Here is a 143295-nt window from a genome sequence, read left to right as displayed (position 1 = left end):
ATTTTGATTTGCGTGGGTATCGCAACAAGTATTGTGTGACAGCAGAGCCAAAGCTTAAAGTAGCGACCATGGTCCTAATGTGTTTGACGAGAGCTGACCTGTTGTGGCTGTGTGAAGAGATCGAGGTAAACGTAGAGGAGGACTTGACGGAAGCAGAGATTCGTAAAACCATTCTAGAAAGTAACAATGATTTGAAATTCATAGAACAAATGGGCAAACGAATTCTAAGTAAAAGACAGGAACCACGTGTGCGTGAGCGTCGTGAACGTAAGAGTGAGCGTAAGCGTGAAGAACGCGAGAATGAACGGAAGCGTGAGCTTCAAGAACTTACTCTTAAGTGTGAGCGTCACGAACGTGAGAATTAACGCGAACGTGAGTATCAGGAACGTAAGCGTGAGCGTGAGCAAAAGTATGAGAGAGAGAAGGCAGCACTGATCAAAGAGATACAGTATTGTGATCAGTTATTGGCACAGAGACAACAGCGGCTTGAGAAATCTGTAGGCTGGACGCAGCAAAAGTGTGAAGAAGTAGATTGCAGATTTTCGTCGAAAGCCGAGAGAAGTAGTAGTACCTGTGAGAGTAGCAGCACGTTCATAGGTGAACTCGAAGTGCTAGCAGCTAACGAAGCCCTAGTGGCAACAGAGGCCGTTAAAGGCCAGAGTGAGAGCGACGAGGTGCTGTGCCACTGTAGAGACAGCTAGGCCAGCTGCGAACAAATTGGCACAGTTACCACGCGTGTGCGTCGCATCTCATGGTAGCGAGGTCGTTAGCGAGGTACAGAATACTACGGACTTGACAGACGCGAGCACCCATGTCGAGTCAGATCTGCGTGCAGAAGTGAAGTGCGAACTGGACGATGCAGTTGAGAATAGTTCTCGGGGTGGCGAGCTCCGTAGCTCACGAGAGAACAACTGCATTGTTCAGGGATCGGTGCGGCTCTCCGCCAGTCTAGATAGCCTAGATAGGGATGATTCAGTTGTTAATCATTCGGACTGTGCGCGTGAGACAGCGATCGATACCGACGGGCTGTGTGCAGTGGCGTAGCAACAGGGGGGGCCGGGGGGCCGCGGGCCCCGGGTGCAAGGTGACAGGGGGGGGGGGGGGGTCAGTGTCATTCACGTCTGAAGACACCCTTTCCGCCGGCTACACACGAAAGGGGGGGGGGGGGGGGGGGGTTGACCGAAGACCTACGGGCCCCGGGTGCCAGACGACCTAGCTACGCCACTGGCTGTGTGCAGATGCACAGCGTGAGCTGGGCAATGTAGTAGAGGGCAGTTCGCAAGAGTGCGAGTTGCATAACTCGAGTAAAGCCTGCTGCATTGTTCCAGAGTCGGTTGAGCTGTGCGCCAGTCAAGGCAAAGTGAGAGTAGATTTAAATGTAAATCACTCAGACTGTGCGGGTAAGAGACCGATCCGGGCCGACGAAATGTGTACCGGCCAGCACGAGGCACGAGAAGGCGACATGAAAGTGAGTGCGAAGAGAAAGCGCCGTAAAAAGAAGCGCTGTAAAGACCGAAAGACGGTAACTAATGTAGCGCCGCCAAAGATGGCGAGAGACCCAAGAGGGCAGGGCGCGAGGAAAAAGGTGCGGTCGTCACTGACGATGTTGACGCATCGAAAACGTTTGAGCCACCGGTCGGGGACCGAGAAGCTTGTTCTGCACGGACGCGGACAAAGGGCACGGGGCAGTCAAATTCCTCGTCGTTCCGTCGTTCTCTTCGAAGCTCAGCGTGCAGTACAAAGAAGCGCAAGGTGGCAAGACGAGACCAGGTGGGGAGTAGCGACGCGGTCAGTCGAGGTCATGTTGAAAGCGGGGCGCTAGGACGCAAATTGGCAGGAGACCGTAACGTCTTGGGGGAGCTGATAGTGAGTCAGCCCTTTTGTTGTTCCTCCGTAGCCAGAGTAGCTTTTAAACCGCGACCACCTCGGGTTCGGCTGAAAGTATGAGTCAGTCGTAAGCAATCGGGAACGGGAGGCCAGGAGAGCTTCCGTAGTAGGAAAACGTGTTGTTTTGTTTTATTTTTGAACATTTGCAAATTTTCGCGATTTGAGACAAGGATTTCTTTCAATATGTAAGGTATGAGCTCTGTTTATGATGTGTTTGAGAAGCTCGAGATTTGAAAGACGCGTTTTAAGTAAACCTGTAGTCTCGCGAGGTGTTCATTAATAAGTATATAGGCTTTCTTTTTTTGTGTGTGTAAGTAACCTGAGGGTCAAGGTTATCTGTGAGAGGCCTATCGTAACGCGCGTGTGTGTTATTTAACCTTCTTTCCTTTTAAGTGTTTTTGAATTTTCTAAGGTTAAGCGCGTAGATTTTCAGTAAGTGCACGATTTGCACTGAGAAGAGCTCTTAAGTCCATTAGCGCGTGTCCTGTGTGGACGGAAAGAAGCAGATTTATGTCTGGGTTGCTCGTGTGTGTTGAGGGCAGCCGTATTCTGACTTCTCTAGTACGCGTGCGAAAAGCTAGTTAGTAAAAGACACATTTGTTCAAAGGTTCCTCTGTGTTGCGTAAGTTACGCAAGTGTGGTTGTTGGTTTAAGGAATGTGTCCTGTGTGGATTAAAGGAACAAATGTGAGTCAGCGTGTTGAAAACTTTGTTTGATGCAAGCACGTGTTCGGAATAGGGACCTCAAACTTAGCGCGTCTGTGATGACGTACCTGTGGAGTTGGCCAGACGGTTCAGTGGCAGCAGTACATGAGATAAGTACGCCACTGCGATAGGGTAAGAACAGGCTGTTCGTGAAGTTAGGCTGCTTATGTTATGTTTGGGTATTGGTGTTTGAAAGGATTCGGTTTAATTCTGCGTAAACATTTACTCTTGTGCAGCACGACAGTCAGGTTTGGTCGAAATGAAAGGGGAACGTGAACGCTCGCTTTGGCGGCACGAAATTTTGGGGCAAAATTTGGGATTCCCAGTTGAGTGACTTACATGGAAATTGTGATAGGAGGCCTGGTGGGTTGGCAGCTAATTCCGGGCGTTTGAACGCTGAACGGTATTGTGTTGCCGGGTCGGCTCTTCTGTGCCAGTTGTTGTAAGATGGTTGAAGGCATTCCAAGTACGCAGGGGTTGCAGAGAGCAAAGCCATCGTCTTGCTCGCCAGCCATTCTCTTCCTGCCCAGCGGTTGCCAGCACTGGCCAGGCGAGATTTTCCGGGCCATGGAGGAGCTGTTAAGAATGGCCGTACGGGGTGGCAACGTGCCAGCTTTCAGCCCGCTGCACGTGTTCCAAGCCCACCAGACGGGGCGGCCTTCGGAGAACTGCGGACGGCCGGCGGCCACGTGGCGCGCGATCAACTCCGGAAATTGGTACTTGGCGGAGCCATCCGGGACAAAGCAGTTCTACGAGGACCTCTGACGTCGGCACTGAAAGCTGGGCGGTACCGAGAACTGCGGATGACCGGCAGCCACGTGGCGCGCGGTCAGCTCAGGCATGTGGTACTCCGCCGCGCCACCCGAGACGGAGCACAGTTCTACGAAGCCCTCGGTCGTTGACTCCGGAGCCTTAGTGCGGGGCGGCGGCAAGCTTACAATGCTTGGACGAACCTTCCCGACCATTCCACTACTACGAACTATGACGTCAAGCGGAGAGCTTATAAGCAGCGTTTGCCGGCTGCTAGGGAGTGCTCGTGTCGTGCTCGTTGTCGGGAGCTGAGTGCTCCTTGTCATGCTAGAAATGAACTAGTGAGCTGTGTGCTCGTAAACTGTTTGCTGTATGTTAGTTTTGCGGGCTCCATATGGGAGTCGCGCTAGTCTGCCAATGTATCCTGCTTAAACTGTTATTATGTAAATAAATCCTGTTCACCGAGTTCCTGTCTACGACCTTCATCTCCTTCAAATGGTGGCAGCGGCGAGATAGTCCGACGACTCCTACATCTGGTCGACAGCGGTAGGACCGTCCGACGAATCTTACACTGCGCATGGCAGCCTCCCACAGCTCCCTACTACTTAAAGCTCTACAAAGGTTAGGGGGAGGGGAGTGGTTTTTGCATTTCCACATAATGTGGTTAAGGTCCGCTCTGCTAGCAGGACAAAACTTGCAGGCTGAAGTAGGGTATATTCCCGGGTGAATTTTGTGACGTAAGGCAGGAGATAGAAAAGTGCGAGTCTGTAGTTTACGCCATAGAACCTCGTGTATGCGTGACGACCGAATCATTAAAGGAGGGAGGGTTAGGCGACCTAGGCGGTAATGCCCGCAAATGTCGTGGTATGTAAGTAATCTGTCTTTGGAGGTGAATGCGGGAGGGAGATTATTGGCGTCTGAACCGTCCCCCAGTCTAGCCTGTGCTCGGTTCGTGAAAGCTCGAACACTTAGGTGGGCCGCTTCATTGCCGATTAGGCCTGCGTGAGCAGCTGTCCACATTAAACTCAGAATTTGGGCTGGCGGATTGTGAGATAGAATGGCTAGGGCTGTCCTGCAGACCCTACCCGCTCCGAAGTTGTGTATGGCAGTTTTGGAATCACTTACTATGACAGAGTAATTGGGTATTGTTGCGGCGAGTGCCACCGCCGCCTCCTCTGCCTCCTCCTCCGAAGAGGCTATAATGGATGCTCCCGTCGTAATACTGCCATTGGAGTCCACGACTGATATGGCGAATTTGTGTCCACACGGATACTCTGCGGCATCGACATATAGCACGTCTTTGTAGTTAACTTTTTCTGCAGGGCTTTAGCTCGTTGTTGCCTTCTATGTTCGTGACAGGGTGCATATTCTTAGGGAGAGGAGGGATATGAAAATGCTCATGTATCGAGTGGGGAATATTGAATTTCTCATTGGTCATGGGTGCTGGGGCAATATATATATATAGTTTAGGATGTGCCTACCAGTGTGGGTGTTCGATAAGCGCTGGTATTGAGCGGTCAGGTGGGCTTCTGCGAGCTCACTAAAAGTATTCAAGGTACCTGTCGCCAAAAGTCTCTCAGTATAGAAGCTCTACTTGGCACTCCAAGGGCAGATTTGTAGAGTCTGCGTATCAGTGAATTAACTTTATCTTCCTCGGCCCTAGTTAAGTGGAGATAGGGAAGGGAGAATGTGATTTTACTGACAGAAAACGCCTGTACCAGTTTAAGCAATTCTGCATCGCGGAGACCTCCGTGCTTATTGTACACCCTTCCTATTAGCCGTGTGGTGTGACCTACGCTGGCAGTAACCGTTTGAAGTGTACACGTATTGAGTCGGTTAGATTGAATGTGCATGCCAAGTACACGGATTTTGCCTACTGCGGGAACTTGCTTCCCCTTAATAAGACGGAATAAGAAAACGTTGATTGTCTACTTCTGTTCGATTCTAAGAAAAAATAACATTTTGAAGTTACCCTTCAGTAGTATGGGTGGTCGAAAGGTTTCGTTTTCGCTCGACTCTGCGCAGCGCGCGCTTTGTAGTTTCAGTTGTTTCGTTATCGCGTCGTGCTGCGCTAGTTCTGCTGGCTCGCGAAACTTGCATTTGGAACAAGCAGCGAGAATGCCACGTCCATGTGTGATGTCGTGGGATGCGCGAATGGTCCGCGGAACTTGGCCAAGGGCAGTTGCAGCAGCGAATCCAACGTTACTTATCACTGTGTGCCAACGAGTGAACCTCTCTGTTCGAAATGGTTAAGTGCATGCCGTACCTCTGCCAAAGCGCGTTGCCACGCGCTTTGGCATTCGGCTCTTTGCGCGTTGGCAAAGAGCCGAAAAATCGTATAGTGTGCTCGCTGCACTTCGTCCAGAGGATTACGAGTTCAACGCCGACTTACTGAAGTAGTGTGGAGTGCCTCTCAAAGCAATGCTTTCCCGTAGCGCTGTTCCATCGGTCTTGCCTGTATTCTCTAGAAGCGCAAGAACAACTACAGGTCGAAGACGGGGTGGTGAGCACGGCATTTGGTTTTCACGAAGGAAAAGCTACAAATGTGCGAATATGTACAGCCATGACATACAGTTGCCGCCGTAGTACGCAACGACGCCGGCAGCGCGAGCCCTCAGCAGCAGGTCACGTTCATCAGCGCTTAAATCGCTGAAGTCGAGCCCAGCATCGCGAGACAATGTGTCGTTGTCAGGATCGTCCATTGCAACGAGCGTCAAAGTTGGCGTCATAAAATAAAGAACAAGCTTATCGTCGCGCGCTTTCCCTTCCGCCAGCCACCATAGTTCCGTTTTCGCGCTGCTGTCGGCTCTGTCTCTGGCCGCGCGTTTGCACTTTGCGCAGAAAAGCCGTAGCGCCGTCTGCGGGCGCCCTTTTACTCACAGATGGCACAACGTCACTATGAGACCATGACGTCACCACTCCTCGATTGGAGGGCGGGCGATTTGAACTGCGCTAGAGGAACGCGGACGCTTCAGAACGCATTTTCTCTTAAAATGTCTCTTCTTCGCATGAAACAAGCGTTTCGAGGTTTCTGGGATGGTATTTCATCAGTCCACGTTGACTTAACATTAACCTTTAGTGTCCCTTTAAGATTCAGTACACGTGATGCCGCATCACAGAGACCAAGCTTCCTTTCGCTAACTGCACCACAACGCCAGATGCAGCAAGCATGCTCAAAAACTAGTGGCAATAATGTTGGGGCCCACAGAAAGCATCCCAAAAAACGTCCAGTACAGTTCAGTACACACAAAACTGCGCCACAACGGCCGAGATGTTTTCGCTAACTGCTTCACAACGATCTAGTGCTGTGCCGTAAGCTTAATTTGATTGAAATGCATGCAGCGCATACCGTCAAATAATATTTCTCACCCTGCCGTAGTCCGTACGTCGTAATAGTTCTGCGGAAACCCGTAAGGTAGAGAGAATTAAGGTAAAATCATACATCCACCCTTTCGTAGCAATTAACTGCTACAATAAGGAAGCCTCGCAGTTGAAGAAAAAATCGTCCTGGTCCAGGACTCAAACCCGGGACCACCGCCTTTCCGGGGCAACCCCTCTACCGTCTCAGCTAACCAGGCGGCTAGCAGATGGCAGGTCGAAGTCGAATTTCTTAAAACCCCTCAATTTTCCAAAAGTAGAGCCATTCTTAGATCTTTCCGCCACTCCGCTCTCCACGGCGTTTCCTCCTCCACGACTTCTGTCGTCCCAGCCTCCTCCGCTCCTCCATTGGCCAGTCTGTGTCACGAGAAAGCGCGCGTCGCGCGTTTGTATGTATATATATATATATATATATATATATACATATATATATATATATATATATATATATATATATATATATATATATATATATATATATATATATATATATATATATTTCCAGCGCGCTCCGACCACCATTGCTGGCCCAGTAGGACGACAGTACGCGCAGACGGATTGATCGCGGAAGGTCGCGGGATCAAATCGCGGCTGCGGCGGCCGCATTTCGATGGTGGCGATATGCGACGCCAGTGTTCCGTCCATTGGGGGCACGTTAAAGAAACCAAGCTGGTCAAAATTAATTCGGTGTCCCCCATTACGGCGCGCCTATAACCATATCGTGGTTCTGGCACGTAAAACCCAAAAATAAAATTCTTTGTCTTGTGTGTCTTCAGTGTTCCAGTTAAAGCAACACTGCTTCCCTGCGAAAACTTACAACGCAAAAGAATCTAGACGCACGTAGTATACAGACATAAAATGAACACTTCAACAAAGTGTTACTGAGGTGGAGGTGATTTGACCTCTGTTCAACTGTCAAATCAAGTTCGTTCTTGCTATCAAATTGCAACCACTTGCACTGTAATAAATAAATAAATAACGATTCCATATGCTGGCACGTTGTTAAAATCATCAAGTGTCTACACATGTACAAACGTTGCTCATGGCCGCCACAACACGTGCATGAGCTAGGCACTTCTGTGCGTGGAGCAGAAGTCGCCCAATCGCTCGCAAAAGCCTCGCGGTTTAAGAAAATTCGTCCTGGTCTAGGCCTCGAACCGGGCACCACTGCCATTCCAGGGCAGCCGCTCTACCATCTTAGCTAACGAGGCGGCTAGCAGCACATGCATGGCAGGGCGAAGTCAAATTTGTCAACAGCTCAAAGCAAAGGCAAGAGTTTGTCACAATAGTTCTGCAGAAACCTGCAAGGTGGAGAAAAGTAATTGATGGTCCGGGTTTAGAACCTGGACCAGGAGAAAATTTTTCAACAGCGAGGCTTTTCTTTTGAGGAACCTGTATGGGTTTCCTTTGTAGCAACTGCTACGAACGGGTGGATGTCTCATTTCTCATTAATTACTTGCCATAGTCCAATAGCTAGTGCAGCAGTTCTGTGTGGAAGTGCAGAAGGAATGCAAGAATACACCGAGAGCTCAAGAAACCAGGCTATATGAAAGAATAAATGCACGCAGAATCTCCTGTAGGAGCTATCTAAGTGATGTGTAAGCATTTGCTACTAATCACTTGCCGTTTCATTGTCATACACTGCCGTGTTTAGTGTAATTATGAGCACTTCGAATGAATCGTGGAATGCAGAAGCGCAGTTGCGACACCGAAATATTAACCAAGACCAGTATGAGACGAAGAAGAAGAGGACAGTAGTAGCAATGTTCACTCATGTTATATGGTGCGTTTGGATGATGCCGCTGCTTCAAGGAAGGTGAGCATTGGCAAATGCTTCAATGCAAATGCATGTCAATTGAACAATGTCACATTTGGTAGACATCGTACATAGACATGGTCAGTGGTGCTGCCCCCTCTCGATACGAACCATTATCAAACATACTCTGGTGGCAGCTGCGTGTGGTGCAGCTGCACGGGCCCTATCTTGAAAGCGATTTGCTATGGGGACAGTGCTCCTGAGTGACGACAGCGTCATGTGCGCTGTGTTCTTGCTGTTTAGTTCACATTGAAATGAAACGAGGCAGCTCAAAAGCCAATTCACTTGCTGCTGCGGGCCCTATCTTGAAAGTGATTATCTTACGTGACGGACTAACGGGTTTCCTCATTGGGTAGGCATAGAAATGCATACTCATTAATAAAAAATCTGCCGCCATTCCTCCCTGCAAAAGTTGATGTACGGCGAAACTATTGTCGACATTAGACAAGCACAACCGACGTCAGGCAAGTACCACCACCCCAACTGATGTTAGACAGTTTAGCAGAATGCTGTTGCTGGTGGTACTGCGATCTCTATTCCCTCTGCCGTTGTTTGTGGCCAAACTGATTTTTGACAGACCTACTTGTATAAGGCCTACCCATAGCGCAGCCATAACGACACTGAAATCCGTTGCTATTGAAAAAGCCCTCACCATATACCACTGGGTTGTGCCGATTTACTCCATTCCACATGCCACCGACTGCAGGTGTGCTCCGTTTAGTGGTGTCAGCCCATAAGCCCCTTTTTCAGCTGCTGTTTGGGGTCTTTCTGAGAGGCTGCGGCTGCTATGTGGTGGTACTGCTTTTGGACAGTGTTTGCCATATTGTCGATTATGGTTGTAGCAAGCTGTGCGACAGGTGTAATGGTCAAATGCCCATGCATCAAGGACAGATACATCGTGTGCACACATACGTCACAAGGCTGATTCAAATGGGTCGTGAAGGTTGATTATTCCAGCTCATCAAGGGACCTATACACTATATCAAGACATTACTTGGCAACTTGCTCTGCCAGTGTTCACATGTCCATAGAATACACAGCAGTAAATATAAATTGAAATGCATATGCATACATTGCAAAGTATGCATGTCGAATCATTCTTTGAGGAGTCAGCTGGTGTATGTACATACGTACACAAAATCCACTTACTATGATCAGCTATTCTCACATTCAGGGCTGGGATAATGCAACGATTCTATTCCAGCACTATACTCAGACTGAGTGCAAAGAACAACAAACTCTACCAAGCGTTGGTAGGGGTATGTTAAATGGGGACATTATACAGAAAGGACACAGCTATCAAAACAGCAGATATTTATTTCAGTGCATCTTGAATTTTAACAACATTAGTATTCTTCGAGAGCATCACCCAGCTTGCAACATGTCTGTCTGCATGTCTGTCCTCGGCTAACCTCTTTCTGCCATGTTGAACCACTGGGTAGTCTACGGTCTAATCGGCAGAGCATCGGACTGCTGTGCTCGAGGAGCCAAGTTTGAAACCAACTGCTGCAGCAACTTGGGTCACTGGTTATGTGACACCGGGCATGACTTATTATTCAATAAACCTCTTTCGCGCCAACTTCAGTCACTGGGTGTTTGCCAGAGGGTATGTGCCTCTCATCAATGAACATGTTTACTGCCAGTTTGAGTCACTGCATAAGTGCCATTCTTCAATAAACCTCTCTGATGCCAACTCGGGTCACTGGAAATGTGTCACTAGGTGTGTGCCACTCTTCATAATAACCCTAACATATGAAACATATCACCAATCACATGCCGATCATGAGATTGCAAATCAATTAACACTGCCAATCATCTCCAAAGGAAGAATTCTCTGCCAATTTTTAAAAAAACTCTTTAATTAAAGAGAGCGGTGTGGATCAGAGAGCAAACAGGGATAGTCAATACTCTAATTGACATTAAGAGAAAGAAAAGAAGCTGGGCAGGTCATGTAATGCATAGGCTAGATAACTGGTGGACCATAAGGGTTACGGAATGGATGCCAAGAGAAGGTAAATGCAGTCGAGGATGACAGAAGACTAGGTGGGGTGATCAAATTAAGAAATTCGCAGGCACTAGCTGGAATCGGCTGGCGCAGGACAAGGGTAATTGGATATCACAGGGAGAAGCCTTCGTCCTGCAGAGGACAGAAAATAGGCTGATGATGATGACGATGAGAAATATACATGGCATCATATTTACCATATGGAAACATACAAAGTGCTCAGCAGCTATTTCTTAATTTTATGATACTGTCACCTAATCGGGCTGCAATATTATGTCTGTATAAACCATTGCATTCTCGTGATGGCACATGTAAGAAACCGAGCATAGGTCCTGTACTTGTTTGTCTGCTATACGCCGCCTCATGACGTGAGGTGGCATTGCCTTTCCAGAAGCACTGACCCGATTTTCCAAACCTATGCACCAGGTCAGAGCAGTACAGAGAAATGTTTTTGAGACCCCTCAGGTCAAGCTGGGAAAACAACAGGCGCACACACACACAATGAAAAGAGAATATATGGAAGAGGCGCAACGTGCCACACAAAGTAACATGCTAATGTGTGAAGTAGAGCTTGAGGGGTATGATGGGTACAGTTTCAGGAAAAGGCTGTTGATGCATGGATATGACACTGTCCAAGAAGTCCTCGTACATGTCACTGACCAATCTTGTGAGTTTATAAGGCCCGAAATGGCGCATTAACAGCTTCCTGGACAGAAATAGAGGAAATGAGTTCCCTTTTAGGCCTCTCCCACAGGGGCCCACATCCAGGCTCAGTCGCCAGGTTGATAGATCATGGCTCGGTAGCAGAGGTTGAAGTGACGAAAATCTGTATCCTATTGCTGGCTCACATGGTCCCAGGTCAGTTTATGGGTTTCTGCATGCAGAGCAAATCACTCGGCATCTGGGGAAGTTCATCGTCCCTGTCCCATTGAAGCATGTAGTTCAGCATGCTTTATACAGTGAACCTAAACAACACAGAATGACTTAGAGCGGGTTGATTTCTGCACTGCAGCATGTATGCAAATTTGGCGTACAGAAGGATTGGGGGAAAACACAGGGAGGCAGATGGAAATTCAAGACAATGAGGAAAACAAGAACAAGGTGAAAGCAGGAGCCAATGTTTTGACAAGTGGACTTGCCTTTTTCAAGGCTACTTGCCTTCAAGGATTTTCAAGGACTTGCCCTGAAAAAGACAAGTACACTTGTCAAAACTTTAGCATCAGCTTTTTAGCCTGTTCTCGTTTCGCCCATCATACAGAGGGATTGTGACATGTTCAGTGCTGTACATTGAAAAACACTGAAAGCATCCATGCCCACTGATGAACAAACCTACCTAAAGCTATCTTTTCATCTTTGATACCTTGCTGGTTACTGCAATATACAACACTGTGCAGAAACTAAAACAGAGCTGTCAGTGCTCGAAAAGAGGTTGTTATAGTTGAAGGCTCAGCGGGAGCACCAGATGGAAATTACAAGCTCCATTTAATGTACTTCACGGCTGCAACGTCTAAGAAAACTGTTTTACATTCGATCTAACCACCAAGCAGCAATGAGCTTTACTGAGCATGTTTTCAGTTAATTTCTTAGCTTCCTATACAACTTCAAATGAGGTCCTGCGTGAGAATAACCTTTTGTCTCATCAGTAGTGCTACCACAAGTGCTAAAGGAGGTTACATTTTTCATAGATAAAAAATTTCTTATTGTGTGGTCCTGTAGAAAAATATAAGTGTGGTTCTACAGCACACACCCGGAGGCAACAGCTGCACATATTTAGATACAGTGGGCCCAGCTAGTTGTTTTTCATGCAACTGCATAGCACAGCAGAGACGACGACATTGAAAATGGGTGTGTGCACAACTGAAAAGGACAGAAGTTTGTACATTTGCGCTTCGGAAGCTTTTTTTCATTTTTTATGCACAAATAAAACAGATAAAGTGCTGGCTTTGAGACAGACTTTTTGTTGATCATGAAGTTTCCACTCAGCAGCTGATCTGGCTAGACATTGGTCATTGGATGATCATATACTGACTGGTCTGCCGACAATAGGAAGTTTTTGTTGAATCCTGGGATCATGGCATACCAGTGCAATGACAATAGAAAGCTTCTGATGACATCGTTGGTAAGAAAGCCGGCCAAACTGTGATCGCAACTGAGACAACTGAGCCAATTGCTGACGTGTGCGTTGCACTTTCCTAGAATGATTCTGATCACACAAGTTCAGTACAATCACACTCAGCAGCAGTGGAGAAGGCTTGGGAACAATACTTAAGTGTCATAAATGCTTCCTTAAATGCCACCTTATCAGCTGTGTAGCCAAATGGTTCAGTCATTGCAGATGATGCCCCATTGTGCTGCAAGTCGTTAATTCATACACACTATATCTACATGGTGGAGCTGGGAGGAGCTTTGCTCATTAATTAGAGATTGCATAGCTCTGAAACTTCTCGATTAGGTCAACAGGTGCCTGCACTTTTCATTGTAATGTAAAAATTCGATCTGATGGCTGAGCACGTCATGGTCCCTTTATGTTGATGATAATATGAATATGTGTAAAGGGGCACCTTCGATTGTCAGTGAGACCTACTGAAATGAAGAAACATTTCAACAATCACCTAAATCTTAAGATTGCATTCCTGTGGAGACCTTCAGAGTGTATAATGCGGCCTCTGTCACTTTGGAGATGCCCTTGCACCATGTGGAATAAATAGTAACGTCTGCTTTCTGGTTGAATTGTGCAGCGTTGTCCTCTTGCATGACTGTGGTGGGTCCAGCAGGCAGTGACCTGTGCCCATTGTAATCACCAGGCCGCTCATCTGGAACCTAGAAAGGGACATAAGAAGCAATAAAGCGTGTGGAAATGTAATAAGTTCTAAAGGCAAGTTCCACTGGTTGGCTTACGCCATCATTTTCTGCCCTCTCAAAAAGTACATAAAGCCTGAGGAATCATTTGAGTAACCTTGAACTGAGCTTTCATGCAGAAGAACTACAGTGCAGCTACTTTCGAACTGCTCAACACAGCTGCCTGGAGAATTTGAACATAGTGCAATGTCTTGGACAGTGCTGCAATAACCGTGTACACATCTCCTATGCCCCCAACACAACCTGCCCCTTTTTCACTTCTTCCTCTCAGTCTCAACTTGAATATCAGCTGCACCTGTTTGCTAATTCATACTGCCCTGTTCCTTAACACCAACCAATTTTCATTCTATCACCCAGTGCACAGCCCTTTGTTTCTTTTCAGAAGGTCATAATACAAACATTTTACCATGTTGGACAGGCCTGGCAGCTTTATCTGCAGAGGGTTAGCCTGTATTCCCCTCTGTGTTCCAAAAAATAATCTCAGAACTATGACCCACATGTGCTGTAGAGCTCACCATGCCCACTTAGCTGCAGGAAGTGTTAACCCCAAAAGTTTGGCTGTTGTTGTGTGTGGTCAATGTTAGTTCAGGACTCTTATCCATGATTAGAAGCTGTTACCTAAACTAAATTATAGGGTTTTACTAGACAAACACATGACATAGGATTATAATTAGGAGGCACACCACAGTGAAGAACTCCAAACTAATTTTGACCTCCTGGAGTTCCTTAACATGCATCTAAATCTAAGTAGATGAATGTTTTTACATTTCACTCCCCATCGAAAAGGGGCCACCACGACCGATATTGAACTCAAGACCTCGGGCTATGCAGCATATGGACATAGGCACTAGGCTACTGTGACCAGACTATCAGAAACCAGACTATCAGAACAGCTCACGGGCGACACTGTTAGCGGATGTGCCAGTGCCGAAAAAAAAAATTAAGGTGGGGCAAATGACGTATGCGTCATGCTATTCTTGAGGTCTGGTTTGGGAGAAATCAGGGAAAGAATTTTGCTTGTGAAGGCTAGACGGCGCGAGTGGAGAGAGTGTCTTGCTCGGCAGTGGAGCTCGCCTACTGAAATCATGGGTTCGCAGAACTGAAGTAATTCTACCTCGGCTATTAATGAGTCGATTTGAAAAATATTTTGCGGCAGAACGCTCCCTAGAGGACATGTAACAACTTCCAGGGTATAACTAAAGTTTGCTATGGGGCCTGGTGAGGGGCTCTTTAAAGAAGGTATGGAGACGCTGATATTCAAAGATATCACTCATCTGTATTTTGCAACAAATATTTTTCTACACCCTGCAAATGAGAAGTATTAACAAATTTGATGGGGCTATACCATATTGCAGTACCTTCCATCATTGCTGCTGTGCAGGGGCAGCTCGAAAGCGGACAAGGGGTGGGAGGAGGTGGCCATGTCCCCAAAACCTTTTCTACCCCAGGGGCCCTTTCATCACATCCCTCCTGCTACCATAGAGTGGCCTTTAATTAAGTGCCTTCCTGCTCTCCCACTGAAAATAGAGAATCATGCTCTGCCCGCCTCCACACACGCAAAATCCTTGCCACATTCTTGCAGTTGTCGTGATGGACTGGGCATGAATACTCACAATGCTTCGGCTATCATCACGATTAAGAGCTTTGGTAATGCTAAATGATAACACATGGCAATTGTGGTGTTCCGGTACTATTAGTAGCACACGAATAGACAGGTTAAGCACCTAGAAGAAAATTTTACATTCACCTTAAATCCCCTGCACATGAGGGCCACTGCCGTGGCCATCAAGGTCTATGGTATCTGCCCATCTGTGCACCTTCTCAGCAGCAGGCGATGTCTGGGTTGACTGGCACACACCCTTGTTAACGATTGTTGTCCCAACTGCAACATCCATCCTACCACTGAAGCAACCTGTGGCCTCTGTCTGCACAGCTTTTGTAGATTCAACAGGCAGAGTTCCGTGAGTGCTGCAGTACACCGATAGCTGGACAGATAAGAACCAAATGCATGTGCGCAATAAGAGCCTAGCAGTCTCGTATTGCAACATTGTGCAAATAGAGTAACGCAGGGCATTAAAGGTCTGCAGCGACTTATGTAAACATAAATGATTTTTTACAAATGTTAGGCATGCCCGGCATATAAATGTGGTTTGCCATGTGTTGCACTTTAGAGACTGACATGGCCAAGAATCAGGCTGTGTAGGCAAAATTATTTGAATAGAGTCTCAAAGCTTATTACACGAAGAAGGAAACAAAAATAAATGGCGTGATTGAGCACCTGTAGGTGCGGATAAAAAAATCACGCGGATTCCACGCGCTGTATGAATAGGTTAAATTGTTAAGCTTTTGGGAGGGACACACTCCAGCGCTCCGTAGTAACACAGCGGCGTGGGCGCTCCAACACTTCAGATATGTACGTCCGACCAAAATCACACTACACACCGAGGCGAATACGGCCCAGATCCGCTGCTGCCTCACGGCATCGGATCGACGCATTTGCACTTCGCGTTTCTGTGCTAAATGTTCGCTACGTTCCTCGGGGCTCATTGCCGCTACCCGACGCCGCTCCGCTTCGCGTTTTCGAGCCAACAGAAGCTCGCGTTCGGAGCCACACTTCGCTGCATAACGACGACGTTCCTGCTCCGCTCGACGTTTCTTCCGAGCTTCTATCTCCTCCGCACTTAGTACACGCTTTGGCCCCATTTTCTTTCTGTCCGTGTTGGCGCTTGCGCTGGTGTATATAACACCTTGTTATACGACGTGACGTCCTTCGAACACCAGCTATCGGCAAGGTTGGCACTCATCCCGTGCACACCACACCATAACCACACTGCACCACACGCGTCACGCGCCACTGATCGTACCCGACTCGGCAAGACAGCACATAGCCTCAGAGATTGAGCGGAACTCACTCTCTGATCTCGGAAAGTATGAACAGTAGGTAGCCAGAAAAGCAGTACCCGCAAACTGAGAAGGAAAAGCAAATAAACCTCTGCTTATGTAATTTGTATGCTTAAGTCATTAAAAATTAAACTCTAGAAGTACAAATAGTAATTACTAGCGCGTTCCATTTTCGGCCTGGCCAGCGCATAAAGTGTAAGGCCAAGCCTAGTATGGCCTATCCAAACCAAGCTGTGGCCCTGCTTGATTGATCGAGGCGCGAAGCGAAGGGCCGGACAAATGAAAGTTGAAAGCTTCGTCAACGGTTAACATGGCAAGCCGGCCGAGAACGGCTTCGCCTGCAACTTATGCGAGCGCATTTTGCTTCTTCAGCCACGTCGTTTAGATCGTGAGGAGGTGCTTGATACCGCTTTTGCAATAGAAGTTCAGGAAACGGGATGTGAGCTTGTGCACTTTTCTAGGCGTTTCTCCACACTGGGAACATTTCGCTGGGGCCATGCTGGGGCCGTTTTCTGGAACGAGCACTTTCTGCGGTACTATTCACGCCTTTGCCATCGGCGCGCGCTGATTGGCTGCTTTAGCAAAATTGGATGAGGATGAGCTGATTGGCTGCTAAAGCACTACGTCATCCGATTTTGCTCAACCAGCAGTTAGCGCACGCGTGACGGCCGATGCAAGTGCCGAAGTAGAACGTTTCACAATACCGTTCAGCACAGGAGCCGAGGGACGAGGCGGACTACCAGCAACACTGATTGGCTGGTGGAGTAAAACTGGGTGACGTAGCTCATCCAATTTTGCTAAAACAACCAATCAGCGTGCGCCTGATGGCGAACTATCGCCGAGGAATAGTATGGCCGCAGTGGATCGTTTCAGAATACGCTTCCGCCGCATGCAACTGACAAACACATAACCAGCATAACCTTCAAGATCTGCATCTATTTTACAGAGGGCGACAACTCTGGGCCGTGGATTTGGACACCACCTATTGGCCGTGAGATCGAGGAGAGTCGCCGCCTTGCGGCCACTGGCTGAACCATGCATAGTGTGGATTGTTCCTTGTGTTGTCTGGTAACCACTATGCGTTTACATGTGCCTACACATAGTGCATATCCTCTAAGGACTGTTTCTTTCATGATATTAGCGCAGTCCTAAATGCTTGTATGCATTCATTTTTACAATGTACGGAAGCGTTTGGCCTTTTCGTGAAGACTTTGCACTATAATAAGAACAGTCACTGCATGTGTCTAGAGCGCGATGTGTGGTCGTTGCACCAAAAAGAAAAAAAGAAGAAAAAAACTGGACCACTCATATTGTATTGCGGAATATTTTGTTCTTAACGTCTGTACAATTGCATGACTGCAATGAGCCTTAGCTGTGCTTCAGATGTCCTTTCGTTATTAGCTAACTGTGATCATATACTTCAGAAAAATCATTTTGCCTGGCAAGTGAATATGGCTCATTGATTCTCTGCTGCAAAGAAAATATACAGAAAAGATTCGCAACATGAGGATCACATGTGACGTGGCAGTCGTAAAATTAAGTTGTTGGCGGCAGTTATAATTCACGCTTTAGTTCATTTTCTTGACGGAAGGTGGTGGTCATCATTTGCATAATTAAAGAAAACAACATATTCCCAGCCCATTAACTATTTCGAACTTTCCCATTGCACAGTTGTGCACATAACCATGCAAAGATAAGTCTTTGTTCAACTGCTGCATTTTTTTCTGGTACTGAGATACAAATAACCATGTGTCAAGCACCATGTCGATCCTGCTAAATGACTCACAGTGACCTATAGCTTGCACAATATAATTTCGTAACCGTTTCACATTTCACAGAGAATTGAAAATAAGGAAATGCAGATATGCATGCATTCAAGGGTTTAAGTAGAGTGCACAAATTGCTACTGGAACCTGATTGAGCGGGAATACAGGCTCTTTTACAACCAGTTCATAAAAAGCAAGAAAAGGCATTAGTTGTGTTGCACAACGGCCACGCCACCATAGTTAAAAAAAAAAGCAAGATAAACACTGTACAAAAAAGCACCAAGAAAGTGCAAAAACACAGACTGTGTGGTTGAGTGACAATCCCCCATTAAATAGCAGCTTTTGCATCTTTTACAGGAAAATTCTGTGTGTTTCATGCAATAATGTACGTGGCATTGAAGGGTAGCATGTTATTAGTTCCCTGCAGTCAGCATGCTTAATTCCCAGGAAATCAGCCCAAATTGCTCACACCGAAGCGCTGCTGTGTACATCTTAACGCATGCCACTGACTGCCTATCCACACTAATGTGGCGACGGCGCTTCCACCTATGGCTCTATCTCGCGCCCAGTTGCGTTAGTGTAATACCAGGTTAATTACTGGTACAGTTATTGCATATGTCCTCCCTTAGAGAGCCAGAGCTGCGACTCTGCTTTCCATTCGCCGCTTGTGCTCCCATTCATGAAACATAGTCACATGGCATCAAAAGCAACCATGCCATGTGGAGAAACTGTCACTAAGGCACAGATAAAGTTGGCTATGGCAGCGCCATGGCGTCACCACAGTTTGACGCCGTGGTGTCAGCTGTGGCGACGCAATCACTCTTACTTAGAGCATTTTGTCTTTTTAATAGTTTATGCATGTTCCCGACAGAATTTTTTTCTTTGTGTATATCATGCCTTAAGTGTTGATTTCATCTATGTGATCCCCCCGTTGTCCCCCTATGTAATGCCCTAGGGTCCTTAGAGTACATAAATAAATAAAAATAAATAATTGTGGATGTTAGCCTCTGCCGTTGCCTGCCTGCAATGCTGTGTCCATGGCACAGATAAAAGCAATTTTCTTGCATTGACAGAACCTTATTTTATAAATAAGCTCCCCAAGCTCCATTAGAAAAACTGGCAGCTGTGTACAGTGGCAGCTGTGTACCAGACTACAATGAACATATATCCGAAGTAATTTTTGTAATGATTCAGATTGTAAAGTTACAGGCCTCAATGATCAAATATGTGGTCACCGCTGTTTCTCGCTCGCCTTTGTTTCCCTCTCCTCACTGTATACTCTCACCAACTCTATGCAGCCAGCTAAAGCTAGGAGCCACGTCAACGCACCAAAAGAAAGGCTTCTCCATTGCCCACCCCTAATTTCCCTCTGCATGGCACCGACTGAATGAAAAAGTGAGGCATCGCTGAAGTACAAAGAAATGGTGCTGCTAATTTTGTTGATAACAACACACACTTCAGGAGAAAACTGTTGTCTGTCCAATCTTGCCAATGCCTACCGGAATGAAACTTCGCATGCGCTCCTCACCAACATGCAACTGTAGCTTCTTATTTTAATTTCAAGATAGTCTGAGTTAGTGTGTGCGTCCTAATCCCTCTAATGTATGTAAAAGAGGTGCAGTTGACATGTCCTTTGTTGAAGACCCCATCTTGAAACACACTTGCGGACCTCTAATGAAAGGCTCAAGCCGTGACCCCTGATTTCTACCCGCATAGTTTTTAACCCATTTGCAATCATTTTCTGTTCGTTGGCTGTTTTTAGCCGCACACCTTTATTTAGATCTGTGCAGGACAAAAGGCGGCTACCTGTCCATTGCAGCACACGGGGAATCCTGCCCACTGAAACTGCAACAGCTGTGCAGAGAGAGGCCACAGGGCATTTCAATCGCGGCATGAACGTTGCAGTTGAGACATCGAGAACCATCGATGGAAACATGTGCAAGTCAACCCAGACGTTGCCTGTTGCTAAGAGAGTGCACAGGTGGACAGAAACCACGAATATTGATGTTCAGGACGGCAGCCCTCATGCACAAGAGATTTCAGGTGACTGTTCAGAGTTTTTCTGTACGTCTGAACTGTCAATTTGTAAGTAAATAGAACTGGTATGAGAAAAACTGCACACTTTCTTTGTTGGGGGCGGGAATTCAGTTCACTGTCACCGTAATTATCATGTTTAACATTACCGAAGCTCAGTTTAATGATGAACAAAGCAGTATGGATATAGCTGCACATTGGCCGAGCGTAGTGGAAATGATGAAAGGTGCACGTTGGCTTCAATGGTTTGGGCCCCATTGGATTACTACCGTCAAACTTAGCACTATGAAAAGCTTTATTGTTGGGAAAGGTGGGGTGGTGTTTTGAGTACTACGCACCCTTGTTTCGCATTTTTCTTAAAAGATAATCCTGAGCCCCTTTAAGTCTTCCCTTGAGGCAGATCATCAAGGCCTTTTGTTTGTTCCTTTTGTCGCAGATGCATGGTGCTGCTCACATTTTCAGTGTTTATAATGTTGTTTTGTACATTTATGTGCAAAAACTTAAGGTCATATATATCTAACATTTACAGCATGTAACATGTCATTTCAGTGCTTGCTTGGGCTGCTGGATCAGAGCTTTTGAACCCACCAAGCCTCCCGACTAGATTGGCCTGTATGCAAAATATATAAGCGAGGTTCCAAGCTGTAATTTTTCCAGCACAGTAAAATGAACAGTGGTCGTTGCCTCAGAGATGCAAGTGTAGTGTCACCTTCAAATTGTCTTGTAGCCATCTTCAGTATTAGGTCACCAAACTGATGTCTCTTTCCTCTTACCACACCAGATGCATGCGTGCTACCACGGATTTTCAACATGAACAGAAATCGCGAACTGACCACATTACAGAACAGTCAAGTAGATGTGGTGAGTACTTCCTGCAGACGGCGTGGGCAGGGTGAGTTTTCTAAAGGGAATAGCTTAATGCAGGACTCTCACTGCCTCCCCGAAGATGCTGATGCAAAGGGCACATGCTCTCGTGCAATTGAGTTGCGCGGTGTGTTCACTTCCAAACAGTAACTATTATGGCTCTTTGAGATGCACTTGCTGTGTCATGGGAGCTCTGGAGCATCTGAAGGTTTAGGTGCCATGGTGGAGCACTTGTAAAAGACAGCCTCCCTCTTCTCCCACTGCTCTCTTCCCTTACAGCAACTGCTGGTGAGAAGGATGGCAGTTGCCTGCCATGCTGGTGCTTGTGCGTTTGGAGAACACACATATGACGAATTGGCTCTCTGAAATTATGCACTGAAACAAATGTGCTACCAAAATGTCCTCGCTGCAACAAATGTGTGCTTTCAAATGCATCATTCCTCTAATGAAGCAAATAGCTTTCTAGAAGTGCTCAGCTGTTCGTTTTACAGCGACAGCCATCAATGATGGCTCCTGCACAGTTTTGTTGCATGCGTCGACCAAACACCCCAGTTGGTTTTTTGGGGGCACGAAGGAAGCTATTAGCTTGGCACCCATTGAGTAGAACTGCTGTGCCTGCTTAACATGCCCGTACGGTCATTTATAACAGTCAGAGAATGAAGACTATGTAATAAGCCATGGAACAGGAAATGGAAGGTGTAGTGTTAATTAAGAGAAAGGAACAGAGTAGTACGGAACAGAGGGTGAATCAACGCAGCCGAAAATTTAGAGAGGAAGTAGTGCGCAGTTTGGCAGGTCATGTAGGTGCATAGAGCAGATAACCTGTGGTCTATTGCGTAATTGTTGTCCAGGGAAGTGCGGTCGACGAAGGCAGAGAATTAGATGGTGTGATCAGATTAGAAAATTTACAGGCAATAGATAAAGTTGGTTTATAAAAGAAAAACAGAGACCACCGAGAGAGGCCTTGGGCTGCAAGTGAATGCGAGAGGCTGATGATGATAATGCAACTCAGCAGAGAACTCGCATGTTTGATGCCCGCCTGACTGCCATCTGTGGTGCTAACAGGACTTTGAACCTCTTCTCACGCTTGCAATTGTCTCTCATCTTTCCAGGACATAAAGAAGCAACATGCTCAGTGCAGCGTGCATGTAACTGTGGCGTCAGTAAAAGCTGTCCAGACAGAGGCCACATTGCTGTCCAGGAGCAGTGTGGATACCGCTTTCAGGACATCTGGAATTGATTGCACAGATGTGTCCAAGCCTTCTCATGCATCGCATGCCGCAGAGGAAGCGCACTTGTGGACAGAAGCCACAGATCTTCGAAATTTCCAGGACAGTGACTCTGGTGCACAAGTTTGTCCAGGTTAAATTTAATATTTATTATTGATGCCTAACCACGTGTCTATTCACTATTTGGCAAAGAATAGGAACATGGGGAATAGGTGACTAGGAACCAACACACTAACATAAAACAGTGATTGCCTGCGTTCAACTGGGAATCAAAACAGTTAATTATTGCCGTTATTACTTTGTTTGGCCAAATTCTGTCTACTACAAGACAAATACTTCTCCCGACACACTTCAGCTGACCTTGTTCCCCCCAAATTTTTCCACCCTCTGTACCAACAGATTTTACGTACAGCCTTATTGCTACATTTCAACCACGGTACTGCACGTGCTGCATTTGCCATGTTTTTTACATCAGTCTGTTATCTTAAGTCTCATGAACAGTTATGTTCCCTGAGCACCATTTTCTCGTTACAGTTCCTGTTTCCTCATGATTTTTCAAGAACAGTTAGGGACACTTAAATATCTCCTTTGGCCGTTGTGTAAGCTTCTGGCCTTGAAGATGCGAGCATACAACAGACAACCTGATCAGACATAAACTGGCTACGCTGCTTACCTGCATGCTATCGAATGGATGTATGGTGCCATATAGTTCTACTTGTTTCAGAAATGAAGCACAAGAAAATGGATGTGTTGGCATTTTACAGAGCGATGAGTAAGTAGCTGTCACTTGTGTTTTTGCGGTTGTAATACTTTATAAAACCTTCGGTTAGCAAAATGTTTGCGCGTTATCTGGCTTAGCATCCACTCTCATTCAATTTTTTAGGGGCATTCAAATAGTGAAATTTTCAAACTGAATATTCAACAAAATAACCCTTCAATTCTGAATACTTTATTTCTAAACCAAGTAAAGTATAAGGGTTATGTAGAGACCGTTTGATGATGTTTTGTTTTCATTTCAGAAAAGTGTTGTCATAGTGCATTCTCAAAGTAACTATGAATCATTATAGTCTTTGCTATTCGATTCATATTAAAAATTTTGAACATTTGCACACGCCCATTTTTTATTTTTTTTGAAGTGTAAATAGTTGTAATGAGGCATTCAAGCTGTCACATTTACATTTGTGGATGCCACACCCTAAAGCAGTTTGTTGCGGTCGAGCCAGGCTTTTTAAGAGCACATTGCTTCTGTTTAAAAGGACCTAATATTTATCAAAAATCTGTTTGACAGGTGTAGAGAAGCATGCCAAGAGAAGAAAGAAACTCGATGATAAAAGTGCTGATGCAGTGCTGCTGAAAATTGGCAATGGTGATATCTCGGACGTGGACTTTTCAGACGATGACTTTAACAACTCTGACATTGAGGAAGTTGTGAGTGCAAATTTTCTTTTTACTTTGCGCTAAGGAAATTAAAATACTTTTCTTTTTCCTTTTATTTTAGGACAATAACATCAGCAGTGCCATAACGGCAGAAGCTCTGGTACAACCAGCAATTTCGAACCCTACAGATATGGAACTTGACGAGAGCACACCGTCCACTAAGGTTTCGGTGAAATGGGTCGATGGAGAATTGGCTCCAAGTCACACAGCTTGCAGCTACCAACCGCGGATTAGCTCACCACCACGAGAACCGCTGGTGTATTTTAGCCAGTATTTTTCGGTCGAGATTTTTGACAGTCTAGCAAAGTTCACCAACCTGTATGCACTCCAAAGAAATGGTGATTTGGTCACAACTAAAGAGGAACTCAAGGTGTTCTTTGGAATCCTGATGCTTATGGGTGTCTTAAGGTTCCCCCGAGTCCGCATGTACTGGCAGACTTCAACCAGAATACCGACCATCGCAGATGCCATGAGTGCCAAGCGATTTTTCAAGATTAGGGTGGCAATTCACATTGCCGAGTCTAAAGCTCCACAAGATGGCAGCTGCTTGGATAAATTCTGGAAAGTCCGCCCCATGCTTGAAGCAATACGGCAGCGCTGCTTACAACTTGAGCCGATTGAGCACAGCAGCATAGATGAGCAGCACGTTGCTGTCACCGGCTGTGTGCCGAGAAAACGGTTGGCTAAAGGCAAGCGGCATCCCAAAGGGTTTAAAATGTTTGTTCGCTGTAGTGCAGATGGTCTTGCACATGATCTTGAGCTCTACCAAGGCACACGCGCTGGTGTGAGTGCGCAGCACACCGACTTTGGGCACGAAGGCTCGGTTGTGATGAGACTTGTTGAAGGCTTGCCGAAAGGGATGAATATGAAGTGCTTTATGGGGAGTTACTTTACCTCGGTGGACCTACTTCTTCAACTTAAAGAAATCGGTATCCTTGCCACTGGTGCTATTAGGCCCGACCGTTTGCCCGGGTGCATGCTCAAGTCTGAAAAAGAAATGAAAAGGAAGGGTAGGGGAAGCATCAACGCCAAAGTTTCCGAAGCCAGAGACATCACTGCCGTTCGCTGGCAGGACAACAGCGTTGCCAGTGTGGTGTCGACCCACGTAGGAGTCGGGAACCCACGAAAGGTGAAGCGATGGAGTGAAGCAACAAAATCGTATGTTAAGATAGACTGTCCCGAAGTAATCGTACAGTACAATGCTTACGTAGTAGGGGTGGACAAACTCGACTACCTGATGTCCCTGTATCCACTACACATCAGGACGAGGAAATGGCCAGTGCGAGTAATGTCGCACTTGGTGTCCTTCGCACTGTGCAACAGCTGGATCGAATACGTACGAGACTGCAGTAAAGCGGAGCTACCTCGGAAAAGCATAATGGACTTGTTGGCTTTCCAGTCTGACCTAGCGCACAGCCTCATCACATGTAACAAGGCATCACCAAAGGAATGTGGAAGATCAAGCAACAAGTCCCCGTTGCCTACTCCAAGAAAATCACTGCCGCCAAATAGCGTTCGGTACGACGGCTTTCATCACTGGCCAGAACATGTGACAACTTCGTGTTCCCAGCGCTGCAGGAGAGAAGGGTGCACGTCTAAGTGTAGAATTCGATGCAGAAAGTGCAGAGTTTTTCTTTGCTTGTCATCGCAGAATGACTGTTTCTTTCTTTTTCATAACACGTGAGGCGGTGTTCTGTTCTGTGCAGTCAAGAACTGTGGGACGCATATTTTCACCGTGTTGGAAAAGCAGTTTCATTGTGAACAGTCAAAGTGCTTTGCCCATTCGTTGTTATATTATACCTACAGAGGTACAATGTACATATTTGTGAATGCCTTTAAAAACATCTTGCAAAAATGTGAAATTTGCATGTGTTGCTTTCTTGTATAGAGGCGAAGTGCCTTCGTTAAAGAAGGCAAGCACCTTGCCTTCCAGTGCGGCAAGGTGGAAAAGGTTTCCAAGATGCTTACAGAAGACATGACCAATAGACATCGACTTGCAGAAAAGTGCAGCTATTTCGCGGGCGCTAATTGGAATCGGTTGGCGCAGAACAGGTGTAATTGGAGATCACAGGGAAAGGCCTTCGCCCTGCAGTGGACATAAAACAGGCTGATGATGATGTTTATTAATTAAAAAAGCAAGGAATCTTAGTACCCCGGATAACCACTCATTCCAAGGGCGCTACGTATAACATCCATCCATATGTCCATTCAAATAGTACACCCAACACATGCCCTAGCTGTTCATTCTCAGCAACACAACTTAAAAACTGGGCATGTTAACTGGTATGTATACATGCGCTGGCATTAGTTTCTTTCTTTTTTTTTATCAGAGTACCCAAATCAACACATGAACATAAAAGTTTGTATAGGCTAACAGTAGCAGTGCTAGTGGTGACGTCTGGTTATGTCAGCGTCTATAGGCAAATGTAAACCTGTAAACAGGTTTACATTTGCAATACCTTCCATGTAGTAAATGTCATATTTTGTGACATAAAGGTACGACACAATGGTGCATTTAATTTTTGGTTGCGAATTTGACAAAAGCCTTTGAGTGTGATCTGCTCTGTACAAAATGAAGGGTGGTATACAGCTTCACCAACATGTGATGAAGACAAGCTACTGGCCTTGCGGTCACTGAGGGCAAACCATCGCCATCACTTGTTGCCAGTTTTGGCCCAGCCAGAAAATTTCTTTTGCCGTCCAAATGCCCACAGTGCAGCTTCCGCCAGTTACTGTGCGACGGCGCAACAACATTGCAGCAATCAGCCCACCTGCTTCAATTTGAATTTGAACTGATCCATGGCGGGGTGTAAGATGTCAAGCAGGGACTGTGATGGGCCATGCGGCTGTAGAAACATTGCTGGCAACTTGTGATGGAACGAGGTGCCGCCAGAGAGACCGAAGGGTACCTCCACGTGGCACCACAACCAAGAGATCATGCAGTCACGAGATATTAAGAATTCGAAGCTTCACTTGAGGTGGTGCATGCCGCAGTGTAGACCTCCGGATCAATGTTCACCATTCATGACTCTTGTTCATGGAGCACATTTTAGCAAGTCTTGATTTATGCATTACAGTGAAATATGGTAAACGTAGTTTCCTAAACACTATCTGGACAATAATCTGGCACTACTGTCCAGGTGAATTTCTTAAAAGGTGCTGCAGTTCCCTGGGATTGCCAGTATACAGAAAAGCTGGCTCATCTTCAATGCGGCATGGTCTAAGACATAACCATACTGTGCCAAGTAAAGTTTTCCATACCAAGTAAGTCTTCCATACTGGTACTCCAGCGACAGGTCACACGGTAGTCATTGCTGATGTCTAGTCCAACAAGTAATGAATGGAAAAAATATCCAACTGAAACTGGCACCACAGTGAGCACATACATTGTTCTCTCTTCAGATTTAATGAACCAAAAGTAGTACGACTGACATTACCTTGGCACTCAATTTTGAGTGGTTTGGTTGCATTATTATTTCCTCATGGTGATACAGTAATCATGCCATCTTGTATTGCTTGCATGCCGCTATAACAAACCTGTGCTCTTCTCCAATCACTATAACACATCCAAACTGCAAGATGAAATGCACATCTGCATTTCGACCCGTTTCAACACAGTGGCTAGATTGGCTTATGTAAAACCCTTTTATTCTGCAGCTTAATTAAGTTTTAAAAAGTTACACAGTTCTGTGCATTAAGAGTGCATATTTTTTTTAGCAATGTACATGACACCCCAAATCACAAATTCTGCAAAATTATGTGGTCAAAAATATACTCAATGTAACCTCTTTCATGTAATATCTTAAGAGTGATGTTACTCTGCTTGTCGATTCAGTCATTCTCATGTCATCTGTACTTCTGCAAATGGGTGTGATTGCCCATATGTAAGAGGAAATATAACTTGAGCTACAGCGCAAATGGGCACACAGGACGACAGAGGAGACAGAGACAGCGCTGCCCTGTAGTCCTACTGGCCCATTTGTACTATACTTCAAATTATGCAGTAACAACTAGCCCACCAGCCTGTTCTTTTAAGAGGAAGCTTTACCTCAACATCTCCTGATTAAGTACACAGAAATGGAGAAATGGTTTTTCTTGGCATCCACTACCCCCAACTTGATGAGGTATGCTGCATTGAAAAGAAAGCTGTCTACGGACTCTAGAAAGTAGATATTCAATTTAGGTCATGAATATTTTCAGATATTAAAATTGTAATCGAAGGAACTTGCACATTTAGTTAACAACTCTGTAACTTCGCAATAAAAGGCGATATCACAGTTCTGTAAGGTGCGCCTATTAAGAAAAATGGATGTATTTACATGCACGAGGACCTCCCTCGTGTAAGGCCTGCACCAACACTTTGGAGCCCGAAAATTTGAAACACTGTTTCACTAAGCATCACGTGCATTCCCATAGGCGTGGTCTCCGAGATTGCACCGGTGCATTCCCGGATGCCATAACCACGTGAGTGAGTGAGTAAAATAACTTTATTTCGGTCCAGAGAAGACACATGGTGGTGGATTTCTGCGAGCTCTACTATATGGCACTCATTACTGTGCTTATAACAATAGCCGTGTCATTCTTTCCCACAAGATTGTGATCATGGATTATCCAGAATGCCTCAATGATATTGACTGTGCTGAAGTGCATTGTTTACCTGCATCATGCTTTCAGGCGTACTGAGAGGGAATTCCTGCAAGAAGGGTGGGCATGGATATTGAACATGTGGTATATGGTTCTGACTGAGACACATCAAGAGCTTCAAAGTGATGGGAATGTGAAATAGTAACAGAAGGCATGAAGGACCACCAGCTTTGGGTATGCACTGCTGAGGCAAGATCGTCAAACAATGAGGGCAGCAGACGCGACAAGGAACACTGAATTAAAGTCATTAAAGAATTAAAGGCACCAGCGACGTTGTCCGTGTGAGAAAAATCATCTCGAACCACGCATTCCAGTCCACGCAGGCCCTCCGCGTGGTGCATAATTCATAAAGTACGACTCACACACAACTGCCAGACATGATAGTGTCGGATTGTTATTTTACTATACAAGAAAACATAATTCTGTTGCGTAGAAACTCAAACACAAGCCCCTTCTCCAGCTGCCGTTTGAGGTCTTTCTTAGTAGGAGTGGCACGCCCTGCTCGGTTCCTTGCTACACCATCCAGACTGAACCAAAACGCTCGCCTTCATGCATAGCGTTCACTACCAGCGTTTCCAGGAAAATATTACAATGGTTACATAAGGTGTAGTTGCCACGAAGTGTGAGAAGTAGTTGGGGGATCTCTGAATGCTATCGCATTCCACTGTTAAAGGTCATGCTTAAGCGTCCTCCAAATTTTTTGCATAGCACTCTGAGTACAGTTCAAGGATTCAGTGAGTAGTTGTAAGCCCACCTTACACGAGGCAGGCTTATGTAAAGCGGGCACCCTAAAATAAATCTGAAAGGAGAAGTGGAGGTATTACACTAGTAATTACGTTATACATACACCATTCTGTGATACATGCCAGTGATTTGTGAGTAGGACTTCTATGAAACCCTTGTTAACATTGCAACAATTTCATGCAAACTTGCAGATCACATCTGTCCACTTGAGGTGCTCTAACAGATGCAATCTACAGAACTGCATTATCTGCATTTGATGCTGCTACGGAGTTGTCTAACAAGAGCACGGCTCTGCTTTGCATGTATTTGAGTAGGGAAACTGGAGTAGGACCTGTGGTAAAGCTTCTTTTTAATGACATTCACATGGTTTCACAAGGTGCCACTACACCACATACGAGAGAGCTGAAAGTACACAAGCCTGCAGGCTGTTCACACACCTGGAAGCTTGCCACAAGCTCCAAGCATTCGAAACGTGCGAGGCCAGCAGCCACCTAGCTCATTGGGGAATCTTGCAAAACTGCAAGGCACACTAACACCTCCCATTTTTGTGATCACGCATGTGACTAGCAATGTCCGACTTCTCCACAAATGTGGCCAGGCAAATATGACACTTGTACGGCCACGCACTCAAGTGCTGGAGAATGTGGGCCTGCAAATCACGTTTGTCGGCAAACGAGCTCGCACACCAATCGCACTCGTGCGTCATCCCGCATTCGTGCCGTCGACGAAGGTGCAGAAGCAAGCTGTGCCTGCCGTAAAAAGTGGCCTTGCACAAATTGCACATGAACAGCTTCACGCCCACGTGCAGCCGCAGCATGTGCGTCACGATGCAATCCGTCCTGAGATTAAGAGGTTGCTTGCAGAATTGGCACTTTGCTGTGGCTCTGTTCACGTGAGAAGTGAGAAGGTGGTCCCGCGCTACGCTCCAGTTCACACATCTCCGTGAGCACAGGCTGCACTGGAAAGGCTCCGGCCATAGGCATGTCAGTACATGGCAAGTCAAAGAATCCAGGCCCTGGAACTTTCTTGAGCAAAGTCCACAGGCATAGGCGGTGACTACTGACCCTGCATTGACTGTGGCAGAGCCTTGTCTCTCTTCACTGCAAGGTGGGTTGGTTGTCACTTTGAGTACACAGTCACCTCCTGCGACATAATCAAGTTCTGAGTGTTCCAGCATTCCACTGCTGGTCCTCCTTGAATTTCTCAGCACCAGAGGCATTCCTGAAAAAGGATGGAAAGTGCTCCCAACACAGACGGCAAATGCTGGTAAATATGAAACTGGTGCCCTGCATAAAAAAACTTGAAATACAAGGCAGCGTGTCAAGGCACTATACACAGGAAAGTTGATGAATTCCACTGTGCAATTTGAAACAGTCGCTCAAATCCTAGAGTGAGAGCTCATATTTTTCAAATCTAGATCTGTTGCTTAAGGGGGGACAAGACACTTTAAATTACTTTTTTTTATTTTCTTAAACAATTTCAATGAGATTTACACAGTTCATGTATTTTTACCAGGTGATTTAAGAAATGAAATTATTGTTTTCTATGATAAATATTTTTTATGACATCCAAAAGAGGATGTTCTTTGTTTAGGGCCTAGTGAGCTAATTAACAGCAACTTGCACGGTATCGTACAGCACACTGAATCGATTCTGAATGTTCAGTATGTCGCAAGCTATAAATCATTGTTCTAAGTCATTTTTGAGCGAAGTTGTATGTTGTCAAACTTAGCCATAAACAATGCCCACCTTGGTAATAGAAAAATATCAAGTTGGGCATTTGTCATCACTAAGTTTGACAACCTATAACTTTGCTTCAAAATGGCCTAAAACAATGATTTATAGCTTACAACACACCATGAACAATAAAATCGATTCCGTGTGGCATACATTGCTGTGTAAGCTGCTGTTAATTAGCTAATTAGGCCCTAAACGAAACATTCTGTTTTGGATATCATACGAAATATTTATCACGGAGAAAAATTATTTCATTTTTGAGATAAGCTGGTGAATATGCATTAACTGTGCAAACATAATTCAAATTGTTTTAAGAAATAAAGTTTTTGAAGTGTCTCGTCCCCCTTAAGACAAACCCCTAAATGCAGGATTGTCATGGAAGCCGTGACGTGTGCTACCCACATCACAATGCCTTACGAAAGCAGTGCACATAAAAAATGTTCAACTCAGTTCTACAGCAAACCCAGCCATACCAAACTTCAACTTAGTTGCTCCACAAATTGTACAGTACCTGCATGCAGCTGAGCTATAGTCATGACTTTATATCTGAGACACTCATAAAAGGCACCAAATAGAAGGGTAATTTAGTGAAGCATAAGGCAAACTTAGTGCTGAAAACTCCCTATGTTGAGTTTTTGTTTTTTTAAAAAAAATGCAATGTACCATATAGACTCGTGTAAGGGCTGAATCTTTTTTTCACTATGTGCGGCTCTTGCACGAGACTGGACCTCCTGTTAAATTTTTCCAAGTATGAGTCTCAGGAACTTGCACTCTTTTTCACAAAACACGCTTCTCAATTTGTTAACTGCAGCAAGCTCCTCTTTCTGCTTCAGCCACCGACGTATGCACTTGTCATCAATGCCGAAGCTATGGCTGGCTGCTCGCTTGCTGTGCTCTTTTACGTACATGACAACTTTCAGCTTAAATGCAGCATGTACATCATCCTCAAACACTTTGTTTCCATTGTAGACTCCCGGCAGTTGACAGATGAGCCAAAGGAGCTGGCTGTGAAAACTAACTGCCCAAAAAAATTATGGTGCTGGTGATTTGCAGTGCCCTAGAGGAATGCAGAGGAGCCGAGCATGGCTGCGCCTCGGACTTTTGAAGCTGAAGGGCAGCTCTTGCCATCTAGTAGCAGCATGCGAAAATTCGCTGATGAGCCCACATGGCATCAGGGCACCAAACGCAATTGCTTTTTGTTTTTCAGATTTTTTTGGGCTGCAAAGTTGAGAGTGCGGCTCTTACTCAAAATTATATGGTAATCCTCGTTTATTGATAAACTACTATATTGGCTATAGTACCAAGCAAACAGTGTTCAAATCGCATGACGTGATGGGGAGCTAGTGCAGTAATTTCTAGCCCATCTTATTTTTACCCTCTTTCTGGCTTACCAAGATTCCACTTGTCGGAAGACTCATGCATGCGCTATTTTACCAAAGTAATTTATCAGTCCAGTTTAACGCTCTTTTTTAGCGAAACTTAAGTTGTTGATGGTGTTGAAAGAAATCACATCAAAATCCATGGGGGTGCACCTTCGTTTGGCAGTGTCAGTTCCAGCAATGAGGACTCGTCATTGCAGACTTTCAGATCTTCGGACTGTGTCCACTTGGATATCTTTGGAGTGCACAATTCAGCTTCTGTCGCTTTAGAGATGCCATCGGCCAACATGGATTTGACAGCAATGTCTGTTCTAAAGTCACACTGTGTAGATGCATCTCCTTGCATGACTTTGGTGGATCCTGTTGCCACTGACTGCTGCCCACTGCAATCAGAGGGATCCTTCTCTATAACCTAGACAGAGAGACAAGATGCAATAAGCATGCGGCAATTTGTTATCATCTAAAGCTAAATTACACTGTTTGTCCGAGTGCGAATTCTCTGCCCTAACACTGCTTCCGCTTCCCCCTCCTTTTTCTAGAGTGTGCTTTTCCTGCCATGTGTGCTTTAAAAATACACAGGATTTGAAATACTGCTACTCCGTTTTGTGTGCTCTTCTAAGATGTACAAGAAACTTTTCATGAATGCACACTTCATAACTGTTCTGTTCCAGCAGAAATTAGAAACATTATCCCATGCAGTCCTATGGGCTGAGAGAAAGCAGTATCCCCAATCGGACATCACTACCATCAAGAGTGCCACCACAAACTGCCTAAGTCACTACCTCCATACGGTCTATACTAAAGCAGCAGCTCGGGTATAGTCCTGGAACATCCAGGATAACAGATCAAACTCATATCTAATTGAACACCTGGGCCGCTATCTTGTATGCATTCGAAAAGCCAAAGTTCGGTTTCACCTCACGCGATTGGCCTAAGCCATGATATCGGCTAGACCATACCGCTCTGTTCTCATCTTTTAATGTTATAATGGTAATTTTCTATTCTATCATTTTTGCACGGTTCTTAGTTTCTTTTCAAATCAACACAAATTTTGTGCAGCCGCTTTCAGACTCCTGGACACAGCTTTTTGGACAAAATGAATATTGTCGCGGTTCAACGCGAACAAGACAACAACACTTTGAGCAAGACGGTGGAACGGCCTGTTGCAAATCCACCGGAACAAAGACGTCTTCTTCGTCTCTGCATTTACTGTCCCACTACACGGAGTCCATTAAAGCACTATTCTCATCGTCGTCTACATACAGCACACGTCAATATTAGGCAAAACCTTGGATAGTCCTAGGACCTTCAGAACGACAATTTAAAGGGACCTCTACAGCTTTACAGTGGTGGGAATGTCCAAGAGCATTTTGGAACAGATTTTGTAGCAGTCAACAATGATGATTCTGAATGGTTCTCGGCCGGACACTATTCTCGCACTTCAGAAATGGTTCCAAAGTACTGGCACACATCATATTCTTGACGAAGACAATCCACGTAGGCCACCACTAGCGAACAAATTACAGTCGTCCTGCGGCCACATTGAGTCAACTTATAGGCTCGAAAAAGAAAACACCGCATGCCTCCAGTGGTAAAGCAAGCAAACCGCACAAAGGTAAAAAAAAAAAGAATTCCTGGCAATAGAGTTGCATGGTATGGAGGATAACCATTCGAGTAATTTTATTTTAGGCCTAAAGTCGCCAAGCTAGTAGGGTGGCTGCGTCACCAGCACACACAGATAAACTCCACACAGCAAAGCAGCTATGTAATAACACTCAAGGGAGTAAGTTTCAGTGCACTGTGTGCCATGACACAGCCATCGTGCCAAATGTGCGAGGTGCGTGTCATCAGTTGGGGAACACCGTGTTCACCAGGGTCCTACCGCTAGTATGAATACGGGACATGCCAACAATGTGAAATGGGCTGAGCACATACTATAGGACTGACAGAACTTTACCTTAAACTATGCACAACCTACAAATATGGCACATAGGAGAGTTTCCTAATGGCAGACTGTGAACATATGCGAATTCGATTGGATTAGCTCAGTGACCCTTTAGCTCATTTAGCTTTATGAAGATGCAATGGCACTCTTTGCATAAGGTGGTGGCGACCGCCACCTGGTGTTGACCACAACTCCTCTTCACTGTGGCCTTGAAAATTGTGTGGCGCAGCTCATCCTGGAGCACCTTTGCAGCAGTTTCTCAGTGGTAGCATGGATGCGGCAGCTTTAACAGAGTGTAGCAGATTGGAGCAATTGAAGCAGAATTCCCACCACTGGCTCTAACAAACTAACAATCTATCAGCTCTACACATTATATACAACCTGCCGAATTCCACTTAGTCCACTCAATCGTGACTAGACTTATCAGCAACACCGGTATGTCAACAATACTGCTGTGTTCCTGTCTCTTAATACTACCATATTTTGTTGCATTGTTCAGTGCACGACCCTTAATTCTTTTTTGAATTGCCACAAATTTGTACTAAATATTCACAGATGTTAGGCAATCATTACAGTGCAGAAGGATAGAAAGATGGACAAGTGGAAGTGAATTCATAGTGAGCTTTGGTTGCAGGGCAACAGGAGGGCGAAGAAGGCAGACTGTCAGCCCATTTTCTTTGCCCTTCTGTTGCCGTGCTACCAAAACCATGCCTTGCAGCTCTATCACCAAGGGTTTAGGCAATAGTTCGAAGTTTGTCCCAGAATTTGACAGTTTCAAGACGTACTTACTCTATCTGCTTGACTGTGTTGCATTTCATTCACGTGAACTTGCATGTGACTCGCCACTGCTGAGACATCTGCAAATGTGACCAAGCAAATGGAACACTTGTACAAGTGTGGGTAAATGTGAGCCTGTGAGTTGCATTTTTTGGTTGAGCTCAAGCACTTGTCGAGCTCGATCACCCTTGCACGACACCGACGGGTATGTGTGAGAATGTCCTGCTTCATCACAAATGTGCCCCAGCAGAAGTTGCACATGAACGCCTTGACATGCACGTGGTGCCGCTGCATGTGCCTCATGATGGTCCAGCTCCTACAATCAAGGCTCTGCTCACAAAACGGGCACTTTGGTGTGGCTCTGTTGATGTGAGAAGCAAGGTGACGCCGGGTCGCACTCCAGTCCAAACACGTCTGCAAACACAGGCTGCACTGGAATGGCTCTGGCCACGGGCACGTCTTTACGTGGGAGGCCAAGGCGTCCAGCTCGCTGAACTTGAGTGAGCAAAGTCTGCAGCTATAGGCAACAAATGGTGACCCTGCATTAACTGTGAGAGAGCTTGCTCTCTCTTCACTGCGAGCTGCACCAGTGTCCGCACTGAATCTGCTGTCACCTTCTATGACACCATCAACATTTGCTTCTTGCAGGACTCCATGGTCGCTTCTCCTTGAGTTGCTCAGGACTAAAGGCATTGCTGAAAGAGAATGTAAAGTATGCTACACTGCAATGGTGCTCTCAACATCTGCTATGAAAGCTGGTAAAAATCATACTGGCAAAAATGTGCAAACCAAGGTAGCATACCAAGGCACTACGCTAAGTTATTCTGAATGTCACTATCTAATTTGAAACAGTCGCTTGAATTGTTAACACTTAAATTTTGAAAACCCATATCTGCCTGCAGATGCTGCCACGTCTTCTTCCCATGTCATGCTACCCTGAGGAAGTAGTGCATCAAAGCAATGTTGGTCTAAAATATATTCTGCATTCAAAGGGACGAGAAACGCAGTCGAGGGCAGCAGAAGATCAGATGGGGAAATGAGACTGGGAAATATCTAGGCCAAGGATGCAATGTTTAAGATTGTGCTGGTTGCTGTGGTTTCCATTTTTGTTTTGTTTTACTGTTCTAGCGCACACATGAACACAAAATAAAAGTGTGTGACGCAGATGAAATAAGACACATACTTGCATGCATTTTACATTTCCTGCGTCTCCAGTGTTCTGTGCTGTGCAGAAAGAACTGGACAACTGAAAGTGCAGTTAGGCAGTTACCGAAGACAAAGGTTTTCATTATGAGATGAAATGAAAGGGGCACTAAGATAAGCTAAGCTTTTAACAGCGAAGCATTCCTTCCAGACTTGATATGCATTTACTTGGCAGATTATGATCACTGAAGAAGTCGAAGGGCAAAGTTTCCATTTTAATTTTATGCTATAACTGCTGCACCAGCATGCATTATAAGCCATCACACATTTTATAAGTAGCACTCATTATTGTTCAGAAAAGGCCCTCAAAACTCACTATGTTAAGTCTTCAGTTCCTTTAATACGCAGCATAATATCTGGTCATTCATAAAACATTAATGCTGAGCACATGCTGTCAAATATCTCATGATTATCAGTGTTCAAGTTGTGAAATTTCTGTTCTGAATATGAATATTCAAGAAATATGACCTTCGAATATAGAATATTTCATAGATGTATGTAATGCCATTAACAACTGGATATTCGATCAATTGAGGAGCTCGTGAATAAGAAAGACCTACTTTCAGTTGCCTGGCGCAATGCGAAAATGTTTAGTGAAACATGGAAACAGCACGTCATCAGACCTACAGTCTTTATCAAAAGTGTATAGGCTATGTTGACTGCAACTGCCAGACTGACTACAGGCTCTGCAAGGGTTTTCCTGTAGTGTGGCATAAGTTTCGATACTTTTGGGAATGAGAGTCCTTGCAATTACCATCCATAAGTCCAGGGTGTCTGTAGTAAACTATACAAAAACCACACCACACAGCTGAATGGCATAAATGGTGAAGGCGCAGAATAGGCTGCACGCTTTTGACAAATTTGTACACATACACACAGTGTTGGTCTTGTTTAAGGAGAGAAGTGTGATACTCTATCACTATGCACTGTTTTAAAGTGATGCGAATATGGCAAGACTGGTCAAACAATAATTTGCTTTGCCTATATCGAAACATACTTATGTTGTTGCACATACGTGTGAGCAAAACGAAGACTGGCAAGCATGCTTGTGGTCCCGGGTGGGGAAAGAATAGGAGGATAACATGTAGATCTTCAACCAGCTGGCCGCTCTTGAGCTCACCTTCGCGACCTAACATAAACAGCCCCCTTAAGTCGCAAGGGTGATAAACGGTCATTTTTGCACGTAAAAAAGTGGTAGAAGTGCTGGGAAAGCACTTACAGCAGCGGAATCATCATTGCTGCAGCTTCGTCGAAGCAGTCGACTTGCCGGCCTTCCACCATCTGCCGTGACCATCTTCGACATGCCCTTAGAAGGAGCTGCTTCGAGGGCAGCATTTAACAGTCCACTGCAGTACTACCGAGTGCCATCCACCTTCGGAGGAAAAATGGGAGAAGATGCCGACGAGTGGCTCGTCTACTACAAACAGATGAGCCAAGTCTAATGGTGGGATGCAACTGCTCAGCTCACTGGTCTTCGTTTTTCTCACACGTATGTGCAACAATATGTAGGCTGCCTAAAAGAGAGCCATTCTTATTGGATCACTAGGAATTACTGAGCACAAGTTAGTGACCCCGTGCGTTTGCTCAGGAACTGATGCACCTGCACAAGAGTGGCTCTCCTGGTGAAGAATCATTTGGAACCGCTCCCATGTCCATTGACCTCCCTCCCTCGAGATTCCAACGAGTGTCGCTACTTACCCCTTACGTCTGAACAGAAAGGAATATTTAACAACTTCAAACAGGGAATTCTCAAATCAAATAGCATGGAATATTCTATTCCTACTAATGATGTCACAAGAAGCTAGTTTGAGAACTTCAAGCCCATGTCTCAGTCTTACCATACTTGTGTTTGACTTGTGTTTGAGGCATTGCAGATATGCGATATCGAAAACCCGCCTTAATTTATCATTCATCTTTAGTGTTCCTTTAAATTAGTCATTTATAATGGTGATAATACTATTAAAATGCTATGAGGGTGCACCTTTGCTTGGCTGTTCCAGCAGTGGAGAGGTACTGTAGCTTTCTTCGAGATCATTGGACTGCGTCCACCTGGAGACCTTCAGAGTGAATAACTCAGCCTGTGTTGATTTGGACACGCCCTCCTTACACCATGTGGACTGGACAGCAACATCTGCTCTCCGGTCGCATTGTGCGGCAGCGTCTCCTTGCATTACTGTGGTGGATCCTGCAGCCACTGACTTGTGCGTACGCCAGTTGGCAACATTCTGCCTCATAACCTAGCCAGAGAGGGAACATGCGAAAAAGCATGCAGTAATTTATTGAGCTGTAAATGCCAGTTCATGGTCTGTCACTGCAACAATTAGACAAAGATGATGACAAGCGAATTGCACTGGTTGACCTGGAAATAGATATGACCCCCTCCCTTCATTCTTCACTGCAAAAAGTCCGCTTTCTGCTGCCGCAGTCTCATCTTTTCGCCCATTGTTTCTGATCCACATATTGTAGTCCACCTCTTGTATGATGCCAAGGTTAGCGCAGAGTATAAAAGTCTATTTCATTTCTAGTCTCGTCATTCAGGCTCCTCCACGTCCACTTTCGACTATCCCGCTTGCGGAAGAAGGTATTCATTATCCACATATTATTCCGTTCTGCAAACTACTAATAACTCTTTCCTGCTATTCCTAGAACCGATGCCATATTCCCCCACTGACTTGTCTATAGCCTGCTTCTTGCCTACCCTGGCATTGAAGTCGCCCATCAGTATAGTGTATTTTGTTTTGACTTTACCCATCACCGATTCCACGTCTTCATAGAAGCTTTCGACTTCCTGGTCATCATGACTAGATGTAGGGGCGTAGACCTGTACAACCTTCATTTGGTACCTCTTATTAAGTTTCACAACAAGACATGCCACCCTCTCGTTAATGCTATAGAATTCCTGTATGTTACCAGCTATGTTCTTATTAATCAGGAATCCGACTCCTAGTTCTCGTCTCTCCGCTAAGCCCCGGTAGCACAGGACGTGCCCGCTTTTTAGCAGTGTATATGCTTCTTTTGGCCTCTTAACTTCACTGAGCCCTATTATATCCCATTTACTGCCCGCTAATTCTTTCAATAGCACTGCTAGACTTTCCTCACTAGATAACGTTCTAGCGTTAAACGTTGCCAGGTTCAGATTCCAATGGCGGCCTGTCCAGAAAATTACATTAGAAAATACTGCTACAGATATGACAGTGACTGGTATTAAGTATGAGCGACGAATCGGTTGACCTTTATGTTTGGATGAGGAAGAACGATCTCTAACGAGAATGGGCAATGAAAAAGCTTGGATTTATAGAAAAAAAATTACACTTGGCACAAATGGAATTGACATGGCCAGGAAGCTGATTAAGGGCAAACTGACGGAACTCTTTTGGCCAGCGTCGTCCGTGCTTGGTCAGAAGTTGCAGGTGCACCTGAACACGAAGAATTTCTAGAAAGTCCTTTTTGAGTTAACTGGATGACTCGGCCAAATGTCCGTGCTGGTGGAATGGTGGCTGAAGCTCTTTTCAGTCTAGACACAGTCCTCTCCAGATTCGATATCTCATCCAAATTCTTCTACATGCGCTTCTTTGTTGGTAGTGTAAAAAGCCTTGCAAATTCAGCTCCAGCCCTTTTCCTCTTGGTGTAGATGGGAGGTCCTGTGATGACCAAGATGTGCTTGGCACAGACTCTGTTGGGGCAGAACAGCGACACATGAGACACAGCACAGATTAGCCAAACCCAGGTAGTGTTTTCTTTTATGTTAGAACCAATTATACTGAACCATAAATATGAACAAACATTCATATCTGCTGCAAACAAATGACGTGGATCCCAAGACTAGCAAGCCAATACAGATATCTCAAGCATATTTATTTCTGAACCCGGTGTTGTTTACCTTGTAGTAGCAGCCAAAGTCCACACAATGGCCTTGTTGTAGCAGGCAGCAGCTTCTGTTTAGTGCATGGAGTGTGTTGATTTATTATACCGGTGCCATCCTCATTACTGCATGTCTGGAATGGCAATTCTGACTGCATCAGAAATTGAAAAAGCACAATTTTGCAATATGAAATGCAAAAAGGCGTGACATATACAATGTAATGGTTTGAGACTACGGAACACATGCAAATGTACACTGTCTGTTCTAGGGTGCTTAAGCAGCATGCTGAATCAATATTGCTATTGTCCATAAAATTGATGTCTGCCCAACTACAATGCATGTCAACAGCTTAAGTATTATTAAGATCACAAATGAGAACATTTGTGCGTTCATTTATACACTAGAAGAGATCACACTGCCGGTTCCACAACCTAATGCATGAAAGTCATGAAGCTATTAGAACTGATGCATTATTTTTCTGCACGAACGTGATGCACCGCTTTACTACTGCAAAAATAAATGCCCTACGGTAAACCAAACTGAACAGCAAGAACATTTGGAACCAACAAGTACAAAACATGGGTTAATTATCATGCTTGCAACTGTTTAATATATTAAATTCTGTACTTTCACTTCATTTTACCAAAGGATTATTTGGTTTTGTGGACGAAAGAAGTTGCTGGCGGACTCAAAAAAAAGTTTTGTATGTATATTGATAAGGCTACTCAGTCACCTACGGCCACGGCTACAAGATGAAAAATGTGATGTGCGTTCCGATATCATTCTCTCTTTCTTTCCTGATTGTGTGTGTATAATGACGGCCTCGCCACTAAAGGTTTATTTAGCAAACTGCAACAGAGGATCCTGACTGCCCATATGTAATGCAGGATCTAGTTCGTTAACTTGTCTCCACCTGTAAGTTAATGAGAGGAATATTATATAACGATTCAAGCAGTGGTGCTAAATGACTCACCATTATTGCCGTTGTCAGACACAGCAGAATCCAGCTCCCGTTTCAATGCAGACGCCTTCCGAATGGCTCACGACCGAAACCTAGCTTTCGGATTTATACGTCCGCTTGCAAACACGTCACTTCACCCCAAGTTAAATAATGCAAGACATCCAAGCGCAATAAACTAGTTTTAGCAACAAAGAAGCAACCAGTCTAGGTGTACGAACGAATGAATCCGTGCCGCTGTGCACTTGAAAATACCGGAAAAAATTTTAAATCCAGGCCAGAGGTCATGTGAAAGACTGATGATGCTGAATGCTATTTGCGTTTATAATGAAAAGAAACAATAAACTTACTAATAAACAGTACAATATCTAATTAGCAATGATAATATTGCCCTTCTTTTTATGTAATAAAGATGCTTCAAGAATTGTAGGAGGAAGTTTGTAAAATAAAATTCCGCTTATTACGGCGCCTCTAGCGGGAAGTATTGTAACTAACGTAAGCATCCCAAAGTGATTCTACTATGCTGGTTTAATTAGCAGCGGTGTGCAGTCGATTTTTTCCCCCTCTGTGGCCATTTGTTGAACTTGAGAGTGTGCGCCGGGGCGTGTGTGCTCTGCAGAGGCTACTTAGAGTGCCAGCAACAGGCAGCAAGGGGAAGTACGTTAGGGTGCCTCGATGTGCGCCCGCTGCGGGCGAACATCGAGGCACCCTAAAGCACGTCTGCTTGTAGCGCCATCTACTGGCGGCTAGAATAAGCAGAGACAGACGGCTGATAGGCAAGCAGCCGCTGGACTGCCTCCTACGCCAGGTGGATGTGCAACAGCCGGGGCCTGCAACGCTGAGTCTGCTGCTAGCACCCCGTGTTCGGTAGGCTACCACATTGGAAACGTTTAAGGACCAGCGTATGCCCGCTAGTCAATACACACTACGAGCGTATTTTAATGCGTAAACATTTTTTGGCAAGTATCGTAGCAAGATCTGCCCGCCACGCAAAAAGTTAATGCCTTGTACCTGCACAAAAATGCATAATGTGGAAAGTTGCGACATTTAATCATCATAATAGTGTAAATGTAGATGATTGGCATCTTCATAAGCGGGAAGAAACAATTAAAGAAATTGATTAGAGAGAATAATCATAGAGATACAAGGGTCCATAAAATATGTATTGGGGAAGCCTATAGTAGCGGTGGACCAATTTAAATTTGGGGGTAGGCCAACTTCAAATTTGGGTGTAGGCAAACATAATTTGGCGGTGGGCCAAATTGAAATTTGGATGTATTTGGATGTAGGCAAACAAATTTGTGTGTGGGCCATCTTAATTTTGGGGGTGGGCCAACTTAAATTTGGCAGTCGGCCAAGTTGAAATTTGGGGGTAGGCTTTTACAACGCTTTTACAACTGCAGTAGTTTCCACCTGCTTTTTTTTGCAGTACGGAGCTCTGGCTCCACACTCCCCCCATAGCGTGAATAGACGTCACTTGATTCGGAGTGGTTTAGGAGAGAAGCACACTCAGGTGAAACTTTAGCTTAGCTAAATAAACGTAAATATTTCGTTAATGAATTATTCAGGCTTAGTTATTTTTATAATTGTGACATTTGCGTAATTACCTCATTAGCCTTAGTTAACGTTGACAGAGACATTTGTACATTTAATAAATAAGATTACTTAATGAGGTGTAGCTAATATCAATGTGCCTTTAATTATTCTTAATTAGACCGATAATTTAACAATTAGTAGCTCTTGACCAGTGTAATAATTAAACATAAATTTAATAGCCTCATATTTCTAATTACCCTCAATCAATCCCCGTTACGTTTAACTAATTTTATTGTAACTAATCTTTTCAGTCTTATTAACCTTACTTACCCTTATCCCTCTCAGTACTCACTATATATAGTTGTAATCATAAATCTCATTAGTCATAGACAGTCATAAGGCATTCTCATATACACCTCCATAGGACCTCATGTATGCCTATGCATGCAGTGCATCATGTCACGCGTTGTAACGGCGAGCCTTTACCTCTTCTTCCGTCGTTGTGTCATCACTCTGAAGGCTGCTGGCACTGTCGGCTAGAAGCCGCTTTTGAGCATCTCGTCGTCGTCGTTTAGCGAGACGCTCCTCTCGTTGCTCGGGTGTTTCACTAGCTCGTTTGGCCCTGGCCTTTTCATTCTTCCTTCGCAACTGCCCAGCAATTCCCGAACTTTCACTATCTTGGCTACTCTCAGCTGACATGGCCGAACGTCGCTGTTCGGCTTCCTTTTCACGCCGTTTAGCGAGACGTGCCTGTCGTACTTCTGGCGTTTCGGACTCGGCTTTCCTGCGTCGTTTAGCGAGACGTTCTTCTCGTTGTTCGGGTGTCTCGGACGCTCGTTGAGCTTTCAGCCTTTTATTTCTTCGCTCCTTTTCAGCCAACTTCCGTGGTAGCACTTCTGTATCGGTAGTATCACTCTCTTCTCCTTCCATGTTGAATGCGCACGCCTATTCTCTGGCAAGCGGTTATATAGTCGGCCTCCGCGATAAACACGCGCTTGCGGCGAACGCCAAACGATGACGCATAGCGCGCGGCAGTGGCCACCTGCGCCGCACGTGACGTCACGCGCGGCAGCGGCGAAAGGTCGGGCGACGGAGTCGGCGGCGGCCACCTGCGCCGACGGAGCCAATTCCGACATACGCCGGCTCGCGCGGTGACTAGCGTAGTGAAGCTTTTCACTTCAAAACGGGCGCACGGACGGACAGAGCTCCGAGGGAAGTACCCTAGAATGCTTACGCATTAAGCCAGGGATGCACTACCGGGCGTATGTTGGTGCTTCCGCGTTTCCAGTGCGCTTGCGTATCCAACGCGGTTTGCTAGCAGCAGACGTTGCGCTGCAGGCCCCGCTCCTTGCGCAAGTCATGCGAGGGAAAGAGAGAATGGGGTTCTAGTTTCTCTATGGTTCCAGTTAATTCTAGCAGGCGCTTGACTATCGGCCATGCCTGGTTATTCTGGCGTCCAGTAGATGACGCCACAAGCGGACGCACTTCTCCTTGTTGCCACTTGCTAGCGCTCTAAGCAGCCTCCGCATAACCTCCGCTGAGCACGGGCCCCGTGCTCGCGTGTTCCCTTTCATAAAGGACCACCCCAAAGTTGGTTCTTTATTCTATGACCACCCTGTACATGGCGCCCCAGTGAAATATGGCGACAGTGTTCGCCGATATCCAGTAAAACACACAGAACCAAGAAGCCGTAGCACGACTCCAAACTACAGCTGGGAAATTACAGAATCTTATTCTTAGGAGGGTCTCCAACCAATGGCACGGAGTTAAGGGGAAAGATGCCTGCAGGCTAATCCAGGCTTTATTTCTGAGCCGAGTGGCGTATGTCTGCCCTTACCTGCATCTCAGGAAGAGGGATTTGGAACGGATTAATGGTCTAATCCGAACGTTATTCAAACAGGCTCTTGGGCTACCAAAATGGACTAATACGGAGGCACTGTTGAGTCTAGGGGTACATAATAACGTTGAAGAAATCATAGAGGCCCACAAATGGGCTCAAACAGTTCCAATTATCCGGCACACACTCGGGACAGCGGATCCTCGACACCTTAGGGTATCTCCCAGCCTTAAATATCCCACAACCTCAGCGGATACCTAACACTATCCGGACCAAGATCGTTATCCCCCTGCTTCCGAAAAACATGAGCACTGAAAATAGTGGTAGACGCAAAGCTAGGGCAGCGGCACTCTGGCAATGCTACAAAAACCAACCCGCCATATACGTAGATGCTGCTCGCACCATTGATGGTCGACACACCATAGCTGTCACTAATGGCGACGGACACACCATCAGCTGTGCAACGGTAAACACATCTTCCATTGTGGAGGCGGAAGAGGCCGCCATCGCCATGGGCACCTCCATTCAAGGCACCAAGATTATTATATCCGACTCGAAAACAGCGATTCGTAACTACACCTCAGGTTTCATTTCCCCTCGAGCATTCAGAATCATCAACAAAAACCTCAATCAATTGAAGTTGGTGTGGGTACCCGCTCATGCGGGCGGGTACCTTTCCGGGGCAGCCGCTCTACCATCTGAGCTAACCAGGCTTAATTACTTCTCTCCACCTAGCGGGTTTCTGCAGAAGTATCAAGTCAAACTCTTGGCTTTGCTTGCTGTTGTCCACAAATTCAACTTCGCTCTGCCACCTGCTAGCAGCCTGGTTAGCTCAGATTGTAAAGCGGCTGCCCTGGAAAGGTGGTGGTCTCGGGTTCAAGTCCCAGACCAGGACGAATTCTTCTTCAACTGGGAGGCTTTTCTTTCGAGGAACCCATATGGGTTTCCTTTGTAGCAATTGCTACGAATGGGTGGATGTCTGATTTTCCCTTTATTAATTACTTCTCTCCACCTTGCAGGTTTACACAGAAGTATTACGTCAAACTTATAGTCATCTTGAGTAAATCTCTTTTTATAATGCTGTTTTCTTAGACAACTTGCCTTAGCTTCAAAAAAAGTGTACTGCCCCTCCAGTTATCGTAAAGCCATCCTGTTTTATGGTTTTCTATTGTTGTTTTTATTTTCCATCTACTCTAATCACTGCTTGCACTCCGCCTCCTTACTTTAAGATTTATGCCCTTTTTTGTCTCACTGCCTATTGGCCTCATGTGTGTTCAATGACGACGCTGTGAATGGTGTTCCAATAACGTCAGCAGGGGGACCCGCTTTCGCCATCTGCTAGGCTCCGGCCAGAACAGCTGCTTTTCCGTTCATTTGCTGCCACTATTACTGTGTGCTCACATGGCACAGAACTCACTAATTACTGTCTATATTGTTTCTGGGTGTAAATTTATAAATTTTGATACTTCTAGGCCAATAAACATTACGTTTTATGTGTCTCCCATAAGACCGGGCCTGTCATGGTCAGGGACACGATCTCGCAACTCAATCGTCGCATGCTTTTGTATGGAGCTGCAGCCTCTTGGAGCTCCTCATGCCGACGGGTTAGCATTTGCAGGAGAGCTGCAAATATTCCCCTATCGCCAGGGGGAGAGAAGTGCCCAGCGTTCACACATGAATATGTTTGGCAGCAGTGTGCAACCTTGTTGCTGGCCGGGGAGGGGGAGGAGGTCCCCCAGAAACCATGTCACGGATGGCCCCACCCATCATCCTTGGGAGAAGTCCCCCATGCGAAATACCAATCAAGTGCAAAGTAGCATGCCGAATAAGCCACTATATAGTTGATTGCAAATTTTACACTTAGCTCATAATTCCCCTCATTTGGTTCTTCATAAATGAAGCCACTGTTCACATGAACATCTCATTATTTCACTAGCAAGTGGTTACTCTTGGACAGTAGATGCACTGTGTTGTCTTGTCATGTTTCACAATCCTAAAGAATAGTTTACACTACCTTTCTGCACGGTAATTTTACGATGAATTTAACTTTGAAAATTTAATGTTATTTGTTTTTGTTAGCATCATGGAAATATTTCTGTTCAATGCACAGTTAGGAAACGTGAAATCAGTCGCAAAGCATTACTTCTTTAGTGTAAAAATAAAAAAATAACATATATAAGAGAGAGAAAAAAGCGAAGACAAACTGTTTTGAAGGCGGCCCTGAGTGCAAAAAACCTTTTTGTTGTGTTGGTGTTTCTCCCCTTCCCCGTTTTAGTCTGGTTAACACCACTTAATTCATTAAGCATTAACGAGCTCAATGTTTTCAATTTTATTATATTATAGTTTAAAATACATATGACACGCTTACATGAAACACTTATGCAGATTCAATGCATTCGTTGGAATCTCATCATCAGCCTGGTTACGCGCACCGCAGGGCAAAGGCATCTCCCATACTTCTCTAACAACCCCCGTCATGTACTAATTGTGGCCATGTCGTCCCTGCAAACTTCTTAATCTCATCCGCCCACCTAACTTTCTGCCGCCCCCTGCTACGCTTCCCTTCCCTTGGAATCCAGTCCGTAACCCTTAATGACCATCGGTTATCTTCTCTCCTCATTACATGTCCTGCCCATGCCCATTTCTTTTTCTTGATTTGAACTAAGATGTCATAAACTCGCGTTTGTTCCCTCACCCAATCTGCTCTTTTCTTATCCCTTAACATTACACCCATCATTCTTCTTTCCATAGGTCGTTGCGTCGTCCTCAATTTAAGTAGAACCCTTTTCGTAAGCCTTCAGGTTTCTGCCCCGTAGGCGAGTACTGGTAAGACGCAGCTATTATACACTTTTCTCTTGAGGGATAATGGCAACCTACTGTTCATGATCTGAGAATGCCTGCCAAACGCACCCCAGCCCATTCTTATTCTTCTGATTATTTCCGTCTCATGATCCGGATCCGCCGTCACTACCTGCCCTAAGTAGATGTATTCCCTTACCACTTCCAGTGCCTCGCTACCTATTGTGAATTGCTGTTCTCTTCTGAGACTGTTAAACATTACTTTAGTTTTCTGTAGATTAATTTTTAGACCCACTCTTCTGCTTTGCCTCTCCAGGTCAGTGAGCATGCATTGCAATTGGTCCCCTGAGTTACTAAGCAAGGCAATATCATCAGCGAATCGCAAGTTACTAAGGCATTCTCCATTAACTTTTATCCCCAATTCTTCCCAATCCAGGTCTCTGAATACCTCCTGTAAACACGCTGTGAATAGGATTGGAGAGATCATATCTCCCTGCCTGACGCCTTTCTTTATTGGGATTTTATTGCTTTCTTTATGGAGGACTACAGTGGCTGTGGAGCCGCTATAGATATCTTTCAGTATTTTTACATACGGCTCGTCTACACCCTGATTCCGTAATGCCTCCATGACTGCTGAGGTTTCGACAGAATCAAACGCTTTCTCGTAATCAATAAAAGCTGTATATAAGGGTTGGTTATATTCCGCACATTTCTCTATCACCTGATTCATAGTGTGAATATGGTCTATTGCTGAGTAGCTTTTACGGAATCCTGCCTGGTCCTTTGCTTGACAGAAGTCTAAGGTGTTCCTGATTCTATTTGCGATTACCTTAGTAAATAGTTTGTAGGCAACGGACAGTAAGCTGATCGGTCTATAATTTTTCAAGTCTTTGGCGTCCCCTTTCTTATGGATTAGGATTACGTTAGCGTTCTTCCAAGATTCCGGTACGCTCGTGGTCATGAGGCATTGCGTACACAGGGTGGCCAGTTTCTCTAGAACAATCTGCCCACCATCCTTCAACAAATCTGCTGTTACCTGATCCTCCCCAGCTGCCTTCCCCCTTTGCATAGCTCCCAAGGCTTTTTTTACTTCTTCCGGCGTTACCTGTGGGATTTCTAATTCCTCTAGACCATTCTCTCTTCCATTGGAAGAATGCTGGAATCTATGTGAAGCTAATAATAAATACTATGCAAATCATGATACACCCAATTGTGTATTTTCATCATATGCAATGTTTATGTTCATGCCCCTCAGAAGCCACAACTGATGTTTATGCTCTATACACCGTTCACCAGGTCAACACTGGCACACACGACTGTCACTTTGTTTTGCCACTTAATTCCATCTGTCTTGACAAGAGGTTCTAGATATTTTGTAACCACCAAAAACCTGTCATTGAAAGTCGTTGGTAGACTCTTGTATGTCAACGACAGCACTTCACTGGGATTCTGGTCGATCTCCTAGCACTGGAACTCGCTGACCCTTTCCTTGAATGCGCCGACAATTTCCTCAAATACCACTCTTTATATGAAATGCAGAGAATCTTTCTTGTAAGTGAAAGAAGCATGAAATACTACACAAAGCTTGAACTTTGAAAAATTCACCATGCTTTTCAGCAAGTTTGGCTTTAATACTGCCCGACCACAAAACACCGTTTACCTAATGCCTCATTATACTGCACTGAGCCATATTATCACACCACAGCGACCACTTGACTTCTAGAGGGCAGCATAAAATGCCTTCTGTGATGTACTTACGACGCTTGGTGACAAGAAAATTGAAATGTCTATGGCTAAAGCAGTGCAATACCGACTATGCACATTGCACTTTGCATTTCATACGTGTGCACGAATGTTTGCATTCCAACTTGGCTTGTCACTTATTCACCTCTGCAGGGTCTTTGGACTGGCACTGTGACTGTCTTCTCAGATGTTTTAGTTCGGCGTGTCATGCTTCTCCAGTGTCTTTAGAAGTCACTGGATCCATCCATGATCTAACTGCGTTCACCACATTGCAAAGTGTGCCTCAGAAGCTTACTTGACGAATGTCCTGCCTCTTCGAGGAGCAAAGTAGAAATGAGGGTTGTCTGTAACAGATTGAGGCGATGGCGCTTCAGCGCCACCAACTTTTCCTAGCTTTCCTCGTGCACCCATATGCTGCTGCAGTGCTCTCTCTCTCTCTCTCTCTCTCTATACCTCCTTCTCAGCTCCGACTTTTTCTCTCTCAAGTGCCCCACAGGTGGTCTCTAAAACCCAACATATATGACATGTTTCCGGCTCCCAAAATCACTTCTGCGGCACTCAGTCTTCAAGATAGGCATTTCAAATCCAGATGGCGCCACTTTATGGGGAGACTTTGGACTCTAATGCACTCTAATTAGGACAGCTGCGCTGCTCTCCCTCCCTAATTCCCAGCTTCTAGACAGCCCACGCTCTTGCAAACTCTCCCATTGGTATTATAAGTTCTTGTAAAATTTCCCATCCCCGCTCTACCTCTACCACGTGAGCGGCTCACACACCTAGGACCGGCTTCACACACACATACACTTTTTTCTACTTTGAGACTTCTAATGATAACGCATTAATAAATGCCCACAACAATACTTGCCAAACTGACCTTGCTGCTATGGGAGATGCCGTATCCACTCGTGACGGTCGCTGCAGTGTTGACACCGTCCCAGGAGTTTGCCTGCTCATCGGCTTCGGAATGCTCGCCGACGGACACGGATGTCCCACAGTGTTCCTGGTTGTCGCACAACAGCCCAGCAGAAACGCAGAAGCCTGTTGGTCGGTCCCTGGCAGCAAGCAACACTTGCAGAGCGAGGCGCTGTTCGTTGCAGGCAATAGCGACTACGGGGTCCCAATGCTCAAACTGCAACGACATGCAATGTTTGGGCCGTGGAGGAGAGCAACCTCTTCGGGGTCTCAGCTCGGCGTCGGCTCTGTGCTGCTGCTCTTGTCTATTCTTGACCGTCAGTAACAGCTGCTCCCAGCGCATCCGCACCGCTTCCACCGCACGTTCTGCTTCCCGCCTCGTCGCCTCCTCTTGCCGCTTCACTTCGGCATCAGCGGCTAAACGATGTTGTCGTTCTTTACGAGACTCCGCTTTACGCTTCCGACGCCTCGCTTTAGCTGCGCCGGCCAAACGCACTTGCTGCTCCTCGTACGGTTCGACTGCGCGCTGCCGACGCGTCCTTCTCTCTGCTACAGCTGCCAAACGGCGCCGCCTTTGCGCGTCTGTTTCGACTGCACGCCTTCGTCGCATAGCCTCGGCATTATTCAGTCGACGCTCTCGTACAGGGTCACTCGTAGCACTCATCGTTATATTTAACTATTTTACAGCACACACGCAAACACTGCCACGAATACCACTCTCCTCCAGACGCTAAACCAAAACCGCCGATTGATGGATGCATAGAGTTTCTCACTACAACACCTCTATGGACGGATGCATGGAGGAAGTTGGCTGGATGGATAAGGCTAACCACTATGGCTGAATCCTTTAAATCGCGCGGCGGCACACGCCATCTAGCCGTGACTAGTATTATATTTTGTTCTTATGGAGGGTGAAATTTTACTCTTGCCTTGATTTTAGACACCAATCAGATAACCTCCGTTTGGTTATTTCTACCCGCTTGAAGTATATTTTGCCTTCTCTGTCCCTGAACCCCAATGCTTTGAAAAAAAAAATAACGGCCGTGGCTTAGCTTGGTTAAGCCTGGTGATTACGAAGCAATAGTGTGTTATTCTCAGATCAGCTGGTAGTAATTGAGTAAATATACTCAGTAATGCCTGAGAGGAGCGGGAGTTAGGCATCCGTTGGTGGCTACCACCTAGCCTCGCGACGGCGTGAGATGGGGCCCCGTTTTTACACAGCTGGTGTGACGTCACACCGACCGTAGCGCCCCTGGTTAGAGGAGCGGGAGTTAGGCCGCCGTTGGTGGCTACCGCCTCGCCTCGCGACGGCGTGAGATGGGGCCCCGTTTTTACACAGCTGGTGTGACGTCACTCTAGGTCACGTGGTGTGACGTCACGCAGCGAGGTCACGCTAAAGGTCAATGGTGCCTACCACCGCCTCGGCACGGAACGGGCTGAAGTGCGACCTAAAGTAGTATTGCTTCGCAATAAAAAGTCAGCCCTATTGCTTTGAACTGTAGGGTGAAGCCATTTACAGTGTTCAGCCGTTTCCTCTCCTCTCCACAAGCACCGCATAACGTGTCTATATCCATAGAGAGAAGGAAAAAATAGCCAACCCTTCCCCTACCGGAAAATGGAGGTAAGCCACGGGTAAGCGAAGCTTGTCCTGCGTGGACCTGACCTTCGTCACGGTTAAGTAACCCACAGGTAACGGTGTCCGCTCCCTCAGCTCGGGATCTTTTCGCTGCTGTCGGATTGCCTGGGCTTGGGCGGTTCTATAACGGCTGGATCGGCGAGCCCTTTCGCGGGCGAGTTCTCACCACTGCTCATCGAAGGCTGCCCGTTTTTCGGGGGAACGCACAGCGCGTCGCCGTCCCATACGTTTTCCGAGACTGAATGGAAACGACGCTGGCGACACGCGCGAAGCCCTTTTCCTCCCCGGCGGAAGCGAAACGGCCTAAACACAACCTACAGATATGATATATAGAGCTTAATTTGAATACGACCTAAACACAACCTACAGATATGATAGCATTGGTGTTTAATTTGAATATACCAGAAAACATGATTCTGTACATAAAAAGTCAAATACAAACCCTTTTTCGGAAAGGCGCAGCCCACTCGACTCCTAGTAACAACACCATCACACTTAATAGCTTCTGCGCATCCGCAAGAAAGCTGCAGTTGCCAGGAAGCAATCAGGGATTCTTGAAATCTATTTCGGTCCACTCTTAAAAAACGAAGCTTAAGCGTCCTCCAAGTTTTTCTTTGGCAATTTTCTGATTGAAAGTTCTGTACGTTCAGAGTGTTGATTTCATCTGCATCCCTATCTTCCGCAGACCCCTCTCTGTTTCTTTAACCTTTTTCTTGATCAATGATTCTTGGAGTCAGCTTGAAGTTCGGAAGTTCTTGCCGTGGTTATGTGGCCATTTATAGGCGACTACAGCAAAGTGCAGGACGATTTCACACGCTGCTGTATTGGCCAATAACTGGAAATGAAGGACGCAGGTGGGTTCCACGAAGAGAGGACGCGGGAAACACCCGCGCTGGGAAAGAAATCAGATTAGTAGCTGCGCTGTAGAAGAGGCACCAGATTTGCACCCTCGCTCAGAACAAAAGGGTAGACGGTCCGAGCTGAAGGGGAGTGTTCGGGGAGCGGAGTTTCGGGCTTGGACTAGGACAGACACCTCTGCGTTTGAATAAAGCGTCTCTTTACCGGATAACGGCTCTCTGCGCTGCCACCGCGCACTCGAATCTCGTCGTGGGGCGCCGGCTTCGGACCTTAAACACCTTCCCTTTTGTTGAAACTGTTGATAGACCTATTCAAGCTACCAGAGGATAAAGGGAAGGGAAATTAACTCTTGGTTTCAGCGATCAATGATTCTACGTTCGCCGCAGGAGCGGGCGCCTAAGAGAAGCGCTCTAAAACCACCTTGCCGTCATTAGGAACCAAACTCTTGTCCTCTGCCTTCAGTGTGCGACACTCTACCATGCATTGAGGTACAGCAACAGCTGTTTCCACATTCACATTTTTGGGTGTTTGCACACATACACAAGATTTTACCCTGGAAGTCTTAGCGAGCACCAGCCATGGCCATGGCAGTGAGTCTAATCCAAACATAGTGTGGATGCAATTAATGCTGGCGACCTGTGCTCTTATCCTGGTAACTTAGAAGCATATACTTTGTGCGTGTTACTGCCACTTGTCCTTGTTTGCTGCTTTTTAGTGCAACTTTCATTAGTGTGAAATGTGAACTCAGTAACTAAGCTTCTGTGTAAATTTTTGCAGGGGACGCTGCCAGCCCTGGGCGCCTGCGGGAGCTGCCACTTCAGCCAGGGCCGTGTGGGCTATGAACAGGTGACCCCCCTTTGCTGCAGAACATTACAGAGCATAAGTGTAGTTTCAGGATCTGTCTATGTGAAGTCTTTTCATCACAAGTTCAAATTTGTGTTGTTACAGATCCCATCGAGTTCGCCTGCTGCTTTGGTGAGGCCAGTTCCCTATCGACACAGGTGGAGCTCCCTTGCCTGAAGTCGCCAGGAAGATGTAGTCAGAGAATGTGGTATTCAACTACACGGCCACTCAATTCACTGAACAGGAACAACGAGCAGTTCACTCGGCAACCGTGGCCAGAAAGAGGTGCAATGCATGTTTTCATGCAGAATTTCTTTCACTCTTTGCAATTGCAAATTGTGCACCAATAGAGAGGCAGTTCTACTACGCTTCAGGATGTGACGAAGCAAGGTGTTGAACCAGAATGTTTCTGTACTTTCTTTATTATTCCTGTTGAAAGGGTTCAATTTTGTGGCAGTTTAAGGAGTTCAATATTTTCAGTGCTTAATATTTCATACTGTATGTGACCATGCTAATTGGATATTTTTTTTTCATGGGAATCTCGCATAGCAGAAAGAAATCAAAACTGCTTGAGAATTCATTAAAGAAAACACAGGAATGTGTAGCAGTGTAGAACATAGTGCGGGATATGAGAATTGCAATCTTTCTGTACAGCTGATGGGGTATTCACATGGGGCATTGCTTACACATGTGTAACTTGCTGATTGCAACACTTTCTCTTTTTCTTGGGAAATGGGGGCTTGGGTAAAGGAACTGACACATGACCACAGATTGATGTAAGTTAGACATTATTAACAGCAATGTACTTTTTGTTTAAAAATAATTTATAGGCACTTCTGTGAATATTCTGATGTAAAAAAAAACTTCACTTTTATAAGTGAAGTGTTACTGAGCGTCAAACATTGCTTTGTGTGGCACTTCACTAATACTTCGGATTTTATATGTTCTTGCACTTTCCACCAATTTTTTCACTGTTAGTACTATAGTATTCATGTTCACTGGCAATATTCCTTGGCAGCACAGGGCACTAAAATTTCTACTATATTTCAGGGATGATTTTAGTCCCTGTGAGTTTGACGAGAGCCAACCTTCAAGTGATGTCACAGTGTCTCGCAGCTGATGATTCCTTCTGCCAGAGGCAACTGCCCAGCGTAAGTGGGAACCAGTGCCATTCTTTGTGAAGAAGCAAGCCCTCCCATTGCCGTAGCGAAATTAACGAGTGTTGCATACGCCTGTACATTTTGCTTGCGAGAATTTCAGGAGATAAGATCCCTCACCGCCAATGTGGAGAAGTGGCTGTGCTTGCGGCCATAACAGTGTCACTTGTGCTCTAACCATTATTCAGACTGGAGCACGATGCAGACCCATCTCAGTGAATTGGGAATGAAGTGTCCTTTTTGTGAGCACACGATTGGCGCAAAGATCTGGGCGATGATGCGACAGATAAGGTGGCACACGACTGTGAAGCAATTCACATTCAGCATCTTCCAATTATCCTTCACAAACAAGTACGATCTTCTCACGCACATTCGACGGCGCCACCTGGTGCATAATTTATACAAGTGAGGCTAGTGTCCAAAGTCATACATTATAAGAAAACTCAGCGAATTCATGTTCGTCAACTCACTAGTGAGCAGCTTGCTTAGCTTTGAGGAGCGTCAACCTTCCATCAGCTCATGTGTGTATCGCGATTGTTGAGAAACGGCAGTATGCTGTGTGCACACGAGTTTGTGAGTGACTGGAGCCAATTTAACTGGGTCTTCATGAACTTCGGATTCAAGCTTTCTTATTTCACATGCATTTGTGCAAACTCAGAACTGTCTGGAAAATCTTTTAGTGAACAGAGGTTCAGCTTGTTCCCTGGCCTTTTGCAAACTGATCCCTTTACAATTAAGCCAGCTGCCCAAATTTAGTTTGTATTGCCTTGGGTTGACTGTAACTTGGCATTTTAGGGTGTGGCTCAGTGAGGTAGCCCATGTATGGGCCCGTCTGGTATGGGATAGCAACTGCGCATTGTTGGCATTGTGCAGTGAGATGCACATGCGTTGTAAATTGCGGTAATTTTGTAATTAGCACTTGTGGAGAAGTTGCAGGGCCGAGGACCCAGGTAGCTGGGCTCAAGTGCCGCTAAACTGCTGTTGTTCCTTTTCTGTGGTGCCACATTATGTCACTGGGGCTGTCTGCTCTTATCCACCCACACACTGCAGTTTTTTGCAGTGGTGGGGATGTTCTTGCTGTGTACGCATACAGCGTGAGAGGCGGTGCAAGTCACTGCTTGTGTCGGATAACTGTGACCATAATATTTATTAATTTACCCAGTGTGTCGCTCACGAACACGCAATCGAGGATAAATGGTCTGATTTGGTAGCCTACCTTGCCTGGTCTACAGCTGATTTTTCATGGCGTAGCTTCGTTGCACTGCATGGGAGGATCACTATACTTCTCTTTCACCAGCTGAAGCGGACAGCACACACAAATACACATCTGAATTTGCATCAATGTATGGTTGTTGAGAGCCACAGAAGCTTGGTGCATACATGCAACACAAGAAATCATGGTTGGTCGAAGGCCACCTCTGAACAGCCAGAAATCGTCACTGGTATTGGTCAAAATATATTGGGGCAAAAAAAAACACACAAAATAAACACAGAGAAGAGAGGGAGCACTGTCTTGTGTTTCTCATTTAACACACAGATTTGTACCAACTAGCTCGCATTCATACCCTTTTAATATCAAGGCACTACAACGTTGTCATGGCTGTATCGCACTGCTGCACTGCTACATGTGTTATTTCCTTGTTCATAAATTTGATTAAAATAGAAGATTCACTATTGGGTGTTTTTACAAGTGCAAAAGAAGCCCATGAATACATGCAAAGTGCCTCGAGCGGCCAGTCACATGGCAATTTTGTGTGTACTTGCGGGCTTCTCTCACGCTTGAAAAATCTTATGTAGCACTATTGAGCAACAGAAAGCTGTATCGGGAATTTTTCATGCTGCTCTACAATTTTCTCACATAGACACTTTCATCTAAATATAATATTTCATCTGATCAGCTTATCATCCGGTCTCTCTCCGTTCCCAGTATTTGTTGCGTGTCATGTGCTTGGCCCGTTGGTTCTCCAGCCAGGTTGTGCGCCATTTTGTTCCCGGGAAGGCAGGAGTGTGCAGGTGCCCATATAATGTGAATGTCTTGATCTTCACGAAAGTTGTTTAAAATTCTCAGTACTTCCGACGAAATTTTTCCTTTTGCATAGTTCTTGACGGCTGTCTTGGAGTCGCTTACTACTATGTTAGCCTCCGTGGAGGATACTGCCAGTGCTAAGGCAGCCTCCTCTGCCTTCCCTGTTTTTACCGTGCCACTAACTCTGCAGTCGCCCTCTAGATTCATAACAACTATAGACATACTCTGTCTACTTGCGTACTCCACCAGGTCCACATTGACCACGTCCCTGACACTACGGAATCTTTTGAGAGCTCTTGCGATTGTTTGACCTTGGTGAAACTCCGGGTGCATGTTTCTGGGGATTGGGGGTATTGATAGATGTTCCCTTATTTTCCTTGGGATGTTCCTCCGCATTCCGTGCCGCGCTTCGTAGGTTATTCCGATGTCATCTAAGATGCGTCTCCCTGTCAAACTCTGTGCAAGCCTTTCATACTGCGCTGCTCTCTGGGCCTCAATAAGAAGTTTGCAATGAAGACGCACATACAAGGGGAGGATGAAATTATAATTATCTAAGCAGTGTTTCGGTTAAAAGAAAACGCATAAATTATGCAGTGTCAATTCCATTCAACAATGTTGGAATCCAGGGACTGCAGCATTTGGTTTACTGACACATGGACGTAGAAGATAATTTTCTTGACACGTTGGCTTGGACTAGTAGCTTATTGTACAAAGATATATATTGGTGCACATAAGGACAATGACAGAATGGGTAGAGAGAGCATATTGTCTGCATACTGATGTTTATTACCTCATGCCTGTCCCTCAGTGCAGTAAGCAACGTCACTAAATTTGGGTCAGCGAGTGTGTACAGGCAATCCTGTACCTAGACAGGGCTGCAATAAATGGAGAGGTACTGTATAGGGAAAAAAACGCACACTTTCCAAGTCAGCACAATTTTATTTCATTGCACCATGAATGGCTTCAAGTTTATTAACACTGCATAAATATAAATATACATGGCAGTATAAATCTACAGAATGAAAACAATCACAGTGCTCAGAAGTTCTTTTTAAATAAATTATATGCATTCCTTACACGATGAGTAAACAAACGCAGTAAGCAGTGTGCTTTTGCCAGTGCAAAATACATTATTAAGGAGACGCACACTCGAAAAACAACCTTAAACATCAAGCACTTCAGAGAAATGTCCATGAATGAATCTTAACGTAAATAGTAAATGCAGAAAAAAAGTATTTCGACTTTTCGAGGTACCGGGTCTTGCAAGACTTGTGAACCTGTATATATATATATATATATACACAAAATGAACATGTGCAGTTTTTGTGAGAAAAAATGAAACTGCTAGAAGCATGAGTATTAATGAGCCCAGTTTCATGAAATGTCACACTCTGAGAAACTCTTGGCTAAAGGAAAAGCTGGAGCATAAGGACAAATGTTTGCCTACCATTTCAGTGCTTTCAAGCCATGCACATACAAAAAGGAAGCCAATCCTGGGTCAGCTAACTTGACTAACAAGATCTTACATCTTCACTGTGGCTGGTCAGCCTTGGTGTAATGCAATAACCGAAGGCCAGGTGGCAGCAGCATTATCACATGAACAGGCCATCGGTTTGATGCATCTTAGCGAGGTGATATTTAATTGACTAGCTTGACTCGCCATTAATGTACAAGTGAACCACGAGCACAATAAACCAGGCAGCCATGTTCTCCCCTGAAGACTTCTCCAGCATCGTGTTTCTGAAGGCCCGCTCATTGCAATGGCTTGCACATGTCAAATAAATGGCTTCAGAGGAATTGGTTCTTGAGGACTGGCCTCAGTTTCCGACACATAACTGGCTCTGGCACAAATATATCTTGTTTGTCATAAGCCATCTTCAAACTTCTGTGGACTAGAAAGTTCTGAAAAAGAGCAAAACATTTCAAGCATTACCTTACAAAGTAATTTTCTCAAAATTTATTCACTCCTAAACTCGATACTGTAATATGTGCCTATACAGAAAACAAAGTGAGGAACCAATATTCACGAGGGACCAATATTCATGAGACACCAACACTTCGGTTCGTAAATGCGATAGAGAAGAAAATGTGAAATGCCAAAATCCGAAGAAAAATAATATTCGCGCTGCTGTGAATTGCACCCACTTGTCACCCACGCACTGTCTCTCACGATTTCCCGATTAGCGAGGCATTCATGCCATACTTCGCTCCATTTGCAGTGTGCCACATAAGAGATTGCCTGTGCCAGCCAATATATAGCGATAGAGCTGCGCTCAACTTTCGCATTAGGGAGTGACGATACTCTACTGCTTCATCCAAAAAATGTACATCATGACATTTCCACAATATGCTCGGTTTCATGCACATACACGGTGAAATGCAAACATTTAACTCATCTGCATTGCCAAAAGCTATTGCACATTGGAATGATCTTTCAGACCACATAGCATCCATGTTGAACTGTGAAACATTTCACAATAATGCCCTGTACCCCTAATACAGTACAAGAATGTTTGTGTATTATAACTCTGTTTCTAATGTTTGTATGTACTACAAATGCTACCTACTTTTGCATTGGGTATTAACTTTTTTTCTGCTCTGAATAATATGTTGCCCCCCTTACCAAACACCCTTCAATAGGCCTGTAAGAAATCGCGAGTATATAAATGAATGAATAAATATATATTTATTAGAAGAGAACATGGAGATCAAACTTCTTTTTTTTCGCACCAAAACCCCAACACCAGCAAGTCACTGTGATGTCAGGAATTTTGAAGTATTTTTGTTTATGGGTCGTTACGGCCCAGCAACTATGTTCTCGAAACTTGGCAAGTTCAGCCTTTGGCACTCTTAGAATTCAACGTAGTAAATCTTTACTGATAAAAAATGGCCTAGGTCTGAGCAGAGGCTGTCAAAATCCACGAGCTGGTTTGACATCATCAAGGCGGTGTTGACACCTGTCCTTTTTGCATTTTCGCTAGCTTACAGGCCCCTATACCAATAAGAGTGGAGGTTTTTGGTACTGGAGAATGGCAACTTGCTTATACAGCTCAAATTAACTTTCTTCTTACAGAGTCTCTTTAAGCCTGGAAAAACCTTAGAAAGGTATGAATGGTGCCTCATATTCCTTCAAGGGCAAATCAATTTATGCTCCTTTGTTGACAAAAGAATTTGGATCATGCATTTTACGAGAGGTTATTGCCAATTAATCTAATGGTCCCACACACTTATGGCCTTCCCTTACCTTCCATCATTCCTACCGTGGTTAAGTTGTGCCAACACACTGGTGTGCAGCAGTACCCACAATACTTTGTCCATCATCACAATGAGCTTTGGTAATGCTAACCACAGGTAAACGTGGTAATTATGGTAACAGTGAAGCGAATTTTCAACCCCAACCAAAAGCCAGTGACCAGGGTTTCGTCAAACCAGTTCTACCTGCTTACTTGCAGAGTTTAACATCCCGCAAAATGTTAACATTCACCTGAAATCTTTCCCACACAGGGGCCACTGTCCTGGGCATCAAGGTCCACAGTTTCTGTCCACACGTGCACTTTCTCAGCAGCAAGCGATGTCTGGGCTGACTTGCACACATCCCTGTCAACTACTCTGGATGTCCCAACTGCAACGTCCACACGGCCGGGGAACGACCCCGTGGCCTCCGTCTGCACGGCTTTCGCAGATTCGACAGGCACATTTCCACGCCTGCTGCAGCGACCAGGTTGCTTCCTCTTGTTCTGGACAGATTAGAGAAAAATCCGTATAAGTAAAAAAGAAGAAAAGGAATTAGCTCCAATCCACGCTGCGTGGTGTTCGGCCAGCGACGCTGTTTCACCTGACTCGACAGACCAATGCGTTCAAGTTTGTTTTCGCGGTATCTGCGCCTCTTGGCTGCGTTTGCCGCTTCACGATGTTCCGCATTGTGTTGCCACGCCTGGCGCTTGCGCTCAGCCTCCTGGGCACGAAACACGGGGTCCTGCCGAGCCCGAGCCCGACGCCGTTGCGCGTACAGGCGCTGCTGTTCCCGTCGCCGCTCACGGTATTCGCGCCTCTCTTCAGGCGTCCTAAACGTGCGTCGCTTGCTTTGGGCAGGAACCGCTGCGTCCTGCCTGGCCATGGCCCGACGCCGTCGTGCGTACTGACGTTGCTGTTCCCGTCGCCGCTCATCGCGCGCACGCTGCTCCTCGGGAGTCCTAACTATGCGTGGCCTTCCCATAGCGCTAATCACAACACGAATGAATTCAGTTGCTAGACACGTTTTTCGTTTAATGCATTGAAGTGCGGTGACGTCACTCCCTGCTTCGTATGCAGCAACTGCAACCGTATCCTTCCAGGGAAACGCATGCGGCGAACGACATCGAACAGACGTGCTTCGAATTCGTTCGAACGCGCCTTATGATGATGATGATGATGATGGCACAAACCCACAGTGAGCGACACGCCACGAACCGGATGATGAAAAAAACAAGGGAAAATAAATGAGTAATCGCAGATGAGAAATAAACCGATAACAAATCAAACAAAATATTGCATAATGGGGTAGTCAGCCTTGCACAAACAGGTGGAGTAACGTGATTAAAAAATTGGCAATGGCCTAGCCCAGCTACGCCAGGATATACGTAGCGTAAAGGTACGGTGCACCGACGGGTCTTGGGATCGTCTGTGACACTCTCTTGATCCTGCCGTTGATGTTGGGAGGCACGGCGTTGAGCTTCTCGGCGACGTCTTTTCGTTAGGCGTTCTTCGCGTTGCTCCGGTGTCTCGGCCGCACGTTTTGCCTTGGCACGCTCGTTCTTCCGACGCTCTACGGCCAATTGCCAAGCGACAACCTCGGGGTCTGAAGAATTCAGGTTTTCCAGTCTTTTGCGCCTACTGGCAGCGGCTCGACTCTCCTTAACTTCCATGTCGAGCGCGCTGCATCAACCGTCTCTCCCGCGCATTTACACGCACGGTGCACCCCCTCGCGCATGCGCAGTGCCGCGCGGCGCAGCAGTCGTAAATGCAACAGCGGGCGCACACAGCGCCGGCGCATCTGCGGAGACTGCGACGCCACACCTCTGGAATGCGCCGCAGTCGGCGGCGGCGAGGAGCGCGCGCTGGCTGCGGCAGCGGCAAGGCAACGCAGCTGCGCCTCTCGTGACGTCACGCGGCTCTCGCGCATGCGCAGTATGGCAGGCGCAGAAACATGCGAAGCTCGGCTCCAACCCGCATAGTGTAGCTTTACGCTACAAAAAATTAGCAGTTGCTTAGCTCGGCTATGCCAGGATATATGTAGCGTGAGCTAATCGGCGAGCCTTGACGTCATCGACGGCGGCTTCTTGTTGCCGCTGCTGAGATGGTTGGGCTCGTCGCTCAGCCTCCTAGCGACGCCGCTTCGCTAGATGTTCCTCTCTTTGCTGCGGTGTCTCCGCAGCACGTTTAACTTTTTTCTGTTCGTTCTTCCTACGCTCAACCGCTAATTGCCAGGCAACTACTTCGGGATCCGATGAGTTAAGCTTCTCCTCTCTTCTGCGCCGCTGAGCTTGAGCAAGTTCGCTCTCCTTCTCCATGGCTATACCACACTGGCAAACGCCCCGCTATATGTATACCCCCACGGAGGCACTGCCCCCACTGCCCTCATGTATACCCCCACTGGCTCCGGCCGCTCCGGCGCGCCAGCTGTGCGCCGTGTGACGTCACTGCTCGCGCATGCGCAGCACTGCTCACCAGGAGCCACGCGAAACTGGGCACCCTCGGCCAGTGTAGCTCACACTATTATTTATTTAGAAGTTCGGCATTGGCTGCTTTATGCTGCCGTTGCGCCTCCGCTTCTCTATTTCGAAGTTCGGGATTGGCTGCTCTGCGCCTCCGCTGTTTTCTTCCCAAGTTCGGGATTTGCAGCTCTGCGCTGGCGTAGAGCCTCCGCTTCTTTCTTCCGATTATCGGGGTTCGCTTCTCTCCACTGGCGTTTCGCTGCTGTTCCATTAGTGCGAGGCGAGGGATTATTCGCTCTTCGATGGCGCTGGTGTTCCCGGGCGAGCGTGCACTGACGTTCTAGCTATTCAGAGTCCGCTGTTTCCCGAGCGGATACGGGCTGGAGTTTACCGGCGAGCGCACTAGGACCTCCTAACCGTTCAGCGTCCATGGCACGAAGTCTGATCTATGGTGCGATGGGCGTGCCCTCTCTTATATACCCCTTTCCTCTCACCTCCTCCTCTCCCACCATAATATTAGCCTAATTACTGTGAGTTCATGTTTTTGCGATTTGAACTTTCTGATTTGATAATCTATTGAAGGAGAAATTGCTCAATCATGGAAAATGGGAAATATTAATATGGTAATCTTTTTATGTCACAGAGCTAATTATACATGGCTCAGCAAACATTATCCTAATACCGATGCTCCAAGTGAAAGTAGAACAATACTGTATAAAGACAGCCCTAAATTACAAAGCTGAGGGTCCACGCAGCGGACCCTCAACTCCGCCACAATCCTCACCTGAGACCCCAAGGTGGTGGAGCAAGTAGCCATAGCTTTGGCCGTGCTCGAAGGCAAACGGGAAGTGATCTACAGTGACTCCAGACTGGCCATCAAACCCTTCGAACTTGGCGGCATGTCCGACCAGGTGTTACGCATCCTCTGTAGTGCGGATCCGAGCACCCTCAAGCACCACTGTCATCTGGTTCCCTGCCCAACCTCAACGAGATAGCCCACAACGCAGTGTGTGCGCTTACCGACTGTGCCATCCCCGGGCAACCCCATCTCGTCGAGCTAGAGGACAATCGGGATGCGTTCATTACGTACAGTGAAATTACAAAACAGTTCTAACTGGGGCGTCACATCTTTCCACCACCACACCCCGAACTTAGGCCGCAGGCGATAACACTACGCTTACTACAGATACACATGTACCCAAGCCCCGCCAAATTACACATTTTCTATCCCGACGCGTACCCCAGCGACACGTGCCCCTCATACGGAGACACGACGACACTCACACACATGCTCTGGGAGTGTAGAAATGCTCTTCCCGACTACCTCAGACAAGCAGGAGAAGTCCCTCAGAAGCTCGCTACTCGCCGACCAGCAATGGATCGTCCAGCAGGCCCACAAAGTGGCCGCTAAGTACTCCCTGTCACTCCCTACGTGGGAGACGCTCGCTATGTGCTAGGCACGTCCTGCAGGACCATAATAAAGTTTTCCAGTCCAGTTTCCAAGCATCACTTTCGTTGAGTAGAAAACCACCAACAAAATAGTAAAAAGTGATCGACGGATTCCGGCTCACTGCAGAGGTAGCATAAAGGGGATACCGCCAGACCACATTTGTGCAATTAAAAATTAAGTGGTCGAATACGACAACGCAACTTTGCAAATGAGACTTCGAATTGTCAGTTAGGACACCACTGTCGGATCCAAGAATAATTTAGATGCATACAGTCCATAAATTTTTCTAAGGAGAGACTTTTTCTGTCTTCGGTCAAGGAAAACTGCCCCTATCTAGCTGCAGTGATATGCGCAGTTGCCAGCAGCACAGATATTGACAGACCATTTAAAGAATTTCGTGCAAGAGAATCGGCTACTACATTAAGATGAATGTCTTGGTGGCCTGGTACACATACTAAATGAAACAGTATACTTAAGTGGAGCAGAACTAATGGATAAAATATGTTAAAAGCTGCCAAATTTGTAGATGCAATAAGTGTGCTGCATAGAGAAGGAGGATCTGTGACAATAAATGCAGCATAAGAGGGTAACTTTCACAAAGCAAGAATTATTGCCAGGTGTTCGGCCTGAAAAGTTTATGTATAATCTGGCAAGCGAAGTGAATAAAACCAATCGAGGGTTGGTGAGTAGATTCCCACACCCGCCTTCTCTTCACATGAGAAAGCATCAGTCGCTGTTACATTTACTGGAAAATGGGCCAAATAGTCTTGCTAAAGGACATTCAAATATGTTGGGAGCAGCAAATTAGTGTTACTGGGAAAAATGTCTGCAAATTAAGTTTTGAGTGATAATGTAGACCTATCAAACGGAATGATTTCTTGAATACTAACATTTAAAGGTGGTAATTGTGCCTGCACAAATACAAGCTGTGGCATATACAAACGTAGGCATGTGTTCTCAAAAAATGAATTTGGTTCACAAATAAATACATACTGTGTGCGTTGTAGAGGAGATTCACAAGTTCTTAAGTAGGTTTGAACCAGCATGCGAAATCTCGTGTGAAGAACCTGGCATGTAGCCATGCCTTGCACTCTCAGGACGATGACAGCTTCACAGGTCCTGGTACACACCCGCTAATGGAGAGCAGCCAAGAATCGTAGTGGTGCAAACAAAATGCATATTACAAAGGACTTTCAGAGCTTAATAAATGAAACCAAGAAGAAAGAGCATGTAACTGAGCGCTCAGTTGTGAATGAAATATCTTGTGTGTATTAAAGAAAATGCACTTTAACCTACAGCTATTAATAGCTCCCAGCACTTGTTCAGCTTATCTTTTATCCCATCCAATAAGGGCACACTACAACAAGATTTAAGACAGGCAAGAAATTGGTCCCATATTAAAGGGCATCACTAATATTTTTGAAGAAACGATTTTTTAATGTGCCCTGATGCAAGTGGTGCATAATGAAATGTGCCTTTCCAGCGTTTCTCATTCATACTCTGCTGACAAAGAGCTGATCAGAGTGATGCCAGCAAAATTGCAGCACTGAGATGGATGGTTTTAGTGCAGCAGTACTGCTCCCAACTACTAGATTCCTGTCAGGGATTATTGCTGGTGTTTTTCTCAGTCAACGGGGACTAAGACATACAATTACAGTTGTAAAATGTTGTAGTAGAAACACAATACGTAAATTTTTGCCAGTGTGCTGCTGAACCAGGACAAAATGCAGCGGTATTGGGAGCACACCATTCAATCTGGAATGTGTTCCACACAAATCTAGGCCATAGAGTTTCATGATGGATATGCTAGAAGAAAATCTTGTGCTTAGGCATCCCCAGTACAGCTCTTCATCCAGTATTACAACGATGGATCTCAAAACTTCTTCTCTTTGACTTTGAACAACATTCTGGGGCTGTATTCTGAAACTATCACTTTCACCATCAGCGTAGGCTGCTTGGCTGTTTTAGCAAAATCAGATGGGTTGATTGGCTGGTTGAGCACTAAGTCATGCGATTTTGCTCAACCAGCCAATCAGCGTTCCTGACAGCGATGCTGTTGGCGAGGCGATAGTATAGTTGAAGTGGTTGGTTTCAGAATACGGCCCCTGGTTACTTGTTTTAACCATATATATTTTGTCAACTCAAATTTGCTGTATGGCAATGACAATAAGCCATATGTATTACATAATGCCTACCTTTATATTATTTTCAGAACACCAATATATTAATACAAGTCTAAGGTACCTAAAACAGACACCTGTAGTGAACGCTGGCAGTCTTGAGGCAGGTAAGCAAGCTAAGCATTGATGTCATGGGACATTGGAATACAGCAGTTCGTGTTGGTGGGCCTTGTGACAATGTAGCCATACTTAAGTAAATATAGTTGTTTATAGAAGATGACATGCTTCATTTCTCACTTCCACACACCCATGGCGTGTGCCACTGACCACAAGCCATACAGATCTGCCAACAGCACATATTCGCTTACTTATGCAGCCAAAATTGTATAACAAATTGATATGGTAGTTTATGCAAATATTTCAAGATGCCTTGAGCACCCAATGTACTTTTCATCTGCCTTTTTCCACCCACTCGGTGTGCCTGGCTGGAATAATCTGATGATAATGTAACTTCTATCTTAACACTTCCATTTTATCCTTTGTCGGTTGTTTGACCAATGTTCCACCTACACTATCACTGTAAGTCGCTGGTCATTAGTGGTGCATGATAAAGGAATAGAACCAGGTAAAAAGAATTGTAACATCAAACTGGTCCTGTACTTAAAAATGAATCTACGTGGAAGCTTGGCAGCTGTGCTGCTTGCTTCATCACTGCATGTGAATTGGTGTCGGCCGGTCTACACGAACTGTGCATGTGCATTGTATGGCAGCTTTCTGGCCATTTGCCTAATTCTCCTTCTATGTCACCTTGATCCACGCATGCAACTGAAAATATTGTGGGTTTGGGTGCAGTGGCTACACAAGTAACTGTTCTGACATAGGTGTTGGAAGCATGAGGAGCAATGAATACTTACACAAACAGCAGGAGTGCCATCGGAAGCATCCAATTTAACTGGGTTGGCCATTGATGCATTTGGAACAAAGACGATAGCATAGTCCGAGAGAGGCCTGGTCAAGCCGCTACGTCGTAAAGCTGCTTCCACAACAGAAACATTAAGCTTGCGTGACCCCCATTTCTCACTGAACTTCACTTTCGCTGCCATTTGAGAGGTAACTGGTACACGAAGATTGAAGTGCCCATGTACAGGCGCCAAGTCCATAAGGCCTTGACTGCTCTTGTGTTCTGCCACGTCTGATGCCTGTGGTGACTGTCCACCGGCTTTGTCATGGCATTGAGCCTGCCGCGTTACAGCACTTGAAGCTTTCGGAACTGCTGCGGCATGCTCTCTTGTTGTTAATTGGCCATCCTCGTTTTGTTGGGCTCGCTGAAACTGAGTTGTGTCAGTTGCCAGGTGCCTTCTTGGCATGGCGACATCTTCAAGCTTGAGGGAAGGCGTGTGGCTGCATACAGATGTTTGTAGTACAAAAGGTCAGTAATGGTAAATAAGTCTGTAAAGCCTGCAGCATGAAATGCAATATGTTTCCAAAATACTCTTCAAGCCTACTTGAGGATTGAGCCAAGAATAAGTCATTGTGAATGCCTGCACAAGTTAAAGTGTACAGCCAATGTCTTGAAAATGTACAGGAATTCTACTGGGAACAACACCAGAGAATACCTACAACTTGGAAACCAATGGTCCATTGCTGGCACAATTCCACAGCTAGGAAAACTTTCATTACTTGCTGCTGTGTGACCCAAGACGCCTGGGTTGTGCCACACTGCTGCTGTTTCTGTGCACCCATCCTTTACCTCTGCATGTTCAACATGAGCTGACACAGCTGTGACCAATGATGATGATGTTGATGGCCAATATCTAGAAAAATAACCAATTCTGAAAGGCCTGCTGGTTTGGCTCCATTAGCATTCCTGTGCTTTCACATTGAAAATTGCGCCATTCATACAGTGACATAGTCATAACCTAACTAATATGTTAAGCTATTCACCTTTACCTTGCCTATTCAATTTGCCCATAACGTAGCAATTATATTCGTGTATTTGTACACTTCTCTAAAGGAACACTGAATTGCAACGCTATCCACAGGTGTTAGAGGGGTCTTTTTAGTATGTTCATAGTCTCTTTAGTGGCATGTGCCGTGAAGCTCACTGAATGTCATTGTTGATCACGCAATATGACATCACAGATGCGATCTTCTCCCACCAATTGGTCATGGAGCAAGTTTGGCGATGGTTCCAAATTTATATGAGGTAAGAAATACAAAAACGCTCACAATCCATGTGAGCATGAAATTGACGGTCTGCATTTCGAGAGACGCAACAACAAGAAAAATTGCGTTACGGCAAGTTCTTAATTCATCATTTTGGCATACAACAGTAAAATTTATCTGGAAAAGAACGTACATTGATTTGTAATAATTTTAAAGTTTTGTGATCATGCGCGGTCACTGTCATTCATGCATGTATACGGGTATGTACCGCTTCAAATAAACATTTGTTGAAAGTTAGCACTTGTGTTCTCTTGCCTCCTCTGTCTCAAGTTTATGCTATTGTTCCGAAGCAACAAGGGGACTACGTCTGCAAAGTACAGTCACAGTTGGTGCTTCCTTGTAGGCACTCTAGATGGTGCGCTTAAAGAGGGAAAAGGTGGAGATGGTGCTTCTTCATTTTTTCTAGGGATTTTTAGGTTGCGCAGCATTATGATGCCACCTATTGAGTCCTAACAAGGGCATCGCATCAAGGCCTGCCATATGTCCTCGGGGTGGGTTAGAGGATGTTATGCAGATTCCATGCATAGTTGGAATCCATGTTATGAGATATAGCATTAATGATATGAATGCTCATTACTGGAATCAAGTGAAGGCAGGCATGTTCAATTCTCAGCATCTATTGCCAACTCCACTGTTAGTAGCATATATAATGACACCGTTATGGAGCTGCGCGGTGTTTCTTGTGTTGATCGGTGTCCTCTGCCAGTATAAGATAGTTTTCATGTGACGTCACGGATGCAGCTCTCACTGTGCTAGTACCCAAATGTGGCGGCCCCGATGACGTGAGTGCATTGTATTATCATGCGCGAATTGTTTTGCTCATTGACCGTGACCGTTTTTCACCAGTTTATCACTGTTATCCCTTTGCCGTTTGACACAAGATGGACCCATCGTCCTGTCATGCTGTCACGTTTCTCGATTACACTCCTTGTCGACGTGGTAGTATACCTAAAGATGGCGGCCGTGATGCCGTCTGTGCAAACTATCTATAGGCTTTGCTTCCCAACACTGAACTCACTGTTGCTGTGCTAAGCCACACTGAAGATAAGAGCCAACGAGCAAGCACAACACGCATGGCAAGTGGAAAGTGTAAAGAATAAATGTGAGCCCGGCATTTCGATCAGCACAACACAATATTGCTGCACAATGAAAAGCACCAGAAAAATAAAAATGCAGTCACCATCAATGTTACGTGAAGCACTTTGTGATGGCAACAAACGCCTGCATGAACGTGGGACACGTCCTAGGCGCAGCACGTGCTATTACGTACAGACACTGCGCACCGCGTTGAACTTCAATACGGCTAGGAAGTGTTTCAGTAAGTAGTACCTGTCGACTGCCGCTGTCGATATTGGCGGGCGCTGCTGCGTCCGTCGCTGAACCTGTTTTTGCTTACTAACTTTTATCTGCGCCAAGAGACGCGCACGCTCTTCTGCCGACCTATTCGATGCATGACGCCTCGCAGCTTCTCGCGTTTGTGCCGCATGCTTTTCGAACTCTTCTGCCGGCATACTGGCCGCTTCTCGCTCTTGTGCCAGGCGCTTTTCGCGTTTCTCTGCCCGCATAATCGACGTTAGCAATCCAGGCGTTTCTAGCTGTTCCTGCAACCGCCAACGACTCGTCGCTTGGCGCATCTGCTCCAAACGCCGCTCCCGCTCAGCACCAGTCTTGGCAGCATAACGACGCCGTGCTGCAGCAGCTTTACGCTTCTTACGCTCTTCGCGCTGCTCGGCAGTAAGTGGCCGCCGAGGCATCTCAACTATAGCGGTAACCGTTCGCGCACTCCATTTTATTGGTTGCGACGTTAACCACGCTACGCTGGCTACACTGCGTTCGACCGGTTCGCCCAGTGATGCGATATAAGCGGTTTTAACACACATGCACGAGTTTTCTCCCGGCGTGCTTTAAAAAGCGCCGCAGCTACCGCTCCATCTGACAGACTCAGCATGTCGCAGAACACCCGAACACCTGTTATGTGCTGCAAAGAGCGAAAGTGGCGAAACTGGCGAAAGCATAGGTTCCGTAGGCGCCGCCTGCGTCTGTTTATCTAGAGGGCGCCACTACTCGCGTTAACTTTCAACTGCTTTCAACAAACGTTTATGTACCACCCTGAGGCTCTTGCTGACGGGTACCTATTCCAAACCCTTATTAATAAGCAAAATATTTCCCGAAGCCTTGGCTACATACACTTGCCCGCGATGCGGCAATTTACCAGACTGAGAACACATTCTCTGGTGGTGCTCCGCGTTGCGCAGCTACAAAGACAACACGGACAACACCAAATAGCGTTGGGAGGAGGAGGAGGAGGAAGAACATTTATTTAAAAAAAGAAGAAAGGACAAGCAGACTGTCTTTCTAGTAAAAGGCGTTGCTAGTAAGAAGAGAAAAAAAAAAAAAAAGTTTCAGCCATTGTCCGCCAGGCGGCGACTACGCTCGATCGCGTGCAATCGCGTGTATGTGTCGGGGAGTTGCCAAGCCATGTCAAGCAATGCTACAATTTTTTTTTATTACACTTTTTTTTTCTTTAACATCTGTGTGCAGGTTGTGCTGTTTGGCTCTGTATTTGCTTGGATGGTCTACTCCTACGGTGTGCTCCTGCGTGTTAGACAGAGGGTGACATACATTTGATGTTTACAAAGCAGGATCGGAGAGCATGCAGGATTATGGTATGTGGTCAACGAAGCCTCTGCGTACCGAGGAAGAAGAGCGCGAATACAAGCGACGACGCGCAGAAGCGGCTCGACGACGGCGACAGAACCTGAGCGAGGAACAGAAAGCGGCCGAGCGAGAACGCAACGCAGCCGCGGCTCGCGAACGGCGGCTGCATCAAACCGAAGAGCAGCGGGCGGCGGAACGCGAACGACACCGGGCTCGTCGAGCGAACCCGCAAGTGCGAGCGGCCGAGCGGGCGCGAGATGCCGAAGCAAGGCGAAAGCGCCGGGCAAACCCCCACTTGCGGGCTGCCGAACGAACGAGACGAAGAGAGCGGCGACTGGCCGAGGGAATCAGACCGACGATGTCTAGGCGACAGCGCCGGGCGAAAGCGGCGGCGGCTCGGCGAGATCGGCGGCTGACGGCCGACAGAAGACAGGCGTCGGCTTCGCCGTCACCGCCGTCGGCGGCAGTGGCGCGGGCTGCCGAGAACGACGACGATAGCGGCTGCGACTTCGTGCTCGACGACTTCGGACAGCTGTGCAGCGCGTGTGACCGTCTGTGCTTCCGCCAGGACGTCTGCAAGGTGTCCCCGCTACACGTCCGACTGCTCGGCTGCGAGTTTCCCGACGAGAACGTCGCGGACTTTGTGCTGTGCAAGGCGTGTCGCGACTCCCTAGAAGCGGGAAACGTTTCTTCGCTGTCCAGACGTAACGGGAACGCGTGCCCACAGATGCCTGAATGGTTGACAATACTCAGTTCGGTCAGTGAACGGCTTGTCTCCAGTAGTGGTTGTCCTGTTGCATACATGCAAGTGTGGCCGCCAGTGGCAGTGGGACGCGTGGAGGCAATAAGCGAAGGCTTTGCTTTGGCGGAGCGTAGGTTGATTCGCTGTTGCGATTTGTCTGAAGTGTCAAAATGGTTGTGCGGAAAGGTTGTCCAGTGGATAAGCGTTAGGGGCCTGTGGCCATCCGTAGACGGGATTACAAATTAGCCACCCTACACAAACACCGTAGTTGCGTATAGGTTGTCTATACTCCATCTCGCAAATCGTTTGTAGCACTGTAGAAGCTGCAGGGCCCCTTAGCCAATAGCAAGGCCAAATACCCCTCGAGACGTGTTCATCTGCACTGCGTCGTCTTCGCGGCATCTGCTTGCCAACCTGTTGATACATGCTCCACAGTTGGTGGACTGATGCGACAAATGTTTCGGCGTTGTAACCATAAGCTGCGTTTACATGAATGCGACAGCTTGGCTTTGACGTGGCTTTGCTTCAACTGTTACGTCTGGTTACGTTCCTCCATCTGTTAATGTATCGAAAGAAATGCAAAAACAAAATCAACATTTATTTACCCTTAAAGGGGCCCTTAAACACTTTTTGAACCTGGAAAAAAATATGTTGCTGATCTGTAGAAGAGGCTGCTGTGAACAAGCGAGCGAAATATTAGTGTACTGCATGCAGCAGGGAATTTACAACCTTTTGTCAAAAATGGTGAAAAATCGATAGCTCCGGCCTTCGGAATGCTGTCATCACAAGCAGCAAAGCCCACCAACAGCTACGGGCCGATTTCGTGATTGCGAGAACATTCTCAGTGACACTATTATTGCCAATTTTTAGGCAAGTGAAGCATAAGTCTGTCTGAATCTCAAAAAGACGGAAAAAGCACTTTATATTTGCACTGCCGGTCTACACACACGACAATTGTGCATAGCTGTGTGGCCTATGAGGTAGCAGTGGTGTGCTGCGTTAGGCCCTCTCGCTGCTGAGGCTCAACTTTTGGCCAGATCCATGCCCTTTGCCACCTCCCCTGGGAAGCTTCCAGCGTGCTAGTGGAGACGAAAAGAGAGCGAACGGTACTCATCAGTGTGATTTTTGCTTGCAGTTTGTCATTTGTTTCTGGTAGTCTAGTCATGTAGCATGTTGTGGCTTAGGGCGGTGTTAGGGCAAGGAATCCACCAAGCCCATCGACTGCTACATCAAGTTGTAGAAAATTAGTTACATGGCTCCAGTTATGGAAGCCCACTCCATGCAAGAGCAAGTTAAACATCCGAGTTCACATCAGGACCCTCTATCCCACTGCTCGAAAACTCTCCGCTATTAATACTGTCGTCTTCCCTAGGCAAGTCGACTAGGGAATCTGAAGACTGTCCAGCAGCAAATCACAATTGTTGACTCTGTTGCGATACCACGCCCATGCTCACAACACTCTGCAGTAACTCCTCCTCCGAAGCCCGATAGTATGGATATGTGGCAGGATCGCAACCTGCGAATCCAGGGTCGCTGTCGTTTGGTAGCATTGGATGGGGCCCTCCCTTTCATCCTTAGTTCAGGATGTGAAGTAATGGTGGGGCTGTGGCCTTTTTTGGGACCCGTCAAGAGTCTGTGTCCGCGCTGGGTTGGCGTCTGGATAGATGCCGACGGATCGGCGGGTGTTTGCTTTGCGGCAAACATCGAATTAATGCCTTTGTGGTGTTGAGATGTAACAGACATCTCCACCGCCAAGAGATTCGAGTGGTGATGGCTGATGTCACATGGTCGCTTGAGGGCCCAGCCCTCGCTTCATTGTGCCCACCTCCCTGGGAATACACAGGCACACACTGGTTGGTGTGCCTGGGCGACATGCCTACCGGACGCTATGACACCGTAGTGCTCTACAATGTTCCACTTCTCTCTCTGTCTCTCCTTTCTGGTTGCGATTGGCTCTCAGCAAGACAGAAATAGGTTGCCTTTCTCCATAACATTGATAGCGATTCATGCCAAATACATTCCTTGTGTCATGGTCTCTCTCGACTGTGAATTTAGTGCCTCGAATATTGCATCCTAGCTTTTGAATTGCCTATACCATGCAAAAACAATCTTTCTCCGAGGTGCTAAAAGCCTCTTCTCGCAGTGTCAGTTTTCGACTGAGGTACAGCACACGATGTGCTTCGCCGCTTTTGTTAATTTGGGCAAGAACGACACCTTGACCATGATTGCTGGCGTCACACCAGAGAATGCATTCTCTGCAGAAGTCTGGCGAGAGAAGCACAGGCTGTGAATCCACATTTTCCATATAAGCTCGCTAATCTTCCACTTTTGTGACTCTCACACTAGCCTTTTCTTTCTCTGGTCCACAAATGACCTGCTCCAATGCAAAAACAAAGAAATGTTGCACAAATATGCGCTTGAAATTGCACAAAGATTCGAGCGAATTCCTAATTTCTACCACACACGCTCTTAAGTGGTACTAAAATGCCGCCGTCTGATGAATACATGTGTGAGACACGCACAAACGCTTGACACACCTCAAAGGGACAGTACTAACACTTTCTAAATCGTGTGATTAGCAATGGCTCTGCTGCATAACGCATCTTTCTTCCAAGGAAAAAACTCTCACGACCACTTCTGAAAAGTGAACTGCTAACAAATAACCTAGACTTGGCAGTGCAAATGCATCTAAAAAAAATAAAAATGAAGCTTATCTGTTTAAAAAGAAAACAACATGTAGAAAAACGAAGTTTCCAAACTTCATGCGCACATTATGCGCCTCTCATTAAGCTGTACTCGAGGCAGGCGTTGTCTGAAAGCTCTTGTCAAACCTGTCAACCCGGGAATACAAAAGGCACGTATGTCATTCCGCTCGCTGCAGAGCCCCGATACCTTTCGTACTGTCCACCTGCCTTTCTGGCATTATCCTTGGAATGCAATGCCTGGTATGACCACGTCGCATGGGTGGCTGCCGCGTTCTCTCATGTCATACAGGTTACACCTCGAAAAAAACTAAACGAGGGGGAACATAATTGCCCCCTGGCTTTTATCCACCTCCACGCCGAACGTCTGATGACTCGGATGTGCTCCGACTCGGAAACATTTAAACCGACACATGTGCCTTTCCAAATATTTCTCTGCACTCCCCACAGGATCTAGTGGCTTTAGGTTTGCGAGGCCGCGTTGTCTTCTCTGCCACATTTCTGAATTTGTGATGACTCTTTCTCTTGGCACCGTTTCTGGTTCTCAGTTGCGAGTGCCTTTCTTTTTTTTTATTTCCGTGGGCAGCTCCTCGGCCTGACCAACTTCCTGAATTTCTGTCGGGGAAATCAAAGATTTCCTCCTTCAGCTTAATTATGCTTCCCGAGCTAGCTGTTTCACCCTCTTTCTTCGCACTGTGTTCTTCAATATAGGCTTAAAATAAGTATCAGATATAACGAAGCTGTTTCTGTAACGAGGGCAGTAGCACAAGACACAAGGAAGGAAACAGGACACATGGATGAGCCTGCACAGCACTAAGAATTACTGGCAATAGATTTGATGACTGGGCTAGTTGTTAATGGTTACGAGGATGGTAGCACAATACGTGGCTGTATTTGCCATGTATGGCAGTAATAGAGGTTGTGATTTGATCTTGCTGGCGAGCAAAGAGAGTGTTTTGTCTAGCAGACGTAGCACACAGAGGAGAGAGTGTGACCTGTTTCTCCGTGTCTGCGTGCTGGTTGCGCCGTGCTGAACACTTTTGTGTGGCAGTATGTGGAAGTTTTGTTTTTCCGACGCACCTTCCTGCTACAGGATGAAGAGGAACAGCTCGCCAGCTGCGCCGTGCATGGCCCTGTGCCTCTCCTGTCGGCCAAAGGTGTGCAGACAGAGGTGGTCATGCCACTTAGCAGGAGAGCGAACATGGCGATTGGGTCCTCGTGGATCGACGATGGTGTATCCCGGTCGACACAGACACCAACTTCGTTGTCTGCTGCTGCGAAGGTGCATAGCTGGACGGCGATGGAAACTGACGATCCTGGTAGTCTTCCACAACGGCGACGCTCACTTAGGAAGAGGGCAAGGTGAACATTTCCAAAGGTGGGCTTTCGGGCCTATTGACCTATTTTCATTCGCAAGTGGTTATGATTTCCAGAAAGATGCAGGTGAAAGCTGCTGGAAAGTGGGTCTATAATCCATTTGAGGAGTTTCATTATAAACCACATTCAATAGTTCCCCTGATTCCCTACTTCCCATCACTACATTTTAATTTCTTTGGTGTTCATTGTTACCAGACATTGGTCATCTGCACTGTGCTCAGTCTTGCCACTGTTGTACTTCTTCCTCTTCTATTGAATGTTGTGGACTTGCACTTGTTCCTTATTATGTGCATGGTTCTTTGCATCCCTCTCTTGTATAAGTGGTCACTCGCCACATTTTGACAAATATAATGCAAGCTTCCTTTTTTTTTTAACTACGAGCCTGAGAAGGCACCATGCTATGAATGTAACAGGTAAAGTCGTTCCCTACACTACCCTTGTGGACAACTTTCTGTGGTAATGAAGCGAAAGCTATGGAGGCAAAGTGCGCACAGGAGCACTCCTGTGACAGTCTCATCAGCTTTAAGCTCGGGAAGAGACAACAAATGCTCTATTGACAAAAGCAAAACGGGGAAAAAAAATGTACCCCTTATCTACGACGTTTGGGCATATGTGAAACTGCTGCATGTGTTGGCTCCAGTAAATCAGTATCTATTCCAAGAAACAAAGTGCTGTCAGACACTGCTGGAATACTAGGTGTTGTAACACATGTGCAGAAACTCTGCCCTTGTAGCTTTCCCTTCAGTGTTACAGGAAGTTCTCTGTGGGTATAGAAGCAGAAAACATGCAGAAAAGGGTATACATGCAGAAAAGCCAACCTTGAGGTGGCGACAGTCGGATGCAGGCACAACAGTGAAAACACAACTCAGTGCAGTGAGGAAGCTTATCTAGAGATATCGGATCAAATGGCTCAATCTTATATTGTGCACACACCTTGCTTCATCTTGCATGCATGAATGAACATCAGTGCACATGGCGAAATTACAAGTGAAGTCATGTAAACCTTTCATCACTAAGGATAATATGATATCACTTGTAATATTTGTCATACATACTGACACACATCTCGAGTTTACGCAACAAGCGTGTGGAGCTTTTCACTGCGGGCCACTTTGCTGGCAGTATTGTTGAGTATCACAGGCAGTTGTCCATCATGCATCGTCTCTGCCTTAGATTGGTGGATGTGGCTTACCTTGAGACAGTTATCTTTCATGAACCGTCTACCACCTTGTGGGCCTCTGCACAACTAATTGGCCACGATCACCATCCCTGTGCTTCGAGTTGTCGGATCAATTCGAGCTTGCGCTGCGATTTGCTAGCCTCCCGATTAGCTCAGATGCTAGAGTGATCGCCCCAAATTGATAGTCTTGGGTTAAATACCTGGACTAGGACGGATATTTCTTCAACTGCGCAGGTTTCTTTCGTATCTGTGCTGTAGTCATGCATGGATGACAATTTTTCATGAACCTTCCTCCATCTTGTGGGCTTCCACAGAAGCAACTTGTGAGGCAGCAGAAGTTTCACTTATAGTAACAGTAATTGTTACCTTTGTCTAAGCAGTTCTTTAGAAGCATGGTGTGCTAAACTTTGCTTTCCACTTTTCTTTCAGTGTGATGTTCAGCTGAAAGTGCTTGTAGAAGAACCAGCTTCGAAGCCTCTTCGACGACAAAGCTGGCCCTGTCAGTGGAGCGCAAGTGACGGCCGGTTCTTCTGTGTAAAGAAAGCTCTACAGGGTGAACTGTGAAATTCAGCAATTCATGTGCCTTGGCCTTTTGGTGTACCGACGTCCTTGTGGACATAGCAACATTTGGGTTGTATGCAGAATGGACTGCAACGCAAGCCTTCACAACTGGTCACCAGCTGCGGGCAGCTGGTGGCTGATGCAGCTTTATGTGGAAAAGGCTCTGCAAGGTGAACCGCGACGTTTTGTGAACCACGTGCCTTGGCCTCTCACATACAGACATCCTCATGGATAAATACACATTTGCATCATCTGTACACGTGTGAACGTAATGCAACAGACGCCTTTGTAAATCGCCGCCAATTGCAGGCAGCTGGTGGCAGTGTTGCGGTGCGACAACAGTGGCCCAACAGGTGTGTTGTTGGTCAGCTGGGCGCCTTATTTATGAGTTTACATTAAAGCAGGAGAGAAAAAGGTTTGCCACATTACTTGCAGCAACATTAAAGTTGCTGCAGTCCAACACACGTGTATTGGTTTTGACTGGCAATCTCAAAAATCTGTTTGCGTACTTTATCACAGAGGGGAAGGGCTAAGCAGGTGTTACTGGTACCCACGTTTCATGTACAGCCCTCATCCTTGCTGCTTAAAGCGTGGGAACAGTGCACTTCAGAGACCCTTGGTGCTGCCTAACAGAGCAGACTGGAATTACATGGTTGCTTCTGAGCATGCGCTGCCAGGACAGGGTTTTGCCACTTGCGGTCATATCTATGCCCTCTGTGCAGGTTGCCCTTTCTGATGACTCCATCCCACTTGCAGAGAAAACTGGGATAGGTGGCAGGAACGGCTCTTTTTCAGAGCGTTATAGCACAACTGCTCATCTAGCAACAAAAAATTGTGTACTAGTGCATCCAGTCATAGGGCAGGTACCGTACTTACGGGATTCTAACACGGCCACAACGGGTTGGAGTGCATACAGCAGGCATTACCAAATCCCAACTGGGAGCTTGCCACTGAAAAGTGTACAATCATTGCATTCCACTGGTGCAAACATATGACACAGAAACAAGAGGTTAACAAAGAAGCTCGAGAACAAGTTAAGGACCACGCAAGGAGTTGTGGAAGGAAAAATGTTAGGCGTAACATTAAGAGACGGGAAGAGAGCAGTGTGGATCAAAGAGCAAACTAAGATAGCCGATTTTCTAGTTTACATTAAGAGAAAAAAAAATTGGAGGACGCTTAAGCTTTGCCTTCAAGAGTGGAACGCGATAGCGCTATCGCGCCCCGTTCGCACCGCCTACTCAAACGCGCTACGCCAGCCAAACATCGCGATCGCCACAGATAGCCGGGCCATGACGCGATCATGGGGAGAGTGCCACGCCACGTATCGGGGCAGCGCCGTACATTGCGAGGAGGGGGTCTTCTGTGTTTGCCGCAAGATGGCTCTGCGTGTGCGGAAAGCGCAGAAGAAATGCAGCGGAAACGTACTTCGTGAAACTGCGACTTCTGTAACATGATCATAATTACCGATATACACCGCAGTAAAACTTTCTACGGCACGTTTTTAACACAACACCGCATTCACTAGACAAGATTTTGTCCCGTTTTGAAGGAACGAACTCGTGGCTGAGTGGTAGCGTCTCCGTCTCACACTCCGGAGACCCTGGTTCGATTCCCACCAGCCCATCTTGCAAGATGTTTTTTATTTATGAAGTGCCTTCTGGGATTTATCGCTCACGGCCAACGCCGCTGACGCCGACGACACCGGCTTTTCTGCGACACAAGCTCCTTAACGTTGTCGCGTTAAAAAATGGGCAGGCCATGTAGTGTGCAGGACACATAACCAGAGGACAATTAGAGTTGCAGAATGGGTGCCAAGGGGCGGGAAGCGCAGTCGAGGACAGCAGAAAATTAGGTGTGGTGATAAAATGAATAAATTTGCAGGCACAAGTTGGAACCAGCTTGGCACTTTGCGCGTTTTAATTTGGGCTTACCGAGGCACAGAACGCTGGCGAGAGCTTGTGCGAACAGGGAACGCGCCAATAACACAGGCTTCCGAGAGCAAGGGTGACGTGTTGTAGCGATGCCCTCTACCCTCACACAACACCTGGTGCTGGTGTTTTTCTTTCGCTCGCTCTACCCTGTCGAGGCGTGCTCGTGCTGTGGCATCATAAGACGCATAAAAGGACTGCACATTAATGATTGTTAAAATTAAATTATGGGGCCTTACGTGCCAAAACCACTTTCTGATTATGAGGCACGCCGTAGTGGAGGACTCCGGAAATTTCGACCACCTGGGGTTAATTAACTTGCACCTAAATCTAAGCACACGGGTGTTTTCGCATTTCACCCCCCATAAAAATGCGGCCGCCGTGGCTGGGATTCGATCCCGCGACATTAATGATTGTTGCCACCAATGCTTTACACAACCAGTTAAGTAGAACATGCAGAACACTGCAGTATTAGCTTATATCTGGTTAAACGTTGCTTCACCAGAGATCGATACCAGCGTTGTTGCAGCTGCACACCTTTTCGGTAAACCTGGTGTTCCGTAAACAGTAATAATCCATAATATGTTTACGGACAGGCTCTATATGTCAATGGTTTAGTACGAATTATGAAACACTCTTAAACGAGTAGACACATATTTTCGAAGTTGTACTATCACATGCTTCTCAAATGTAAAGGAATGACGCTTAGCTAGTACGAAGGCGGGAAACACGCATGTTAATTGGATACTAATGTTGGTCTTGAAATGCCGGAGCAGCTGGCACCGACATTATCATGAAGCCTTTTCAGAAAGCAAAATTATCTGATGTTGTGTAGCAACGAGGTTAGACATGATGACATTGGTAATAATAAAAAGCGCACATATTTTCTGGCTGTGCTTGCATTTGGCAGCTGCAGCGATTCCAGGAATGGAGCACAAAAATGTATCATGCTACGATGCACTCACCCCCTAAGCACCAAAAATGAAACTGGTGTGTTGAGACAAGCACTGTAGTAAATTATATAGTGCTCCGACGCTTGTCATTTATTTTTGGGAGTCTAGACCCTCATTTAATGCAAAAAAAAAAAAAAAAAGAAACGCGTGCCAGTGGTGCTCATGGTGTCCTCAGACTTGGCCACACTCCTCATGTCAACTTTTTATAAAATTTCCATTTCAAGGGACCCTGAAACTATTTTGAGGATTTTGTCATAATGAGTCGTTGGGGTAGGTCCTTCTGATTAAGTGATGTATTTAAGTTCTGCGGGTAAAGCTTGCAATTTATTATAAGATTTTAAAAATGTGCATTGCTACCAATCACAGCAGTGACGCACCACCCGAGCTTTCAGTAATCCCGTTACAATCTACATAGCTGGCGTGCGTGACGTCAGTTGGAAGAGCTATCTAATTTGCCACCCAGGTTTCGCCAGATAATTGTTCCAACTTTATGGTGAACAAATGTTCATGACAGCTTGAATGTTGGTAACTTGTTTCTGCAAAAGAAAAAGTAAGAGTAAGAGAATACACGCCTATTTGTATATCACTACACTCGAGCACTTCCGGCACACAGCAAGCGTCTGCTTGTGTTACAACGTACTTCGTGCTGATGCAAGCTGTGTGGTCAGTGTTGGTCTCGAGGTTTCCTTTCGCGAAGACTATGGATCACCCTTGTTGCGTTGTGGGCTGCAAACCTGGCAAATGGCGACATGTCAAGCTGCGGCACTGCGTTCCTATGCAAGCGCACCGAGCTGTCTGTATCCGATCGGCGCCAGGATTTATGCGTTTGCAGCCGTTACTTCACGCGGAGGATTACTGCCACAACAGTTTTAGTGTGTCCAGTATTCTGGTAAATGCAGGCGGACTGGATGTTTTGCCAGATGGGAGGAGGCACAAATGTGAGTGGCCTACAGGGTGCAGCCACCAGGTGGCACAAAGCTCACACAAACATACAGCTAATACTATACAGTATAATATGCAGTAACCAAGTGCATTCTACTTTGTTGCTGGCGTAAATTTTCGGCAACAGTGTAGTTGTGAACACATTGTCTGTTTCATAGTTTAAAATGTTTTACACTTGGTTTCAAGCAACATTTGATCTGTGTTCGGCTGGTTAACCTCTGTGCCACCACATGGCTGCACCTTGCTGGCCGCTCACGTTTACACTGAAGCCCCTTCATCACAGCCGTAGTAGTATGGAGGGACTTTAGTTCACGCCTCCGTCCCAGCCCTTGGATGGCTTGGATAGCTTTGATGCTTCGATAGCTCTCACTGGGAATTGATGGCCAGGCAGCTAGCGGAGCGGTTTGAGAGGCTTCGTGCGCTGGCTCCAACACATTGGAAGTAGATGACATTGTTGCATCACGATGCAAAGCCAGTGAAGGTGGAGCTTAGCCCTGACTGCTTGGCAAATGAGTTGAGGAGAAAAAGCGTAGCTAGGGAGGAGGGTGACTTGTAATCGTCCATAGCTCTATTAATATGAAAAACTTAAATTGAGACGCAAATGTTTTACTGTAGCTGTAGCCTATGCGTCTACAAAATTAGTCCAAACCTTTTCAGGCGTTAACAAAGTGCTTTTGATTTCCAGATACATATTCAGGCAGCCTAATTATCGAAAGGCTTGAAGCGACTTTATTACATGGTCACATCCTTTGAGGCCACTTAGCCCGTAATGCAACAAACAGAGGTGGCAGATAATGTCTCCAGTGTGCCACCTTCCAACAGCCCCCGGTAACCACACCAACACTTTGCAGGTCACATAAAAGAACTGTTTTTATATATACATAATTTTTCATGCATCACGACCGAGGCTTTACAGAACACCTCTCCAAAGTGAACCCCACGGCAAGCCCAACTTGCTCACTTCTAGATGCACAAAGAAAAAAATTATGACATCAAAACTGTAGCTGTTTGGTATGCAAGCACAACAACAAAAAGAGGCAACCATCACAGCTAGTAGTTTGCATGCTCCTTTGAGGCAGCTACGATTACAACAAGCATTGCATAACCGTTCACAAAGCGCTGCAGAAAACTTTAAAAATAGGGTTCCTCTCGGGCTCTTGGCTGTACACAGCGTGCAATGCCTTAAAAGTGCAAAGTGAACAGTACACCAATGAAAATTGCCCAAAGAAAATAGTGGCTGTTTCAGTGACGCCCACCCGCAGTGGTTAGAAAAAACCACAAATTTTGCTGGCCCGAGTTTCTGGCCAGTGGCAGACACTAGAAACTGTGCAATAACTGCTTCTCAATCACAATAAAATTTCACTTAACTCTTCAAAAATTATTGCCTTAACCTTTGACTGTCCAAGGTATACTAAATGCTATGCTGAGTTTGATACCTGATGAATGTGATTTGAGCATAGGAAACAACTCAAGGTAGTGTTTTTGATAAGCTGGAGCAACTTTTGTTCAGTTCTGGATAGTTCAGCAAGCCAATTACTAATTACCATACTAAGTAAGGTTCTACAAAAAAAAGTCACTGTTTTGTGTGCAAATGCGTTCTCAATGGCCTGAGATAAATGTGAACAAGTTGTTCTAGTTTTCCTGTATGTGAACTGCAGAAATGAAGCCGGTTGGTGTTTTACACATGGCCACTTAGTAGGAATCATTCCTGACACTGACACCAGTTTGCAGATACCCATCTGTGAGCCTGTGAATTGAATTGGCATTATTTTCCCACAATGCCTTTCTCAAGCAATGCAGGCCATAAATGTATGGAGCGGCAATTTGTTTCACTGACTCATTTCAACGCTGCATGGGGACACATGCACCAAGTTTTTGAATTGTCACTGAAACACCCTGTACAAAGAATGAACACACACAGATGACTACACAAGAGTTTCCCAGGTCAGTCTCACTGCAGCGACATCACAGTTTTGCGGCAAACATCCACACTTTCCTATTAACACAGATCTAACACAAGTGATAACGTGAAGCAGGACTAATGCTTTAGCCAGTGTAATTTGACATATGGAGGTACTGCATTCATACAGCCATGCTTTTTGTTCAAACACAGGCTGCCAGGCTTAACAACAACAAAAAGAGCCTATTCCTTTCCAGATTGGGCCTCAGACTGAGAACTTCTCTAAGGTGCGTGCAATCTGCAATTGGCCGTTGCTGCGGAAATCGTCTCTTTATCGTGCCAATTACTGCCATAAGTGGGAGGTGCTTGAGCACCTACCAGTGACCACTTCTTTTCTTCAGGCAATCGCCCACATAGACACGTATTTAAATAAAAGCATGTAGGCACTCCTCATGTAGACATTGCAGTAGTGGCTTAGTGAAGTTACTGTACATGAGCAAATTCCTGTAACTGTCTCTTACATGCTCCTACACAAGACAAGATTTGCAAGAAATGACCCAATTTGTGGATAATCTTTCTGGTGCACTTCTATGGCACTTTAAGACAAATGGCGGCGAGATTAGCCACACCACCAGAACTGTGTATTCACCATTTGGGTGAAGGTCCTTAACAGACTAACTCTATCACTGGGGTGTAACTGAAGCTGTCTGTTCAGCGCAATGCCAACTTATGCAGCGCTAATGGTTACAGACATTTTTAGAGAGGTTTAGCATGCCGCTAATGCTCTACTGTTGCTGCTTTGGTCAGCTGCCAGTTCTGCATGTGCAAGGCATGCCGCATCACACATACACCTAGCATGGACTAAGTAGCATACTCAAAGCTGACAAGTGCGTTGGTAACAAAAGTGATATGCTAAAACTCCCTAATAAGTACATACTACTAAGTACAAACTCGGAGATCCTCAAATGATTACATCTCAGTCACAGAGAAATGGATGGCATAGCAGCAAATGATTAGCTAGGTATGTTGCAGCCCATATTTGATGGTGCTCCCATCCAATAAAGTGTACGGCCACACCAAGAAAGTAACAAGTTCTTGATTCATAGAAGTTCTTGGCAGTTCTCGGTGCATTTCTGCACACCTGTTCCTAGCTATATAAGGGTTTCGACTTTCGGTAATGTCATTTCCCGTGTAGAAACAAAGCACACAAATTCTAGTTCCTCATCAAAGCAACCATCTCCCTGCTAATGTTTTCAACTGCCATTATAACAGCTGATTTCATTTCAATCTAAACAGCCACGAAGTCCCAGTGACAGTCTTTGTACAATGCAATCTGCACATAAATATCCAGGAAACCTAATCTAGGCCTGTGTTCACAAAGCTTCTCTTTTGTTAAGTGCTGTCTGCAAGTGGCGGCCATGTTGTTATCACTTCAGTCGCTTTTATGAACGGCAGGTACCTTTGCACCAACCAATGAGCAAATGCTTTTATGTAGTCTTGTGAGCACAATGCCTGGTGATTATCACAGGCTTGATGTTCGACCTTGAATATATGGAACAAAGCAAAATAACCCTGTCACTAAAACCTTATACAGCTAAACCTTGATTTAATAAAACCCAATTATGCAACACTTTTGATTTAACAAAACGCTTTCAATTCCCAGACACATATTTGTAAAGCCTAAAAACTGAAAGCAACGTAGTGAAGTCTACGTCTAGCCTGAAAGATTTGGGGGAAAAATAGGGGTAACATGGATATGCCAGGTTTCAAGTTGGCGATGGATGCGATTGATTTGTTCAGGACGTTTGTTTCTCCCACAAAGAACAGAAGACAAGCTGAAAGGGCTCTCTGTCTACAACAAATGCACGTGCGGGCAAAAATGACCTTTTTGGCTCACAATGAAATCACATTATCACGAATGTTATAGGCGATTTAGATTTACTGAAGTTCTCAATTTAACAAATTTGTGCAAGGCAGTGGGAAATTTAACACAGCCGTCAATTCAATGCATCGACAAATGGCTGCTATGGAACAAGTGGGGTGGTATTTAACGCTGCAGCATTCTGCCAAGCTGCGCATCACAAAAATGCATCAGAAAGTGTGGAGAACGTCGTTTCTTGAATGCAACTTGCTGCTGAGGGCTGACCTGAACAAGCAGCAACCACATCAATGATGGCTGGTGAACAACAATGACTGGATATTTTCGTTTTAAAACAACAATGAATTAAAAACAACAAGGGCAGGGAAACAAAGAGAAAAAATAAAACAGCTCGGCTCTTTTTAAGTGTGCTAAGTTCATCGTCAACACGTGCAGTGCGCAGTCTTGTCGTTGTGCCACTCATCAAGGAATTGTGATGATGGCTGCACGAGACTTTCCAACGCCGATCCACTTGACTGGAATAAAGAAATAAGTGAAACTATCAATTTTCTGGTGTTCTGTCTCTTGATTTTTTGCTTGCGCCAACACAATGAGCCAATACAGTGCTAGCTCCGTACTGCCCAGTCACGCACACAAGCACTTGTGCTTGTGTGCGTGACTTGTACGTGACTTGTGTGCCCACACAAGCACTTGTGCTTGTGTGGGCTGACTATATATATTTTATTCATTGCTTGGTTATACACAAGCTGTGTTGCGGAAGAAGCACTGCCATAAACAAGGTAGCAAGACTGAAATGCATTTTTTTAAAGCACATTGACACGCATGAAAACTAAACCGTGATTGGATTAGACAGATACGCTTGGAGTAAAGGCCGGGCTACATGGAGCGAAAAACCGGTGTCAGCACGACGAACGTCGCTTGGCGGTGAACGTTCGATCCCCGGCGACCAAAAATCTGACACCTGCCTCCGACCTGGCTCGATCAGAAAAGCTTCGCCTCACGAACTTTGCTGCTGGAAGTGGCGAGCGTGCCTGGCGTGCTTGCTGTGTTGAGAACTATAGGTCAGTGTCCTTGACTAGTATTACATGTAAAGTAACGGAACACATTATATATAGTTGTATTATGTCGCATCTAGTTAAACACAATCTATTATAAATGCAAACCAACACGGATCTCAGCAGGGTTTTTCTTGTGCTATGCAGCTTGTAGAATTCACTCATGATTTGGCGCTAGCAATAGACAAAAGGCAGATGATTGCATCTTTCTAGATTTTCGTAAAGCGTTTGATGTTGTGGCTCATGACCTAGTTATTAGCAAATTACACAAAAAGGTAATTGCATGAATATCTGAATATCTTCTACATAGACAACTGTCTGTGGTTCTCAATGGTATCTCCTCTGATTTTGCTGCAGTGACCTCTGGAGTACCCCAAGTCTTGGGTCCTCTTATTTTTTTGTATATAAATTATATCACTAGAGGTATTAAGTAATTTTTCAGGATGTTTGCAGATGACTGCGAAGTGTACAGTGTTTTTGATAGTGATTGTGATTTTTATGCCCTTTAGAGCGATTTAGATAAAGTTTCAACTTGGTGTGCGGAAATGGGAAATGTCACTAAACATTTCGAAATGTTTAAACATCACCTTTACAAGGAAACATTGATATAAGGCATAAGAGTACAAATTAAATAGCGTTACACTACGCAGGGTTACGGAATGCAAATACTTAGAAGTTTTATTTGCCTCGGATTTAAGTTGGAACAGGCATATACAGGAGGTAAAAGGAAGGCGGCACGAAAATTGGGCTTCCTATGTTGAAATTTTGGCCGATACCTAGTAAATTTAATGGCTGTATTTTACTCACATATGTTCGGTACTTGAGTACGCTTGTATCTGCTGGGATCCTTATACGTGTCAGTTAGCCGATTTACTTGAAAAAATTCAGAATAGAGCAGTTTGATTTGCTGTGGGGAATTACATCAAAAACCTCAGTATCAACCGAAAGCAAGCGCGCACTTTATTGACAGTATCTAAAGGACAAAAAAAATGGCCTCACACTCAAATTTTTTCAGTGTTTAACATTCTAAAGCAGGAATTGGCAGGAACAAATATATTACATTACCATCATATATCTCACGTGGAAGGGACCATGCCTTGAAACTTCATGAATTTCCTTCTAAGGGTGATACCTTACGTTATGCATTTCTTTATAGGACCACGAGGGAGTGGAATGCTCTTCCATGAAGTATTGTAGGTAAATAATGCGAATGAAAACATTTACCATGTTTTGTGTGGTGAAATGAGCGACAATTGATGTAGATATGTATGTACCCCCCCTGCTGTAATGCCTTCAAAGGCAATGCAAGTACTGAAAAAAAAAAAAAACAACTTGCCCACTTACCAATAGTGTCAGGCATCAGTGTTTTTGCGAGAGAACTACACGGTCTATAAGCGAGTGCTTATGCCGGGCACAGCTTTCTCTAATAATACTTTATGGTATGCGCAAACTTTAAGTATGATGAAGTTAAAGCAAAGCGAGAATCGGTAATAAATTATGTATATATATAATATATATATATATATATCAATAATATATATGTATGTATATATATATATATATATGTATATATATGTATGCATGTATATATGTAATATATGTATCTGCTGGATGACAGTTTCCGTTGTTTAAGTGGTTCGGCCATTCATATTGACTCGATTCAGGGTGGAACAATGCAGCTCATATGTGCAGATATGCATGTTTTGCTACGTTTTGACATTGCATATCAGCGAGGTGCCGTTTCCACAATATCCAAAGCTAACAACGATCTGTGGCTATAGATGTTGATGAAAACAAATGCACCACTTTGGCAAATACGACGCGGAACGCTGCGTTTGTAGGCTTCTTGAATTTGCCAAGTGTCCAATGATCGTATAAAAAGGAATACAAAAAGCGACGTGCAAGAGCGGACATCAGCGACAAAACAACCTGCAGGGCAGCCGAGTCAGCAGACGGAACTCAATGTACCTTTAGTGGCCGCGCTGTTAGTGCAACAGCACACTCAGGCCTGATCACCCAGTAGTCCAATGAGTGCTACCTAATTTCCAGGAATGACATGCTGCACCGGCGAAGCCATTAATAATTAATCGCGATCCAGAAAACGCACAACCGGCACGCACTCAACATGGACACAGGTACACAAATCAACCGGCGAAAGTCTCGGCACCCTTCCAAAACGTTTCCAGCAGCGTGCGGCAGAGGGCAGCACAGGAACATTTTGAAAAAGGCGGATTCTCGTCGATGGATTCGAAGCGTGGCAAGCTCGGCGCGTTGCATCATGCTGGTCACTAGAAGTCGACTTCGCCGTCATAAAGTGGTGTTACGCGGTGAAGCATATGCACACTGTACTGTTACAGTCGAACCCCGCTACAATGAACGCCGCTTCAACGAAATGTCCGGTTCAACGAATAATTCTCAGTTCCCCGTCAGCTGCCCATAGGAGTCAATGCATAAATATCCTCACCACAACGAACACTTTTTCTTATGCCATTCCGCTTTAACGAAATCTGATGAAGTAATTCCAGGCTCGAAATTTAATTTGCCGCGCTGGAAACGCAATTTCGAACATTTTGCACATAAAAAAGCGTCTGCAAAGTTATCATCGCGTGTTGGCACCACAAGAAACTGCCGCTGATGGCCGAGCATGGGGGCCGCCTTTGCTCGATGGCGACGGCGATGAGACTGGCCTACCTTTGGGATTGGCTTGAAACTTTTTAGCCGCAGACAATCCAAAGCTGACGCTCAGTCGTCTCGTCAGTCCATGCTGCATCTTGGCGCCGTCGGTGCGTAGTTAGTGCTGTTCGTGTTGTGCACGTGTTGCGGTGTTCGATTTGATCAGAGAAGCCGTTCTGTTTTAGCGTGCTTTCCGACATGGCGCCGCCATGTCGAAAGTTTTTATCCCTGGAGGATAAAGCTCGGATCCTGGCTGAAGTCGAAAGTGGAGAGAAGAAAGGCGACGTTGCTAAGAAGTTTGGGATTTCTCCCAGTTCGCTGTCCACCATCTTGAAGTCAAAAGAAGCAATAGCGCAAGCTCTTGCTTCAGGCACATCAGCCAAGCGGAAGAAGCTGACGCCGTCGGCGCACGAAGACCTCGACAAGGCCATGTACACGCGGTTTGTCGAGACGAGGGCGAAAAACATACCCATCAGTGGAAACGCCGTGCAGCAGAAGGCCCTGAATTATGCTTGCCTGCTGGGAATTGACGATTTCAAGGCGAGCACAGGCTGGCTCAGCAGATTCAAGGCCCGCCATGACATTGTCGGCAAGACGCTCTCTGGCGAGTCGGCATCGGCAGACACAGGCAGCGCATCCGCCTGGATCTCCACAAACGTTTCGGCGTTGTTGAAAGACTATGTGAAGTGTGACATTTACAACGCTGACGAGACAGGCCTGTTTTACGAGATGCTGCCGTCTAAAACCCTCGAAATGAAAGGTCAGCGTTGCCACGGTGGGAAACACAGTAAGAAGCGCGTGACCGTGCTGCTGTGCGCCAACGCGGACGGATCCGACAAGCGCCCACCGCTAGTCATTGGGAAGAGTGCAAGGCCCCGTTGCTTTAAAGGTAATAGGAGCCTTCCCGTAAAACATGTCGCCAACAGCCGCTCCTGGATGACGCGGGCCATTTTCTCCGAGTGGGTCGCATCATTTGACTGCGACATGAGGAGGCAGGGCCGGCGGGTGTGCTTATTGCTGGACAATTGCTCCGCCCATCATATTCTGGATGTGGAGCTCACAAATGTAGAGCTGAAGTACTTTCCGCCGAACTGCACTTCGATCATACAGCCACTTGACCAAGGTGTCATTAGAAGTCTGAAGTGCGCCTACCGCCAGGGAGTGATGCAGCGTCTCCTATTGATGTGGAGACCGGTCGCGACACGAAGTTAGACCTGTACATGGCGCTGCAGATGATGGCTGCTGCGTGGGCTGCAACTGGACGGCCAGTTATCGCGAACTGTTTCATGCACGCTGGCTTCAAGCTTAAAGATCCAGACACCGACTCTGCTGAGGATGCTGCTGACTGCAACGGAGCAGTGCATCCGCCAGCAGACCTAACTGCGTCCTGGGCGGCCCTTCAAGGTGCCGGAAGTGTGCCATCCAGTGTCGAGCTGGACGACTTCATCGACGCTGATATCAATGTGATCGCCCGGGAGGAATTGAGCGATGAGGACATCATAAAAAGTGTCCGCGACGACGGGGGGCAGTCGGATGACGCCGAAGTGCCAGATCTGCACCCACCGGCCACATCTCGTGTACTGGATGCGTTCGATGTCATCAGAAACAGCGTAGCTGTGCATGATGACGACGTCGCGATGCAGCTACTCGCCGAATGCGAAAATCGAGTCATGATGCTCCTAGGAAAAAAAAGGAAGCAGTCTGACACTGCTTGACTTCTGGAAATAAGTTTGTTTGTGGTTTACCAGTTCAGGTTAGCCATATTTTTGTGAATTTCACAACAACGAAATTTTCGCTCTACGAATTTTTTTTCGTGCACCGTCAATTTCGTTGTAGCGGGACTCGACTGTAGTGGTGAAAATAAACTTCAACTTCAACTTCAATGTATTACGGTGAAGCATACTAAGAAGGAAAAGGGGGCAACTGTCGCAGGACGCAAGTATTCATTAATTGTACACATGTGCACCGGTCACCTCCTGTCACAGTAAGAGCGCTGATACGCCTAACAAGTGCACTGGCAGGCTTTCAGAGCTACTTGGAATGTGTCTGTGGCGATTTGAGCAGTTTTTAAACGAATGCATTCAATTTTTTCGGACTTGCCCGGTTTTTCAGATGTTCTCGCTGCCCCTAGAGAGTCTGAAAAATCGGACTCCAACTGTACGAGACATGCATGGTGGGCGAAACGAGGGCTCCAATCGTCACAAGCACGGCAGAAATATCTCTAAACGGCTGCCAGTATGCTTAATAGGCATCTAGTCACTCGTGCTGTGACTGGAGACTGTCTGTGCTTGCACCCTCCATGCAAGCCTCTTGCTTGCTGACCAGTTGCCGGTCAATGTTGAGATCGAATTAACGGAAGTTCGGATCCACAGAATTGTATAGGCGCTGGCCGGGAACCTTCGGCAGGGATCGAATTAACTAAACATTTGGAAGTCTACTGTACTAGATGCCTGTTGCTGCTTTCAGGAACTTTCAGGAAATTAAAACAAAGTAAACATGAATCATCACAATGCGTTTTTACACAAAAAAGTCAAGAACTAACGTCGCAGTTGGAGCATAACAAGCTTGCGCAACGTCTGCGCGCCACTGTGCCGCTCAATTTCCGCGACCGCAGTCGCTTGCAGGCTTGCACGTGAAACGGGAGGCACACACGCAATATACGTGCACCAAGCTCTAAGCTCGTGCCACCGCACAATGTAGTCGGATGGCGCAATGCCAGCCTGCTAAAATGCTTACAGCTTTAACAGATGCGTATAAATTGTTTGCAAATGCATCTATGAATTTTCGTTTTAAAAGTTGCTGAATGAAAACTCTTTTTACCATTCTTATGTTAAAAAAAAAGGACAAGTTTACCGAGCCTGACAACACTAACAGCAAGGTGGCGAACGCGCAGCAGCGTATGCCTCTTTTTCTCTCCATGTAGCCAAGCCAACGAACAATCGGCGTCATGCCGCTGCAACTATTACTGTGGTGCGACGTTTGCCATGAAAATGCACTCCATGTGGAGCTCCTTAACAGGAAGAGCTGGGAGTGGCATTCATTCTGCAGTTTGGCATATCATGCTAGCTTCCAATGCTTGTTCAGTCACTGACAATGTAAAGCAATGCAATCTCAATTGCAATCTCAAGCAATGCAATTGATGATGCAGCTAATAACTTTTATTATCAGTTCACTCTACCTAATTTAATTAAAAATAACCCATGAAAATTTTGGAGCTCAATTTCGCCAATGAAAAACACCACCCAGACATTTATATTAGATGATTCCGAAATAAGCGATTCCGGACCTATTGCTAAAGCATTCAATGAATATTTTCAGTCTGTATTCACACAGGACAATGGCGTAATTCCTCCCTGCTCCACGACAACTAACATGTCCTGTGCAATTAACAATGTTACAATATCTAAGCAAGGAGTCCTGAACCTTATTTTAAATCTTGACACCAAAAAAAGCTGCAGTCCAGACAATGTCAACAATGTGTTCCTTTATGATTATGCACTTTGGACGTGTCAATGCCTCACATTGATTTTTGAGAAATCAGTATCTACTTGTACAGTTCCTTGTTCATGGAAATGGGCTAGAGTCATTCCATTGTTCAAATCTGGGCAGAAACAATCTCTTCTAAATTATAGACCCATTTCTTTAACTTCTCATGCATGCAGACTCCTTGAACACATAATTTATAAACACATTATCACTTTTATTGAGTCTAATATCTAATAACATTTTATGCAGCGCTCAGCATGGATTTCGTAGTGGTTTTAGCACAGTGACTCAATTAACTGAATTTACACATGACATCAGTTTTGCTCTTGATTTAGGTCATCAAGTAGATGCGCTCTTCATTGATTTCTCCAAAGCATTTGATACTGTACCACATCCTAAACTATTACATAATCTAAGCCTTATCCCTAATAACCCTCTTCTCGTTGACTGGATCCGTAGTTTTCTTTATGATCGTTCACAGTATGTTTCTTTTGATTCATTCAACTCTCCTGACGCCTCAGTATCTTCCGGTGTGCCCCAAGGTTCAATTTTAGGGCCATTGCTCTTTTTGCTTTATATTAACGACATTCCAAGCTCTGTTTCAGTAAAAATTTGGCTTTACGCTGACAACTGCGTTCTCTACAATGTCATTTCTTCACCTAACGATCATAACACTCTGAATCAATCTTTTACAAGTTTTTGTAAATGGTGCGAACTCTGGCAAATGAACATTAACTTTAAAAAAACAGTCGCCATGTCCTTTTACAAGCATGCTAATTGCTCATATTTCAATTACTCCTATAAATCCACTTTTATGCAGCGCGCACATGACTATAAGTATTTAGGCCTCCTTTTCACTCCAAGGTTATCCTGGTCAGAACATATTCTAACCAACTTGCAACAAAGGACTAAAAAAAAACTTGGTTACCTAACCCAAACCCTACGTGCTGCCCCCAAAGAAACTAAACTCATTACATACAAAACACTTGTAAGACCTATTCTTGAATATGTGGCTACCATATGGAACCCTTACAAAATTTCGGACATCCACAAAATTGAACGTGCTCAGAAAAAGGCGGTTTGTTTCATATACCGCCATTATGACAATGTTTTCACCGTCACCTCATCTGAATATGCTCGGTTTAACCCCTCTTTCCCACCGTCATCACATTAATTCTCGGAAACTTCTACACTCTCTATTTTACGCTCCACATTATGCTTCCTCTAACACATATCTGACCCGTGCAAAGCCCCTAATCACGAGAAACAGCAATGACTTAAACTTATCTGTGTTTTTTTGCTCGCACCAACACTTTTAAATACAGTTTTTTTCTTAGGACAATTGAACTCTGGAATGACCTGCCTGCTTCCATCCGTTGTTTACCACATAGAGAATTTGGGGATGCTATTGAGTGCTCCCCTTAGCCATGTTACTCACCTATGCTTTTGTAAGGTGATTTGTTTTTTTTCCACATTTTGTATTCACCCACTCCTGCAATAGCCCTTTCCGGCTGCAGTATTTGTAAATAAATAAATAAATAAATAAATAAATAAATAAATAAATAAATAAATAAATAAATCTCATTATGATAATGCCTATGGGCGCTGAATAATATGACAAGTGCAAATAACAAATGAACTCCCCACGGCTACTGTCATGGCACCACTTAATGCGTGTGGGGAAGCCACCTTATAGAATGCCCTGTAGTGTTTATAAGGAAACAACTTGTAGTGTAGTGAATATAATGCGTCCTCTTCAACATCCAGCTTTTCTTCCAATAGAACTCAATGTACAATGTTACCCCGTATCTGCTTCGTAATCTATAACGCCTTCTCCCTGTATCTTGATTTTATACCTACTATTTTTTCGTTCAGTTACTGGCAGCTTGGTTCTTAGCTTCTCTAGCTTCATCGTGATCCTCGAAATTTAGAGCTCAGTACTTGTACAATGCAGTGACTGTACGTTTTTGAAGGATACCAGTAAGCCGCCATTCTCGACTTGGCCGTACCTGCTGAATGCGCTCAAAGCCAAGTAAATCCACAGACACTGTTCTCACGACTCCAGATCACCTGTACCTAGCAACTAACCAACCTAGCAGGAGCACATCGTATGCTCAATATATCGGAATGCTTCAGGTGCAACCAGACGATCCCTTAACAAACGCATGCAAGGTGTGGAGAGCGCCAAAAAGGACTACTCACACGGAACGCCGAGCAGCTCCTGGACGGTCTCAACGTAGAGGCGGGCATTGGCAGGTAGGTCAGAGTACTTCCGGCACTCGGACGTCGATGTTCGCCAGCCGGGCATGACCATGTAGTCAACTTGCACCCTGGACATCTCGTCGGCACTCGCTGGAAGAAAAACAGTTGCAAAGCTTGTTGCAGAGGGCTCTTACAATTTACTAGACACAGCGGCTCTCAACCATTAATGTGCTGGGGAACTATTGTGCGTTAGTGTTAAAAAATAAAAAAGAGTGGAGTCCCCCAAATTTGATTCCATTAACTCAGTGTCAATAGGTACACAGAATACATTACACACTTTAGTACAGTGCAGTTCACTTACGACACCAGTAAGAATTAAAATTTTATCGTTATAACCGATTGTCGCTATATCTGGACTGCCGTAAAAAAACACAAGAAGACTGCCATAGTCAAATCGCCATAGTCATCAGTGAGAACTGTATCAAAATGATATGATACCATAAAACTGCTTTTCATGGAAGGAAAAAGCTGTTGCTTTGTGTTTCTGCTGTGCACAACACCACACTAGCTGCTTGTCTTGAGGATGGCGTGGTTGGCATCAATAATCCCGTTGATAGTGACCAGTGGCATTGTTTTAATTCAGTGCACGGTGTGCGCAATGTCACGAACACGGTGAGCGCTATTGGTAAACGGTGATTTAATGTGGCCTGCGCACTTGTGTCAAATCCGCCGGCTAAATTGCAACGCGTGCGCGGTAGTGAAGAGCACGTCTACTTGGATGAAGAGGCGTCTTGTGCTGCTGTCCCACTGCGAAGAGAGTTGCGAGGCCTTGGCCGCTATGAGCCCTTACCAGTCATGAGATAAGAACTGCAGTTGTTGCACCGATTTTGCATTAAATATAAACAAGGGTTGCAGATTTTTTTCTTTTAAAAAAGAAGGACATGTTGATGTAGCATGCATTTGTTTACTGTTTTCTTGATACGTGCAATAATTCAACATTTGGTTAATTTGGACGTTTTTTTGTTTCAGTTAAATCCGAGTTAGCAAAGTTTTACTGCATCATTTAACGGTGAATTTGACTCTCATGGAGCAGATAGGGTATGTAAAATGATAGCAGCTTTCAGCAAGTGAAGACATACAGCTTTATAGCACTAAGTGGTGGAATAGGATAACCACAGGAAACAGAAGCCCTAGGTATTTATCCAGTTGGAAAGAGCACCTACATGCTTAGTAATCCGAGGACCCCTAACATCAAACTTAAACACCCTGTTTTTGGAATCGGCAGTCAGTGCTATCTGTTATGCACATAAGGGTTTGGAACCTTACCTGGTGGGTACTTGTACACCTTGCCGTCTATCCGATAGGCGTTGCCAATCTTGATCTCCTCAAAGGTGTCCAGGATGTCGAGCTTGGTCAGGGCCAGCCTGCAGGTAAAGGGAGGCAGCGAGTGAGATGACATATTGTCAAATCTCGCACACCATGAAACAACAGGTCCATATGATTCCCTTGCACTTTCTGAACTGGTTCACCGAGTGCCGTACTTTGCTATTTCCTTCACCAGCTCAACATGGATGCGTGCAGGATGAGTTCACAGCATTTCCTGCACTTGTCAGACAGCAAGTGCAGCGTGCATGCAGGAGGTGCCATGGCGGTTTTGCACAAGCAATAACTGGCATTGAACTGGCAGAAACTAGTTCACGAAATCTGGGTTGAATTGAATGGCCCTAATGCTTCCCAAATTTCAGTAAATTCATACTAAACTCTTTTCGCGCAAATTTTTAGATAGGCTGAGTGCAGGCTGACACTAAGAAACATTAGTGATTAGTGAAAAGGACTATTACATAAGACATTTAATAACTAAACAGGATTATTCAAGATTAAAATTGAAATTAATGTTTAGGTATGCCAAATGTTCATATACATAAAGATAAATTAATCAACAGGATTAATCAACATGGTCAATATCTTGTGATGTGGGGGTCCCCATATCGCCTTTGTTCTGCAGAGTAGTAAAACCACACAACAGCCAATGACAAGAGTTCCTGGACGCCCCATTTTTCGGACATGCCCAATAATTCATATGCCTTCGTGGCGCCGCCCCATACCCTATAGAGTCAATGTACAAGAACATCTGAAATTTGGATGTGAAAAACCTTTGCTGTCCAATTTTTCTCACTTTCAGCCATGACCACAGGTCCGAAACAGCATTAACCAAAGCCACCACCACCACCACCACAATTTTGATTACCTCACAGCCTCGAATCAGTGCTCTCACACGCAGATCTGCTGGCAGCCGTAGCTACCCCAGCGGCAATGCTAAGCCTAGCTACTTCGACATTTGCTACCAAGCTTCTTGCTGTTCGGTGCCATGCTTTTCATTGCAACAATTTGGCGCCGACTCTGCCTTTGTAATCCTTGCCAACGACTTCGAATCTCGAAAAGCACAACGTGTTGCATAATGCCGGTTCCCGAAGCTCAGCTTCAACTCAATACAGCAGTGTTACGTGGCGAAGCATAAGCGAAGTATTGCGGCGAAGCATACTATGAGCGGAAAAAGGGCCACAGTCATGGGACACAGTATGTATTCCTTAATTATACACACGAGCACCTGCTGTCTCCTATCACAGTATGAGCACTGATACGCCTAATAAATGTACTGGCAGGCCTTTAGAGCTATTTTGGATGTGCCTGTGGCGATTTCGTGCCTTGGGGGCTGTAAAAGGCATGCATTCAATTTTTCGGACATTTTTGCGGCCCCTGGGGAGTCTGCAAAATCGGATGTTGACTGTATTTCACTGGTCGACCTCCCTTTAGTGTTATCATTTTCTCTCACAACTAGACAGACAGTCAGATGAACAGACAGACAGCACGAAGAAAGCCTACTTACGCAGTGTATCCATTGATCATGCTGGAGTAACGAAGCAGCACTACGTCAAGCCAGCCGCACCGCCGTTTTCGCTTGGTCGTGACTCCAATTTCCCCACCAATAGTTTGTAGCCGCTCACCGATTTCCTGCACCATGCAAAGAGAAAAACTGAGTTAGTTGGTTGCACTTACAATCAACCTAGTCTCACTGATCTGGTTTAGGCTTGTGCGAATATAATATTTCTGGTTGAAAGCAAAGTCAAAGCAAAATAATATAGTCGAATAATTCCAAAGCAACTAGCTCAAGAAACCGAGGGACTTGCACAAAACCTTTGGTACAACAGACAGAAATTCACTTATCTAAACAATAGTTCTTTGCAAGGCAAAGATGAAAAGCATTTCATTTTCCGGAATCAGTTTTTTTCCCTGTAACGCCCAAAGTAGCATAAATGCTACGCTGAGCTTGAGGCCTCAAAATGAGAATTTAAGCGCTGGAAACTTAAGCAAAGCTAATAGTTGCGTTATGAATGTGCTGGAGCGAAGTTTCTGTTGTTAATAGTTTAACAAGCTAATTGCTAATAAATATTTCATACAGTAATTAGGTCATAGCTGAAAAAAATATTTCTTTGATTTTGTTCTACAAATGTACTCTCCATGGACAGAAGTAAATGTCAACAATTTGTTCCAATTTTCCTTGACGAAAAACTGTGTTTGGTCATTACAGGGTTAATGTTGTTATGCAGTTAATGTTGTGCAAAAACACAAGTTATACTTTTTTTCACAGTGACAGTAGCACAGAGAATTAACTTATAGACTTTTTCTTGGCGTTGTGGCTAAGCCTACTTGAACTTTCGCGATTGTCAAGGCCGTGGGAACTTTTCGCATTCGCCCGTTGTCTGCCCGGTCTGTCTGCTTTGCATGTCACCCAAATCGCTGTGAAGTGTGACCTTGGCATTGCAACACTGGAAGTTCAGGCTTTGTTGTGCAAATTCAGCTTGGTGCTATCTGCCTACACGCAAGCTTTACCCGTTCTGGAACGTTCAGCAAGTGAGCAGACGAACTCAGTAGGTGCCCTCGCTGTTATTGTCGGCTCTTCACCTGCGGACTCAAACGCAACTTCTATGCCCCTCAGTCGTACGCATGATATCAGGCCCAATAACCGATGAGCCACTCAATAAGTGGCACACATCTCGTGATGGTTATCCGCCTGATACCACGAAAGTCAGCAGCCAAATTACATGGCCACACTGACTTGGTTGTTAGGCCTAAATCGTGCGGCTTTGTCAGGTGTCGGTAACCAAAGTTGCAATTGCGTTTATGCAAATCTATTATGGCTCTTGAAAAGCCAAGAAACCATTTTGACTATGAAAGCGAGTACAGGGATCGAGCTGAATGGCGTAGTCTTTCTTCATGGCTGCCACGTTTTACGACATCGCATGCGTGGATCCCGCCAGAATAATTGGGCGAGATGCCACGCGGCATTCGAAACTTTGGTTGCCGTTACCCATAGAGCAATCGAGAATGTTACTATGCCCCAGGAATGTTTGAATAATTCTACATGCTAAAAAAAAAAGTCGACAGACTAAACGAATGCTTCATCTTTGGCAACGCGACTTGCTTGCCTGAACCGAAACTGATGATTATACATGTTTTCGAATTGATATTCGTTTGTTTGAATACTTCAAAAATTCTGCATACTGAAATTTGAACCTAAGTGAATATCGAACAGCATAATATTAGATCAAATGTTTAAAAATATGGACAGTCAAACCTCGCTTTACTGAAACCCATGATGTAATGAACTGCTTTCATTTCCCGATCGTAGTTCAATTGAAAACCATGTGCCTGAGCTTTCATTACAGACTTCCTCAGTTTCTGAGTTACGAGCCGTTTGATACTGTGCAGACATGATTGTCTGCTTGAAATGCCCAAGCCTGGTGAGGTGCCTTAAATGCTTGGTTCGCGTTTTATGTTGCACTAGTTGTACAGCATTCAAGTTTGCCAACACATGGACTCTTTGCCAACTGTTTGTGAATTTCTTGAATTTTCGTTCCAGACTGCAGGCTACTTTTTCTGTGCTCACCAACAGCCAGTTGAAAAGGCTACTGTTAAAGGGGCTCTGAAACTAATCAGAGAACGACATGACTATTAAATTATGTCACCTTGCGAATATCCTGTTGCAAAAGCTTTTCGAATCCTTCAAATAGTTATTGGTACCCGCTTCTCTCATTTCCACTAATGCGCTGGAAGATACAAAGGAGAGACAGCAATGGGGTGCAAGGGAGAAATGCCTTGCCAGCCACTCTCAAAGGCGGCCAACCGTATCAATGCTAAAATCTTCATCGCATAGGCTGCACGCAGCAACTGTAGCGTTTAGACCAGCAGCGCAAAGATGATATAGTTTCTACGAACTTTTGAGATGGCAGACATACACATTTTTCATTTATTTAACTAAAATGAGCAATCATTGTATCACTGAGAATGTTCTAACGATCATGAAATCAGCCAACAGCTGAAGTGGGTCCAGCTGCTTGCAGTGAGACTGCATGACATTGTGTAAGCGAGAGCAAGCAATATTTCACTGTTTTTGACATGAAATTGTAAATTCCCTGCAGCATGCGGTGCAATAACATTTGGATTGCAAGTTCACAGGAGCCCCATTAACAGATGGGCAAAGCTTTCTGACTGTGTTCAAAAAGCGCTAGGCAAACATGCCACCTACTCACATTCTTCTGTTCAGTGGGAAAAGGGCCATCGCCGACCCGTGTCGTGTAGGCCTTGACAACTCCGTACACGTGGCCGATGGCTCGTGGTGGAATGCCGAGGCCTGTGCAGACTCCGCCCACAGTGCAGTTTGAAGACGTCACAAATGGGTATGTCCCTGTTAACGAGGCAATAAAAGAGCAACCACACGTAAGATAACAATGCGGGGACTTCCAGCAGAAGATAAGTAGAATGGGCAGAAGTGAACCACTATTCATGAAGTGCAAGCATGGCAGAAATTGACACGAAGATGGAGACTGAGGCTTCACCCACACCAGCAACTCGCAGAGGTCGCGAGAACAAGTTGGTCACAAATGGTCGAAAAGAGACTGTTTTGGGCGAGTCGTTCGCTGCTTGATTTTTCAGCTTTGAAACTGCGCTTACAAATTTACTGAACCAGTAGTGGCACAGGATCAGGATGCCCGTACACGCTGGCACTTATTTTACGTGGCGATAGTGGTGCGAGCGGACAGGAATGGCACCCATCGCGAGACATTTCGATTTGGCAACAGGCAGATCATGCTTGCTGGTGCGAACATTGGCTGCAGTGAGTCGCTCCTTGGTCAGCAGTCTCGGTCGGTTGTGTGACCTCTGTCCATCACCAGTGCGAATGCATTGATTGAACAAGAGATTTCACAATGCTAGCCTGAGACAGTTCTTGCCTGACCACTGTTGAGATGATTCAAGTCGCTTGCATAATAGATGACAAAATTCTAAGTGTAAGAGAATTAGAGAGACCTGTTGGTAAAATATGGGGGGGGGGGGGGGGAGGCAGGGGCTGCTACCATGAAAATAGCACAAGTAAAAAAAAAAAACACACAGCACCATTCATTAAACTACCTAATTACTTTTAGCAAAAGACTATCATGGGTGATTGCAAGAGTCAAGAAGGAGGTGGTTTATCAGTGTTGCAGAATGGCTGCTGAGAGAAGGGAAGCACAGTCAAGAAAGGCAGATAATTAGGTGGTGTGATGCAATTAGGAAATTTGCAAGCATAGGATGGCATAAGACAGGGACAACTGCAGATCGCTGGGAGGTCCTTTCCCTGTAGTGGACATATATAGGCTGCTGCTGATGTTGAGGATGAACCTTTCCAAGTGCGCTGCCGCCATAAATTGCGATGCCAAATAATTGTAATTGGCCTAAATAATGCATTGGCTAAACAAAAATCCATGTCATAAGATGGTCATCAGGATCGATGCCAACGCCTCTGTACACGGAAAGACACTGCAGAGTGCAGAGTGTAAGCATGGCCTCAGAGACTCTCAATGCACTGCAAATCGGCATTGTACAGTTGCAAAATTCTTGGAGGCTATGTGTTATGCCAACTATCTACAGTGCGTTTGGCGAGGGTCACAAATGATTTGTTGATGGCCGCATGGTGTCTTATCTATGTGGCTGAAATGACAGTGCTACAGTCACACAATAGCTCTATAATAGCAGGTCAGCTTTGTTCAGCTACACTAACTATGTTTATTTTTTTGCCCTACATTGTATGTGGCAATACCAATAGCGGTCCTTGCTCGTGAGAATGCGAGAGCCCAATTTCAAGTAGATATACGTTTTTCATCTGTTAAACCGTAAAAAAAAACCATCAACATTTGTACACTGTAGAGCTAATTCAGGAGGCTTGGCAGGTGCATCTAGTATCTAGTGATGCCTTCACTTAAACACTAAGTTGCCTGCCACACAGGGACATATAATGCTGCTAGACGAAAAGCGTGCTTGCAATCGAAGGGGCTGGGGAACTCATTTGAATATGTTCTGGAACCTAATACTAATCCACCAAAGAAAGCCTGAAACACACAGACACACACACACTCACCTGCATGTCTGACTGTCAGACTCAAACAGGGAATACTGGGTCTTTCTATATATAAGCTGCAAAATACAACGACATGAACATGCAGTGGCAATGGGGTCGCTTTACAAGCAGGACAGAAAAGCATGTCCCTAATACCTGCGACAATAGAGAGTGGTGTACCACATATTTTGTCCCACAGGGAATGACAAAGGCTTCGTGGGAACACAATACAGTCGAATGCTTTATAACAAAGTGCTCGGGACCTCCAAAATCCTTCGTTGTGAAGGTCACACAGCGTACCATGGCACTCAGCAAGCTAAGAACGTTGAACAAAATCAAACGTTTATTTAAAGAGAATTCAAGGGAGGCTTAGTGAAGTAAGCTGCTAACTTTTTCGGCCACACTGACAGAATGTGCGATTACTGCCAACTTTATTGCACCAAGGTTCACGACATGTTCCACAGCAAAATGCAGAAGCTGCACAGCACGCTGCCGCATAGTTACATCATAAGGCAAAATTTACACTACTGTGAAGTCCCGCCTCAAGGTGAAATTTACACATCTGCTGCTGGGGTTCAGGGCGACTGCCGTACTGCCTTTACTGTAAATTTTTTCGAATTTTCTCGAAGGTTATATGTGCAACAATATGATACTGCCTCACTTTCCAAGGGTTATTAAGCTATCAGTAACTAAAATTTGTGCTGCTGCCGCCATATTGAAATATAGTAACTATATCAGCCTCACATAGGCTGGGGGATGCCTTCAAGACTAAACATTAAGGAAAAAACCTCATCTTATATTTGAATAAAGATGATAAGCCCTAGTCTTACAAAATGTATCACACACAAATTTACCTTTGTTATGAAATAAGAAAACAATCTGTATACAATTTCATATTTGAAAGTATTTCTTTTTTGTTCAAACACTTCGAATATATATAAAATTTTGCTATTAAACAACCTTAGTTAATTGAAAAGTACTCACACATTTTCATGAGCACATGCAGGGCAATGAGCCACGGTGACACCACCTGTCTGACACCACATCTCTTTTATTGCGGTAGCAATTATATAGACACTCCCAAGCGCATTTCCACCGTCGCCGTGACATCCTGTATAAAGCCCGAGGGTGATAAGAGTTGCTGCGTGCCCTACGCTTCATGTGCGAGTGAAGGTGTGTAAGGGGAGCCGACGATCGCGACTCAATCTCACCCGCGTGAGAGAGACGAAAGCGGTCAGGAAGCGTGCCGTCTCCCATCATGCGTGAGGCACCCAACATTCCGAGACCCTGGGGAGAGGGGAGAAAGAGGAGGGTTCTACTCCGGCTGCAACTGCGTATGTGGCGGCTGCGCGTGGTTGCCCGGCCGTATCTTGAGAGTGATCTGTGTTGGCGGCAGAGTCTAGGTCATTGGCAGCTCGCAGCTTTGTGCGTGCTGTGTGTTCTCGGCGTCCACTATGCGTTGAAGCCATGGGCAGCACGAAGATCACTTCGCTCGCTGCTGCTGCCGCATTTCCTCACGCCAGCGTTTTGACAGCAAGCTTCCACGGTCATCGAGTAAGATGTGCTCATGTTTGCTTTTACGCGCGTGGCACCATGCTTGTTAATTTAGTTGGTTATGCTTACAAGTTTATACGGACGACGAAATTACTATCCTTACTTCGTATGGCTGTCCCCTAATCAGCTATTGCAATCGATGCTTTACCTTTTGGGCGAAACTGCGACTTTTTCAGCACTGAAACAGAGCGTGTCGACATGCACAAACACTGCGCTTCTGGAAGTTTTGGTCTGCTGCTGCTCACCAAAGTCAATGTCTAGGAGGCAGGCGTTGGCACCTTCGACAAGGACGTTCTTGCCTTCAGACAAGGCGTCGTGCAGGTATGACACAGTGTCGATGACGAACGGCCGCAGTTTCATTGCCAGATCCTGCGTTAAAAGATGGCAACGAAGCACGCAGCACATGTGATGTAAGAGTGGTGTAAGAGTTGAGCATAGCGATGAGAAGGAATAGAGAAGACACGAAAAGCAAATGGCGCAGAAACGAAGCAGACTGCACGACTCTTACGGATAACGTTTCATTCACAGTGAGAGCACATATACAGTTAACGATAGATTTTACGGACACCTTCACGGCACCTCCTTGTACCCGAAAGAGAATGTATAGAACATCTGAAATTTGGGATGCAAAAAACTTTTGCCGTCCGATTTTCTGGACGTTTTGAAATGACCGCAGATCTGTAACCGCATTAATCGTAGCCACCACCACTACCATTTTGATTATCTCGCCTCCTTGAACCCTGCGTCAACTCTAGGCTTAGCTACTTTTTCTACCAAGCTTCTTTCTATTCAGTGCAGCATTTTTCATTGAAACAATTCACCATTGTTAGCAATGGCACCGACTCTGCATTTGTAATGCTCGCCAATGTCTTGGAAGCTTGGAAAGTGCTGTGTGTTGTATAATGCCAGTTCCTCAAAGTCAGCTTCGCCTAAATACGGCACTGTTCAGCGGCAACCACACGCACACGATATCCAAGAGACTGCGACAATCGACAGGGTGGAGCAACCACATGAATGCGACACTGCGGAAAAAAAAAGAAAATGCAGCGACAAATTTACATGTTGCGTGAATAAATGCTACCGTGCACTCGTAAAGAAATTTCAAACATATGAAGAGGTCAACGTTTTATCAAGATCTAGCTTTAACATGCTATCATCCCTAATGGAAATCAGAGCCATGCAGCCAGCGTAAAATACCGTGGCACCTTCTGGTGAGAAAAACTCTCACAGCTCTCAATGGCGTCTCAGAGCAAACAGCGTCAAAAACAACCGATGTCAATAATAACGACGAGAGAGTTCCGAAACTTTTTCCTCAGTCCAAGATGAGACGAAGCGATGACTTATTTTACTACCCTTATTTCTTGCTGTCACAGCAGAGAGCAAAGTGCAAGGGTGAATCCAGATCGAAGTGAGCAGACCAGGGCAGACTGGTTGCTGCCATGTTGATGTGCAATCGTTGTCTCCAGAAGATGTCATCGCGCTGGCTTCTGGTTGTCAAGAGATATTTTGTGGCTGGTCGAAAACCGGTGACGCGACGGATCGTCCTCTACAACGGCAAAACCTGTTGCTCATCGCTGTCGCTCGAAAATCATGTGCACACGGTTGCTCCTTTAAGCAGTGAAGCATATGCGAAGTATTACAATGAAGCATACCGAAAGTGAAAAGGGGCAAGTGTCATGTGACAAGGTATGTATTCCTTAATTGTACACGCGTGCACCCGCCGTCTCCTATTGCAGTGCGAGTGCCGACACACCTAATAAGTGTACTGTCAGGCCTTCACAGCTATTTTAGATGTGCCTGTGGCGATTTGAGCCCTTGAGGGCAGTAAAAGACATCCATTTGTTTTTTCGGTCTGCCCGACTTTTCTGACGTTTTCGCAGCCCCTAGGGAGTCCGAAAAATCGGACATTGACTGTAGCACATTGCTTCTCCCTGACTGTCTCATCAAGAAAGAAAGAAGAAAAACATCACCTCTGTAGATGTATGTGAATTCAAGACTCTTGCATCTAAGATAGGGAAGCTATATGAGGGAGTTCTTTCACTTTTCAGGAGTATTGGTGGTCTGCTCTGCCACTGCTCGAAATCTACCCGAGACTTTGCATACACTATATCTAGTGCAATTCCTTTGTTACACCCTAGCCTTTTCATATGCTCCCCTATATAATTTTTCCTAATAATAAAAAAGAATAATAATATTGCACAAGCATACTCTTAAGATACAAACCCTTTGTACAGGACCGCATTGCATACACCAATTACTGCCCAAACAAATTACAAAATATATTGCTTCCGAGTTCTTCCTCATGTTTCTTCACAATATCACTCAAGCTGGAACTTCTAGTATGCTTAAGTTTCATTTGTCATTTCCAATAGTGACGTTCAAAATGCAGATACATGACGACATACACTTCATTGTCATCTTCTGGCGCTGAGACAGGGTTGCCTGTGCTCATTGACACCAGCAGTCCGCGAGTTTCGTGGCGCAAGTTTTGCGCCGCCTCGAGAGATGGCACTACGCCGCGTGGCGCCTCCTTCAGGCGATTTTCTTCTTCTAGCAGGGCAGTGTGCTCTATCGTGCTACATTCAGCCGGATTTCTTCTAGCTGGGCAGCGTCCATATGGACCAGTGCACAGTATGGCATGGTGTGTGTGGTCGGGTGTGCCGCTGCGAACGTGCACTACACCCATTTCGAGATTGTGGCTAGTATAATCTCCAACCAATCTGCTTTTCCGGTTGCCATTTCATACTTATGTCTACTCTCGATTACGGGAGAGCCCGTAATTCATTTTGTTTGACATCTGATACTGACCACACTGCCACTGCATGAAAACCATTGCGGAACTCCCCTTAATTTTATTCAATTCTGGGGTCTTATGTGCCAAAACCAGTATAAGCTTATGAGGAACGCCGTAATGGGGGGACTATGCATTGATTCTGATCCACGGGGGTTCTTAAATGTGCACCCAATGCATGGTACACAGGTGTTTTTAGCATTTTGCCCCTATCGCAATGTGGCCACTTCAACTGGGATTTGTTCCCGTGCCCTTGGGCTTTGCAGTGCAACGCCGAAGGTATTATCACAACGGCAGGTAGAAACCATCTTATCAGTTTCACTGTAGGAATAGGGGATTTGGGCTAAAGTGACTATTTGTGCCAACAGAGCTTCATAGTATAGGTGGACATGAACGTTTGTGTGATACATAATGAACACAATTTCACTAATTAACCTTTCAAATGATGACTGTAGCAAGCAAGTTGCATAGACCTTTCCAACGAAAGCTCCCTGGATGTTGTAAATTCTTCAGGACTGCTGCAATTATTGTGCATGACCATAACATCAACCATACAAGTTAAAATTACTCTTCTCAGCCTCCTTATTCATACATTTTTTTTTGCTACTACTGGATCTTTCATTTGTTGTTAACTGATGCCAGAGATGGCATAACAACTGTTTGGAGCAGCACAAAATTCACTAAAAGGGCACTCAGCCTTGTATTTGACGCACCTTGTATTTGACGAGCTCCGCGTCGAGATCAACCTTGAGGGCAGGAAATAGCCGCTGGTATGTGGACACCAGACTCCGGAACCTAAGAGAAGTGACAACCAGAAGACAGACACTGTTACCATCACAATTAGAAGCCACGACAAAATGGCCACAACAATTTGTAGCAACGAATCGATAAGACAATCGAAATTGGGAAGCATTCAGCAAATACAAGTAGTTTCTACAAAAGAAATTTTGGATCCCAGCTCTGCGCAGTTCCTTTTAATGGGGAAGAACTTTAAGGACGCTACATGATGCGTTAAAAGAGGTTTAAAGTGTGTAAAGACCGAACACATACACAATGAGTAAAACTTTGATAATTCGATCTTGGTTTATTCCTCAATAAACATGGCACTCTTGTTTTCCCATTTTTGGTTTTTCCTGCATTAATAGCAGCTGTTCGCATGTGTTGTCTCGTTGCCTTTATCGCTGGTGTGTTGTATGTGTACAATTTTCAACCACATGAAAAATCACTGCCACGTACGAGTTTCCGCTAGTGTGTGAAAACAGTGATGAGAGTGACAAACTAGGCTGACTAGGCTTCGCTGACTACTTAGACATGGGACCAGAAGTGCCGACATCGTACGTTAGCGTGGAGTACGAAGTTGCCGACAGTATGCTGGTAGGCGATGGCAGGGACGACAATGAGCACACTTGTGTGCCCGCTTGTAGAGATGGTTATCCAATCCCCGAATGACGTCCGCAGCATTGCTGAGTGTAGCAGTGGTGACTGAGAGATTCTGCGTGTGATTAGAGGGCTAAAGATCATGACCCTTAGTGTAGTGAACTACCTTACCAAGCAATCCCACATCGATGATTACTTCAAGTAGTCCTGCTACACAGTAAATAAAGGTGACATGCACGTGTCGCAGTCGTGCCCCTCTTTTTCGGGGGTTTTTCTTCTGTTCCGGTAACTCAGAAATCTGCTTATTTTCAAGATGTTTTCCAGACCAGCGGGCTTTGCATTAACGAACACGAAATAGCAAATTACTGAACAAAATACAATAAATATAAAATTTCATTGGTCATACTTTATTTCAAAGGAGTCCGACTATAACGAACTTTAAGATGCAGGATTTGACACGGCATTGGTTTCAGTGAAGCAAATTTTCGTTTGCATGTGCCTAAACGTATGTTCTGGTAGCAAAAATGCCAAATACAGTTGCTGACTGACTTTTCAGATGCCCAATTTTTTTTTTACCACAATGATTATTCTGACTTCCCTGTAACTCTGCCACCTGCCCCTGGGCACCAACGTATAATGGCAGTTAACCAATATTTCAGACACTGCATCGTGTTTTCAGAATGTGATGTTGCAAACATGGTGGCCATGAACAATGGTGCCATCTTGCCACTTGGCACGAAACTACAACTTTGGTTGCCAACTCCAGATGAAGCAGTTGGCGACAAGCCATCGCAGGAAGCGTGCCGTCAATGCGTTTGCATTCTAAGGCCAGATCGGTGATTGAGTGCGAGATCAGGTGCACAAGCTAGACTGCCGGCACTACGAGCAGAGTACGGACCCACATACTGCTTTCAGTGTCCAAAAATACTGCCAGCAGGCGAGCGCGTTTTCCCCAGCGGCTTGACTTAGTTGGACTGCAGTTGCAAGCTAATGTGCTGATCCCACGTGATAATACAGAGCGCGCTGTTGCATATTTGCAGTGGTGAAGAGCATGTATATAATACGGGTGTCACATGGTGCACTTTCGATAGTGGCCAATCCTGATCGGGATAGAGTTTTTTTTATTGTGACTGGCTCCTTTGCACGAGTTGTGGTCGAGAAACTTGATTTGAGCCAATGAAGGTTGAGAAATTTGATCCCAGTTGAGTTCAATTGAGATCAGAAGTGCCTGTGGGACGCTGGTAAATTTGTTGCTGTTCCCGTGTCTCGGATCGACACGCCAAGATGGCGACGGGCCATCAAAATCTGCAGGAGAACCATTGCTCGCTTGTCAGAGGGCCTCGCTTGCATTTATTTTGCACGAACCTTATCCTTTAGTTTTTGTAGACATCTGCGTGTATGCATATAACGAATATCGGATATAAGTAAGGTACTTTCGTGTTTAATGCGACTTTGTCATAAGAAGGTATGACTGTTTACATATGAACAAACATAAAAGAGCATGTGAAAGTTACAAAGTGTACTACCCATAATGAGCTGCACAAAATACGCAAGACAGTGCAATTGCAATGTAAATGCCTGCTGACGTAACTGCAGCAGAATGGCCAAGATTCATTGTTGCCATCATGCAATGTCATTAACTGCTCATTAACACTTATCACTATAGTGCAATAGCACAACACGGACTTGGACATCTCCGTTTGCCATAAAAACAACTGAAGCATGCAAGAGCCCACAGGTTTGCAACGCAGCTGTAATTGCAATCTAGTCACATGCACCTCCCACATTTCTGCCGAAGTAATCACCGGCAAGCACGAGTTCAACAACAATTACCAAGCTAATTTGCCTCCAAGCTCCATTAACGCGGTGACACTGTGCTCTGAGGTTTGTACAATTCATCACACACATAAAAATAAACTGCATCTAGGGACGACCACTGCTCTCGGGCATCCGGTATATCAACACGAAATGAGGCCTGCAGCAACGTCTCGCCAAGCTGGTGGCGACGCGTGCTAGATAACAAGCGTGCACACCGTAACAACTGAAGGCAAGATAAAGAGTGTGGTCTCGTTGAGAAATGCTTGTGACAATCCCCGACTTGATTACAGAAGCACACGCGTCGGTCTTATCGTTTCGCGTGCACACCTGCGTAAAGGAGATGATAACATTGCACGTGTGTGTGCGTGCACGTCCTCGACACAACCTTGTTGGAGGGAAGCACCTGTGTGCGCAGCGGCTTGGACAAGCATAACGTTTTTGTTTGGCTACGATCGTAGGGGTCTAAAAGGTAGAGAACAATGAGCTATTGCACTACCAAAGGGATAAAAGTTTTGCCCAGGAATGTCAATAGTTTGGCAGGTTATACTGCATATCTTTGGAGACATGACAACAGGGGAGCAAACAACAGAACATGGAAAATGGTGTGACATGTTTGGAAGCTTCTGTTGCCAATAACTTAGATACTAATATTAAAGTTATGTTGGTGAAGGAATGGACATAAACCACTAAGCTAAGAATGAAATAAGGCCAATGGCAGATCTTTTCTATCTTCGGCTCTGTTCTCACGTCCAGTTTTTGCACTGTAACTGAAATCCAATGGCACGCTAACTATACAAGCCTGTTAATGCCATTGAACACTTAGATTTTGATTTGGAACCACCCCTCAACACTAGCACTGCAATAAAATTACCTTTAATGAATAATTAATTTTTAGGGACTATTTCTTTTAAAAAGAAGTCACAAAGGCTCATTTTTTGACATGATATACTTTAATAATATGGTTAGAACAGAGAAATATGTTATCAAATATTGCGGGAAATTTATTTTAATAAAAGCTATGATGACAGAATATCAACCACCATGAACATTGCGAGGAGGGCATGTCATCAGCCAAACAGTGACAATCACTGATGATGAGTTGAGGTTGTCATGATCTTTTCATGCAAGATGGACACGAAGGGACTGTGAAACTTTACCCTACATGAAGTGTGGCGTAACGAAGGCCACTGAAGCTAGGGGAAACTTAAGCACCCGAGTTTGAGCAGTACAGCTTATTAGAGAAGTCAGCTTAACAGAGTGCTTATGAATGGCAGCCCCATTCAAATAGTGCGAGAACAAAGAATGTCACGATGTTCTGGTCATGCCAAACACATCACCTACAGAGTGAATGCAGAAATAAGAAAAGACGCATCGAGCTTGCTGGGCTGGGAACCCACTGGACTCACCTCTGTTCGAATACAGCAAAGTCGCCAACCAGATCTGCCATCCTCAGCCCTGTCCTTGAAGCCTGAAAATTCACATCATGCATCAAGTAAGCAGCTTAAGAAGGTAAATTGGCTTTGGACATAACTAAGTTGTTGTTCATCCCAGTGTAATTTCCTTTTCTCAAAGAATATGAAGGTTTCAAATTGAATCTTAATCTGCAATTCATTCAGCACCTTTCCCCCCACAACAAACAAACAAAGCAAGCAAAGGGGAGTTTATTTAACCTATGCTGTTCTTGGCCTCAATGTGTGCTGGCTTTGAATGGTTTTGTGTAGAAGTAATGCTTGCTACCAATGAGCACAACCACATATTTGATCACCGACGCTGGCTTACTCAGTTTAAAAGAAATATATATGTACAGTGGTCTCCTGTTAAACGGAACTTGAAGAGGATCCAAAAATTGTTCCCTTTATCAGAGGTTTCATTTGAGTAAAGTACGCATATTTCATTAAGCACAACCTTATTTAAATGGCATGCACCATTACTCATCTGGACGCCAAATTCAGACAAATTCTTGACATGACATTTGTCTTCACTTACCTTGCATGCATAGGTTGGACCGATGCCCTTTTTTGTGGTACCAAGACTGGAATGGAGATGGAAATTCCAAATACAGTGTCCCACACCCAAACAACACAGCATACAACAGATAGCAATAGTTAATGGAACACTGGAGCTATGAATAGAAAAAAAGAAAAAGCCACTGCTAATGCATTCATCGTAACACTAAAAGGTGCACAGCGCATGTCAACATGTAACTAAGCTGCAGGCCAATTAATATTTTGAAATTTTTTTTTCATATGTGTAACTTTGGAACAAAAAACATTGTAACAGAAACAAACAAACAAACAAACATCTTGTGGTAAGGGCGAGCTGACAGCTTTCAAGCATTGACGAACAAGTAATCGCACCAGTCTTTATATGGTTTAATGTTAAACTGTTGGCACTTAACAATACTTGTAATATTTCATAGTATAAATATTTTTTTAAATAACTATATTTTTCGTCCCATTAAGCAAATGGAATACAGACGGAAAACTGAACAAGAGTCGCTAGAGTATTGTCTGTGGCCCAACAACTAAGAACCACTAAAATTTTTTCTGCTACTTTCAGGTACCACTACAAAGTTGCCACTAACATAACTGCGTACAGGAACCTAAAGCAGCCTCGCCAGTCTTCATGCCATCTTTCGCAGTGGGAGTGGCTTTCGGAGTGCTTTAGAAGAGTAATATACTAATACATCTAAACATATTTATCTCTTTACTGTCTAACAGCAGCAGCCCATCAGGGCCGGCTCGCAAAGCAATTCACATATGCGATCAGCTTACCTTTTGGCACCCTTTTCAATTTCCTGGAGCCCATCAACCGCCTGGTGGAAATCAAAAACTGTAAAGAAGCAAAAATGGAGGGGCATATTTCTGTATGTGATGCACGGCATGCAAAAACCAAAAGCTATCCAGGCTGCAGGCGATAGTTCTGTACTTCTGACTAGGTTAGAAACAGTTATATATATGTATATATTTTTCAGGTTGCATCACAGACTGCTATGACTAAAGCATGCTATTATGCTAAAGCATGCTTGTTATTGAAGCCATTGCTATCATTTGCCTTCTAGTGCTGAAAAAGCTATGTTTGAAATCTTAACATGGGAAACACAGCCTGGTGATGGAATTGTTGAAACAAACAAACAAACAAACAAACAAACACAAACAAACAAACACATTTGGCAGAGACACTTAAGACTGCTTACGTGTAGGAATGCGAAAGAATTATACCATTTGCAGACCTTGAAACGCCATGAACGCACTCAGGTTATATACTCATGATGTGGCGCCGCCTCTTTCCCATTGGTTGCGCTGTCACTTGCCCAATTAGGCACACACTAGGCCACAACCTTTAGTCAGCAACATGGCTGCGACGTGACATGTCCAATGACGCACACACTAGGCATAGTCAGCTAGAACTATGGAGGCGTTTTGACATCAGGGAAGCGTGCTTGTCTCGCACCCAGGAGGGCCAGGTTCGATTTCCACCTAGATTGAAATTTACAAAATGTTCTTCTCAAAGCCATTAATTTACGTTGTTTACAGGAGCCTCCCCAAGAAATTTGACGTCAATCCAAGCATATTTTGATGTGTTTTTACTGTTTGTGGCGTCGGCCATTTTTGGTACCTTCTTTCAGTTATGCCGCCACCACCGGATTTTCATGTCATGGGGCATATAATGCTTTCGCATTAAAAAACAAACACTTGAACAAAATTACGACAAACCTATATGACATCGGTCTGAAATTAGTAGCCGAGACGAGATCTGGAGTCCCTTCTCCTCATTAGTCTTGATCTCATCGAGGAGCTGTGGAACGTTGATGACCACGCCGTTGCCTGCAATCCCAAGCACAACAACGCTTTAAGCATACGGACTGGCTAATAGAACTGGCACATGACATTTAACAACTTCATTATTTCAGAACATCAAATATGAGGCACGAATGTTGGGAGTAGCCCAATAAACACTGACATGCTTAAGACTAAACCTTGTCCACCACCACTGTGATTTGAACTCATGTCCCTGCAGTAATGTGTACTGCAGTGCAGGATGCACTGTAGTGGGATCCAACTTAAGTCTGCAGTGAAGCCCCACCCACGCCCTCATAACCGCCAGCCACTGTTTCTCCGCGAGGCCGCATATAGTTTGTACTTCAAGCTTTACCTGTTACCTAAATAAAACAGTAACCAAAAAATTATTAGCTCGTAATATATGTTTTCCCTCAGTAATTATAGTGGAAAGGTGAAAGCCTAATTCTTTGTTGAACGGAAATAAAATGCTTGCTTCATTGCAACTATATATTGTAAAGTTTCACTTCAGTTGGCTGTGAAGTTCCATGTGCAAAATGGGCTCAGCAATGAAATGAACTGTACTGCAGACTTATGAAGAGTGAAATGCTCAGATTTCGTACACTTTGTCCATGTCTGTTGTACACCTCATCGCTTCCGCCGATAAAATGACTCAAGAATGGCAGATGCTCCGAAGGTATCAAGTACAACGCCACTTTTTTAAAAGGTCGCCTGACGACGATTTTGTTTGCTTCTGTGATTGGCTGGTGAAGTAACAAAACTCCATGCGGTCCGTGTGCCTTGGTTGCCAACTGCTTTCTTTTTTTTAAGTTGTATCCTACTATAACCACTGCACATCTGTAGAACATTTGTGCTTGCTATAAACTGTGCAAGAGTTAAAGAAACCTCGGAGGTCAAAATTATTCCTGAGACCCCCGCTAGTACGGCGTGCCTTATAATCAGATTGTGGTTTTGGCAAGTACAACCCCAGAATTTCAATCAAAAATTTTTACAAGGTTTGGTGTCCAACACAGTGAGTGGTGTGCATATACTTCAAAGGCCACGGCAGGCACTACATACTGTAGCAAACAAATGCAACATTGTGCAAACTTAAAATTTATACAGAAGTATCGGTTCATCAATACAGATTTACCTTCCACGCACATCAGCCATAACATTCTCCTGATGTTCACTAAATTTGGCCTCACTAGCGGTTACTGTTCTCCTGGAACGGCTGCATAAATTCTGATACATACCTAATTTACCTCAAAACGTGTAATTAACTCGAACAGTTTAAACTTCGCCTACCGATCACCCATGCTGCCTACGAATGACATGGAAGGATGGCTCAAAGAGAAGGTGTTTGGTGATGACAAGTTCTTAAGAATATGGTGGTTTACAGCTCTGGGAGCCAACTGTCTTAGTTGCAATGAACAAGTTTAGTGCAACAGGCAATGCTGCCGTCTGCCAATTCTTTCTTTTAAAGTGAATATACTTCTTTGGCTCTTTCGCCTGTTATTATGGTTGGTCGTGTTGTCTGGATCGTTGTCATCTCTTCTGCGCTGTTCGTTTTCGAAGATGGTCGTTGGGCTTTCGCCATCGACACAAAGGTGTTGATAAAGGGCACATGCTCTGGCACAAGAGCTGCGGGTCGCGTTTGTCGCTTAATGAGATGCACCCTTTGTCGCCCTTTGAGATGCACAAGCGGTTGTGCGAGAGCGACGACGGTCTAGATGCTGCGGTGAAGTGCTTGGAAAGGACACCCCCTTTTATTCTCCCCCCTCTCCCCTTGTGGCAGCTGCGGGAGAGGATGCCAGTTGCTTTCAGTGCTGGCGTTCAAGCTGCTGGAGTCAACACATATATAACGAATTGGCTTTTGTGCATATACCACCTATACTGCTGGTTAACCCTTTCGCTGTCACGGACGTACCGGTACGTATTCGCGCTTCCCCCCCACAGTGTCACAGACGTACCGGTACGTTCTCTATCATGCGTTCAAAATTTCGCGCCTGAGCGCAAAGCTGGCACTCCTGAACTGGTCCCTCCATCTGTTGACTCTTTCTACAAGTTCGTATTTTCACCTCGACCTGTGTTAGTCACGTATTGAAGAGTACAGTGCGACTGCCACTCGCCCCTCTCTCTTTGCTGAGTGGTGCGGTGGCTCCGCGTTCGCTGTATCATGCGTCGCGCGCGCGTGTGGTTATGGGTTCAAGGGTTGTTCTGCTATCTCCGCGAGTTTGAAGGTGTTTATTTTTATTCTGTTGGTGTGTCTGCTACGGCGCGTCAAGTTCAGAGGCACGCGCCGCGCCGTTACCTCTCCGAAAAGAGTGACTCGATTGCTGCTTTCGCTCTCTCGCCGCACCCTCGCTTCTGACTTGCAGCAGTAAACGTAAAGCCCTTCGAACTTTGTTTTAGCCTCTTTTCATCTCCCTCTGTCTTCTTGATCACGCAACGTCCCATTTCTCTCCGTTGTGCGGGCGACTGAAAGCGCATCCTCCCTGCGCGCGGTTACTTTCGGATGGCTGAGCGCGCGGACCTTCGTCTGCTCATTGGAGCGGTGGCTGAATTCCGATTCAGAATACGAGCCGAGCTCGGATTCGGACTCGGACAGGCTCATGCGAGGAAGAGGGGAGTTCCGCATCGTCAGATTCGGATGTTGAACGGATGTTATAGTCAGGCTGATGATGATGATGATGTTTACTAACAACAGCTGCAGAACACTGAAATGTGCATGTTGCAGTGACTATGTTGTTTGTATAACAATCATAATCAAAAATAAATTGCTATGTTCATTCCCTGTTATGCTCGTTCCCTGAAACCAAGCCGACACTGGGGGTGCGTCACGGCCAGAAAGGTCCGACAGCGAAAGGGTTAACAGCTCTGTCCTCTATGACATTGTGAAATGAAACAACAAACGCCATCTACATATCCTCACTGTAACAAATGTATGCCTTCAAGCACATGATTGCTTTAATAAAGCGAATTGTTTTCTAGAAGCATTGAGCCATTCATTTACGTTAACATTCACCATGAATGGTTTCTGCAGAGTCCTTTTTCTTGAAACTAATTTGTGCAAGACAAACCAGTGTGCTCTACGTGGACAACTCACCGACGACGCCTGTGCATTTTGTGTTGGTCAGCCCGCTGGGAAGGAGGTGGAAGTCGTAGTAGATATTCTCCACGACAACCGTGTGCCCCGCATTGTTGCCACCCTGCAGACAAATGTAGTGACTGTTCAAATAAAACTTCACGACTTTGTATAAAAAAAACATATGATGTGAACGCTCACAGAGCCAAGTACGCACGTCGGTGAAGAAGCAGCACAAAGATGGAACAGTAGCTTAAGGACCTGAGGTGCAGCACTGACTGCCAGCTGACCTATTTGGTACGACAACTGCAACATACATGCGTCTGTTGACATGTGCTCTTTTTTTGTTTAGCAGCAGCAAAACAACCAGAGAACACGCAGACACGCATGCAGGCATAAAACCTTGACAACATGCACCAATATTCAAGGAGAGTCCAATGTAAACTCAATGTACTAAAGTACGAGATGCAGGCAATGCATCAGAATAAAAAAAAAGAAAAAAAAAAAAAAGAAAGCCAGCAGCCATATTCAAGTGCGCACAAACAAAAATTGCACAAAAAGGTGACAGGAAATAAGGTGACACAACTTCGCCAATGTTCTAAGACCATTGTACTTGAATACAGGGCTGTCACCCTTCAATACATTGCCCTGCGTGAGCTGTGTGATGCAAGACTTGACTGTCAAAATATCAGATCGGGGCAGGTAAGGCTGCTTGGCATTGCAAGTTGTTATTCTTCAGCAGCGTGCCAAGTCTGCACTGATTTAGAAGCGCAAGAAGCCAGTCTTGCGGAACACAATCTCCCAGAGGGTAACAGTCTATGAAGCGTGGGTGTGCATGTGGGAGAGGGCAGGGTTACAATATTAGATGGCCAGTTAAGAAAATCCTGAACATGTATTGCGGCAGTTATACACACACGCATTTCACTTCATGGCGCAATTCCATATGCTTGAAAGTTGTGGGTATAGACCCTTTCATCGGGCGAGGAGGAAAGGGCATGCGGCGAGCCTTTCCTCCTCTCTGGCTTGTGCGATCCGGCGCGGCGCTGCTTGAAAGTATTGCCGATGCGTGCTGTGGAATGGTTTCGAGATGTTTTAGCTCATGCTTTGCAAAATTTACACAATGTTTGTTCATACAAGGTCCTTGGGGAATCAGTGTGTAGCCTTTCATACATCGGTAACAACAGTATGCGGAAATATCTCTTGAGGGAGCAAACATACGACGCGCATCGTCAGCCAGACCGTGTGTATGTATTATGAACTTTTGGGGTTTATCAATTTTAATTCAACTAAGAGGACCGGCGTCTGTGTATTGCCATAAAGTGGAAAATCTGCTCACTATCAATCGCTTGTTGCAGGAACTAAAACATAAGAGCACATGCTCGTGTACGGCTAACATAAGGCAACCCCGAAACATTTAAGCACCAGGCGCTATCAAATATTTGTGATACACCGGAATCATTCTCATGCATTTCAAGTCTAGTAGACTTGAAATCACTGTGGTATGTCTACACTAGCCTCTTGTATGAGGCCGATGGCATTGCTCAGCACAGCAATCACTGTCGTTGGAGAGACTTGGTTGAGATTTGGTGGTTGGAGAGCAGTTGGAGAGACTTGGTTTGAACTTCTCTGACTAGAAAGTAATAAAATTCTGGGGTTCCAAGTGCCAAAACCATGATCTGACAGTGAGGCATGCCTAAGTAAGGGAACTCTGGATTAAGTCTGACCAACTAGGGTTCCTTAACGTGCACCTAAACCTAAGTAAACAAGGGTGTTTGCTTTTCATCCCCACTGAAATGTATCGAACCCATGACTCCCAGCTCAGCGGCGTAGCGCGATAGCCACTATGTCAGTGTGGTGGGCCGTGAGTAGTGTGCTGCTTGTGCGCATGCATGTGTGTGTGTGTGTGTGCGCGTGTGTCCCGTCTCATTTAGGTGACAATTGTGTCCATTGAAATGTTTGTTCCAACATCGTTAATCTCTGGCATCAAAATCAGACACTAGGAAAGTACTTTTTCTAGTAACACAGGCTTGCACATTTGTTATTGTGCTACCAGATAAAAATGCACATAGAAAGAAAAACAAAAAAAGCAATAAGATAGGGCTTCACTACTAGTCACCAGTGTTTGTAGCACAACTTGCCATCAGACTGAAAATAGCTGCAATAAAAACCTCACAAGAGACTTCTGCATCTTACTGCTTTTTAATATGTGCCACGGGGCGAACTATTACTACATAATAATAATAATAACCCACACCAAAATAAACTAAAAATGGGCATTCTCCAGCATCGTATTTTGGTTGAGATGTGAAAGCGACAAGGCTTTGCTTAGGAAGGCAGACATTCTTGTGGACTACTTTGCAGAGTGAAAACTATTGTTACACTAGAAAACAGATAGGGAACTCAATGTAGATTCTGAAAAGTGCACCCAAGTTTATAACGGGCATTACAGATCCCAGTGCCTGAATATACTGTCAGCAGCAGCGCAGCTAATTGGGTCATTGTACAACCTCTAAACCTATTTGACTCCTCTTGGTACACTGGAAAAGTGCTCCAGCCATCACCCGTCATTCACTCCAGATTCACAGACACCATTTGGTTGCACCGCTTACAATGAAAGAATACTGCGCACGTTTTTCGTTAATGCACTCTCAACCATGCCAAGTACAGTCAATCTTGGCAATGGCCTCTACGTGCAAGGGCAGCAACCGAGTACAAACAACACCAACAATGGTCTCAGAAGCAAGGAGGGGCAAAAAGCTCTGAATAGAAAGGGCCAAGCCCACAATGAGGGGCTGCAGATTATACACACCTTTCCCACTCCTCTTGAATCATTGCCACCCCACCCACCCCGAGCCAAGAATAAAACCTGGCAATCCAGTTGTGGCGTGTGCCAACCCCACAATGAAGTGGAATGCAGCAGTGAGGGTGCGCCACAGAATCACAACAGGCCAGCTGGAACGACCATGGCCTGAACTGGACGAGCATTTGACCCAATGCCTTCTTTTCTCCAATGGTGCACTTGCATTATTACTTTATGAAAGCATGAGTGATTGCCGCCAGCTTGGTACCCTCAGTGTTGTGTGCGAGATGAAATTAATGCACACGCGAGCCAGCGAACACAGTTATGTAAAGCACAGTATAACAATATAATAATATTTTATCTGATACAGGAAGTAAAATGTCTGGTCGTTGGAGTCGTGAAAGTCTTGAAAGCAGTGAATTGGATTTATGGCATGGAGTAGTAGCAGAGCAAAAACTGGCACTATTTCCAGTTAGTTATAGGAGCGGCTTGGTAGTGTGTAAACCCCAGAGAAAAGCAACTGTTTCCTTGGCCAAAGGCTATAAGGTCCAGCAAACATGTGTGTAGGTCATATACTACACACGGTTGTCTCATTTCGCCTTTTCAGCTTTTTTTTTTTTCTTGTTCAGGCACACCAATATAATAATAAAAAGGAATATGGAGTGACACTTGGATCTCCTGACTAGCTGAAGTGCACTGACAACCAATAGAGGGGAAGAAGAAACTTCGCTGCAGGAGACCTAGTTAAATATGTGGGAATGGAGAAATTGTTTCTCGCTGCATCCACTACAGAGAACTTGGTGAGGTTTGTCGCATTTAAAGATAAAATGTTAGAATCAATCAACTGTAGGGAGTAGATTTCCTATTTGAGCCATCAAATGTCTTAGAATGGCTGAAAATTGTGAAATTAATAATGATGATGATAATAATAATAAGAAACAAGCACCCAATTTCCAACTCTGACTCCGAAATGGAAAACCATGCTACAATGCGGTAAATCGCGCATTGAGAAAACTAATGCAGACAAAATAGATGTATTATACGCCCCTCCAATGTACACCCCTAATTTGCGAGCATGCTTTTGCAAAACGCTCATAAACATTGTCAAAATTTCGTGTAAGCTGTGAACGAATGTCACATTATGTTCAGAAGCTCCAACAGGTTCAGATCTATCTGCTTTTGGTGCGAAGTTCTGGGTGTGTAAGCTTTGCTTGAAGACTTGCTTTAGGAAACTTACAAATTTTCGACGATTTCTGTAAAAGCTACCAAGCCTCAAGCCAAAGCCTGCTCCCACAAGTCGGTAGAATTGAGCTTGCTCTCTCTAATGCAACAAATTTCATAAAGTCAGCTGAGCACTTGTCTAATGAGCACGATTCTGCATTTTGTATGTTTACTGAAAAAATGAACTGGAGTTGGCCTTGAGGTTAAAGCCGCCCTCTTAAAGTCAGGCATGTGTTCCAGCCAGCAGCAGCCAAAAAGGTCACAAAAATAAGGAAAGGCCAGCTGAAGCGACAGAGCGACATGTGCTCCCCACATGCGTGTCATCCAATTTCCTTACTTTGTTTTTTATTTGCCTGTCTTTGTTGGCCAATTCGCCAGGCTAAAGTTCACAGGGAAGAGAAATGTATAAAATGAACGGTAAAGTTTAGACGGGACACTAAAGTGAAAAAGGATTTGAGCCGAGTTAGTAAATTACCCTTCCACAATGCCAAAAATGACACTCCTACGAAGAGAAGACCCTTGGCAAGCCAGAAATGAAAAACTAAAGGACGGGTGTGGTGCTGTCACCTTGGAATTCCTGCACCATCTCTCTGTGACATACTGACACCATCTACTGGGGCATAGTTAAACGTCTTTTTAGGTAAGAATAGACTGTACTGGTGTCCTGAAAGAGCTGAAGCCTGAACTTGGACTGTTTCAAGAACTTGTACAGAACTACCAAAGGGCCCTAATATGAGAAAGTACTTTGAAATCCATGATGTCACGTTGACATACCGGCCGTGGGGTTTTGAAGCGAAATGGAAAAATAACGCCTTGAATGTCATTTTCCCTTTTAATACTAAACCTATAACCGCAAAACCAACGAAAGTAGAGTTCTTGGTGAACATTTTAACAATCTAAAGTGATTAAGTGTTCCTCTTTACTGTCCTAGTGTCCTGAAGCTGCCCAGCTGTCTACAAGGGATGCTGTCGCGGAGTATTCTACAGTACAAGTTTTTGAAATCGAAATCAAATTATGGGGTTTGATGTCCCAAAGTAGAACACGAGATATGAAGGTCACTGCTACCTGACAACTCCGTACTAACTTCAATCACCTCAGTTTTTTAACATGCAGCTATGTCCAAGTACAACAGTATTTTTCCTTTTGGCCACAGCGATATGTGGCCACAAGGGCTGGGAATCAAATCCATGACATCATGCTCTGAAGCAGAATGCCATAGCAACTAAGCCGCTGCGGCAGCTGTCCCAAGCTTCTGCACCATAGGTTAGAACCATAGTTTAGCACTATTAAAATAATGGAAGTCCATCTGCCAGATGCATGTTATTCATCCCACTGAACCATCAAATTACAATTACCCAGCCCTAACCAACATCTGCAAATACAGGGGCCTTTCTTTATTTTTTTAGTTCAGTTTTAGCTAAATGTAGATTGTACATACATAGAAGAGGGAGTTCCCAGAATCAACAGACTGTAAAGAGGACCTGCTGTTAGTATAGTGCAAAAAACTTAAATGTGCAAGCAGTTACACACAATTACAAAAACAGTGCATTTTTGAGGTCAGCTGATAAAATGAAAAATTATGTCAATAACAAAGAACAGTAACCAGTAGAAAGATTACATTGAGTGAAAAAATTTACAAAGGTATGATTTAAACCTTAACTCTGATGATTCTTCAACAGGAAGCTTTAGCTCGGAAGCTCATGTCTAAATACACGGAAACAGAGAAATAATTTTTTCTTGCAACTGCCTCACCGATTTTGATCAGGTCTGTTTCACTTAAAAAAAGAAAAAAATTACAATCTAGTGACTTAAGGAATCAATTTTTTTACTGACGTCATCCATCTTTAGATATTATCGAAAATTGCAAATTTACAAAAACCCAAGTATCAAATTAGCAACTGCAACTGGTCAATAAAAAACGATATCCCTATTTTGTACCCTGCACCTAACAACACACCTAAAGCTGACAAAATTATGTAGTACCATATCAGCATGCTGGAAGTTCAGGATTGAGCAGCGAGATTCATCTTGAGTAAGGACGACCATCTTTTTAGCATTACTTGGAAAAAAAAAAAAAAGGCACTTCACTGGAGTCATTGGCAACTCGCGACGCGATCGATCTTCTGTGTCTGTTTCACAGGTACATTTATATCACTAAATCTGATCATCTGCCAATTCACGCACCTGTGCCCACGTCACAATGCTTTCACTACACGCTCAGTTTCATGGGCACACCTGGTCAAATGCAGCCGTTTAACTCATCATCACTGCCTCGCACATTCTATCTTCCAGACCACATTGTCTCCATGTCAAGCCACAAAACCTTTCATTTGATAACATAGTTGGTCCACTGTACTATTTGTAACCTATGTTTTGTTACCTTTTTATTTGATGCTAACTCTTTTTCTGTTCTGCAGAAACTGTTGCCCCCTTACTCAATGCCCTTCAATAAACCTGTAAGGTATTCTGAATAAATAAATAAATAAATAAATATTACAATGCCCTGACATGTACCACTATTCTGTAAGACTTTTCCAAACCTTCCTAAATGTACCAGTGTCATGTAAGCTGCAAATTAATATATTTTATTTTATTTACAGTACCCTCAGGGCCCACGAGGGCATTACAGAGGGGGTGGGTATAATAATCAATAAAAATACAACACATTCAAACAATTATTAGTATTTAGAGTGATAAACTTGAAATATAATCAGTTATTGCAATGTTGAAAGATGATACCTCCTCGATGCAGGCGACGGAGGGGGGAAGGCGGTTCCACTCGGCACACATATATCCCACGTGTCTGCTTTAAATGTTATAACCGATGCAGCATCACAAAATTGCAAACTTTGCACTTCAATTTTTTTTAAAACGGGCCAATTTTCGGAAATGTTTGCCAAAAATTCCAGACCCTACATTAAAATCCTGTTTCATACAGTCACTAGAATTTAACTTTTTCTCTCAAATGCATCAAATGTCATTCAAATCGGTCGAGTGGTTGCCTCATAAAAGCATTTCTGCTTTTCCCATACATTTGAATAGGAAAATTAGATTTGGCTCTAAGCTAAACCTTCCTTTTAAGATGAAGTGGTAATAAATCACACGGTAATGTGGCTGAAAGCGCTACCGAAGCTGCTGTCGCAACCAGCCACAGTGAACGTTTCGTTTGGAGCCCCTTGGAATAGGCTTTTCACAATATGTAGAAGCTGCATGAACCCTGTGTCTTTCCTTTTCTTTTAAACGTGTGCTGAAGCAAATGAAGAGATCATGGACCTTGCTCTCAATCTGAAATGCCACACTACAATCTTCAAGGAGGGCACTATCAGCTGCCTCAATGAGTCACTGAACTGCATACTGCCCTAGCTCTTGATATGATGCAGGCTATATCTGAGACCCAGTAGACGGCAATGTGCTGGGAGATAATTTTTTATTTCTTATTTCTGGTCCTCCTTAAAAGGGGCAACAAACTGATCTTGGCCCGTATCAGGTTTCACAAGGCATCAAGGGCCAGCATATGCAGAGAAAGATGTGCTGACATAGATGTCATCCTTTTTACATCGTTAGTACTGCTGCACATGGGATTACAAAGGTTGACAAGAACTTCTATGCAAATGAAACTTTGTAAAAATGTGCAACACTACGCAGAACAAGCTTGCATTCTCTTCTGACAGCTGATTCCTTTTTCGAAGGATGTCAAAAACAAGCAGCATTCGCAAGTGCATCAGCCTCTGCACTTCAAAGTTAACACTATTAGATGAGTCACTATATACAGTCATGCACTTGCTCTATCATAAGCAGCTTTCTCTAATGCTTGAATGACCCTGAGAGTAAATAAGTGAGACCTGTCATTTGTACACATTTGTTTTGAAGATTAATGGTGTACTATATCTCGGCACATATTCAATAGGGGAAGGCACTGGACAATTTTTGGATGCCAATAAGTCCTTCCAGAAAGCTGGCAAGCAAAATGACAAACACAATCCTTGGGGTCCAAGGGGGGGGATAAGACTTAGTTTTGAAGCCCACATGGAGAATAATGGACAGGCTGTGTATCATCAGCAATGTGACAATATGTGAAGCGTTTAAATACATAATTTCGATGATTCACTGTATTAATATTTTGGTGCACTGTTGCTTTTATTGTATCTTTATATGTTCATATATTTTCATGTTTCCCTGGAAAGTTGCAACTTTGCCTTCTTTGCAGCACTGCTGCTTACATCAGCTTGCTTTGCCCAACTTTCACCTTGGGTCCCAGCATAGTCATCAACTATGGGACTCTTGCCGTATAACTGCGAATGCTAATTTGATTCTGAAACAGATTGAGTGATTGAAAGGCAGTGCCAGAAAAGGATTTTAACGTCGCAAAGCCTTAATTTTAACTGGGAAATCTTAAGAATGAAAAACATGAGAGGAGAGACAAAGAGGAGGAAAGACAGGGAGGTTAGCCAGTGTAAGTACCGGCTGGCTACCCTGTGCTGGGGAAAGGGGTAAAGGGAATAAAAGGAGAAAGAAGAAGAAGAGGACAAAAAAAAAAAGAGAAATCGGAAAATTCACGCAGTAACGCGATACAACACTCAAAGGCGATCGCACAATTCGCATGTCCTTAAAAACTTCAGCAAAGCCCTTAGGGCCTTGAGTGCCGAAGCCCGTCTGGACCAGTGTCCTAGAGCACTGGTCCAGGGCATTTAACAAGGACTAAGGCGTGCAGATTAAGGAAAATGCCACATCTCATGTTCTCAGAGCACAATGCCTGCTAGAGTTCACTTGTTGCATTATGCAATAAATGACTGTTCCTTGTCGCTTCTTGACGGTATCACTCAACTATGCTGTCCCAGTAGCCTGATAGCTCCCACGGATGCGACAGTTCACTACAGAGTGTTGCTTCACGTGAGTCTTCACGCTTAATATTTCTGTGCAGACGTAAATATGCAAAGTGGTGTTGAAGGATAATGCATGACACTCTTTGCCCATACTTGGCCCTTGTGCCGGAAAACACATGTCATCATCATCAAGGATAATGCTGCACTTATTCTCATCACCATGAAATGTTATCATTCCATCTGCACTTGCTGTATGTTGTGAAAGGTTGTAAATTCCACACGGCTAGATTGTTATCAGACCCCCAAGTGTTTCCTATCTTGCGTTGCCATCAGTGGGTGCCGGAATATAAAAAAGACAACAAGCGGCATCTACCCGAGCCCTTCTGTCCGGAGTTGATAAAAACAGTTTCTCGCACCCGAGCAAAGTCCAAGGGGACATGGGAAAGCAAATATTTCAGCCTAAAGAAGTGTTGCAGCCTGTTTGCGATGTTGAAGCAGTTGTAGAGATGTCGGCAAAGACTGCGATTCCACAGCGGCACGTTCCTGCAGTGCAAATTTGACTGACCTTGTGACACACTCATTGACACGTGACGTAGATACCGGCAAGCTGTCGGGCCATGATGTCGGCGAGATTGAGGGAGAGCAAAAGAGCCGACAAGGAACCGCAACAATGTGTGATAAGTGAGCTCTAGTAGCCACTTCAGTCAGATTAGAAATTCCCCTCAAATAGGACTGCCGTCATTTGCTACCCTGCAAACAGCATGAACTTTTGGATTATAGATTGAGATTGTAGTGTCACGGACGTCGTAGGAAGCTTTTTGTGTTGCCACTGGCAGACAGTCTCCCCTTACAAGAAGTATGTGTGATGCAATGGTCACAATGAAGAGTGACAGGCTTTGTTAAGGATATTTGCAATAAATGTTGAAAGTCAGACTTGTTAACGTCGGTGGCAAAGTGTGCAATGACCTCTCAAAAATTTTTCAGTGTTCCAAGATACAGAATGTGCCATAAAAGTTGCACGGTTAGCTATCTGGATGCAATGCCTCAAATGTGAATGCCAGGCACAAAAAAAACCATAGTTACCATTTTGGCGAAACAGGAGGTTTCTGTGTAATAAGATGAATTTACTAACATGTCTGCTATCTCTTCAGGAGACATTTTTGCTAATGAACAAGTAAAATTTGGCTAAATCTAGCAGGAAATCCCCTACAATGGCAACAGATGTGGTGCCAGCAGCAGTTTGGTTAGTTAGTGGGTTCCAGCCCCCCCCCCCCCCCCCGCAACTAACTAAACTGGAGGGCTCCACATTGATTCTCATCACCGGGAGTTTTCTAATATGCGCCAAATATAAGTATACATGCATTTTAGATCTCGCTCTCATTGCAACGTGGTTGCCACTGCCGAAAACTGAACGCGCTAACTTGGGCTCAGTGGCAGGACGCTATAGCCACGAGCCACAAAGAGAGCTGCAAGCCAGTACCAGCGTTGTACCAACAGTCATCATTATCAGCTTATTTTTATGTCCACTGCTGGACGAAGGTTCCTCCGAGCAAACTACAATTAGCCCTCATCGTGCGTCAGCCGATGCCATCCTGTGCCTGTGAATTTCCCAGTTTCATTACACAACCTGACTCTCCCCTCCTTGACTGCGTTTTTCTTTCCTTAGCATCGATTTCCAAAACTCTAGCAGACCACTACACAATTACACGGCTTGTCAAACTCCACTACTGCCCCTTAAAGGTAAACTGCAAGAAAAATGTTGGACTGCATAAAATGCCTAGTTTCAGGTAGAGTAAGCATAAAGCAGCCTTCGTGCAAAATTTTGCACTTGAAACATGGGTGGATGCATCAAAGAAGCTCTCAAAAATAGACATCAAAAAGAGACATTTTTGATTAAAAAAAAAAAAAAAAGAGACAGAAGAACCAAATGCTGCCAATACCACTCGTCACAAATGACGCAAAGTCCAAGACGCTGAGAACCTTGGCATGACCACTAAAATTAGGCAGCGCCGGGATTTCAGTCATAATTGCTAACCACCAGTTGCATGCAGTAAGACAATCAGACAATTGCCAGCCATGCAGCTTTGCCAAAATGGCTTCAATAGTACATACTTTCTCTTAACTAATTTAGCCAGAGCAAAATTTTGTTGTAGTTGGCTAGAATATCGGCCGCCCCTTCTTCCTCTATAATCCGCACAACTTGTTTTCCTGTCTCATAACACCACAGCATACCAACAGTATGCTAGGGAATTTTTCAGCACAGACCTGGTATTTCTCTTTCCTTCAACCACATTCATTTGTGCAGAGAGCAGAACTGACAATGCACAGTTCAAGTGGCAGCTGCTCGAGAATGCTTGAATTTACGAGTAAAGAAAATGGAAAGTAGCCAGCACGAACAGGATGTCTGTCTGTGGCAACCAAAACAGTCAGAGCCAGGACGCAGGAGATAACAGCCTGTCAACAGGGCTCTGCTAATTGAAAAACAACTGCAGCAGACGACAACAGGGATAGGTGCAGCAGCTCTAAGAAGCAGACAATGCCTGCTTGCCAAACACAACATCTCCCCTGTCGAAGCTTTGCTGAAGCAGCGTGTAGAAGCAAAACAAGTTACCAGATTACCTTGCATAAGCAATCTGTACACAAGTTCAAACTTTCCTTACACACCTGTAAACACCTACGTAAGTTGAATAGACAACGTCAAATCAATATGTAACAGCTGTGCCCTTCTTTTTTGTGTGCCAGACTGTGTATGATAATGAACAAACCTAGACTCTGGAAAAAAAGAAGTGAGTATCTTGCGACGTCATGCTAGAACGCAACACTTGCCAAAAAGCAGTATCTTTTTAAATAAATTGTTTGATTAAGCAAGAATGAAGACGGAGGATAAAGCAGTGGAGATTGAGGCTCACTGGCTGATCAATCAATCAACCATACAATCAATGAGGGTCTTATTACTCTGTAGATACAATGCATCCTTATTTTATACAGGCAAGGCCCTCAGTATCTTTTCAAAGGCTTTAGCAGAGGCTTGTGTGTTTGCGGTATGCAAGATGGCTGAGGAATGGCACAATGAAATGAAATAAGAACAGAGTTAATAAAAACGTCAGAAATCAGTTGAGGCATCAGGAGAGGCTCTCCACAGGTAGAGCCCGCATCGGATTATCAAGTTTCCCAGCCTAAATAAAGCTGAGGTTACGTAAGAGTTTTCTATAAAGGTACACTGTCAGTTTCAAATGCAAAGCTGTAGATAGAACAGCTATTACAGAAAATTTTGGAACACTTCGGAAATGTTTAACTGAAGACTGCTCCTGACACCTTTTAAACTGCAAAAAATTCACTTATGTGTTCTGTTCAAGCTTTTGTAGATAATGTAAGGCTACTAATTGTATAACTGTGTATGTAAGTGATAAGTTGTGTTAGTTGCACAGCTGCCTAGACTAACTAAAAAAAAAAAGCAACAGGCCCCAAACATAACAGATGCAACAGCTGATCTAGTCAAGGTCAGCTGTTCAAAATCTAGTCAAATTTTTCCATCTCAAAGGGGGAGGCAGGGGCAAGCGAACCCAAGCACTAAAGTTGCACAACCAAACAATTGCCCAACTGAACTCCTGAACAGCAAAGCTCAACAATACACCGGTACGAAGGCCAAACACCACATGGGGTGTCCAGCAAGCCCAAGCGGGGCTCCTTTCGAACAGAAGACACGTGCGCAGCAGAAAGTCTCCAGACGGCCTGGAAAGATTCCAAGTGGGAGACCTGCCTGTTTCTTGCTGCATATATTGTTGGGAAACACCCTTACAGCCAAGCAGGAGTAGCTTCACATGCGAGCAGCGCTATAAATGCAGACAGCTGTTTGCTCTCGCTGCTCTATCTGGATGGCTAGCAAGCGTGGCGAAGTGCTGGAGATAAGGCTTCCCCCGATTTTGTTGGTAAACACTGACGGCCGAGCAAACATGCAAAACGAGCTGTCGTGTGGCAACGTCCATTCAGTGCTTGTCCTGTCTCTTCCTTCTTGTGCTTTCTGTTGTTCGCGCAGTCTTTTTCCCCCGACCATGTTCAATGTTAACCAATTCATCCAGTTTTCACTTCTGTTAAACATCCATTAATTGTTGCCAAGTCTGTGCAAGCAAAATTTCAACCGAATCGAGCAATGATTATGAAGCACACCATAGTTTGGAATGATTCTGACTGCCTGGGGTCATTTAATGTGCGTTCAATGCACATGCACGAGCATTTTTTGCATTCCACCCCCGTCAGAAGGTGGCCACTGCGGCTGGGATCGAACCCGAAACCTTGAGCTAAGCAGAACAATGCCATAGCTACTTAGTTACTACGTTTGGGAGGTGATACGAATGAGAGGCTGCGTATCCACACAGAAAATCCTATCCTAAAAAAATGACACTCTCCATCACCTACTGCTATACTGCTATTGTATACTGCTTACTGTAAATAAAAACACTTACCACTACCACCTAACAATGCTACAAGGTTACTGCAGAACACACACACACACACACACACACACACAAACACACACACACACACACACACAGACGCTTCATGGGTGTGCTGTAATGTGACAAATCTGTCGTACAAATATAGGAACAGGCCAGTCGTTGCCCTGCTTAGCTATTGCAATGGCTTGTTTTTGAGGCTTGCTGCTGTTATGCACTCGAGTCGTGCAGCTTATTTTAGTTTTAACAAAAACAGAGCTGCTAGGGGGACTGAGGTAAAGGCAAAAAAGTCCCTGACCAAGCGTCAAAGCATCTCTCTCCAGGTGACACACTACTCGGCGCTCAAAGAAAGAAAGGGGAAAAAAAAAAAAACAACCAGAGAACCTTGATTACCTTGCTGTATGGTAACATGGTTAATTTGAAATCATCTGGGGAAACAGCCGCTTTTCTTAGTGGTAACACCAAGGTTCTGCTTCAGTAGCTTTGCACCCTCAGAATGTTTATAAAACTAGCCATAGTCTGTGTGCCCTTCTAGTTTAGCGCAGTACAATTGCCTCCTTTGCAGGATGGATATGAGTGCTTTGTTCCATTCAAGTCCCAGCCGAGTCTCATCACCTTAGTCTCATCGCCTGTAACTGCCTTTTAGGAAACAATTTTAAAACATCACAACCCCCTACAAAACTGAACAAAGGGTAACAGGCTTTGCAGTAACAGCAACATTACATGTTAAAAGAAATATTCTTACACTGGAAATTTTTGTTGCTCTTTGCATTGTTTAACGACTGTTACGAGTGTTCAAGAAACATCTAGACAACCTTCAAACTGCCAGCCAAAGCAACTATGGAGGTTGCGCAATGTAGACAGTTTTCCAGTATAGCATGGATCGACGTACGACATGTCAAGGGCTGAATGAACCCGTAAGTAAGCTACCACTGCAAAACAAGCAATTCACAACAAAAAGTATGTAAACTACATTCATAGACTAGTCTGGAAACGTGAATATAAAGTAACTGTACTTTGTTATACTCTTTAAAGAGCGCAAAGGTCAGTGCCTCTTTTACCCTTAATACCCATATTAAGCAAGGCTTTTCGCTGACCTGGCCGCTGCACTTAAATGATAACAGAGACAATAAATTCCTTGCATGGAACTTATCATAGTGTTTTGTCACCAGCACGACAGAGCTGACCGATCAATAACAGATTGCTTCTGAAGTACCAATTCAGTTCTACGACAGTGCATTAATACAAATTTAATGTTATATGTCACCGGTTGACCAATAATCCCTTTTTGGTTAGATTTTACCCCTGAAATGGAAAAACTTATATAATGTGCAACTTGATGACAAAGGATCAGTCATAATAAGGGAGAATATTCCCGGTGGAGCTTTTGGCCACATGCTTACGGAAGACCATTTTTGCGCCAGCCAAGGCAGGCGCTATGCTTAAGCAGCAGGCTGGGCAAAGCTATTTCACAGAGGCCTGACATGACGCGCTGCCATTTGCTAGATATTGGCGAGCTTCATGTTTATCTGTGGCATGAAGTTGACAAGCTATGTTAGTAGGGCCGCTGATGCTCAGATTTAGGATAACCATTTTCGAGTTTGCTTTATTCCCTGTCGGATATTTTTTTCTTTCGCTAAACATCAATGATTACCACGGGTATAACTGGACCAGAAAGGGTTAAGAAACAACATAAGATTGCCGAGAAGCCTGCTGTCGAGTTCGCCTGCTGTCGAGTTCGCCTGCCACTGGTGACATAACTAGCGCTCTTGTCAAATTTTTCATCTTGGCCACTGGCAGGTCAACATCATGGAGACCACTTCAGGACCAATATAATGTAGTGATTCCTTTTGCACAATTCGATTTTTTATAGTCCGCTGCTCAAGACTCCCGGTGATAACATAGGCTAAGCAGAGTTGGCGACTTAGCGAGAAAGTCGCTAAATCTATTGAATTATTAGTTACCTAGTCACCTAGTCTGGGTGATTTTTCCAGTGATGCAAATAGCCAGTAAATTGCTCCAGTAAAATTCCTGAAAGGACTTTAGGAAACTTCAATGTCCTGCCTCCATTTTGTCCCGAAGGGGATATGTGCCTTTATTTGTCACTACTTCTATAGACATACCAAAAAGGCTATTGGTGAGCCATCTGGGTAAGACACCCCTTTTCTATGCAAAATAACATCTTAAAATCTGACACAGCTTTAGGAAACTGGGGTTGTTCAAAGCTACAGCTTAATAATAAGGAAGATGTATAGGCCCAACTCCCATTTAAAGAAAGAAAGGCAAGTCAATCAAAGTCGACATGAAAGAACACAAGGTTAACATACATTGTATATAATTTACACGAACTAAAATTAGGACATTAAAGATGATGCAATGTTGCATAACTGCATGATATCTTTGCATTTTTACATTGTTTGCTTTGTTACATTGTCAGACCTTAGATTTTTCTGGACTCTCTATTTCTTCTATTAATGCAGAGCTTTTTCCCTTCTCTCTTTTTCACATGCATGTAAGTCGATGTTGTCTTCCTTTGTGTCAAATTTGGTTGACACTTTTTTTTACCAAGAAGCCAGGTGGGCACATCCCGGAGATAGCGCAGTCTATGGTGCAATGTGGTTAACTTTTAACTATACTGGTGGTAATTACGACCGTAGCATTAATTTTATCTACTCTGCGACTAATTCACATTTCTTGTCTCGTTGAGACCTACATTTTGATACTTTTTGAGACTCACTATGCCACTCTGGAGGTGCGAAAATGCTGTTTTTCGACCAAGAGGCCCAATAGATACCCAGATCCCATGTACGCAAAACCTATGTGACGTTGCAACGGACCTTCACCATCACTTGGTGATTTTTCGTTAAAGGTGGAGCATATCAAGTTAGAACCTAAAAAAAAAAAAAAAAAAAGAAATTTACCGACACCACTGCTCAGACCACTTGCAAACCACTAAAAGGAAGAGAACTGGAATACAGTCACTATGTTATCCTGACTGAGTTTTTCAATCCTTCCTTTTCTAATTGAAGGGTGCATCGAATGTTTGGAGACTTCAGAAAGAGAAAAAAAAATGAAGGCAGAAAAGAAAGTATGCAAATAGTAATTGCTCTATTAAATGCAATGCAGAAAAGCTAGGTCGAGCTTTCTTTTTTTGTGCGCAAAATTGAGGCTATCTTACGCCAAGTGCGAGCTAAAGCTACTCTTAAACGTGTTTTATTTACACATCTACATAGTTTACTTAAACTTTTAAGACTGATGCTTTCAAGAATTCAGTGACATTTTCCCTAGGTGTCATCAATTACTTTTCAAACAAGATGCTTGGATGAATGATGTATTTCTTTTGTAGAAGGAAGGAAAAGAAATCTAATTGGTAGATTTTGCAACTTTCTATGCTGGCTGCAATAACCCTTTTGCAACGACATTGAAGCAAGAATGGCAGTAGAATTAAAAAAAAATTAGCATGGTTTAGTCTGATAGAATCTGTTTCCTGGAACAAGGCTTCACTTTTTTCCCCCTTTTTTCAGACAACCCCCCACGGCTTTGTGTCAGACTGCAATGTGTGCAACCAAATTGCAGATCAGTACAATGGCACCTGAATAAAATTAAGCTTTTTTAATTCAACATCATCGTTATCAGCCTATTTTAGTCCACTGCTAGAAAAAGGCCTCTCCCAGCGATACCCGTTGCCCTGTCCTGTGTCAGCAGACTTCATCCTATGCCCTATTTCAGGAAAACAACAGGCAAAGTGACGGATAAAACTAACAGCAGTGATAGTCACATAGCTTTAGCTAATGGACGAGGTCAAAGAAAGAGCCATGCTTGCAGCATGAGATAATTCAACTTGGACAATGTCAAAAAGGTAAACAGTCGCACGTTTCATATTTCCATGACATTTGGTTGTCTAGTATAATGACAGCCTGTCTAAGGACAGGTGAGTGATATGAAAAACATTCCTATGTGTCAACAACAGGGCCCACAATGAAAGCTGCATGGTTGAAAAGGCCAAAAGCCACTCCCTGCGATAACTTGTTACACAGTCGTGGCTGAGCAGTCTTTAGTAAAAAATTTTCAGCGAGAATCATGGGTACAGAGGTAATTTCGGAGTTCTAGTACTTTGAAGTGAAGAAGCAGGTCGTGTTACCTGTAGCATGCAGGGGTATGTAGCTGTGAACGTTACATACTATGCTACACTTGTGAACTATGGCAAACATCACCTAGCCATAAACTTCTGTAATATAGAATCTTATAGCCTTTTCTAAACATCTCGCCCTCTATCATCTCGGCTATCCTCTCTCCCTGTCCTGCATTCCCACATTCCTCACTCTTCACTGGCTGCTGTTCAGGTGTTGGCTGCTCGAGCTAGACAAGTGTGACCAGCCAGTAATTTCTGCCCTCCATTGAAATTTCGACTATTCCTTAGCCTTACATGGTTCAATAAACAACCACTTAACACTGTGGAGCCCAAGATCAAAATGAAATTTGTGTTTTTAACAGCCGAGCACTTCCAGCCTCCTCTGCATTTCACTGAAATGACTCTGCTGAAAGACCTTGCATTTGAGACCACTCATTGCTCATGCTTTTTAAATGTTCTAGCCCCAATTTGACTGGCTGGAGGAGGGAACCACTTTTCTTTCACCAAGCAGCCACACAACATTAGTAACACTGTCAGTGCCTGTGCTAAAATTTCACAGCCTGGCACCTTCACAGGCTATTGAAAGGTGTTGGAAAGGAGTGTTTATCAAGCAGCTCCTCTTCATAGAGGAGTGCTGGTGAAGTGCAATGAAAGACTGTTTCTCGTTACTTCATTGGCTCCTGCTGTCCCCCTGACACTCTTAGAGCACCCTACGCGCCTTTTGTAGAGTCTCAGCAATGCCTACAAGTCATAGAGGTGTAAATATTTGACTAAGCGGCAATGCCACACCGTTTTTAAACTGGTCAGAAGCCCTAGGCACACTAAAATTAGAAGCAACAGCCAGAGACAAACAGGTGCTGCAGTGAATACGTTCACAGTAGAAGAGGTGTTGAATGCAGATTTGCAGATGAGCTCAAAACATCCCTTCAACACACGCTGTGAAGACAATATAAAACGAACAAAAACAGCAAAAGGCGCCATTTTCTTTCTCTCTCTCTCATTTTTTTATTTTTTTTGCTATCGCACATACAGATCTACGGCGCCAAGGCACTTGCAAGGCCCGGCTATGACCAATCACTCCCATCAAAAAGCACAATCCGAAAGCCGTGGTCCGATTAACACAATCAATAAAGCAAACAGAGGCTTCACGCCCCGCTTCCAAATTATCTTCTCCCGGTCTCCCACGCTTTTTCTCTTCTCACGAAAGCAGAGGGGCCCATCCACCGAAATGAAGCAGTGGAAACGGATAGGGTGGCCGCAAAAGCCCGACCGCAATCAAGGTCACGTGAAAGAGACTTCAGTCATCACGAGCGAGGATACAGTTACGAAGATTGCACGATTCTTTCAAAGGGACACACATACATCGCCCATTTTTACCGCAACAGAACGAATTAAGCCCTGCCCAAATCACCGGAAAGCGAGGAGTATAAACAGAGAGTTAAAGAAACTGGGGCGAACGACACCGGCACCTTGACGGCCTCTTCACTGCGAGAGCTTCACTGCAAAATCGCGCGCTCGCTGACGGACAAGCCGACTCTCGCATTTCAAAAAACGTCCAGGCTACGGCTTGTATGAATACACGAAGTATACTCGAAGACGACTCGATCTACGTGGTCACGCAAGCGCGAAACAGCGCGAAGGTTGTGTGTCACCGTTGTGTCCGCGCGGTTCCATAAGGCCGTAAACAGTGTACCGTGCAATTAGCTCATCTGACAGAGCCTTCCCACCAGAGAGAGAAACACAATCTGGTCACATACGCTACACGCACAGATGAAACCGTCGAAGCTGTACTACGCGGCACGCTGTCGTGGTACTAGGCCGCATCGTTTTTTTTTTTTCCACCTGCCCTAGACCGGCAACGCACCTCCGCAGCGGTTGAGCCAAGCGATGTCGCCTCCTCGCTGGATGGTATGGTCGCCGCGAACGGAAATTTACTGCGACCGCGGCAAGAACGGTGCGGGCGGCGTCACCACGTGCACCAAAATAATTAAACGAGTCAGCATACAGAAGGAAAGCCCCGCTGCTGCTGTCGCAGCCAGCGCGCGAACCCGCTCTTACCTGACACCGGCACACTATGTGAGCCTCGCTGGCCAGGAGATCGACGATCTTGCCCTTGCCTTCGTCGCCCCACTGCGCGCCGAGAACGACGTTGGCGTGGCTCTTGGGTTCGGGTGGTGCACGATGGAAGGAGTCCGGCAAGTCGGTGCCGCCGTTGACGCCATTCGGGCAACCGAAATTAATGTAACCCGACATGTCCTACCCCCGCGGACCGCTGCGCGCTAGCGAGTGGGGCAGTGGGGCCTAGGCTTGCCTAGCAGCCGTGCGCTAACCACGCTATTTGCCGCCAGCAGGCGCAAAGCGCGAAGACGTCAAGTCGGCAAGTGGCCCGCGGGAATTTATGAAACAAAATAGTAGCTTCACCTCTGGTAGACGTTGTATATCAAAACATCGCACACTTGCTGACACAACTTTTAGATTTAACTGTTTGAGGCGCTACCTGTGGGCAAATTATAAAAGTAATATTAACAATATTTTGTCCTAAAACAAATGTGTTTGTAATTTTGAACATTGCTAGATGGGGCGGCCAAACAATTGTTCCAAAAAAAAAAGTTGTGCAAAAAAATGGAGTTACTGGTGGTAACTCAAACATTCAGACACTTTCAGAAGCAACAGAAAGTCGGCTGGGCGCCGGAACTACGCGTGTAAATCTCACATTTCTGCCATGTGCCATGGAGTTTTTTCCTTTCTTCCATGATTTCTGCACTGTATGCAGTGCTTTGAGACATAGGAGGCGATGTTTGAGCCATATTTGAATTTCTTGTACGCCAAGTTGTGCGCCACCTTAATAAGCACATTGTCATTTGATCTGAGCGATCATCAACAGTGCGCATAGGGCGCGCGTTTCGAACGTCATTGTAGCGTCATGTTCATCTCATGTGCGAAAAAAAAAAAAAGACCAATTAATTCCCATGCTCGGTGCATAATAATACTACTATTACTTTAAGCTGGCCTTTGGTCAGCCTGTACCATCCTGTACTTGTCTGGGGTGGATCGTTCGAAGGATACGAGCATTTGTTCATAGGCGACGTGCCAGACATAAAATGGAGCCGGGCGGCGGCCGGAAACATTTCTGGGGTGGGGGACCGAAGCCAGGTCAGTCCTCCGCCCCTCCTCTCCTAGCTACGCCGCTAGAAGCGTCTAAACTGAATGACGCGCTTCTTCAATTAATGACACAGTAATTACTTTGTTTAGCGCAAAACAACGGACACAAGAAAGACGACAGGAGAAAGCGCCTTGTCCTGTCGTCTTTCTTGTGTCCGTTGTTTTGCGCTAAACAAAGTAATTATGGATTCGTACTAACTAGCCCGCGCCAACGCATTGTGCTGAATGAGACAGTGCTTATGGAAACAGGGCTGGGCGCTACGCTGGAGTTATACCGGCAAGTTGATATCACCTCACATATCTACCACAATCTGCTCCTTATCATAAATCATCCCAATCAATTCAAAGCAGTGATGTTTTTAAAACAAAAATTTACGTGTGCTGATTGAATGACCACGTAACCTTTTGCTGCAGATACAAGAAAAATATAATTCACAGGCGTATGTATACCGCACTGTCGAAAGTCTGGGGAGGGGAGTATGTCATTTGCCAGGACGCTGATGATGCATATGATATACTCATGCGCTCTCTTAAGGAAGAATATGACAACTCCTTTAAATATAAAAGAGTAAGGAAGTCAACTACAATATGGAAACCGTGGCTTAAGAGGAAGCTTTAGCTCAGGTGACCCTATCTAAACACATGTAAAAGCAGAATTCGTTTTTCTCGGCAACCACTGCACCAAATTTGACAAGGTTTGTTACATTTAAAAGAAGAACTTAAAATCTAGTGACTGTTGTTTCGAATTTTCGATTTAGGTTCTCAATCCTTTATAAAAAATTCGCAAAAATCAAACTTTTCATAAAATGAAACTATCACGTTCACAACTCTGTAACTCAGCAACAAAAATGATAATACAATTCTGTGAATTGCATCTAATAGTACATTTAAAGCGGAAAACATTGACATGTTACGCATGATTCTAAAAAAAATTTAGTAATATGGAAATACAGCTTTTGCAGAAACCTTGTAAACAACCTAACAAATTCACGTAAGATATAAGATGACATATCGAATTTGTCCGCTTTCAATGGTCTAATGGATGCCGTTTACAGAACCGCAATATCTTTTTTTTTTATTGCGATAAAGGCTTGCCCTTAAGGCATAATTCTTGGAGCGTATATGTGTATTATATGTGTGCTGTGAGGCCTGTGTTGTGTATGAATTGAAGCAGTGTTTTGTGGAATCTGTTGTCATGTATCCAGCGGTCATAGCTGGTTGTCACACTGTAGCGGAGGCCGGCTTGCAGTAGGAGACGCGAGCGTTCCGTTTGTAAACCCGTACATGTCCATAATAGGTGGTATGCATCTGATTCCACCACAGGAATGGAGCAGTATGGACACGTAGCACCCAGTGGTAAATGCGACCAGTTCCACCTTGAGACAACAGCCGGTGTAAGGGCCACCCCGGCCCGAAGCCTCCTAAGCACAACTTCCTCCGCCCTAGTAAGATGAAGGGGGAGGGAGCAGACACACGGTGGGATAAGAGCGCGTGTGTCCTGTCGGAGAACATTTTTACGGGCTCGCAGCGAGTTACGGGGTTGGGGTGGGAGGGGAATAGGTGGAGGATCAGGATTAGGGGGGCAGTGTGCCTGCTGGTCAGCAGCAATGTTGTGAGGGTTTGCTGAATGGCCTTGAATCCAGTGTACCTTGACGCAAGTAGCTGTCTTACTATTCATAGTGTGTATTCCCTCGCAGATTTCCATCGCCTTATCAACCTTCTTGAGTTCCTGAATAGCCGCTAAAGAATCAGTGAAGATATCTAGTTGCTTGATGGTAGGCAGCTTAGATGTCGCATCTTGCACAGCGTCGTGGATGGCTTGAAGTTCCATTACTAGAGCGCTGGCTTCCGTAGATAAATAGCGGTGGTGGCCGCTGATGAAATTATGCGTAGTACTCAGGAATGATGTCCTTCCGCCGTCTGGGAGAATGGCAGCATCCGTATAGACTTTGCAGGTGTTAACGCATGAGGCATCGACGTTGTTGTGTTCGTCAATAATACCTGTTGTATCGCTGCGTCGTAACTTCGTTGGCTTATTAGTTGTGATGCTGGTGAATTCCCAGGGAGGCATTGGATAGGGCTGATTGTCAATCCGAGAGCCGCGGTGAAAATGAGCATGCAACGCAGCGACAGCCGGAATAAGTTGCTTTTTTATTTCACGTGCTTTTTCACGTTGCAAAATTAGCTCTGCAATTGTGTTGAGTTGGGCATGTTCCTGTAAGGTTGGTATCGGAGTGATGCGGGGCAGTGCTGTGATTGTGCGCATAGCATCGCGATTAATCGTCTCCAACTGTGCCAGCTGTGCCAAAGTCAGCCGTTGAAATTGTGCTTGATATAAAATTCGTGGCTGCAAGACTGCACGCACCAACCGTCGAGCTACGTCAGTACGAGCTCCAGCTGCTTTTGCTGCAATGCGACGAATAAGGTGAAGTGTTTTTGTCGAACTCTGTCTGGTTTTACGGAGCCAGTGTGCACCACTGCCGGATTGGTGAATATCGAGACCCAGTATGCGGACCTCAGAAGCCTCAGGGATTGTCACTGCGCCGAGTCTAAATGTGAAGGGGTACTGCGTGATTCTTGTGCGTCCTTTCTTGTTGGCCACCACAACATAGCTTGATTTTTGGGCGGAAATGTCCAATCCTGCTTTCCGAGCGTAGTTGTTCAGCACATCAAGGGCTTCTTGAAGCTGTTGAGTTTGTCTAGATATATCTTTATGCACGGACCACAAAGTGACGTCATCCGCATAGATTAAGAACCTCACATCCGGAATCCGATGTAGTTGCCAGGCTAGAGGTATTAAAGCAACGTTGAAGAGAAGAGGAGCCAGAACCGAACCTTGTGGGACTCCTCTGTTCGATGTGAAGTATCCTTCTTGCCTTCCATCTACTCTAATCGCAAATGTGCGATTCTGAAGGAACGAGTAGATGAATCTTATCACCCGCGGTGGAAGTCCCAGGTCGATGAGGTTAGATATAATGATTTCATGGTCGATATTGTCATAAGCTTTCGTTATGTCTGTTGCTACTACCGTGCGCACAGCATGACTGTGTGGAGAAACCTGTAAAACATCGTCTGATAACATAGAAAGGCCGTCTTCAGTTCCCAAGTAAGAACGGAATCCAATTTGAGCAGGATAATATTTATCGTGGCGTTCAAGCCACCAGGAAACTCGTGTGGCCAGCATCTTTTCAGCAAGTTTGCAGACAGTTGAGGTTAGTGAAATTGGGCGTAAAGACTGCAGGCTATTTGGAGACTTTCCTGGTTTCGGAATCGCGACAACAATTGAATGCTTCCAATCAGGTGGAACGTTTCCAGTCTCCCATACTTTATTAATAGCCTGAAGAAGTGCGTCGAGAGCTGCTCCTTCCATGTTCTTGAAAACCTCATAAGGAATACCATCGGGACCAGGTGTTGTTCGTTGCTTCGAAGTTTCAATCGCCGCTATTAGTTCGGCCATGCTGAAAGGGCTGGATATTTCGGATTTGGAGGTTGTGGCAGACTCATCAATATCGGGGCAGTTTATAGGTGACGCTTGATCGTATTTCGGGAAAAACGCTCTAGCAGCGTGTTCTGCAAATTGATGTGGCGAACTCTGCATCGCTAACCTAACGCTCGCTGCAGGGTCAGGTTGCTTATGACCGCGTTCCATTGACCGGAACGTACGCCAAAGTGCTCTGTTTCCAATGCCCGATCCAAGATTCTCGCACCACTCATACCATCGTCGTCGAGAAAGTTGCTTTTCGTGCTGACGCGCCTTCGCCGCTATATGGTTAGCACGTGCACGGCTACCTGGTGCATCGGGATTCCTCGACGCATACAATTCTGCCTGACGTCGCTTTGCCCAAAGTTGCAAAAGGGTGAGGTCCGGTTGAGGTTGCTCCTCGTCAACTGTGGTCACAGTGGTGTTCCTCCGTAGCAGTTCTTTCAAAGCGGGAAGAATTTCTGAGGGCTCTGAGGGTACTTCATGAATCGATGATTCCCGAAACTTATCCCAATGCGTGACTGTTACTCGTCGTCGAATTTTATTTATGCACGTTCTGTGCAAACCAATCATTATTGACATATGATCACTGCCCCATGTGTCTGGTTCCACCCGCCACTGCGGCATTCCAGGACCCAACCACCACGTGAGGTCTGGAGCGTTTGGTCTAGATACTGCGGGTACAGCACAGGTAGCCACAGCGTGATGGTTCAGCAGTGTAAAAGTGGCATCGCTCATGATGTTTTTAACTTGGTATCCTCTTCGGGAGTTGTACTTGTACCCCCATTCTGTATGTGGGGCATTGAAGTCTCCACCCACGAGAATAGGAATTCCCGGGTACGTAGACCGGAGATGGGCTATCCACCCCAAGTTCAAACGTGTGCGCTGCGGTCTGGCGTAGAATGACACTAGAATGACAGGAGTCTTCACTGGTCGTGTTAGGACCCCGACAACTTCTTGATTACCACTACACCATGGCTCCAGGTCAATCACTGTGTGAGCAATATGCGATGATATATAAACTGCAGCTTTTCCCGGAGCTGAAGCCATTGTAGTAGCACGTCTATCTCTAATAGATGGGTTATGATACCCATTGAAATTGGATAGGGAGCATAGCTTATTATGCTCTTGAATAAGCAGTGCCCATACATGTAGCTTATTGTATTGAAGCTTGGTTTTAATTTCCGCTAACTTGGAGTTTAGGCCCCGACAATTCCACTGTAGAATTCCATCCTGTGACAGCTGCTGCAGAGAATTAGCCATGATGCAGGCAATTCAGAACCGCAATATCTGCTCTTGATGAAGATCTACGAATTTGTAAGCTTCGTGCTTCTACTTTTTTTTTAAACTTTGGAATTTTTCAAGGTTCTTGTAACAAAATGCAGGACCTAAATCTAAATTCCGCTTCCAACAGTCACTAGAATTGAACTTTCTCTCTCAAATAAAACAAATTCTATTAAAATCGGTCCAGGGGTTATCTCAGAAAAACGTTTTCGCGTTTTACATTTATTTGAATAGGCTGCGTCGGAGTTGGGCCCGAGCTAAAGCTTCCTCTTAATAACGAATGCCTTAGGATGATCCTTGAGAAGGATTCACTGTATCATAAGTTTGTCAGAACAAGGAACGCTGATGATCTTGCAGGCTTTAGGAAATAGCAGAACTATGTTACAAAGTTTGTACGAAATGCTAAAATGATATATTACGAGAACCTACTTCAAGAGGTGAGGAATCGGAGCAGTCTATTATGGCGCGAAATTAAAAAAGCCTTTGCATTCAGATGTCCGCAATAGTGTTTACCTTGAACTTGTAGTTGGGGATAGAACGATAAGAGGCAAATAATTAGCAAATGTGTTAATGATTATTTCACCAGTCTGGAAAAAAGTGCTCACGACACAGCAGTAACCAACTGTTGGACACACACAACGCACGTACAGCTTTCTTAAACCTACAGATCCACATGAAGTTTGCACGATATTCATGTCATTAAAATATAATAAATCCCGTGATGTGAACGCGCTTCCAATAAGACCTATTAAGTTTGTGCTTGAGATCTTGCTACCAGGGGCCCTATAACGTAAAACTATTCCAATATGTTTCTATTCCAATCTCCTGACGTCAAATTTGCGTAACCACCGACGCAAGCACCGGGCGGTCACCCGCCGTGTTGTCTGAACAGACCAATCAAACGCTCTCCTCGTTCATGGGAGGTTACTTTTGTTTGCTTGAAAAACGAATAACATTGCCTACACTGAGCGGCTTGTCGTATTTAATTGGCGGACAAGAGGCGAGGAGAACGCTCAAGTGGAGAGGGATTCGATGGGGCCGAGCCACTGCACTGAAAGTCGATAACCGGATGAAGAGGGTGGTGCCGGCGTCTACGATTGGTCGGCTTTCCCTTAGTTAGCTTGCGGTGGCTGGTCGAAAATCGCGGCGGCATGCAACGGAAGCTCAAGAATGACGCTAAAACGGACCCTCAGCAAAGAAGAGTTGGCAGAATGAGGGGGTAAACTTGCTGAAAGTGCTCGAAAACGTTACACGGCCACGCAAGAAGCTTTATTATACGCAAATACACCCATGCTCTCCGGCAGGTGCGAGTAGCCAGCGTCTGACCGATCAGCGGCAGCCATCTTCTATTCCTTTCGGAACGGGGCAGCCTGCGGTTATTCCGAAGAAAATTCAGTTTTGTTCGGCATATTAATGCATCTTTATCGCGTAGACGTCACTTTGACGGGGTGAGTTCTTGCGGTTTTGTGACGTGGCGTGACAGGCAGGTGAAGTGGGTGCAGCCCGAAAACTTTTTACCAATAGCCGGGGGCTAATGGCGAAAAGGGGTCGAATCAGAAATAACGGTTTTTCTTTTTTCTGTCAAATCATGCATAATTATGCATAATCAGTGTGTGCACATCATATCAGATGGGGAGGCATCGCGGTTTTCGTGACGTCGCGTGACAGACTGGTGAAGTGGGGGTGGTCGAAAAAAGTTTTTGACCAATCGTGGAGGGCTGATAGCAGAATTGGAATAGAAAAGTTTGGAATAGTTTTACGTTATAGCGCCCCAGTACTTATATTTTTAACCGATCACTATCAACTGGAATTTTTCCAGAAAAAATGCAACACACGTAAGTTACAGTCTTATTCAAGTCCGGTGACAAAAATATGCTGTCGAATTACAGGTCAGTCTCAGTACTGCCTGTTCTATCCAAGGGACTAGAAAAATAAATTTGTAAACAATCAAAGTCATTTTGTGATAAACATTCCATCATATCAAGTAAACAATTTCGGTTCCGTGCGGGAATGTCAACGGAATCGGCTCTGCTAACCCAAAATGAGTTCATTTTAAATGGTTTTGAAGATAAGGAACTAACGCTAGGAATTTTTGTGGACTACTCTGAAGCATTTGATAGGCTATATCATCAGACTTTGTTTACTAA

General features: G+C 45.1%; 5 protein-coding genes, 2 long non-coding RNA genes and 1 pseudogene across 19 annotated transcripts; 4 read left to right on the top strand and 4 right to left on the bottom strand.

Moving 5' to 3' along the window:
- Positions 1-9832: 9832 nt before the first annotated feature.
- On the bottom strand, positions 9833-16288 carry LOC126544458 (uncharacterized). 2 transcript variants are annotated; one of them, XR_008615071.1, is made up of 4 exons: positions 15842-16288; positions 15147-15384; positions 13153-13360; positions 9833-11723 (listed from the first exon to the last, which is right to left on the bottom strand). It is a non-coding gene; the product is annotated as an uncharacterized lncRNA (long non-coding RNA). The 2 variants fall into 2 exon arrangements; XR_008615070.1 differs by having other exon boundaries at positions 9833-11414.
- A 137-nt stretch (positions 16289-16425) lies between these two features.
- LOC126544434 (piggyBac transposable element-derived protein 2-like) lies at positions 16426-25492 on the top strand. 6 transcript variants are annotated; one of them, XM_055077649.2, is made up of 8 exons: positions 16426-16688; positions 17247-17368; positions 19886-20109; positions 20882-20961; positions 22077-22326; positions 22918-22965; positions 23482-23621; positions 23692-25492. In XM_055077649.2, exons 3-8 carry the CDS (start codon positions 19959-19961, stop codon positions 25312-25314), a joined length of 2292 nt encoding a protein of 763 aa, XP_054933624.1. In that variant the 5' UTR covers positions 16426-16688; positions 17247-17368; positions 19886-19958; the 3' UTR covers positions 25315-25492. The 6 variants fall into 6 exon arrangements, with proteins under 6 accessions (XP_054933624.1, XP_054933622.1, XP_054933625.1 ...); XM_055077647.2 differs by having other exon boundaries at positions 16426-16696; XM_055077650.2 differs by having other exon boundaries at positions 16426-16739; positions 17247-17342.
- Positions 25493-27261: 1769 nt separating this feature from the next.
- LOC126544437 (uncharacterized) lies at positions 27262-50484 on the bottom strand. Of its 2 annotated transcripts, none has more exons than XM_055077644.2 (5): positions 49668-50484; positions 38040-38295; positions 34868-35550; positions 32287-32545; positions 27262-30239 (listed from the first exon to the last, which is right to left on the bottom strand). In XM_055077644.2, the coding sequence occupies exons 1-5, from the start codon at positions 50367-50369 to the stop codon at positions 29548-29550; spliced, it is 2592 nt and encodes an 863-aa protein (XP_054933619.1). In that variant the 5' UTR covers positions 50370-50484; the 3' UTR covers positions 27262-29547. The 2 variants fall into 2 exon arrangements, with proteins under 2 accessions (XP_054933619.1, XP_054933620.1); XM_055077645.2 differs by lacking the exon at positions 49668-50484 and adding an exon at positions 42901-43445.
- Positions 50485-52971: 2487 nt separating this feature from the next.
- Positions 52972-54281, top strand: LOC129380284 (uncharacterized). The gene is made up of 3 exons (XR_008608295.1): positions 52972-53045; positions 53148-53327; positions 54093-54281. It is a non-coding gene; the product is annotated as an uncharacterized lncRNA (long non-coding RNA).
- A 2863-nt stretch (positions 54282-57144) lies between these two features.
- LOC126544439 (uncharacterized) lies at positions 57145-69707 on the bottom strand. Of its 5 annotated transcripts, none has more exons than XM_050191762.3 (4): positions 69044-69707; positions 66403-66889; positions 59710-59962; positions 57145-58127 (listed from the first exon to the last, which is right to left on the bottom strand). In XM_050191762.3, exons 1-4 carry the CDS (start codon positions 69592-69594, stop codon positions 58090-58092), a joined length of 1329 nt encoding a protein of 442 aa, XP_050047719.1. In that variant the 5' UTR covers positions 69595-69707; the 3' UTR covers positions 57145-58089. The 5 variants fall into 5 exon arrangements, with proteins under 5 accessions (XP_050047719.1, XP_054933611.1, XP_050047721.1 ...); XM_055077636.2 differs by lacking the exon at positions 69044-69707 and adding an exon at positions 68895-68981; XM_050191764.3 differs by lacking the exons at positions 66403-66889; positions 69044-69707 and adding an exon at positions 60845-61245.
- Positions 69708-70193: 486 nt separating this feature from the next.
- On the top strand, positions 70194-77348 carry LOC126544444 (uncharacterized). Of its 2 annotated transcripts, none has more exons than XM_055077638.2 (3): positions 70194-71129; positions 74910-75178; positions 76803-77348. In XM_055077638.2, the coding sequence occupies exons 1-3, from the start codon at positions 70368-70370 to the stop codon at positions 76816-76818; spliced, it is 1047 nt and encodes a 348-aa protein (XP_054933613.1). In that variant the 5' UTR covers positions 70194-70367; the 3' UTR covers positions 76819-77348. The 2 variants fall into 2 exon arrangements, with proteins under 2 accessions (XP_054933613.1, XP_050047728.1); XM_050191771.3 differs by having other exon boundaries at positions 70195-71129; positions 74910-75194.
- Positions 77349-81609: 4261 nt separating this feature from the next.
- Positions 81610-135576, bottom strand: Adss (adenylosuccinate synthetase). The gene is made up of 13 exons (XM_050191761.3): positions 135280-135576; positions 115813-115915; positions 112641-112751; positions 111699-111756; positions 110911-110956; positions 110331-110392; positions 106443-106524; positions 103184-103307; positions 99544-99698; positions 96840-96964; positions 95279-95376; positions 93953-94102; positions 81610-85051 (listed from the first exon to the last, which is right to left on the bottom strand). The coding sequence occupies exons 1-13, from the start codon at positions 135472-135474 to the stop codon at positions 84999-85001; spliced, it is 1362 nt and encodes a 453-aa protein (XP_050047718.1). The 5' UTR covers positions 135475-135576; the 3' UTR covers positions 81610-84998.
- Positions 84993-89979, top strand: LOC140213679 (tigger transposable element-derived protein 6-like; annotated as a pseudogene).
- Positions 135577-143295: the final 7719 nt, after the last annotated feature.

The sequence above is a fragment of the Dermacentor andersoni genome, chromosome 10 (assembly GCF_023375885.2).
Source record: "Dermacentor andersoni chromosome 10, qqDerAnde1_hic_scaffold, whole genome shotgun sequence".
Taxonomy (NCBI): Eukaryota; Metazoa; Arthropoda; class Arachnida; order Ixodida; family Ixodidae; genus Dermacentor; species Dermacentor andersoni.
This window is presented reverse-complemented; position numbering and strand designations above follow the sequence as displayed.

What these genes read in the sequence shown, in the direction of transcription:
- LOC126544434 (XM_055077649.2), top strand. Translation starts at nt 19,959, where the DNA reads ATGAACGTTGCAGTTGAGACATCGAGAACCATCGATGGAAACATGTGC. An exon ending in TCATGCACAAGAGATTTCAG is followed by an intron (nt 20,110 to 20,881) that starts GTGACTGTTCAG and finishes TTACCACACCAG; the next exon opens with ATGCATGCGTGCTACCACGG. An exon ending in ACTCTGACATTGAGGAAGTT is followed by an intron (nt 23,622 to 23,691) that starts GTGAGTGCAAAT and finishes CTTTTATTTTAG; the next exon opens with GACAATAACATCAGCAGTGC.
- LOC126544437 (XM_055077644.2), bottom strand. Translation starts at nt 50,369, where the DNA reads ATGAGTGCTACGAGTGACCCTGTACGAGAGCGTCGACTGAATAATGCC. An exon ending in GCTGGAACAGCCAAGCAAAG is followed by an intron (nt 35,551 to 38,039) that starts GTGCACCCTCAT and finishes ATTCTCTTTCAG; the next exon opens with CAATGCCTTTAGTCCTGAGC. An exon ending in AACACAGTCAAGCAGATAGA is followed by an intron (nt 32,546 to 34,867) that starts GTAAGTACGTCT and finishes CTCTCTGTCTAG; the next exon opens with GTTATAGAGAAGGATCCCTC.
- LOC126544439 (XM_050191762.3), bottom strand. Translation starts at nt 69,594, where the DNA reads ATGTGTGTTAAAACCGCTTATATCGCATCACTGGGCGAACCGGTCGAA. An exon ending in TCGACAGCGGCAGTCGACAG is followed by an intron (nt 66,890 to 69,043) that starts GTACTACTTACT and finishes ATCTGTATGCAG; the next exon opens with CCACACGCCTTCCCTCAAGC. An exon ending in ATGGCACTCCTGCTGTTTGT is followed by an intron (nt 59,963 to 66,402) that starts GTAAGTATTCAT and finishes TAATCTGTCCAG; the next exon opens with AACAAGAGGAAGCAACCTGG.
- LOC126544444 (XM_055077638.2), top strand. Translation starts at nt 70,368, where the DNA reads ATGCAGGATTATGGTATGTGGTCAACGAAGCCTCTGCGTACCGAGGAA. An exon ending in GGTTGACAATACTCAGTTCG is followed by an intron (nt 71,130 to 74,909) that starts GTCAGTGAACGG and finishes TTCCTGCTACAG; the next exon opens with GATGAAGAGGAACAGCTCGC.
- Adss (XM_050191761.3), bottom strand. Translation starts at nt 135,474, where the DNA reads ATGTCGGGTTACATTAATTTCGGTTGCCCGAATGGCGTCAACGGCGGC. An exon ending in ACATAGTGTGCCGGTGTCAG is followed by an intron (nt 115,916 to 135,279) that starts GTAAGAGCGGGT and finishes ATTTGTCTGCAG; the next exon opens with GGTGGCAACAATGCGGGGCA. An exon ending in TTTGCTGTATTCGAACAGAG is followed by an intron (nt 106,525 to 110,330) that starts GTGAGTCCAGTG and finishes CACTTCTCTTAG; the next exon opens with GTTCCGGAGTCTGGTGTCCA.